Genomic DNA, 144,179 nt, shown 5'->3' on the forward strand with positions numbered 1-144,179 from the left:
AACGATGGACCTCGTCATGGACGTTGGAAGTGATGTAGCGCATCATGCCGCCTATTGCACACAGTTTGAGTCATAACACGACGTCCTGTGGCTGCCCGAATCGCATTATTCAACACGGTAGCGTTGCTGTCAGGGTTCCTCCTAGCCATAATCCGTAGGTAGCGGTCATCCACTGCAGTAGTAGCCCTTGGGCGGCCTGAGCGAATAATGTCATCGACCCTGTCCCTCTGCATGTCCTCCATGACCGAACAACATCACTATGGTTCACTCCGAGATGCCTGGACACTTCCCTTGTTGAGAACCCTTCCTGGCACAAAGTAACAGTGCGGACGCGATCGAACCGCGGTATTGACCGCCTAGGCATGGTTGAACTACAGACTACACGAACCGTGTACCTCCTTCCTGGTGGAATAACAAGAACTGATGGGCCGTCGGACACCCTCCGTCTAATAGGCGCTGTTCATGCATTGTTGTTTAGGACTTTGGGCGGGTTTAGTGACATCTCTGAACAGTCAAAGGGACTGAGTCTGTGATACAATATCCACAGTCAGCGTCTATCTTCAGGAGTTCTGGGAACCGGAGTGATGCAAAACTTTTTTATATGTGTAATTACGGACGGTCAGTCATTTTTTTGGACATTAGGTTGAGGTAAATATTGTGCTTATGAATGGAATGATTTTTGTCTTAACATCTGCACACAGCGCTGAAGCCAGTAGGAGAGAGGGTTGCTCACAGTAGCAGTAAGCGTGAATGGGATGTCACTGGCAGGTGTGAAAGTGGTCGTTGTGGGCTCGATTTTGGATGTGCCTCATAAACAGAGCAGTCGGCGTCATTAATACATCACGTGGCCTTCGCGTGTCATCGTTAGCGGGGATAAGGCGAAGTCAGCCACCCACTTGTGATAACGGTGCAGACTTATTTTTATTGGAAGAAGAAGAACATACTTTTTACTCTTTGTATTTACTCTGGCTGGAGAAGCTGTCATCTCCCCTAGTGGTAAACAAGAACTAGACTGTTAGGACATTCTCTGGCGATGTCTTTAATAGAAACTAACCTTAGACTCGTATAACCATTATTGTCAACGCTATGCTTCACAGCCTTAAAAATGTTATTAAGTAGCTACACATATTGCTTTTCTCTTCATATCCATGTGGTGTTTATCTTACACCAGGCACTGCTGACAGTACATGGGTATGCATTTTGGTGGCACACAGTACATCGTCTACTGCGTAAACTGTCATTTCTTTTACGGAGCTCAGATGGTTTGACATATATTTGAGACACATTGTACAGACGCAAATGTTGCTCTGAAATCACCTATCAGCGGCTTATCGAATTTAATCGAAACAGAAATCATTCTCGATACTCCAAAGAAATGAAAGATACGTCACTGGCTGAAATGTAGGGTTTCACAGGGATCAAATGAAGGGTAGAGGCACGGGTCGTAACTTATCTCAAATGTAACGTCCACTGTTCAAAGTGCCGTCAATGCGAACAAGAGGTGACCGAGACGTGTAACCAATGGCACCCCACACCATCACGCCGGGTGATACGCCAGTATGGCGATGACGAGTACACGCTTCCAAAGTGCGTTCACCGCGATGTCGCCGAACACGGATGGGAGCATCATGATGCTGTAAACAGAACCTGGATTAATCTGAAAAAATGACGTTTTGCTATTCGTGCACCCAGGTTCGTCGTTGAGTACACCATCGCAGGCGCTCCTGTCTGTGATGCAGCGTCAAGGGTAACCGCAGCCATAGTCTCCGAGCTGATAGTCCATGCTGCTGCAAACGTCGTCGAACTGTTCGTGCAGATGGTTGTTGTCCTGCAAACGTCCCCATCTGTTGACACGGGGATCGTGATGTGGCTGCACGATCCGTTACAGCGATGCGGATAAGATGCCTGTCATCTCTACTGCTAGTGATACGAGGCTGTTGGGATCCAGCATGGCGTTCCGTATTGCCCTCCTGAACCCACCGATTCAATAATCTGCTAACAGTCATTGGATCTCGACCAACGCCAGCAGCAATGTCCCAATACGATAAACCGCAATCGCGATAGGCTACAATCTGACCTTTAGCAAAGTCGGAAACGTGATGGTACGCATTTATCCTCCTTACATGAAGCATCACAACAACGTTTCACTAGGCAACGCCGGTCAACTGCTGTTTGTGTATGAGAAATCGGTTGGAAACTTTCCTAATGGGAGCACGTTGTATGTGTCGCTACTGGCACCAACCTTGTGTGAATGCTCTGAGAAGCTAATCATTTGCATATCACAGCATCCTCTTCCTGTCGGTTAAATTTCGCGTCTGTAGCACGTCATCTTCGTGGTGAAGCAATTTGAATGGCCAGTAGTGTAAATCGCAGTTGGCGCATATCCAGGACACTGTGACCAGTGTGACCTACGTGAATGACATCTTGAGACCCGTCACGATAACCTTTCTGCCCAATACTCCAGGCGCCATTTTTCAATAAGACAATGCACCAAGACATGATGTTGCACAAACACGTGCCTTTTTGATGTCACAGGATGTTAGTCTGTTGCCATGGACAGCTAGATCACCACACTTGTCGTGAATCGAAAATGTGTGGGATATGGCGAAACGGTAGGTGCAGCGATGTTACCCACTGCCATCCACCATGGATGAACTTTGGAATCAGGTGAATGCAGCTAGGATTGTTATACCACAGGACGCCAGGATCAATGCCATCATTCGTGGAACAAGTTAACAGGGCCCATGGCAGACGCTGTGCCTATTAGACGACAGGGTACATGCTAAACCGAGGGGACTGAAATACTAATCATTTCTGCACAGCATGTCAGTATGAATGTCCTGTCTGTAGCCATTCAAGGTGTTCTGATTTTTGAACATGACTGTAATTATGGATCTGAGCAGCACATGATTACACTGACGTAATGTGACGTCGATTCGATGTTGACACAATGCTGGTCTCGTGCCAGTGCGTACAAGGCACTAACGCCTCATACACCGCATTTGCCAGTGCGACGCCGGCAGGTCGTTCGAATACTTTTGCTCGCAGGTGTTCTCACGGCATTTGGTACCGTTCGACTAACATTTTGGCAGAGTTATTTCATATTCAGTCCACAGCTCACGGTCTCGCGGTAGCGTTCTCACTTCCCGGACGCGGGGTCCCGGGCTCGATTCCCGGCGGGGTCACGGATTTTCACCTACCCCGAGATGACTGGGTGTTCATCGCCATTACGGTCGGAGGAAGGCAACGGCAAACCACCCCCATTAGGACCTTGCCTAGTACGACGGTGCGGGTCTCCCGCATCGTTCCCCTACGCTCTCATCATTTTATATTCTGTACTCACTACAAAGCCGCGTAAGTGGAGTAACACTAAAAAATATATATTTATAAGAAATTTCCTCTCAGTACAGAGTTCTGATATAGAATGGAGACCACATTTCCCAAATGCAGTGGGGTCCGTTTAACCTCTCAACAACATGAAGTACAGAGAGCAAATAATTGTCGTCACGCAATTGAATTACGAAAATTAAAATTCGTCGGTATGTGGGATCGTGATCTTTGACGCCGTTGGCCGGGATGTCAGTGCCCTGGGGGACCACGGTGACTGGCAGAAAGCAGAATGACATCGGCGTTATGGAGTTGGCTGGTCTTCGACTCCCTCGACACTTGGCGCCAGTGACCTTGAATGTGACATGTTCTTTCGCATCAGCTGTAATGTGACACAGAAGATCGTTTGAAAAGTGTCTCTTTTCCTCCATGACCCTCTGAGATAAACGAATTCATCTACTAGCTGCGATGTGCTATAACCTATTCGTCTCGCACCGATTACCATCCGCGACTTTCCGCCATGTCCTAGACACCTGCCTGTAACAGACTGATTAGCGCCATATGCCGCTTACACTGATCAGCCAGAAACTTATGGCCACCGAGCTACTATCCTTATAAATCCATCCACGCGATCACCTGGCTAGGATGACTGGTCGTCAGACACACGTCGTTGGATGCAGAATCCGTGAGCATGCTGCCAGAGTGTAGAATGGGGAAGACGCGCAGTCGAGCTGAGTTTGACCCATTGCAGATTGTGATGGTTAGGACGCTCGGCGCGACCATTTCGGAAACAGCACGTCGAGTGTTCAATGGCTGCTTTGATGAGCGTCTTCAACACGTCTCGACGCCAAGGTGAAATTAGGTGCTGATCTGGGTGAAGTTAAGTATCAAAGAACGGTCAAAAATGGTGATCGGATGCTTTTATAGGCCACCATGGTCAGGAACTGTAGTTGTAGAGCCCTTCAGAAAGAACTTGCAGAATATCATTAGTAATTTTCCTTATCACGCCGTTGTAATAGCGGGTGACTTCATCTTGTCAAGTGTAGATTGAGAGTGTTATGCCATCAAAACTGGTGCCAGTGACAGGGAATCCTGTGGCATTGTTCTGGATGTCTTGTCCGAAAATAACCTTGAGCCGATAATTAGAGAACCAGCTGGTGAGGGTAACGTCTTAGCCCTCCCGGCAACAAACAGACCTGAATTTACCAGATCAGTTAACGTAGAGGAAGATATCGGTGCTCATAAGGCTGTGATAGCATCTATGACGAAAGGTCCTACAGAGAATGTTAAGAAAGGTAGGGAGATATATTTTCTCTGCAACGGTTACGGGATACAGAATATCTCAGCGGTCAGCATCAAATATTCAATGATGAGGACGAAGAAGTGCAGAACAAAGAGAAAAAATTCAAAGGCCAATATAGCCTAGCAGGTATGTTTCGAGTAGGGTTTTACGGGATGGGAAAGATCCATCATGGTTTAATAGCCGTGTCAGAAAAGCGCTACGTCAACAAAGAGCACTTCATCTCAGATTCAAGGGGCGTAAAAACCTAGCTGACAAACGAAAGCTGAACGAAGCGAAAGTGAGCGTAAGGAAAGAAACGAGAGAAGCGTTGAATGATTTTGAAAGTAAGACGTTGTCAACAGACTTGAGTAAAAATCCTAAGAGATTTTGATCGTATGTAAAATCAACAAGGGGGTGAAAATCATGTATTCATTCCGCCGGCGGCAGCACCGGCACCGAAACGGAAGATAACAGAAAGAAGACCGAAATACTGAATTCGTTCTTCCAAGTTGTTTCACCGCGGAAGATCGTAAAACTGATTCAACTTTCAATCGTCGTACGAACATATAAATGGCCGATATTGAGATAACCGATCACGGAATTGAAAAGCGGCTGTAATCGCTTAGTAGCGGAAAGGCTTCAGGACTTGAGATACCTGTAAGATGCTATAAAGATTATGCCAAAGAACTTTCTTCCCTTCTAGCAGTAATTTATCGTAGATCGCATGAGCAACGAAATGTACCTAACGACTGGAGAAAAGCGCAGGTCATTCCCGTTTTTAAGAAAGGTCTAAGACAGATCCACATCGTTGCCGTCAATATTTTGTAGAATTAGGGAACATGTTTTATGCTCAAGAATTATGATGTTTTTCGAAAACGAACATGTCCTCTATAAAAATCAATATGGATTCCGCAAACAGAGATCCTGCGAAAACTCAGCTTGCTCTGTTCCTCCGTGAGATCCACAGCGCAGTGGACAACGGGGCTCAGGCTGATGGAGCGTTCCTTGATTTCAGTGAGGCATTTAACACCGTCCTGCATTGCCGTTTAATGTAAGAAAAACGAGATTATGTAATATCGGAGCGGACCTGCGGTTGGATTCAAGACTTTCTTGCAGATAGAACTCAACACGTAGCCCTTGACGGAACTAAATCATCAATTGTAAAGGTAATATCCGGAGTACCAAAGGGAAGTGTGATAGGACCGTTGCTGTTCACAATATATATACAGGGTGTTTCAAAAATGACCGGTATATTTGAAACGGCAATAAAAACTAAACGAGCAGCGATAGAAATACACCGTTTGTTGCAATATGCTTGGGACAACAGTACATTTTCAGGCGGACAAATTTCCGAAATTACAGTAGTTACAATTTTCAACAACAAATGGCGCTGCAAGTGATGTGAAAGATATAGAAGACAACGCAGTCTGTGGGTGCGCCATTCTATACGTCGTCTTTCTGCTGTAAGCGTGTGCTGTTCACAACGTGCAAGTGTGCTGTGGACAACATGGTTTATTCCTTAGAACAGAGGATTTTTCTGGTGTTGGAATTCCACCGCCTAGAACATAGTGTTGTTGCAAGAAGACGAAGTTTTCAACGGAGGTTTAATGTAACCAAAGGACCGAAAAGCGATACAATAAAGGATCTGTTTGAAAAATTTCAACGGACTGGAACGTGACGGATGAACGTGCTGGAAAGGTAGGGCGACCGCGTACGGCAACCACAGAGGGCAACGCGCAGCTAGTGCAGCAGGTGATCCAACAGCGGCCTCGGGTTTCCGTTCGCAGTGTTGCAGCTGCGGTCCAAATGACGCCAACGTCCACGTATCGTCTCTTGCGCCATAGTTTACACCTCTATCCATACAAAATTCAAATGCGGCAACCCCTCAGCGCCGCTACCATTGCTGCACGAGAGACATTCGCTAACGATATAGTGCACAGGATTGATGACGGCGATATGCATGTGGGCAGCATTTGGTTTACTGACGAAGCTTATTTTTACCTGGACGGCTTCGTCAATAAACAGAACTGGCGCATATGGGGAACCGAAAAGCCCCATGTTGCAGTCCCATCGTCCCTGCATCCTCAAAAAGTACTGGTCTGGGCCGCCATTTCTTCCAAAGGAATCATTGGCCCATTTTTCATATCCGAAACGATTACTGCAACACGCTATCTGGACATTCTTCGTGAATTTGTGGCGGTACAAACTGCCTTAGACGACACTGCGAACACCTCGTGGTTTATGCAAGATGGTGCCCGGCCACATCGCACGGCCGACGTCTTTAATTTCCTGAATGAATATTTCGATGATCGTGTGATTGCTTTGGGCTATCCGAAACATACAGGAGGCGCCGTGGATTGGCCTCCCTATTCGCCAGACATGAACCCCTGTGACTTCTTTCTGTGGGGACACTTGAAAGACCAGGTGTACCGCCAGAATCCAGAAACAATTGAACAGCTGAAGCAGTACATCTCATCTGCATGTGAAGCCATTCCGCCAGACACGTTGTCAAAGGTTTCGGTTAATTTCATTCAGAGACTACGCCATATTATTGCTACGCATGGTGGATATGTGGAAAATATCGTACTATAGAGTTCCCCAGACCGCAGCGCCATCTGTTGTTGAAAATTGTAACTACTGTAATTTCGAAAGTTTGTCTGCCTGAAAATGTACTGTTGTCCCAAGCATATTGCAACAAACTGTGTATTTCTATTACTGCTCGTTTAGTTTTTATTGCCGTTTCAAATATACCGGTCATTTTTGAAACACCCTGTACATGTAAATATTATAGTAGAGAGCGTCGGATTCTCTTTAAGGCTATTTGCAGATAATGCAGTTGTCTATACCAAAGAAGCAACGCGAGAAGGTAATGAGAATTTGCAGAATGACCTCCAGTGAATTGATGAATGGTGCAATCTCTGGCAGTTGACCCTGAACTTACATAGAGGTAACATATTCGGCATACGTTGGAAAAGAAATCCACTACTGTACAGTTACACTATTGATGACAAACAGCTGGAGACAGCGTGGCTACGAAGGCTTTCGCGGCGTAATAATTGATAATATTCTTCTCTGGTGTGCAGCCGGATCGTCACGTCTTCATGACACAATATTTCTGCGGTCCGACTGGCCGCCATCTTCAGGTGAGAGTGCTGGTGCACGATCTCGCCGGAACCGGGAAGATCGTGCATCAGCACTCTCACCTGAAGATGGCGGCCAGTTGGACCGCGGAAATATTGTGTCATGAAGACGTTATGATCCGGCTGCATACCCGAGAAGAATATTATCAGCTGGAGACAGCGTTTGCCGTAAAATATCTAGGCGTAATTATCCAGAGCAACATTACGTGGAATGACCACACGAAACAGATTGTGGGAAAAGCAGACACCAGACTCATATTCATCGGAAGAATCCTAAGGAAATGTAACTCATCCACCAAATAAGTGTCTTATAAGGCGCCTGTTTGCCCGGTTCTTCATTATTGTTCATTTAGCTGGGATGCCTATCAGCTAGGAGTGATCGAGGAGATAGAGAAGATCCAACGAAGAGCGGCATGTTTCATCACGAGATCGCTTAGCTGGCAGACGTTACAAGAGAGGCGTTGTGCATCACGGGGAGATTTACTATTGAATCTTAGGGACAGCACTCTTCAGGAGGAGTCAGACAACGTACTGCTTCCCCGGACATACTCCTCGCGTATTGACCATGAGAAGAAAATTCGAGAAATTAGAGCCAATACAGAGACTTACCGACAGTCATTCTTCCACGCGTGTGGAACAGGGATCAGTATGTGGTGCCGAAAGTATTCTCCGCCACACACCATTAGCTGGCTTGCGGAGTATGGTGTAGATGTAGATGTAGAGGTCGTGGGGTTGGCCGACCACCCTCATTACAGATGTCGGACGTCGTAGGCTGGGCAGACTGGTAAAACGGGATATGTTTTGACCTGTGGCCGTACTAAAAACCGACATCAATGCTAGGCAGAGTACAAGTGTGTCTGAAGACACAGTGCACCGAGCACTCCTAACAATGGTCCTACGCAGCGGACGTCCCAGGCATTTGCAAATGTTAACACCACGACATGGCAACTTCGACTGAAAACGAGACTTGACCATAGGCACTGGACGTTAGCGCAGTGCCAGAGCGTTGCATGGTCTGATGAATGCCGATCCCTTCATATCGATGGGAGGACTCGAATCCGTCGCCTTCAAGGGGAACGGCTTCATGACACCTGTACTGCGGGAAGGAGACAAGCTGGCAGAAGCTCGATTACGCTTTGGGAAACATTCACGAGGCCATCCATGGGTCCAGTGGAGCACGATGACGGCCAAGAAGTATCGTAGACTGGCTGCAGACAACGTACACCTTTTCTTGATGATCATTTTGAACGATGGCAGTGGTATTTTTCAGCAATATAATGCTTCACGAAACAAGGGCAGGAGTGCCATGGAGTGGTTGGTGGAACAGAGTAGCGAGTTCCAGTTGACGTGCTGGCCCTCCAGTTCGGCAGATCTGAACCTGATCGAACACATCTGGGATGTGATTGAACTTGACGTCAGAGCTCATTGCCCCCTACCCGTAATTTATGGGAATGAGCTGATTTTTGTGTGCAGATGTGACAGAAACATGATCTAGTGACCTACCAAGGGCTCTCTGCTTCCATTCCACGACGCGTCCCTGCTATCTAAGTCAATGGTGGACGTACGGGCTATTACGTACCTAGAATGAGATTTCACTCTGCAGCGGAGTGTGCGCTGATATGAAACTTCCTGGCAGATTAAAACTATGTGCAGGTCCGAGACTCGAACGCGGGACCTTTGCCTTCACGGGCAAGTGCTCTACCAACTGAGTGAGCTACCCAAGCACGACTCACGCTCCGTCCTCACAGTTTTACTTCTACCAGTTCCTCGTCTCCTATCTTCCAAACTTTACAGAAGTTCTCCTGCAAACCTTTCAGAACTAGCACTAATGAAAGAAAGGATAATGAGGAGACATGGCTTAGCCACAGCCTAGGGGATATTTACAGAATGAGATTTTCACTCTGCAGCGGAGTGTATGCTGATATGAAACTTCCTGACAGATTAAAACTGTAGGCCGGCCCGAGATTCGAACTCAGGACCTTTACAAGGTTTGCAGTAGAGCTTCTGTAAAGTTTCGAAGGTAGGAGACGAGGTACGGGTAGAAGTAAAGCTGTGAGGACGGGGCGTGAGTCATGCTTGGGTAGCTCAGTTGGTAGAGCACTTGGCTGCGAAAGGAAAAGGTCCCGACTTCGAGTCTCGGTACGGCACACAGTTTTAATCTGCCAGGAATTTTTTTATTACGTAGCTGTTCGTAATGTTCTGTAGGTGATACGTTCAAGTGACAAACGAGGTGCATATTAAGTACGACAACCCCTCCTCTGACTTGTCGCCACTCGGATTATTTCACTGGTTCCGCGTGAGGCGCGATAAAAGTAAGGGCAGAGTAACGACCGAGGTAAAAGCGAACGAAAAGAAGACGTGTTTATGCCACGTGTAAGACAGGAGCGGCGCGTGGCTAAGCAGGATATAGTGAGCCACACTCATGTTGACACGGCTGTGCCTCCAGAGGTGGGCGCGTCCTTATATGAAGACAGAGGACAGCCGGAGGAGAAGGGCGAAGCGCGCAAGGGAGACTTACGGCCGCTGTGGAGCCGCGGGCTAACGGCCGTAGAGGGAAGCCTCCTGCCGTTTATTTTTATTCTGTCTTTAGACGCCGGAAAAACACTGCAAAGTTCCATGAAGTTCGTAGTGCTTCCTATCCGACAGGGAGTACGTTGTCACCTTGTATAGCAGTTTGCTTAATTTCTCAAGCAGTTTATCAGGTGACCATTTAAGATGAAATACGCTCAGAACAATCATGGCGCTCAAGTCTTGCAGCAGATAGAATGTGGTTGAGAATATGTAATGGTGGTAATAGCTGAAAGAACTGGTTCTCAGTTATAGTGTTATTTTTTTCACACAGTTTTTTTTTAAAAAAAAAGCATCACCCAACAGGCGTTAAAGTCCAAAAAGAACAGCCCGGTCGCCGTGTCATCCTCAGACCTTTGGCGCCACCGGAAGCGGAAACGGAGGCTCATGCGGCCAGCACACCTCTCTCACAGCCGTTGTCAGTTTTCTTGACCAGTGTCGCTACTTCTCAGTCAGGTGGCTCATCAATCGACCTCATAAGGTCTGACAGAACTCCATTTGCCAACAGCAGTAGGCAGACCCGGCATGGATAAGGACTGCGACAGCTGTGTTCGGATGCGGGCTGAGTTGGCATCCCTTCGCTCCCAGCTTCAGGCAGTGTTGGCTTCGGTCACATAGCTTTAGGCCGTTGCCAATGGGCATCACTGTGGTGGTCCGGATGGGGGTTTGTCGGAGACGGCCAGCTCGTCCCACGCATCCCTCGATCGGACTACAGCTGTGGCTGCCCGGGATACTGCACAAATTGAGGCCGACCCCTCACCTGTGATGGAGTGGGAGGTCGTCTCGAGGTGTGGCACGGGGCGAAAGACATTCTGGAGGGCTGAAAGGAAGGCCTCTCCAGTTTGTCTGATGAACCGGTTTCAGGCTCTCTCTCCGGCTGATACTGATCTTCGGCCGGACATGGCTGCTTTTCCTGTTCCAGAGGTTGTTCCTCAGTCTGCAAGATCCGTGCGGTCGCAGAGGGTGGGCTTACTGGTAGTTGGGAGCTCCAGCGTCAGGCGCGTAATGAGGCCCCTTAGGGATATGGCAGCAAGAGAGGGGAAGAAAACCAATGTGCACTCCGTGTGCATACCGGGGGGAGTGATTCCAGATGTGGAAAGGGTCCTTCCGGATGCCATGAAGGGTACAGGGTGCACCCGTCTGCAGGTGGTCGCTCATGTCGGCACCAATGATGTTTGTCGCTATCGGTCGGAGGAAATCCTCTCTGGCTTCCGGCGGCTATCTGATTTGGTGACCACTGCTAGTCTCGCTAGCGGGATGAAATCAGAGCTCACCATCTACAGCATCGTCGAGAGGACTGACTGCGGGCCTTTGTTACAGAGCCGAGTGGAGGGTCTGAATCAGATGCTGAGAAGGTTCTGCGACCATGTGGGCTGCAGATTCCTCGACTTGCGCCATAGGGTGGTGGGGTTTCGGGTTCCGCTGGATAGGTCAGGAGTCCACTACACGCAACAAGCGGCTACACGGGTAGCAGGGGTTGTGTGGCGTGGGCTGGGCGGTTTTTTAGGTTAAGTGCAGAAAGGGCAACATCCTCAAAGGGTGCGGGGCAAAGTCAGGACATGCGGGGACCAAGCAGCAATCGGTATTGTAATGGTAAACTGTCGTAGCTGCATTGGTAAAGTACTGGAACCTCAAGCGCTAATAGAAAACACCGAAGCTGAAATCGTTATAGGTACGGAAAGCTGGCTGAAGCCAGAGATAAATTCTGCCGAAATTTTTACAAAGGCACAGACGGTGTTTAGAAAAGATAGATTGCATGCAACCAGAGATGGCGTGTTTGTCGCTGTTAGTAGTAGTTTATCCTGCAGTGAAGTAGAAGTCGATGGTTCCTGTGAATTATTACAGGTGGAGGTAACACCCAACATCAGAACTAGGTTAATATTTGGCTCCTTTTACCGACCTCCCGACTCAGCAGCATTAGTGGCAGAACAACTGAGAGAAAATCTGGAATACATTTCACATAAATTTTCTCAGCATCTTTTAGTCTTAGGTGCAGATTTCAATTTACCAGATATAGACTCAGATGCTTAGGACGGGTGGTAGGGACAGAGCATCGAGTGACATTATACTGAGTGCACTATCCGAAAATTACCTCCAGCAATTAAACACAGAACCGACTCGTGGAGATAACATCTTGGACCTACTCATAACAGACCTTAACTTTTCGACTCTGTAAGCGCAGAACAGGGAATCAGTGATCATAAGGCCGTTGCAGCATCCCTGAATACGGAAGTAAATAGGAATATAAAAAGAAAGGGGAGGAAGGTTCATCTGTTTAACAAGAGTAATAGAAAGCAGATTTCAGACTACCTAACAGATCAAAACGAAAATTTCTGTTCCGACACTGACAATGTTGAGTGTTTATGGAAAACGTTCAAGGCAATCGTAAAATGCGTTTTAGACAGGTACGTGCCGAGTGAAACTGTGGGGACCGGGAAAAACCCACCGTGGTGCAACAACAAAGTTAGGAAACTGCCGCGAAAGCAAAGAGAGCTTCACTGCAAGTTTAAACGCAGTCAAAACCTCTCATACAAACAGAAGCTAAACGATGTCAAAGTTAGCGTAAGGAGGGCTATGCGTGAGGCGTTCAGTGAATTCGAAAGTAAAATTCTATGTACCGACTCGACAGAAAATCCTAGGAAGTTCTGGTCTTACGTTAAATCAGTAAGTGACTCGAAACATCATATCCAGACACTTCGGGATGGTGATGGCATTGGAACAGAGGATCACACGCGTAAAGCTGAAAAACTAAACACCTTTTTCCAAAGCTGTTTCACAGAGGAAGGCCGCACTGCAGTTCCTTCTCTAAATCCTCGCACAAACGAAAAAATGGCTGACATCGAAATAAGTGTCCAAGGAATAGAAAAGCAACTTTAATAACTCAACAGAGGAAAGTCCACTGGACCTGACGGGATACCAATTCGATTCTACACAGAGTACGCGAAAGAACTTGCCCCTCTTCTAATAGCCGTGTACCGCAAGTCTCTAGAGGAACGGAAGGTTACAAATGATTGGAAAAGAGCACAGGTAGTTCTAGCCTTCAAGAAGGGTCGTCGAGCAAATGCGCAAAACTATAGACCTATGTTTCTGACGTAGATCTGTTGTAGAGTTTTAGAACATGTTTTTTGCTCGCATATCATGTCGTTTCGGGAAACCCAGAATCTACTCTGTAGGAAACAACACGGATTCCGGAAACAGCGATCGTGTGAGACCCAACTCGCTTTATTTGTTCATGAGACCCAGAAAATATTAGATACAGGCTCCCAGGTAGATGCAATTTTCCTTGACTTCCGGAAGGCGTTCGATACAGTTCCGCACTGTCGCCTGATAAAGTAAGAGCCTACGGAATATCAGACCAGCTGTGTGGCTGGATTGAACAGTTTTTAGCAAACAGAACCCAGCATGTTGTTCTCAATGGAGAGACGTCTACAGGCCTTAACGTAACCTCTGCTGTGTCACAGGGGAGTGTTATGGGACCATTGCTTTTCACAATATATATAAATGACCTAGTAGATAGTGTCGGAAGTTCCATGCTGCTTTTCGATGATGATTCTGTAGTATACAGAATAGTTGCAGCATTAGAAAATTGTAGCGAAATGCAGGAAGATCTGCAGCGGATAGGAACTTGGCGCAGGGGGTGGTAACTGACCCTTAACATAGACAAATGTAATGTATTGCGAATACATAGGAAGAAGGATCCTTTACTGTATGATTAAATGATAGCGGAACAAACACTGGTAGCAGTTACTTCTGTAAAATATCTGGGAGTATGCGTGCGGAATGATCTGAAGTGAAATGATCATATAAAATTAATTGTTGGTAAGGCGGGTACCAGGTTGAGATTCGTTGGGAGAGTCCTTAGAAAATGTAGTCCACGAACGAAGCAGGTGGCTTACAAAACACTCGTTCGACCTATACTAGAGTATTGTTCATCAGTGTGGGATGCGTACCAGGTCGAGTTGACGGAGGAGATATAGAAGATCCAAGGAAGAGCGGCGCGTTTCGTCACAGGATTATTTGGTAAGCGCGATAGGGTTACGGAGATTTTTAGTAAACTCAAGTAGGCCGGCCGGAGTGGCCGAGCGGTTCTAGGCGCATCAGTCTGGAACTGCTGCCAGCGGTATCTTATAACAATTGTTTACTTCCTTACTGATATTGAAGACAAGCTCCTCTTTTCTTACGTCCCATCTAATTTCTAAAATCTTTGGACTGTGTTATACAGTGGGTGGCATCATACAGGTTAGTCTATGTATGACTAGATTGGTCTACATTAATTGTTGATTATACACACGTCAAAAAATTCTTGCATCACGCCGGTTCCAGAACTCCTGACGTTAACTGTGGACATTGTATCAAATACACAGACCCCTTGACTGTTCAGAGATGTCACTAAGCCCGCCCAACGATGTAAACAACATGCCTGAGCAGCCCCATGGAGGTATTCGGCTCTTGTTGTCTATAATTCAACCATGCAGAGATGGTCAATACCGCGCTTGTAACGTGTCCGCATTGTTACTTTGCGCCAGGAAGGGTTCTCAACAAGGGAAGTGTCCAGGCGTCTCGGAGTAAACCAAAGCGATGTTGTTCGGACATGGAGGAGATATAGAGAGAGTGTAACTGTCGATGACATGCCTCGTTCAGGTCGCCCAAGGGCTACTACTACAGTGGATAACCGCTACCTACGGATTATGGCTCGGAAGAACCCGGACATCAACGCCACCATGTTGTACAATGTTTTTCGTGCAGCCACAGGACGTCTTGTTACGACTCAAACTGTGCACAATAGGCTTCATGATGCTCAACTTCACTTCCAAAGCCTACGGCGAGGTCCACCTTTGCCACCACAACACCATGCAGCGCGGTACAGATGGTCAAAACAACAAACCAAATGGACCGCTCAGGATTGGCATCACGTTCTCTTCATCGATGAGTATCGAATATGCCTTCATCACTTACAACTTTCATTTTATGACCAACATGTGTTTGTTTAGGGGGTGCAGTGCTGCCAACTCTCGATATGTGTTTATCTTTTGTCTTCTGATAGTGTTGGTTGTGTGGTTTGATGTTTTTCATCTGTTTTGTGATCACAAAATGACAATTGCTAGTGACATGTTTTACCTAATGTGTGTGAGAAAACGCCGGAAATCAGCTAGTTGGAGCATGAGGACCTAATCAACACATCTCCAGGACCAAACATACGGGCTAACAAGACTGGAAATCCTAAGTAAGCCGGCCAGAGTGGCCGTGCGGTTCTAGGCGCTACAGTCTGGAACCGCGTGACCGCTACGGTCCCAGGTTCGAATCCTGCCTGGGGCATGGGTGTGTGTGATGTCCTTAGGTTGGTTAGGTTTAAGCAGTTCTAAGTTCTAGGCGACTGATGACCTCAGAAGTTAAGTCGCATAGTGCTCAGAGCCATTTGAACCAATCCTAAGTAACACTAAACGATAATTTCACATTACAAAATTTGTGCTACAAAAGTTGTTTCTAAACTGAAAACCAAGAGAGAAACATAACAGAAAGTAACCCAGTAACATATTAAAATTACTAAATAGTATTTTATTATCTGTATAAAAGGAAACATGTATTACAGGCCACTGAAGAAATCTTCATATATAAAAGAAACGACACGTGTATGGCATAAAAAAAAGTGCCTTTCATTTAGTTGCATAGACGGAACATACCTCAAAGTCTTTTGAAGCTACAAAGGAGCGACGCAAAACGGAAAAAATGACGAAAACGTTAGTGTTTATTTACATTTAACAGCACTCAGTCAATAAATTAATATTTTAAATAAATAGATGGAGCTAAGTGCTGAAATTCTAATGGGTCGTTGCGCTCTCTTTCCATAATTTTCGAGTACACTTTGTAATGTTTACCAACTATTTGTTTTGTAAACTCATCACAAAATTGCCACGTATGTCTATATTTGCTATTCGAGGTGGTTTAGTTTAAATTATTGTGACTGATTACTGGGTGAAACGCAATTACGGAGAGCTGATTGCCTCGAGCAAATTTTATCAGTCCGCCATTATGCTAATCGTCTCAAGAAATCGAATTTTGGGACCGCAAATGGGGGAACAGCATCGACGTTTAGCATAATTGGCAATACGGGAGTGGCGGCGGCGATCGGCAGCTGATTATGGCGGCCTGCGGCGCGCGGCCTGTTTTTGTGTTGTTTGCCGTCGGTTTCCGGCCATCCGTTACAGCCGCGGCAATTACTCGCGCCGCACCAGTGACGTCACTGTGAACACGACCCAGCCCGCTCAGTGAGTGATTGGTTTCGTGTGGCGACCGCGCCTGTTCGTAGCGCGGTTAGGACGCTCGCTAAGAACCGTTTGTCACACACGGAGGGTTCCTTATTCGACGTTGAAGCATTGTTTCTGTGATATTATTATTTAAAGGAAAATACGAAAACTAACAGCACTTCCGTACGCTGCCTAACGCGAACTATTTAGTATTTACAAAAAACTCGTGCAGTAAACCACATGTCAGCGATATTTCTGGTTAAAAAATGGCTCTGAGCACTACGGTAGGAAGATTTTTCTGTTTAGCAAAACTGACAAAAAGCAGATTACAGAGTACCTGACGGCTCAACACAAAAGTTTTGTCTCAAGTACAGATAGTGTTGAGGATCAGTGGACAAAGTTCAAAACCATCGTACAATATGCGTTAGATGAGTATGTGCCAAGCAAGATCGTAAGAGATGGAAAAGGACCACCGTGGTACAACAACCGAGTTAGAAAACTGCTGCGGAAGCAAAGGGAACTTCACAGCAAACATAGCCAAAGCCTTGCAGACAAACAAAAATTACGCGAAGCGAAATGTAGTGTGATGAGGGCTATGCGAGAGGCGTTCAATGAATTCGAAAGTAAAGTTCTATGTACTGACTTGGCACAAAATCCAAAGAAATTTTGGTCTTATGTCAAAGCGGTAGGTGGATCAAAACAAAATGTCCAGACACTCTGTGACCAAAATGGTACTGAAACAGAGGATGACAGACTAAAGGTCGAAATACTAAATGTCTTTTTCCAAAGCTGTTTCACAGAGGAAGACTGCACTGTAGTTCCCTCTCTAGATTGTCGTACAGATGACAAAATGGTAGATATCGAAATAGACGACAGAGAGATAGAGAAACAATAAAAATAGCACAAAAGAGGAAAGGCCGCTGGACCTGATGGGATACCAGTTCGATTTTACACCGAGTACGCGAAGGAACTTGCCCTCCTTTTGCAGAGGTGTACCGTAGGTCTCTAGAAGAGCGTAGCGTTCCAAAGGATTAGAAAAGGGCCCAGGACATCCCAGTTTTCAAGAAGGGACGTCGAACAGATGTGCAGAACTATAGACCTATATCTCTAACGTCGATCAGTTGTAGAATTTTGGAACACGTATTATGTTCGAGTATAATGACTTTTCTGGAGACTAAAAATCTACTCTGTAGGAATCAGCATGGGTTTCGAAAAAGACGATCTTGTGAAACCCAGCTCGCGCTATTCGTCCACGAGACTCAGAGGGACATAGACGCGGGTTCACAGGTAGATGCCGTGTTTCTTGACTTCCGCAAGGCGTTCGATACAGTTCCCCACAGTCGTTTATTGAACAAAGTAAGAGCATATGGAGATTCAGACCAATTGTGTGATTGGATTGAAGAGTTCCTAGATAACAGAACGCAACATGTCATTCTCAATGGAGAGAAGTCTTCCGAAGTAAGAGTGATTTCAGGTGTGGCGCAGGGGAGTGTCATAGGACCGTTGCTATTCATAATATCCATAAATGACCTTGTGAATGACATCGGAAGTTCACTGAGGCTTTTTGCAGATGATGTTGTGGTGTATGAAGAGGTTGTAACAATGGAAAATTGTACTGAGATGCAGGAGGATCTGCAGCGAATTGACGCATGGTGCAGGGAATGGCAATTGAATCTCAATGTAGACAAGTGTAATGTGCTGCGAATACATAGAAAGATAGATCCCTTATCATTTAGCTACAAAATAGCAGGTCAGCAACTGGAAGCAGTTAATTCCATAAATTATCTGGGAGTACGCATTAGGAGTGATTTAAAATGGAATGATCATATAAGGTTTATCGTTGGTAAAGCAGATGCCAGACTGAGATTCATTGGAAGAATCCTAAAGAAATGCAATCCTAAAACAAAGGAAGTAGGTTACAGTACGCTTGTTCGCCCACTGCTTGAATACTGCTCAGCAGTGTCGGATCCGTACCAGATAACGTTGATAGAAGAGATAGAGAAGATCCAACGGAGAGCAGTGCGCTTCGTTATAGGATCATTTAGTAATCGTGAAAGCGTTACGGAGATGATAGATAAACTCCAGTGGAAGACTCTGCAAGAGAGACGCTCAGTAGCTCGGTACGGGCTTTTGTTAAAGTTTCGAGAACATACCTTCACCGAAGAGTCAAGCAGTATATTGCTCCCTCCTACGTATATCTCGCGAAGAGACCATGAGGATAAAATCAGAGAGATTAGACCCCACACAGAAGCATACCGACAATCCTTATTTCCAAGAACAATACGAGACTGGAATAGAAGGGAGAACCGGTAGAGGTACTCAAGGTACCCTTCGCCATACACCGTCAGGTGGCTTGCAGAGTATGGATGTAGATGTAGTAGATGTAGATGGGACTTAACATCCGAGGTCATCATTCCCCTAGACTTAGAACTAGTTAAACCCAACTAACCTAGGTACAGCACACACATCCATGCCCGAGGCAGGATTAGAACTTGCGACCGTAGCAGCAGCGCGGTTTAGGACTGAAGCACCTAGAACCTCTCGACACCGCGTTTGGCATATTTCTGGTGGTTTTGCAGAAAATTTGTTCTCTCAGATACAGTCCTGTATTTTGTACTAAAGACATCGAACATAAATTCTTGCTCATTAATAGAGACAAGAAAAGACTGAATGAAAACTTAAACACTGAGTGCAGTGTTACAGGCAAGCAGAGCATTGGCGATTAGTTCTTGGGAACATGGCAAAAGCTGCTGACTAGGAATGACGGATTCAACACTTATTGGGTACACATGTTGTTTGATCTCGTGAGCTACCCGTTCTAGTTTCCCTCTCTTAATTCGCTTCGTACAGCTTCTGATACCTTTTTACACTCATCCTTAAATTGCAAAATTTGTACCTGTACTTTATTACTAAACTGATATAAATGTTCTCTTTATCTGTTTAAACCAGAAGCCTGCTGTTGTACATCATCATTCATTTCAGACTGGAAACTGTACAAATTAATACCCAAATTACATGTACACGAGAAAAGTCATTTATTCTCTGGTTAAACTTTTGGTTGACATCACTAAAATTTGTAAGTTGACTAGTCATTTTGACAATTGTTGTAAATTTTCATTTCCTTGACAATTGTTAGTTATACTGATTCAGTAACTATTTACACACATCATTTTTCAGACAATTCACTCCAAAGGCACATGTATCACTGTAATAACTATCGTAAGTAGTGCCTATATGACACACGTCCTCACAATATACTACTCAGAGTCTTGAATGTAAGTAGCTCAATAAAATTAATGCGTTGGTAAATGAGTCTTGACATTTGTTTATGATCGAAACTGAGTTTATTATATCTTACTTTCATGAAAATATCCCTTCGTCGATACATAGTCGACTGAGATTACATGTACTACTTCACTAATCACATTGTCAGCTGAGTTACTTATTGCCCTTTCAGAGTCCGTTCAGTCACGTTATAGGAATAAGGATTGGTCGATATTGCACAATCCTAATCTTAAAATTAATATTTCAATTCGTATTTCATCACCCCATGTGCTGATGTCACAAGTTTAATGACGGAACAACACCGTGTCACCTACGACCTTGGGTGCACCCAGAGATTCGAAAGGGTAAGACTGGACTAATAACGGCGTTCACAAATTTTCGTTTAATTCATTAACCTTTTGGTATACATTTTTTAAAGTTTCATCAAAATTTCACTCATGTCAAAAATTATGATTTGTAGTGTTAGAAGTTATGAAGGGCTTATTTCAATATGGGTACAAGTCCATTTTGTTCATTTTGAGATACAGAATCCTAAAGTTAAATGAACGCTGAAAAATATGCAGTTGAGATACCAGAAATATTCAAGCATATGACTTCTTGCTAGAGATGAACCTTCGTTTCTGTTTGTTTGGATCGTTAATTCCAGGAACATTATAGGCAGAAAAGTGGAGGTAATGGACCTGATCCATATTGAAATAAGCCCTTCATATAAGCTTTTCTCGTTTCATCGTTATATGGTTGTTGTCAGAGTGAAAAACTTTCGTAAAGGTTCGAAATTGTGTCTAAAAATTGTTGCAGGTCACTAAGGGTTCATATTCGTAAATCCCGAATAAATATAGCGTTGCTTTCAGACCGGTGGCAAAAACACGATCGGCTTTCCTCTCTACTACAGCGAGGTGTCTTGGGTGCCTTTCGTTTCGTGAATGGTCGTTATAAGATTGACTCAAGCTAACTTTTTCGAAGTAACTTGCCTAGCTTCATTTGCTCGTCCATTGTATTTTCAGTGAAGTCTGACTCTGATAGTGTATTATATTACAATTGTTATGTGTCTACTGGTAGACTGTTAAGATATTTTTATGAGTTAAATAACGACTGGCTTGGTGGGTGTTTACGTGGAAAAGTTCTTATAACTCGGAGTACTTCCATTGTTTACTGAAATTGAGTCTAACAAGTGCTACTATCTATATACCTACTCACATCAAAAAGTTTTGCATCAGCCCGGTTCCCAGAACTCTGAAGATAGACAATGACTGTGGATATTGTATCACAGACACAGTCCCTTTGACTGTTCAGAGGTGTCACGAAACCCACCCATAGATGTAAACAACCATGCATGAGCGGTGCCTATTAGACGGAGGGGGACCAACAGCCCATCAGTTCCATTCATTCCACCAGAAAGAAGGTACACGGCTCGTGTTGTCTGTAGTTCAAACATGCCTAGAAGGTCAATATGGTGGATCGCGTCTACACTGTTACTTTGCCTGAGGAAGTTATCTCTACAAGGGAAGTGTCCAGGCGTCTCGGGGTGAACCAAAGCGATATTGTTCTGACTTGGGGGACATGCAAAGAGACAGGAACTGTTGATGACATGCCTCGCTCAAGCCGCCCAAGGGCTACTACATCAATGGATGACCGGTACCTACGGATTATAGCTCGGAGGAACCCTGACAGTAACGCTACCATGTTGAATAATGCTTTCCGTGCAGCCACAGGAAGTCGTGTTAAGAGTCAAACTGTGCGAAATAGGCTGCACGATGCGCAACTTCACTCCCGACGTTCATGGCAAGGTCCATCTTTGCAACCACGGCACCATGCAGCGCGGTACAGATGAGCCGAACGACATGCCGATTGGACCACTCAGGATTCGCATCACGTTCTCTTCACCGATGAGTGTCGCATATGCCTTCAACCAGACAATCGTCGGAGACATATTTGGAGGCTTCCCGGTCAGGCTGAAGGCCTTAGACACTCTGTACAGTGAATGCAACAAGGTGGAGGTTCCCCGCTGTTTTGGGGTGGCATTATGAGGGACCGACGCATGCCGCTGGTAGTCATGGAGGCGCCGTGACGGCTGTACGATACGTGAATGCCATCCTTCGACCGATAGTGAAACAATATCGGCAGCATAGTGGCGAGGCATTCGCCTTCATGGACGACAATTCGCGCCCGCCATCGTGCACATCTTGTGAATGACTTCCTTCAGGATAACGACATCGCTCGACTCGAGTGGCCAGCTTGTTCTCCATACATGAACCCTATCAAACATGCCTGGGATAGAATGCATAATAACCAATTGTTGCTGTCAGTGTGAGAGCGGCGAAACAGAATGTTATTGTGTACAGTGTAATGGTTCCTAATGGTATCATTATTCCTATCTTGCCAAAGGTGTTTAATTTCTTTCCATACGTTGTCTTTACTCTGCTCTTGTGCTATGTCTTGTAATGACGACGAAATGAAATTTTCAAATGCAACTTGTTGAATGTACATGACGCTGAAATTTGCTTTGCAGAAGTTGGTTGCGATGTCTTGCTGATTGTTGCTGAGAGAACGGGATAGTGCGTCTGCTACAATATTTTGTGTACCGGGAATGTGAACAATTGTAAAATTAAATTCCTGCAAATAAAGTTTCCATCTGCTTAATCTGTCGTGTGTAAATTTAGCGGAAAGTAAAAACTGTATCGCTCTATGATCTGTGTAAAAGGTCGTATGTCTTCTATAAAGAAAATGCCGAAATCTCGTAAATGCCCAAACAACACATAATGTTTCAAGTTCTGTAACAGAATAATTGCGTTCAGCAGGTGACAGAATGCGACTTGCAAAGGCTATGTTTTTAATTACTGTACAACCATCTTCTTCAATTTCCTGAAAAATGTGTACGCCTAAAGCGGTGTTAGAACTGTCGGTTGCAATGGAAAAATTTCTAGTAAGATCTGGATGTGATAAAAGTGGTGCATTCAACAAAGCTTTTTTCAGGTTCACAAATTCAGAATGTGCTTGGCTATCCCAGGACCAAATAGTGTTTTTACCTGTCAGTTGGCATAATCTAGGGGTGTCTAAAGCAGAGTAATGAATAAATTTACGAAAAAAGTTAATCAAACCCAAAAAACTGCGTAGTCGTTTCTTCGTCGTAGGAACAGTAATGTCACGTAAAGCTTGAAGTTTTTCCGGGTCAGGCGCAATGTCCCCTGCTGAAATTACATGTCCAAAAAATTTTATAGAAGTTTTGCCAAAGTGCGATTTACTGAGATTAACTGTGAGTCCTTGTGCACGAAAAGTTCGTAACAGTTGTTCAAGAATCAGATTGTGTTCAGACCAGTTAGCTTCTGCAATAAGAATGTCGTCTACATACGTAGTGATTCTGTCTTTCATGCAAAAGTGTGTGTCGGATGTCGTCAAAAGTAATAACATTTTCGTGAACAAGATTCTCTGTGTCAAAAGTATTGCTTGTGTTACTGTAAGATGCAACCTGTACTGTATCTAGTCAAATTCTATCTCACGTGCTATTATTTTCGGGAGGATTCTGTGGCATTTCCACTATTTGAACTGTTCTGTTATTTCTTCCTGACGTATTACGTTCGGGATGATATCTACCGTCTGGTTCATTCATGATATTTTGTTGTTGCGGATGATTTTGTTGTTGGTAAGACCGTCTGTTATTAAACGTACGCTGAAAATTGTGCTCATTACTTTTACGTCTGTCATGATAGTCATTTCTATTCGGTGCATTACGATAGGAATTGAAATAGTGTGTTTTCTGTATGTACTGATTTCCTTGTTGCTGTGCGTTACTATTTGTTTTAGCTGACGCTATACGTGTAGGCGGCGAAACATTAATGCTTGGTTGACCTTGTACATTACATTGTTGGTTAGGTATGCTAACCGGCTGGATTTGTTGGGAAAAACCTCTATTGTTACCAAAATGTGGTACCTGTTGCTGATAATTTTACACATACTGATGATTAAATTTTTGTCTTATTAAAGTTCTCGTGGTTGTCATTTCTGGAGCATCTAATGATAAATGTCACTTTCGGTAAAACTTGTCTTATCAGGCTTTCTTTACTCTTTCATAATTATAGATAGATCGATAGTTAAAGAGCTGTTTTAATAGATATAAAGGATAGTAGAAGAGAAGGCAGCAGTGCAGAAAACTAAAGATGAAATAGCACTACTACGGCTCGGGGCCCTGTGCACGCTACGGCACATATTCATTAAAGTGTAATGAATCCCCTGAGGTCAATTACGCGCTGCAAATAAACTTTAGCTTCTGCGTTACAGGCAATGCCGGTGAAAATTCAAAAGCAAGTTGTTGTATCAAGTCCAAAGCTAGTTTCTGCATTACACGCAATGGCGGTGAAAGTACAAAAATAAATCGACGTATCCAGTTCAAAGCATGTACCTGTGCTCTGTCATTTTTAAATACTTTAGATTTTCTTATGGATAAAAATTGCTTATAATCAACGTTATCGTCTCTGAATTTGTGAACAGGTTCACGATTGCATAAGAATCTGTTTTTCTGTGTCTTTTCGGATTTTAAGTCACGTAGTCTCTGTAAATTACTTAAGTTATACTGGCTTTGTGAGTGTGAGAAATGTTAGGAATGTGCCGTATGCTGTGACGTGTTAGTGACTGAAACAGTTGTCATTTCTGTCACTTTAATACGTTCGTCAATTTGGCTCATCTGTTGTTCAAATTCCTTATCGACTTCCGTATCCAGAGTGTGTGAAAGTTCTGGCGACTTTAAATTAAACTCGTCGCGTATCTGTGTTGCGTTTTCTGAACATTGTTCAGTGACCGCATTAATTTCATTTCTAAGTAATTCTGTTGTGGCTGCATGTTTACTACTTAATTCTTGTGCAACAGATCTAATTTCTTCACTACTGTTCGTAGCACAAGTCTTAGTATCCTCACGTAATTGTTCTTTAGTATCATGACGTTGCACGGTAACGGCTGTAATCTGTTCACGAAGTTGTTTTTTCTGTTCGTTAAGGTTGTCGTGTTTTTCATTCGACAGTTTGGAATTGTTGTTTGATTTTTCATACCATTGTTTGAAAGTTTCATTAAGTTGTTTGCAATGGTTTTTGAAATTTTCATTAAGTTGTTTGAAATATTCATTCTGTTGTAGCAATACTGCCATTATTTGATCCAAGCCAATATTACCTACTCTATTCTCTATGCTGTTTGATGGCGTATCTGTTTTTGTCGCGTTTTCTGTAACCATTTGGTTATTCTGTGATTCTCGAAAAGGTTTGCCAATCGGATGTGCACTGTTAGTCACTACATCGGAATTAAATAAATTTGACGTATTCTGATTACACTGTTCATTTTCGTTAGAAACATTTATCTGTTCGTTACGTAAATTTGCAAACCGGGTGTGTCAAGCTGGGCAGCGTTCATTGTAACAGAACGTCCCGTGTCTTCAATTGTCGTTAAATTAACAGAGGACACAATTGAATTTGTTTGCTCATCATTAGCATTAAAATCATTACTAGTGGTCGGTAGGCACTGATTGTCTGTAAATGGAGGACTATCATTAAGACACTGAGTGTCGCAAGTATTATCGGTCAAATTATTAGAGTCGGCTATTTCACTCATTGTACATCGCGATATACTGTTAACAGTTTTTCGCGGCATTTTCACTAATCAAAATTAAGCACAAATGAAACAAGGACAATGCAAAAATGCAACAAACACAATTACAACAAAGAGCAACAAATTGCCGATGATCTATGAAAGAACCAGTGACAAATTAGTAAATACGTTGCGCCAGATGCAAACTACGTTTAAATAAATAAGAGCAGATATATGACTACGTATCAGAAGATTCACTAAGAAATACAATCCTGGCCGGATGTCGCCAAGTGTAACCTCCCCACAAAAATATAAAAATGAAAATGAACCAAGTGTAAACTCCCCACGGAAATACACGCCTGGAAATTGAAATAAGAACACCGTGAATTCATTGTCCCAGGAAGGGGAAACTTTATTGACACATTCCTGGAGTCACATACATCACATGATCACACTGACAGAACCACAGGCACATAGACACAGGCAACAGAGCATGCACAATGTCGGCACTAGTACAGTGTATATCCACCTTTCGCAGCAATGCAGGCTGCTATTCTCCCATGGAGACGATCGTAGAGATGCTGGATGTAGTCCAGTGGAACGGCTTGCCATGCCATTTCCACCTGGCGCCTCAGTTGGACCAGCGTTCGTGCTGGACGTGCAGACCGCGTGAGACGACGCTTCATCCAGTCCCAAACATGCTCAATGGGGGACAGATCCGGAGATCTTGCTGGCCAGGGTAGTTGACTTACACCTTCTAGAGCACGTTGGGTGGCACGGGATACATGCGGACGTGCATTGTCCTGTTGGAACAGCAAGTTCCCTTGCCGGTCTAGGAATGGTAGAACGATGGGTTCGATGACGGTTTGGATGTACCGTGCACTATTCAGTGTCCCCTCGACGATCACCAGTGGTGTACGGCCAGTGTAGGAGATCGCTCCCCACACCATGATGCCGGGTGTTGGCCCTGTGTGCCTCGGTCGTATGCAGTCCTGATTGTGGCGCTCACCTGCACGGCGCCAAACACGCATACGACCATCATTGGCACCAAGGCAGAAGCGACTCTCATCGCTGAAGACGACACGTCTCCATTCGTCCCTCCATTCACGCCTGTCGCGACACCACTGGAGGCGGGCTGCACGATGCTGGGGCGTGAGCGGAAGACGGCCTAACGGCGTGCGGGACCGTAGCCCAGCTTCATGGAGACGGTTGCGAATGGTCCTCGCCGATACCCCAGGAGCAACAGTGTCCCTAATTTGCTGGGAAGTGGCGGTGCGGTCCCCTACGGCACTGCGTAGGATCCTACGGTCTTGGCGTGCATCCGTGCGTCGCTGCGGTCCGGTCCCAGGTCGACGGGCACGTGCACCTTCCGCCGACCACTGGCGACAACATCGATGTACTGTGGAGACCTCACGCCCCACGTGTTGAGCAATTCGGCGGTACGTCCACCCGGCCTCCCGCATGCCCACTATACGCCCTCGCTCAAAGTCCGTCAACTGTACATACGGTTCACGTCCACGCTGTCGCGGCATGCTACCAGTGTTAAAAGACTGCGATGGAGGTCCGTATGCCACGGCAAACTGGCTGACACTGACGGCGGCGGTGCACAAATGCTGCGCAGCTAGCGCCATTCGACGGCCAACACCGCGGTTCCTGGTGTGTCCGCTGTGCCGTGCGTGTGATCATTGCTTGTACAGCCCTCTCGCAGTGTCCGGAGCAAGTATGGTGGGTCTGACACACCGGTGTCAATGTGTTCTTTTTTCCATTTCCAGGAGTGTAATAATTAAATGAATTTTAAATATTGTAACCTCTGAACAAAATTGGTTTCCATTTATAATCTCCGTGCAGAAATGCATTCACACCACAAAATTATTTTCTCATTTAATGTTAAGTTCGAAACAGAAAAATTCCTAAACCCAAAAATAATAAAAAAAATTCAGTAACCGGGAAAACTTTATGACGACAGCAGCGCTGCGCCTCGGCCATGTATTCTGAATAAAAAGAGCAAAATTCTTACCTCAATTAAAAAAAACGGCGAATATATCTGCTCTTACCTAAAAAATTTTCGGCACAGCTTCGTGCAATGCTGGCCTATGCTTTGTGATTCGTGAAAGGAATAATTAAGCATTGGATAAAATCTTTAAATTGAAATGAATGCTTTTTTCTTAAAAAAAATTACTTTATATTATAAAAATTATTATTGGGGCATTTTTTTATAGAAATTTGATGGCAGTTAACATCCATTACTAGATATGCGCAAGGCTGCTTCTTTACCTTCTGCAATAATACTCGTCCTCCAGAGTCCCGACCAGAGCAGACTGCCGACACGCGCAGACTACCGCCGACTCATGCAGACTCACGCACACTACTGAAGACTAGTGTCGACTAGCGACAAGCAACAACTAACTGCATACTGCTCTCTGGTCAGAGACTCTCCTAAGTCTTGCCTGTTGCAGGCAGCGCATATAGCGCATACCTCTTACAGTAGACGTAGAGAAAGCTTTTGACAATGTTGTCTGGAATACTCTCTTTCAAAGTCTGAAGGTGGCAGGGGTAAAATACAGGGAGCGAAGGGCTATTTACAATTTGTACAGAAACCAGATGGCAGTTATAAGAGTCGAGGGACATGAAAGGAAAGCAGTGGTTGGGAAGGGAGTGAGACAGGGTTGTAGCCTATCCCCGATGCTATTCAGTCGGTATATTGAGCAAGCAGTAAAGGAAACGAAAGGAAACTTCGGAGTAGGTATTAAAATCCGTGAGGAAGAAATAAAAAGTTTGAGGTTCGCCGATGATATTGTAATTCTATCAGAGACAGCAAAGGACTTGGAAGAGCAGTTGAGCGGAATGGACAGTGTCTTGAAAGGAAGGTATAAGATGAACATCAACAAAATGAAAACGTGGATAATGGAATGTAGTCGAATTAAGTCGGGTCATGCTGAGGGAATTAGATTAGGAAATGAGACAAAGTAGTGAAGGAGTTTTGCTATATGGGGAGCAAAATAACTGATGATGGTCGAAGTAGAGAGGATATAAAATGTAGACGGGCAATGGCAAGGAAAGCGTTTCTGAAGAAGAGAAATTTGTTAACATCGAGTATAGATTTAAGTGTCAGGAAGTCGTTTCTGAAAGTATTTGTATGGAGTGTAGTCATGTATGGAAGTGAAACGTGGACGATAAATAGTTTAGACAAGAAGAGAATAGAAGCTTTGAAATGTGGTGCTACAGAAGAATGCTGAAGATTAGATGGGTAGATAATATAACTAATGAGGAGGTATTGAACAGAATTGGGGAGGAGTTTGAGGCACACCTAGACTAGAAGAAGGGATCGGTTGGTAGGACATGTTCTGAGGTATCAAGGGATCACCAATGTAGCACCGGAGGGTAGCATGGAGGTTAAAAATCGTAGAGGGAGGACAAGAGATGAATACACTAAGCAGATTCAGAAGGATGTAGGCTGCAGCAGGTACTGGGAGATGAAGAGGCTTGCACAGGATAGAGTAGCATGGAGAGCTGCATCAAACCAGTCTCAGGACTGAAGACCACAACAAAAACAAGTGAAGACGCAGGAATACAACACGGCGAGTAGTTGTGGGTCCGACAGAGACGCGGGTCGCCGACAGCTGCCACGTCAGCGAACGCCTGCTCGGGCGGCCTTAGCGCAGCTGCGCCGTAATCCCGAAACCCCGCAGCGTCTCCTGCAGACGTCATTCACTTAGGCGGCGTCCTGCGGGAAGAAGCGGCCGCGGGATTCTGCGGCGGGAATCAGGAACGCGCGGCGCCTTTGATGTCCTAATGCGCTCTAACAGGATACACCGCCCGGCCGGCAGTGCCGCCCTTCTGCGAACAGACCACAAGGGCGGAGGGCCGGCGACACAACGCGGCCACAGCTCGTCCTCTTCTACGGCTGCGGTGCCGGCTACGTGAGTGGATTTGCAGCGTCCCCTGGGGCGAGGGGCGAAGTCTGGGTATAGTGCCGCCGCCGCTAGCGTTGACTCAGCGCTGTTGCTTGGCGCGTAATTTCATTTCCGAGCGACACTGCTCATTCCTTGTTACGCCACTTTTTCTAAACTCCCCGTCTCCTTACTGCGGTGCTTTACCCTGTTGGCCACTAAAACTGCAGCGCTTTGAAGGCGGCACGGAAAAAAGATCTAATCGCCATTACGTGCATTATAATGCTTGAGCGCGCAAGTGATCAGCATTTCGGCGCAGGGGATCTCAAGTTGATTCCATATTTCTAGATTTCCGGAAATCTTTTGACACCGTTCCTCACAAGCGACTTCTAATCAAGCTGCGGGCCTATGGGGTATCGTCTCAGTTGTGCGACTGGATTCGTGATTTCCTGTCAGGAAGGTCGCAGTTCGTAGTAACAGACGGCAAATCATCGAGTAAAACTGAAATGATATCAGGTGTTCAACAGGGAAGCGTCCTGGGACCTCTGCTGTTCCTGATCTATATAAATGACCTGGGTGACAATCTGAGCAGTTCTCTTAGGTTGTTCGCAGATGATGCTGTTATTTACCGCCTAGTAACGTCATCCGAAGACCAGTATCAGTTGCAAAGCGATTTAGAAAAGATGCTGTATGGTGTGGCACGTAGCAGTTGACGCTAAATAACGATAAGTTGATCCACGTGAGTTCCAAAAGAAATCCGTTGAATTTCGATTACTCGATAAATAGTGCAATTCTCAAGGCTGTCAATTCAACTAAGTACGTGGGTGTTAAAATTACGAACAACTTCAGTTGGAAAGACCACATAGATAATATTGTGGGGAAGGTGAGCCAAAAGTTGCGTTTCATTGGCGGGACACTTAGAAGATGCAACAAGTCCACTAAAGAGACGACTTACACTACACTCGTTCGTCCTCTGTTAGAATATTGCTGCGCGGTGTGGGATCCTTACCAGGTGGGATTACCGAGGACATCGAAAGGGTGCAAAAAAGGGCAGCTAGTTTTGTATTATCGCCTAATAGGGGAGAGAGTGTGGCAGATATGATCCGCGGTTGGGATGGAAGTCGTTAAAGCAAAGACGTTTTTCGTCGTGGCGAGATCTATTTACGAAATTTCAGTCACCAAATTTCTCTTCCGAATGCGAAAATATTTTGTTGAGCCCAACCTACATAGGTAGGAATGATTATCAAAATAAAATAAAATAAATCAGAGCTCGAACAGAAAGGTTTAGGTGTTCGTTTTCCCCGCGCGCTGTTCGGGAGTGGAATGGTAGGGAGATAGTATGATTGTGGTTCGATGAACCCTCTGCCAAGCACTTAAATGTGAATTGCAGAGTAATCATGTAGATGTAGATGTAGAAAAACAATAGGCACTGTGACGGCGCAAGTTATTACGGGATAACATTTATTGCAGTACGATACGTAGATGTGGAGCCGGCGGCTGTGAGGAAGCTGCAGAAAGTCGCCCCAGCTATGAATCACCGCGCAGCCGACGCTATGTGGCCTTGCGAACGGGCTACCGTGTCGCCTAGTACGACCCTGTATTCATCCCCCAAACAATCTAAATAGATCATAGTAAAAATTAACCAATTGTTTTCAAACTTGGTATACTACTTTATGTTATTCAGTAGAAGATCTATATAGTTTCCAGCAGGATAAGATATATAATGAACATATAAAAGATGCAAAACAGGCCCTCCAACACGTATGGACCAAACTATTTAACAAATGCCTGGAACTTGGAAGAATTGCGACACAATGGACGCACTCGACAATAAAAGTTCTCTACAAAGGTGGAGGAGACCCAATGGACCCAAACAAGTACAGAGACATACCCCTGGAAAATACTCAGTTCAAGATGTTTTCAAAGATAATAACACAAAAAATCCAAGCCTCTGCGGACAGTCATCTCCCAGAACGACAAATGGGTTTCAGATCTCGAAGATCAACACTTACGGCACTCAGGCTTCTTCTAAACAACAAAAGAAACAGTGTTCATAGACTTTACCAAAGCCTTTGACCTACTGGAAAGAGATCTCACAGTCCAAAAACTGGAAAACACAATGGGAGAAGATAGCGTATGGGCAAGAATAATAAGGTCAGTCCTCGAATACAACTTAATCGTAATATCACACAACCTCTCTTTTTCGAACCCCATTCTGCAATCGAACGGAGTCTTACAGGGTAACCCAATGAGCTCTTTGCTGTACGTTCTTGCCACTGAAGAAGTATCCGAATTGGAGAAAATGAAGAAGATGTATATGTATATGCATACGCTGACGACATAGCCGTAGGTTCAACAGATATACAGAAGCTGCAGAGAATCATTGAGAAAATAGACAAATGGTGCAGTGAACACAGACAGAAATGTTTTCAGAAAAGGACGCAAAACACCCAAGAATGCGGAAATCAGCATCAGATGACCAAAAATAAAAATCTGATCAGACTTTAAATACCTAGGAGTGACATTGCAACCAACAGCCAAATGCTTCACAAAATATACAACAGAACGTGCAGCCCAACCAATAATAGCAATACAGGACATCAAAAACACCCGCCTACTCAGTCTAGAAACAGCCATGAAATTATTCAACACAAAAATCTTGTCAATCCTGGTCTATGGGACGGACGTTATATGGGACCACCTGACAGAAAAAAATCTAGAAACACTAGAAAAGGTAAAATCGACCGATCTAATAAGAGCACTAGGTCTCTCAAAGACAACAAGATCTAGACTAGTGCACCTGCTAGCGAGAGAGACATCGCTAATTGAAGACATCAGACTTCGATATATGATGCCACACACCAGGGCTTCCAGAAAGCAACTGAAGATCACGGAGGACAAACGAGAAAAAATATGGCCGGAGTTCTATGGCACCGAAGCAATGACGAGCCGCTCATGGACAGCACCAAACTTCGAACAGCGACATGTCGTAACTAGACTTTCTATTCATGGCATTCATCAACTAATATGCAAAAACAAAACTTATCACGACCCAACCACAACATGTGTATGTGAAATGTGTAACGAAGCCTGTGAACGATATCACATAGAACTGTGCAGTAAAAGAGTGAAATCGATAAATGAATATGTAAAAATGTAAAATGTAAATGTAAAATGTTAAGCAAAGTAACTCTATATGGCTATTTGGCTGCAATTTTATTAAATACAATTACTATAGTTTCGGAGATTGAGAAAATTGCTTAAAAACCATAAAACTACCACTTACGGTGTAAAATTCAGTTAGGAACAATAATCGTTTGTCTTTTGTTATCAATTGAAATCATAACCAAAGTTCTTAATATGTAGAATCTTTTAATTGTGATTTTTATTTTCAGAAACTTCAATTATGTCGCAATTCGTAGTATGAAATACACGAAAAATTGATATTTGTCTATTCTGTTGTTGTGGGAATAAATGGGAATGAATGAGAGTGTATATGTGGGACATACGTAAAATTTGATATTACTTTCTGTAAAACATTACGCAATCGGATCGTGGGGAAGCTGTATTGTACCCACATTGTTGATGTATGTCAAGGTGTGATTGCTTTCACAAGAAGACAGCCAGAACATCAGTTTGAAGTGTAATCTGTTTCTAAATTAATTTTGTGGTGTCACCGCCAGACACCACACTTGCTAGGTGGTAGCTTAAATCGGCCGCGGTCCATTTAGTACATGTCGGACCCGCGTGTCGCCACTGTGTGATCGCAGACCTAGCGCCACCACAAGGCAGGTCTCGATATACGATAGAGCACTCGCCCCAGTTGTACGACGACATTGCTAGCGACAATAAGGACAAAGCCTTCCTCTCATTTGCCGAGAGTCAGTTAGAATAGCCTTCTGCTAAGTCAATGGCTACGACCTAGTAAGGCGCCATTAGCCTTACCTAGTTTGAGAGTTATCGTATAAATGTCTCAAGAAGAACGCTGTATTCATCAAAGAATAAAAGTTAAGTATAAAGCAGCTACGTACTTTTCTTGCTACCATTCAATAGTTATCCTGTTCCAGACCTGACGCCAGTCGGCGTGTGTGTACGCGTGCCTTTCTTTCGGCTCCCTTCCCAGTGTGGCTTAGCAAACTTGTTACGCCACAACAAATTTCAAGATTATTTTTCTTTTCGGTCTTTTTACTAAACATTACATTAATATTTGCATTTTAGAATGACGCATATTACTTTCTGAAGAGTGATTGGCATAGGCAAGTATTAGCGTGAGAATGATCTCGAAGGATCACTATGATTTGTCAGTGAAACTGATCAGCCAATCAGGATTAAGCTGTCCCGTGCTCAGAACTCAGGTATGCAGTGAGTGGGGAGGCATTGAGAGAGTCGATCGCCAGCTATCGGACGCGAAAGATGTGGTAAATGTCGCGGTGCTCGTTATGTGTAAAATGAAGGAATGTTGAGTTCTCGCGCTTAGTACGAGTCGTGACTAAAGCTGTCGCTGTTACGAACATTTTAATGAAAGTTTCAAGTTTCTGGATTCTTTTGTTGAAAAGTTACTAGCGTGTGAACTTTCGGCCGTAGTGAAAATTCCGGGGGTGTATCCTGTATTCATTCAAATGGTTCAAATGGCTCTGAGCGCCATGGAACTTAACATCTGTGGTCATCAGTCCCCTAGGACGTAGAGCTACTTAAAGCTAACTAACCTATCAGACACGTCCATGCCCGAAGCAGGATTCGAACCTGCGACCGTAGCGGTCGCGCGGTTCCAGACTGAAGCGCCTAGAACCCCTCAGCCCCACCGGCCGGCCTCTGTATTCACTTATGGACTGTTTGGCGAGCAAGTCTTTTATGTAAGACCACTGAATGAGACCGAATGTAGAACTTGCAAATAGTGGTGAATCAGAGACTGTGAGATCGAAAACATGAACGGGTCAGACTCATGTAGATTTCTCGCTACTTTGCGTGCGAAATTTGTTGTTTGACTGGGAACTGAGAATGATACTGTGGTGTCACCGCCAGACACCACACTTGCTAGGTGGTAGCTTTAAATCGGCCGCGGTCCATTAGTACATGTCGGACCCGCGTGTCGACACTGTGTGATCGCAGACCGAGCGCCACCACAAGGCAGGTCTCGAGATACGGACTAGCACTCGCCCCAATTGTACGGACGACTTTGCTAGCGACTACATGGACGAAGCATTGCTCATTAGCCGAGCCGATAGTTAGAATAGCCTTCAGCTAAGTCAATGGCTACGACCTAGCAAGGCGCCATTCGTAACATTGCATGTATCTAAAGAGTCTCACTTGTATCGCCACAATCTCCAGATGTACCAAAAAGGATGGATTAAAGTTAAGTATTCCAGAAGCTACGTACTTTTCTTTATGGCATTCATTACGTATCCTGTTTCAGACTTCACGCGCCCTGCTTTGGCTTAGCGCGTGCCTTTCGGCTTCCTCTCATTGTGTCTAGGCTGTCTTGTCTAGACACAACAGATACAATGATGATGATGAGTCCCATACTTCTTTACAGAGCCTAGGGGAGCGACGCGAGAAACCCGCGCCGTCTTACTAGGCAAGGTCCTAGTGGAGGTGGTTTGCCGTTGCCTTGCTCTGACCGTGATGGGGATGAATGATGATGATGAAGACAACACAACAACACCCAGTCATCTCGAGGCAGGAAAAATCCCTGACGCCGCCGGGAATCGAATCCGGGACCCAGTGCTCGGGAAGCGAGAACGCTACCGCGAGACCACGAGCTGCGGACGGAATGATAGAATAATACCTCACTAAATGTGGACTTGATAGCCATAAACGTAAGTTATTACTGGTCTTGAAATTTTAGGACACGCATTTCAGTAAAAAATACACTATATTACCACCCGAAATCTTGATAAATAGGAACTTTCAGGAACTGTTTCCACCACTAGAGTTTCGCGGAATCTGCTGGGTAGGTATCAGGTGACGTTTACTTGAACGCTGATTTTTCGTGGTCTACTAAGTACCTACGATTGCAGAGTGAAGCGACGTCGAGCGGATGCCGTACTGAGGCAGGTGGACATTTAATATGAAAAGTACGACGAATGTTCGAGACAAACTTATTTTAACCCCCCCGCAGCACCAGTAACATCGCCTACCGGGATGTTGTAATAAACGTGCAACTACCACAGTAGTCCAGTGTGGGCTGTAATTATTGAATAGTAGCGGAACATGCTTGAAATTTTTATGCATTAATGCGGAACACATTTACGCTGGAAAATTTTTTTTTCAAATTTTGGTCATCATGTGCAAATATGACGCTGTGAATGCAAAAAAGAGTATAGAAATGTTTCCACGTGTCACAGCTTAAGAACTGGAAGTGGACGGTAAACATCAAACAAGTGAGAAAGGCACAAAGTTTATTTTACTATTAACCGCCGCTCGAATATGTGCAGCGGAGACATCAACGAGATGCTGTAGAGCGCCAGATTTGCACCTGATGGTCAACTTTGGAAGTAGTTTTCCAGCGCAAATCGTTTCTTCAGTAACTCGTTAGCATATACAACCAAGTTTCACGGGACCGCTGTGTGTACCTCCACATTTATTACCACTTGGTATATTCTATGTATCAGGAAGATTACACAGTGAGTTACACAGTAAGATATCAGATATTAACATGATTAATACTTCATGTAAGACGGACGAACTCCTACAAGCATGTGTCGGAATTCGACAGCGACAGAATCGTGATCTACCGAGACTGCTGTTAACCGTTCTGCGATATTCCGCCTCGCATTGATCGGGATCACACAAAAATGGTTCAAATATCTCTAAGCATTATGGTACTTAACATCCGAGGTCATCAGTCCCCTAGACTTTGAACTACTTAAACCTAAGGACACCACACACATCCATGCCCGAGGCAGGATTCGAACCTGCGACTGTAGCACCAGCGCGGCTCCGGACTGAAGCGCATAGAACCGCTCAGCCACAGCGGCCGGAGCATCACACGACTCTTACTCGATTATGGGGTCAGTGGGTGCAGGAGGACCTCACCTAAATCTTTGCAGGATCTCATACCTTCCACGCGACTAGCGGTAAGAGAGGACCGAAGTTGTGCAGGACCATATAGCCAAATCATTGGCAGCAAACGGAAGTGCGCCTGCAGTGATGCACCCAACCACAATCCAGGTCACTGGAGTGACACCTCATCATCGTATCAGAAGAGTCCTAGGTATGCGTCCACGTGCAAGCGCTAACGGTAAAGGCATTGTCAAGCTGGATTCGTTATAGACAAACATGCCAAACGCTTTACTTAACGGTATCGAGTATTATCTGATACGCAGTACCATCCTCTCATGGCCACATAGGCGATAATTTGGATATCAGGCGTTACATTTGTGACGTGTTATGACTGGTTATTGTAACATATTTTTCATTTACTAAGATAACGCAAGACCGCTTGTTTCGTGTGCTGTCCTGACCTGCCACTACGTAGTTGGTGTTCAGTTGTTGCCCAAATCATTCCATTCTTCAGTTTTTTCACTCATTGAAAACATATGAAAGACTTATTTAAGTAGTGGTACAAATCCGTTTTTTTTTTTTTTTTTTTCATTCTGTGATACAAAGTCTTAAACGTAAATGAGCGCTGAAAAATCTGCAGTTGAGATACCAGAAATATTCAAGTATATGACTTGTTGCTAGATATGAACCTTTCTTTCTATTTGTTTGGATCATTAATTCCAGCAGCATTATAGGCAGAAAAGGGGAGGTAATGGAGCTGTACCACTATTGAAATACAATAAACTGAACATTGTATATAAACCTGTAAATGTGTCACTTTCATTAGTGTTAGGGCAATGTTTATGTTCCTTTTTTGCCCACCACAGGTGTCACTGTAGGCAACTACCCGTTTTTGAGAAGTGACACACTCTTCAATATGTTTCAATAAACAGATACCAATTTCCTCTGAACTCCCTGATCCAGATGTTTCATCCCAAAAATACATATGGATTTTGCAGTCAGTTAAATTGTGGCAACCAAAATAATACACGTAATAGTTTCTTTTTTAGTACGGTATCGATGTTGTCAGTTTAGGAAATGTAAGTGCTTTTTGCAGGTCAAAGGTAAAAACGAACACCCGGGAATTCGCCTCTTCACTACGTGCTGTGTCTGTAGCCATTGCTGTTCTTCCAGCTTCAGCACTCCTGAGGTGAAGCTCCTTTTCAGTCTGAAGCTTTCTTTTTTCTTCTGCATTGGTAGCAGCGTCCATTTCAAAGCTCAGTTTGTCACAAAAAGAGCAAGTGTCTTTACTTGTTGGTCGAAATGACAGCTTGAAGACTTTGTTAAAGATTTTTCGATAGAAGTGCTCCCCCACAATTTCTTTATTCTAAGATATGCATTTACCTTTGTACAAATCGTACATTGAAGCCACACACAGCTCAGAATTTAAAAATCTTTTGTGCGGAGTTTCCTTCCTTGCATAATGGCCGTCGGAAACTGGAAAGCTTTTGATGTGTTTCTTTAAATCATTGATCAGACCTTCCGGTTCAGAGACTTTGTTCTGATGTTTGCCCCTTCCATCAAGATGAGGTGGACCTTCTTCCTTGCTTTTTGTTAAAAGCCTAGAAAGTCGTCCATTAAAAATATCTAAAGTATTCAAGAAAAGCTTCTTGCATACAGTTTCCATTCACACGTAATTGATATTCATCAATACAGCTTTTCTGAGAATCAGTGCCTACTCTTGGTTGTCGGAGGTTAACTGAATGATACGTGCATATACAATTGAGATAACTATTTTGCTGATTAATATTACCTACAGCCCAGAAATTTCGAAGTAATGTCTTCCTCATCCTCTGAAATTTTATTGAAACATTTACGTGCACACCTGCTGTCCACATTGCGGAATGTTTTTGGAGGAATTGTTTTACCAGTTGCTGTGACGTATAAATCCCCAGTGTTCCTTTTTTTCTTTCGAATATGCTGTTCATGTGTGTCCTTTTTACTTGCACCCTTCTTGCTTCGAGTACGCTTCCTTTTTGTCTGCATATATTTGCGGCTGCACCGTTCGCACAGCCATCAGTAACAGTGTCTCCTGTTTCGTCGTTTTTTGCACTTTCATTGGAAGTTTCATCGTCACCTGTACTGTTATATAAAGTAACACAAGTTATGATGTATACAGCACCAGAGGGTTGAAATACATTGAGATGGACTCCCTCATTTTCCATTGTTATTGTCAACATGACCTTCATTTTCACATATTCCTTTTTTGGAACATGTCTATAATGCTGAGAGAAAAGTAAGTAAATTCTTTTTACCTGCAATCGTTTGAAAATCTAGATATCAATTGTATCACAGTCACTTCATAACGCTCCTGAAACCATCTTCGCAAAAGTCGCGGACTTGTACCACTACTGAAATAAATTCCTGCTTGCTTTCTCTAATGCGCCAGCATTGAGGTGCACTCTGTTGGCAGTAGGACGACACTGGAGCTGTCCCACAATGCAAATAAATTGACTTGTGTGAGTACGTGCGTGAGGATAACTCCATTTTTTTTAAAAGGAGACTTGTGCCACTATTGAAATAAGCCTTTCATTTGATCATGGATTTCCCAAAGACTGACGAGCCACCAGTTACCAGGTACTACCAAAGATGCTCCACTGACTGACGCATCTGCGTCTAATATCCAGGCTCTCTTCGACTGACTGCTCAGCCAGGTTAGTCACGCCGGTGGTAGCTAAGTCTTCTAAATTTCGCAATGCATGCATCGACAAAACACATTAGAACTTAAACATACAGAGTCGTTCAACAAATAATACTCTAATTTTTTACTCCCTTAATATACACTATTAGTCGAAAGTATCGGACACCTGGCTGAAAATGACTTACAAGTTCATGGCGCACTCCATCGGTAATGCTGGAATTCAGTACGGTGTTGGCCCACCGCAGAAGTCTGAAACGCCCTGCTTAACCCGCAGGACAGGACGGATGGAATAAATTGTGGAAAGGAGCCAAAATAAGGGGCTGTCAGCTACACTCGAACATACAACTTCATTATTTGATCAAACATTACAAGAGCCCAAAATTTTTTTCTAAACACACAGCTTTAATCTTTGGGACATAATTACCGGCTCAAAGCCACTTTAATTTAAAAACGGCTGGAGGCCAATAACTTAAAACTCAAGCATAATCAGAAATTTAAAAGACAAGTCTTATAGTTCTTTATTTAGGCTGAAGTAAAACTCCAAAACTCCAAAACATAATTTTTTTTAAATACAAAAGTTGTTACGTGAAACAGTTCTTTAATTTAGGCTGAAGGTCTGAAGAATAAACAACTGAAACTCAAACCGTCTGAAAGCTGAAGGCTTAAAAATTCAGTAGGTTGAATGAAACAAGTTAAATTCAAATCTGCTTTAGGCCGAAGACTTAAAATTTCAAAATTTTTTAAAATGCCAAAAGGTCTAGTGAAACAGTACCTTAAACTAGGCGGAAGGCCTTAAGAGTAAAACAGCCCTAATTTAAAACACAAAACCCGCTAGAAGCCATACAAGTACCAACAACAAGAACAAATTAAAGCAAAATAAAGCAGTACACACAAGGGCGACAAGATGTTCGACGGTCGGCCTGTAATTCAAACACTAACGCTCGCTTAATGAGACAGGCAGTCGCGCCAACCATTCTCGATCCTACGACAACCCAACCGACCGACAGTCAGCGGACCCACCGACAAGATAAGTTCCACTTCACCCAACCAGGGCACTAGAGGAAGTTCAACGGAACAACGTAGAAGATATTGGCGCCCACAACCAATCATACACGGAGCTGTCAAACTACACACCGAGCTGGACAGCAACAACAAGATGAGGAAACTACATTGCCTGAAACTTACTCCGACGCCCAGGGCAGGTAATCGGAACCTAAACGGCCACAAAGCAGAAGATTCCGCTGGTGCACTTAAATTCAAATAACCAAATACAGTGAAACTCCACCGGACGGTGGCTATAATTTTTCAACTTGATAAAATTGTTGTTGCTTGCGGGAATATCCCAACAGCCGACAATGAAAGACACAATGTGAACAGTCTTTACTTGCTGGTAGGTTAAATCAAAACGCAACTTTCGTGTCCAGGGTCGGTGAGCCACGGACCTCGTAGCATGGGAACAGCGACACACACTCCGACACCGCGTAGAGACCGCCAGCGGGCCCCGGCCAAAGTACTCCCCCCCCCCAGAATTCCTCACTGTTCCGCGCCAACCGACCGACTCCCACACATCAGCACGGAGACAGCGACTGTGCAATAGCAAGGACGAATCACGAGTCGGCACACGCAGACAACCGATAAGCGATCGCCGGCCAACACACACGTCGTCCGACAAGACGACCGACCGACGACCAACCGAAGTGGTCCGCACTAAAGTGATATGTATCGGCAACCGTCGGGCGAGTCATGGCTGTCCGGACCTCACTGCAGTTGCGCCTCGACTGAACTTCTGCCGCGTCCGAAGTCAAACACTGCCAGGTCCTAACTCCACTGCTATCGCCTCCCGACTCAGTGGCAGATCCGACCTCACTACGAACACACGACAACCGGGAAGTACTAGCAGTCTGCAAAGATAATACGCCAGGGCTTATATCGATAAGCGCCGCTGCTGCCGCTCACGGGCAGACAAGGCGGCAACTCAGTGGCACCAGTTATTGAAACTAACATAACGAGGTGGTAGTAAAGTAGAAACAGGATGTCAAATGAGATAAAAAAAAAAAAAAAAAAAATTACTGTCACACCCAAAAATGTACACAATCACAATAACAAGTTAGTAAGAAGACCTAATTGACACAGCGAAGTGTATCTCTTTGGCTGCTGTGGGCGCGCTCACTGTATGCTCCGCGTAGTGTTGACTCAATATGATCTGTCTAGAGTCTCTACATCTGTCAAGAAGCCGTAGTCTGAATTTCTGTTTGGACTACAGCAATCGTCTTGCCCACTCTGTCCTGAATCTTCTTCAGAGTTTTCTGCGATATCTGGTTCTGTCACTCTAAGCTCTGTTGTCACCCAGACGAACATTACTGTTGATTGAAAAATTTGCACTGACTTTGAGGATTTTCTACAAGTTAATTATTGTTACGCTCCTTGGAGATATAAAGATGGCTTTTCGTTCGATCTTCTCTGATCCGATTTTGGGAACTTGCTCACTCTTACATTCTTCTCTTTCGGAAGGACTTTCAATTGAGTCTCTTGTTGAAATTTCAAATTCTAGTGTTACACACACTGAAGGAGATGGCTTATAATTGTGACTTTATGAAACTGTGAAGGAACTATAACTTACATCTACATCTACATGGTTACTCTGCAATTGACACTTAAGTGCCTGGCAGAGGGTCCATCGAACCATTTTCATACTACTTCTCTACCATTCCACTCTCGAATGGCGCTTGGGAAAAAAGAACGCCAGCACGGTAGATCAACGTGTTCGGTCAGAGCATTAGCTGCCCTTTGTAATAAAAAAACTGAGTTAATCGATCAACAACGAACGAGTGTCTTACGACGTCCGCCCCGAGCATATGCAACGAACAACGGCCATACCATTTTGAATACACCGGTTCTCGTCCTATCACCGAAGTTAAGCAACATCGGGCGCGGTTAGTACTTTGATGGGTGACCGCCTGGGAACACCGGGTGCTGTTGGCTCCATCTCATTCAGCCGGCACGGTAGCTCAGCGTGTTCGGTCAGAGAGCCGGTTGGCCTCTGTAATAAAAAACTGAGTGGAAGGATCAACAAACGAACTTCAACGGATGTCATGTGACGTCCGCAACGACCAAAGACAACGATCAACAACGAACAAAATAAAAAAAAAATGAACTAGCGTATCATATTAGTGACACTCTCAACCCTATTGTGTGATAACGCGAAACGAGTTGCCCTTCTTTGCAATTTTTCGATGTCCTCTGTCAATCCTACCTGGTAAGAATCCCACACCGTGCAGCAATATTCCTGCAGAGGACAATGTAGGCTGTCTCTTTCTTGGGTTTGTCGCATCTTCTAACAGTTCTGCCAACAAAGTGCAGTCTTTGCCCCGCCTTCCCCACAATATTATTATGTAGTCTTTCCAATTTAAGTTACCCGTAATTGTAATTCCTAGGTATTTAGTCGTATTTACAGCCCCTAGATTTGTGAGATGTATCGTATACCCCAAATTTATCGGATTTCTTTTAGTACCCACGTCGATGACCTCTCACTTTTCTTTGCTTAGAGTCAATTGCCACTTTTCGCACCCTAAAGAAATTGTCTCTAGATCCTTTTGTAGTTGGAACTGATCGCTTGATGATTTTACTAGACTGTAAATTACGGCATCATCTGCTAACAATCTAAGGGGTCTGCTCAGATTATCACCTAGATCATTGACGTAAACGAGCAGCAAAGGGCCTATGACACCACCTTGCGGAACGCCAGTTATCATTACGAACTGTGACCTCTCTGAGAGGTAATCACGAATCCAGTCACACAACTGAGACGCCGACCGAAGTGGCCATGCGGTTAAAGGCGCTGCAGTCTGGAACCGCAAGACCGCTACGGTCGCAGGTTCGAATCCTGCCTCGGGCATGGATGTTTGTGATGTCCTTAGGTTAGTTAGGTTTAACTAGTTCTAAGTTCTAGGGGACTAATGACCTCAGCAGTTGAGTCCCATAGTGCTCAGAGCCATTTGAACCATTTGAACAACTGAGACGATACTCCATATGCGCGCAATTTGATTAATAGTCGCTTGTGAGGAACGGTATCAAAAGACTTCTGGAAATTTAGGAATGTGGTATGGATCTGAGATCCCTTGTCGACAGCACTCATTACTTTATGGGAATAAAGAGTTAGCTGTGTTGCACAAGAGCGATATTTTCTGTATCCGTGTTGATTATGTATCAATAAGTCAGTTTCTTCAAGGTGGTACATAATGTTAGAGTGCAGTATGTGCACTCTGCAAATTGAGGTCAGTTACGCCGACAAGAAATAATTCATCCTCGCTGTCGCTCTTCATGAGTCTCCACAACGCCTCTGTGCAGGAAAGAACGTTAAACCTAAGAACAATAAGACAGAAAGCGTAGTCGTGTACGGCAAACGAGGTCACAACAAAGCAACGGAACACAATTTACGTTCTATACACTGGGTACAGATGCTGAGTTCTGGAGCGGAAATTCCATTGTACGCTTAAATTCCTCAACTGCAGGTACGTATCTGATCGATAACGCGATTGTGTGTTAGCGCTCAAGTCAGCATGGAGGCCCTAGTTTACTCTCAGTAACGCCAAAGACAAGCTCAGAAGCTTGCCCTTAAACTCTTCGATAGCACTTGATATGTGCGAAGCATGACGAGTTAACTCGTCAACAGTATTCAAAGGAGTGTGAATATTCGCCTGGAAATCGGCAGATGTAAGTAAAATACTGAAGTCACAAGAAAACATGTATATTACTAAGCTGCTAAGAGCGGTCACCCAGTGACCCAATTACGTTTGCAGTATCTCTATGCAACGGCTCCAGTGGCGTCAAGAGTGTGAATTTAAATATTTCATATACATACTGACCTAACTTAAACAGTTAACATGGTGCCATAATCCGCTAGTTAAGAGATCTAACCGGCAACGGCCTTGCCGCAGTGGATACACCGGTTCCCGTGAGATCACCGAAGTTAAGCGCTGTTGGGCGTGGCCGGCTCTTGGATGGGTGACCATCCAGCCGCCATGCGCTGTTGCCATTTTTCGGGGTGCACTCAGCCTCGTGATGCCAATTGAGGAGCTACTCGACCGATTAGTAGCGGCTTCGGTCAAGAAAACCATCTTAACGACCGGGAGAGCGGTGTGCTGACCCCACGCCCCTCCTATCCGCATCCTCCTCGGAGGATGACACGGCGGTCGGATGGTCCCGGTAGGCCATTCGTGGCCTGACGACGGAGTTAGTTTTAGTTTTTTTAAGAGATCTAACCGTACGTTAAATGTTTAATGGAATGAGTCAAGCGTTTAAAATAAGAAATTGTGTAGTCTATATTTTTAAAGCTATGTTCCAAGATGCTACTCCAGGCGGGTGTATAATGAATGTGCGCAACGGAAAATAATAAACGCTAAAATGAAGATTTGGCCCTGTCTGACTACTCTCTGAAGTAGATCTTAGTATCTCTTACTTCTATAAATTACAATCTCAACATAAATGAATGATGAAGGGGACTAATCCTACTAAACGATAAACGTTGCTCCTGCTTGTATATTTATTCTAAATTTAAAAAAAGTTTGTATTTCATAGTTTACATTTCCAAAGTAAAGTTACTGATCAGTTGCCCAACTCGGCCCCTTATTGTGTCTGAGCGATCTTATATCAATAAAGCGAAATGACAGACATCATTCACGTACCAAACACTACAAGACAATACTTTCATAGATGATCTACTGTGGAGTGGAACCTCAGTGGAAATAAACTAACGCGATCACAGCTGTTTAACTTTTACATCCCTGATAAGCAGAAGCAATGTGCGATAGCACCGTATGTACTGCGTCCGGTGCGTCGAAGTGATGGTTCTCGTACTCGTCTGCGTCGATGGAAGAACTCCAGCCACAAATGAACTCATTCAGACTCTAGGACGGCAGCAGGCGGTCCTCTGACTAATATACTCTAATACTGTCTTCTCCTCTCTGTGTTCTACAGACGAGAAACGCGAACTTCCAGCCACAAGGACGGAGTTAAGATAACGTCTCAACGTAAGTATAAGCAGAGGAAGTGCTCTCAATTACTGAACGCTGAGTACTCCTCGACGACTTCCAACCCGGAGGTGAGGCCCAAAATCGTATTGTTCCGCTACAGTATATTGCCTAACTGTTCAAGCTATAAACTCTCCTGAGAGCAAAGACAGCAAGTCCGTCTGTACCAACAAAGCTGATATCGAGCGACCGTCATACGGGGGCGCTAACAATGGAAGACCTCGTCTCTTCACTGCTCACTTCCTAGCAAGGCTCAGCTCCCCACCATTGTAATTCCGAAAACGAATCATATTCCCGAAATCACGGAATAGTCTTTTGTTGTCCAACGTGGAAAGTGCGAGTAGAAACCTATAGCCGGCCTGTGTGGCCGTGCGGTTCTAGGCGCTTCAGTCTGGAACCGCGTGACCGCTACGGTCGCAGGTTCGAATCCTGCCTCGGCCATGAATGTGTGTGATGTTCTTAGTTAGGTTTAAGTAGTTCTAAGTTCTAGGGGACTGATGACCACAGATGTTAAGTCCCATAGTGCTCAGGGCCATTTGAAGAAACCTATACTCGTACAATGGTACGCTTCTGAGTAAAAATCCTTGGAAATAACCCAGCTTGCGTGGTTTCCGAGGTGACCCTTCATCGTTCCTCTCACTTGCGCCCAAAATTTGCAGAGTTCGGAAGTATTATCCGGTAATCCTTCCGACCCTACTACAATGAGCGGCCGGCCGTCACCCTACTGTGCTCCAGAGGTCAAGTGCCCCGACGTCCGTCTAGCTACTTCCTGTGCTCAAGCAGGACCAACACCTGTGCGGGCCTTCCACCCAGAGCTTGAGTTCTGCCTGCCAATTCATCTCCACTGGCGTTCCAACCTCTACTAGTATAGGCAATCATTCATTACACCGTTTTTATAATAAAGACACTCTGACACCTTTCACGCAATAAGCATTAACAACTATTTACAAGACGTTCGTAACAATGTCAGTCTCCTTTAAATATTCATATATATGATGTGCAACCTATCAAATGATATCTATTTCTGGTTGTAGTTCACGGCAGAGTATGTTGATGAGTCCCTGTAGGGTACGAAACTATAGCCACCGTACAATGTAACTGACAGCACGTAAATTACTAAGAACTTATGCATCCAGTATTAGAGAATAAGAACAACTGCAGAATTTAAAAGAAGTTGAGAATAAGAGCAACAGCAGACTTCAAAAGAAAATTTGCGTATAATTTCAAACTTCATCGAAACTTTACCGCCGGCAGGGGTGGCCGAGCGGTTCTGGGCGCTACAGTCTAGAACCGCACGACCGCTACGGTCGCAGGTTCGAATCCTGCCTCGGGCATGGATGTGTGTGTTGTCCTTAGGTTAGTTAGGTTTAAGTAGTTCTAAGTACTAGGGGAGTGATGACCTCAGAAGTTAAGTCCCATAGTGCTCAGAGCCATTTGAACCATTTTTTTTTAATCCTCCTGGGCACAACCCACAGAATAATGAAAGTAAAAAATTTTGTCGCTTACTACATTTTCGCTGTTCTTGCAGTAAATAAATATTCAGCATCCTTAGTGACACTTTAATTTACTACTTCATTACTGCTAACGCTGTTCACAATGAATATCGCAGAGGGTATGAATTTGCACAATTATATCACTGTACGACACATATTTCAGGAAATATGACGTCACAAACATTGAGAGGCGTGGAAAAACTGGGTTCCCTAAAGCGGAGTTCTTTCAGAAGTGGACGTTCGCCTCTTTAAAAAAACTCTGGTTGGCGTTATTGGTAGGGACTAATTGCGCAGGGATCGAATACGCCAGGGTGACATGCGACAAAGAACACAAGGTACATCTATAGCATTACATCCGCTTAATTACTCTGCGAAGTGAATAACTAGACGGGCAATGGAGAGATACCAAACTTGATTATGCAAGTTAATCGTGGTCCGCAATCAGTCTGCAACTGAAATTAAAAAAAAAAAAAAAAGAATATAATGCTATTTCCAACGAAGTTATTCTGATTTCCAAAACTACTGCGAACTATTTAGCGAATGTTCCTAACTAGCTAAAGGCCAATTATATGTGACACGCAGCTTAACGTTGCCAGTAAATGAATTGAGCAAAATAACCGAAAACTCTGGTTCCAAAGTTTCGCCGGGCAGAATTAACACGGCCCGCCTTGCAGGCTGCACCTAGAAACAGCCACGGCGCCTGTTGCCCCTTCCCTCCCCCCCCACCCCCCCACCTTTTTCCCAGCGACGCCTCGATCTAACTGCTGGTGAGGAGCGTGCGTAAACTTCTCGCCTTTCATCTGCTTTGAACGGCGCTCCGTGAGGCGCAGTTAGACGAGACGCGAAATAGCGCTAAGTTCGTTCCGTGCACCAAGTCCGCCAGTACGTAACGGCTGTTAAGACTGGGAGCAATTACACTAAGTGCGCCAAATTACGTTCGGGATCGGTAGCACTTTGCTGGAAACTTGGTGCGCGCCATTAAGTCAACCTTCTCGTTGTCTTTCACAGCAGAGATGCATCGCGCCCACATCTATACAGGAACTCTGTGTAAATTTCGTCGTTGATGATGTATTTTAACGGCGTATTGAACGAGGATGCGTTGGAAACCAAAGTGTTGGAAAAAAAGAAGTAAGAAAAAAGATATTGCCGTTACACTCAAGGGGACCAGAAAATAAAAGAATGAACCTTATTAAATAACGAACTTGCTTCACTGAGAAGTAAACGTAATTAGCTGAAAAAACAGCTTTGCTTGCTCTTTATTTTCATTTGTTTTCTGAGAACATTCCGGATCACTACAGATCCGTCCAGAACATCGTAAATATGAAAGTTAAAATAATCGAAAAAATGTTTGTATTTCAAGCTCAAAAATACTCCTGAATGTTCAAAAATTATCTTTAGTCTTAAATCCTCTAAAGTAGTTAGAAACAGAACAGTCTGAAATAAAATAGCCTATCACTGATTTACTGAAAATCTTATAGAACACCGGAAATATTGAAAAACATTCGCAAAATTTGTTCATCTGTTAAGATGTCTCTCAGCCTATTCATTCTCTTCCTTTTGAAACTCAAGGTGTTTCTAGTTCCTCATCTGTTTCATTTCTTTGCCGGTCTTACTGTTTCCATATTTTGGTTTCACCCTAATGAGATCTCCTCTTCTTTTATATTTCGAAATTCTGCTAATTACTTAACACAATAAAATTCTGATCATAAAATGTAAGCTTTCGATGCTGGTACTGAAATCATTTAAGCTTCCGGGCTAATAGGCTGTGGTCGATATTCGCCATTTTATAAGATGTCTCCACCACTCGGAGAGGAAACGTTACGAGAAATTTGACAGTTTTAAGTGATGACACTAAAATTCTGATTAGTACAATGTTCACTACCTCAAGCAAATAACTGTAATCCAAACGTCTTTCACTTTCTACCACTTTCTTTGTTCCCTGGACTACTCTAATCGATTTTCAAAAGGATACTGGCGCATGTGTCTCGCCATGGTTCATATTGAGTTGTAACATATCTCCATCAGAACAGGACAATGAAACATTCAAAAGCAAAGATCCTGATACATTTCAGAACATCCTGGAAAATTACAGAGCATTTCCGAAAGTTTTACAACATTTTGAAGTATTCTACATCATACTGGGGCATTCTTCAACACTATCGAAGCTTTTGGAAGATTCTACAACATACTGGAACATAATATAACATCTTCGAACCTATTGTATAACGTAATGGAACATTCTACAACTTTCTGCAGCATTCAGGAACATTCTAGATGCATCATTCTGACCAGTCACGGCGACTTCGCAGTTTCTGACCATGGGAAGTACATTACTGCGATGACATATTCTAACGTATATTCGAACCCGACCGCAGCAAGTCCAGAGCAACAACTTCCTCATAAATTGAGTATTCATGGCTGCCACTGCATAAAGTCCTCATGGGACAGCGGGGGTCTGTGGAGTTGACGTGCCACACACAGAAAAACCATAATTGTTGTTTTTGTGATCCTCAGTCAAAGACGGGTTTGCTGCAGCTCTCCATGCTACTCTATCCTGTGTAAGGGTCTTCATTTCCGAATAAGCTACATTCTTCTTAATCTCCTTACTGTGTTAATCTCTTGCTCTCCGCCTACAATTTTCACCCCCAACATTCAACTCCAGTACGGAACTGGTGATCCCTTGATGTCGCAGAATGTCTCCTATCAACTGAACCTTTCATTTACCAGTGTTGTGCCACAAATTTCTTTTCTCCACATTTCTCTTCAGTACTTCCTCATTTCTTACATGATCTCTCTCTCCAATCATCTATAAGGACATCACACACATCCATGCCCGAGGCAGTATTCGAACCTGCGACCGTAGCGGTCGCGCGACTCCAGACTGTAGCGCCTAGAACCGCTCGGCCACTTCGGCCGGCTCTGGTTTCTGTACACGGCGTAAATAGCCTCCCGTTCCGTTTTTTTCTACTCCAAGTCAGAATGTCTAGGAGAGTATGCCAATCAACATTGTCAAAATTTTTCTGTAAGTCTATAAATGCTATTAAGACAGGTTTGCCTCTCCTTCTATGAGAAATCGTAAGGCCAGTATTGCCTCGCATGTCCCTACATTTGTCTGAAATCCATACTGATCTGTCTCGAAGTTGGTTCCTAGCAGTTCTTCCACTCTTCTGTAGAGAATTCGTTTTTCGTCGATATTCTCAGTTGCCAGTAGCTGCTTTCTGTGGAATGGAAGTCTGAGGGTATTTCACCTGGCTCACAACTCTTGCAAAGCACATGCAAGAATTTAGTTTTTGTTGGCTCTGCCAAGGCTATAAGGAGTTCTGACGAAATGTCCTCTACTTCTGAGGCCTTACTTCGGCTTCAGTGTAGGATCGAAAGAAGGAGGGGGTTCACTCAACACCGATTTTGCTTTACTTGATCCTCATTTAATTTACTGTTAAACATCTTGCAATACTTCGATTTACCTACGTAGTAGCTCATTGTAATCTATCTGCTGAGAAATAACAGTCAGTAACCCTGTTACATGTTCCGATAATACGACAGTTATGCAGTAAGCGTATCTGGAATTTTGCATATTCGACAACTGTCTTTAAAATGGAAGAAAATATGTAAAAATCTGAACTTAAAATACACATAAAGTTCTCTAAATCAGTGCTTATAATGATCGTTCCTGTGCCAAACGACCAAATCGTCTACGAATGACATATGTGGCAGGTACTGCCATAGTGCGTAGAAACTCGTACACTGACAAATTACATAATTTACACCTTACTGGAGTTGAATATGTTTCCCTACGATTCTGTATAAACTCTGACAAATCTGCAGGCTCCTGTGGCCCAAAAAACATAACGCTAACGTTACGATACACGTCAGAAAGTCCTACCATGACCACAAAGAAATGAACCCAAAAGAAAGCCAGCAGAAAAAAAAAAATGTTGACTCACGGTACTGCACCGTGACGGGCTGCAACGACTGATAATGCTGCAGAAGTGGTTCAAATGTCATCAAAGGCCTGAGGTGACACCAATTGTAGAGAACTGGAGAACCTTGATCTCTATTTGTGCAGGATCTGAAGAAAGAATTGTGAAAGAGTGGTCCATCAGTAGGACAGTATTACTGCTTGCGAATAAAGTGATTGTCTGGATGTATACAACGCAAAAAAGCTCTCTTTGGTGTTCTCCAGCGATGTCAGGTGTTGCTGGGAGGTGCTGGCTGCCGATTTGCCGAGTTCAGTAGGTGTCGTCATTGAGTGGTGTGATCAAGGGACTTGGTACTACTACACTCCTGGAAATTGAAATAAGAACACCGTGAATTCATTGTCCCAGGAAGGGGAAACTTTATTGACACATTCCTGGGGTCAGATACATCACATGATCATACTGACAGAACCACAGGCACATAGACACAGGCAACAGAGCATGCACAATGTCGGCACTAGTACAGTGTATATCCACCTTTCGCAGCAATGCAGGCTGTTATTCTCCCATGGAGACGATCGTAGAGATGCTGGATGTAGTCCTGTGGAACGGCTTGCCATGCCATTTCCACCTGGCGCCTCAGTTGGACCAGCGTTCGTGCTGGACGTGCAGACCGCGTGAGACGACGCTTCATCCAGTCCCAAACATGCTCAATGGGGGACAGATCCGGAGATCTTGCTAGCCAGGGTAGTTGACTTACACCTTCTAGAGCACGTTGGGTGGCACGGGATACATGCGGACGTGCATTGTCCTGTTGGAACAGCAAGTTCCCTTGCCGGTCTAGGAACGGTAGAACGATGGGTTCGATGACGATTTGGATGTACCGTGCACTATTCAGTGTCCCCTCGACGATCACCAGTGGTGTACGGCCAGTGTAGGAGATCGCTCCCCACACCATGATGTCAGGTGTTGGCCCTGTGTGCCTCGGTCGCATGCAGTCCTGATTGTGGCGCTCACCTGCACGGCGCCAAACACGCATACGACCATCATTGGCACCAAGGCAGAAGCGACTCTCATCGCTGAAGACGACACGTCTCCATTCGTCCCTCCATTCACGCCTGTCGCGACACCACTGGAGGCGGGCTGCACGATGTTGGGGCGTGAGCGGAAGACGGCCTAACGGTGTGCGGGACCGTAGCCCAGCTTCATGGAGACGGTTGCGAATGGTCCTCGCCGATACCCCAGGAGCAACAGTGTCCCTAATTTGCTGGGAAGGTGGCGGTGCGGTCCCCTACGGCACTGCGTAGGATCCTACGGTCTTGGCGTGCATCCGTGCGTCGCTGCGGTCCGGTCCCAGGTCGACGGGCACGTGCACCTTCCGCCGACCACTGGCAACAACATCGATGTACTGTGGAGACCTCACGCCCCACGTGTTGAGCAATTCTGCGGTACGTCCACCCGGCCGCCCGCATGCCCACTATACGCCCTCGCTCAAAGTCCGTCAACTGTACATACGGTTCACGTCCACGCTGTCGCGGCATGCTACCAGTGTTAAAGACTGCGATGGAGCTCCGTATGCCACGGCAAACTGGCTGACACTGACGGCGGCGGTGCACAAATGCTGCGCAGCTAGCGCCATTCGACGGCCAACACCGCAGTTCCTGGTGTGTCCGCTGTGCCGTGCGTGTGATCATTGCTTGTACAGCCCTCTCGCAGTGTCCGGAGCAAGTATGGTGGGTCTGACACACGGGTGTCAATGTGTTCTTTTTTCCATTTGCAGGAGTGTACTACTACTACTACTGCCTATACTAGACATGACCACGATGCCTTGGCTCTGTAAACAAGAGATTTGGTGTCGTGAAGAACGCAAGGCAAGCGGGCTGCTGGTGTTGTGTGCCCAACCTGAATGCTAACAAATTGGTGAACCATTCCACCAAACTGCACTTATGATCCTCATAATTTGTGCCGTAGCCAGCGGCCAACATCTCTACAAGGGATTATAGTAGCCATGCAGATACATGCCGTGGCCTTCCAACAAGAGACAGCAAAGACGGCTTTAGCTGCTCACAGGTATGGCAAGGGGGGCAGCATGACTGCGTCTCCCCCAGAAGGTGTGAGGGCAGCTTGTGGGTCACCCCCAGTTGAATTCGCAGTGAGTCGGTGGCCGAGTACGCTCTAGTCTTCACACTAGTGGCTGTAAGGATGAGAGCAATTGCAATCCACGGCAATGAAGTGCATCAGGCTGTCTAGAATAGAAGTCACCAGACGAACAGCAGGTGGTACATTACGGAACAGCTTCGATTCGGATTCATTGTAAGTTACTAGCCTTTCATACGGATTGATCTTGTGCTTAACAAGTCCAAGTATTGATATTGGTTAGTGCCTAGTATGTTATGGAGCTGTGGCAGCGAGCGAAATGGTCCAGTTTTCTAGGCTTGTTTGAGGCGTTTACGACTCTGTGGTGCCCCAACTGTTGCTTTCATATCTTCAGCTTGGGACTTTCTGATATGTCTGGAGGTTTAAGAGGTGCTCTTGCTTGTATGTTATGTACTCTTTCTTCACCTTACAGTGCTGTAGAATGACGTCATAGCGTGGTCATTGTGGTTATTCTGCAACAGCTGCATCCTGTGCTCTCTGCTCGGGTGGATAATTATAATCTGAGTAATTTATGTGCGGTGAGTAACAATGCCTCCTGATGTATTTACAGTTTCTGAATTTAATACCTTATGCATCTTAATGAGTTGGTCATCACAATATTTTATTTATTTTATTTGAGTCAAAACTGTACTTTAGCCGGCCGAAGTGGCCGTGCGGTTAAAGGCGCTGCAGTCTGGAACCGCAAGACCGCTACGGTCGCACGTTCGAATCCTGCCTCGGGCATGGATGTTTGTGACGTCTTTAGGTTAGTTAGGTTTAACTAGTTCTAAGTTCTAGGGGACTAATGACCTCAGCAGTTGAGTCCCATAGTGCTCAGAGCCATTTAAACCATTAAACCAAAACTGTACTTTGGTGACAGGGCGGAAATTTTAGCCGTTTAACATACAGATAGCGAATTACTTATCTGTCTCATTTAATACAAATCGTTTACTTACAGCGACTGACAAAAGTGTCGAATGTCTGTGTACCTTCGTAGACATATTAGTATCAGTGGGTGTGTAAACTATTCGAGCTTCAGCTCTCTATGACACATAGAGCGGCCACCAGTGTACATTATTGCTGTTCGTGTTTAGTGTTGTTACCAGGTCTGGAACGGTATAATTGTAAGTGGCGTGAACAGTATCAGATCTTGAGTTGTGACTGTGAAGGATACGGCGACGCCGCGTAGTCTTCTGAGACTGCGTTATCAGGAACGAGCCATAGTTTGAAAGGGTGCATCATTGTGTGTCTCCACTTGGCCAGCTGGTGGAATCGTGCAATATGCAGATCTGTGGAGCATTCAGATGAAACAGTGGTGTAATGCTGGACCACATGTTGGTCATGTCGTGTAGGTTCCGGTCAACAATGTTTAAGCATAACAGGGGAGAATCGCTGTACTGTGCACTGCTTGAATGTATCGCTTTCGCATCGGCGTGTGCCATCTCAGGACACGTATTGGACTCCCCACAGCATTGTTATCCTATACCATTGTTCGGACACTAGCAGCAGCCGGGATAGTGAATCAGCATCCCATGTGAAGATTGCATGTAACACCACAACACATATGGCTGAGTTTGGAATGGTGACGAGATTGGGAGGCTTTAGCTGCTGATGAATGGCGTTGTATTGCGTTGTGTTCAGCGATGAATCGCGGTTCTGCACTACCCTGGATCACCATCGTCGGCCAGTATTCCGGTGACCTGGAGTGACCCAGGAGAGGCAGTTGTATCCTGCATGGGAAAGCTGCTTTGTCCTATGACTAGACAACAATTGAAGCATATGATTACAATACATAACTTTGTGTTGAACAGATGTGTCACAAGCAAAGGGCGACAGACAAAATAAGATAACTCCTCAGTATCGACAATGCTACATAGTAGAAGCGAAATGAGTAGTTTTGATGCTTGTCTTGAACTCGCTGGTGTAGGACTCGTAGTACTGGGTCACGGCCGGGTAGCGAGGCGGCTCTTATGTACTCTTTGTGTAGAGGGCACTGTTGTTGCGTTCTCGTCCTGGAGAGGGGTCGGCCCGCGTGCAGTTGGCTGACGTCTTCTTCACAGCCTTCTCTTCCCCCCCTGGCGTGCCAGCACTTCACGCCAGAACAGCAATAGTGGTGTTACTGTTAGCGTCAGGTTATGGGTAACTAACGGTGAAAGGTATGTGCTACGGTCTGATCAGAGTAGATCCAGAAAATAAAGTCGTTAGTTGCCAACGCAAGGCGAAATGAGTATAATATCTTTGAGTAGGAGTTTCTTTGATGGTTAAGAGAGCCGGGCGCGGGCGGTAAAAAACTCGGTCGTCGCAGCTAGGTGCCCGGAGGAAGCAAACGTGTGGAACAGCTTTAAGGAAGGATTCGCGCCACGCAGTTTTCATCTTGTACACTGAGCAAACATTAGCACGTTAATGGGAGAAGCTATAAAATAATTTCAAAATGGTTTTTGGTAGATAACGTTCAGAGTTAGGATTTGTATGTCCAAGTTCTCACGCAATAAGCGCCTTGTAAATTTTTTTTTGTAAGAGTGATTCATGCTACAAAAATGTTGGAAATGGTAGTTTTTGAATATGACTTAAATTTTTAACAATATGAAATCAACATTGTGTTTAAATAAAACAGCCTCAATTATAATCCCCATCCTTTGCTTGTATTGAATATGAAAATCTGTAGTAAAGTTACCCACCATATGAAAGAACGTAGAGAAAATGAGCCCTGTATGCAACATATATGAGCAGTTCATTGTTTGAAATCGATTTTGGTTGTTGTTGTGGTCTTCAGTTCTGAGACTGGTTTGATGAAGCTCTCCATGCTACTCTATCCTGTGCAAGCTTATTCATCTCCCAATACTTACTGCAGCCTACATCCTTCTGAATCTGCTTAGTGTATTCATCTCTTGGTCTCTCTCTACGATTTTTACCGTCCACGCTGCCCTCCAGTACTAAATTTGTGATCCCTTGATACCTCAGAACATGTCCTACCAACCGATGCCTTCTTCTTGTCAAGTTGTGCCACAAACTCCTCTTCTCCCCAATCCTATTCAATATTTCCTCATTATTTACGTGATCTACCCATCTAATCTTAGGCATTCTTCTGTAGCACCACATTTCAAAGGCTTCTATTCCCTTCATGTCCAAACTATTTATCGTCCATGGTTCACTTCCATACATGGGTACACTCCATACGAATACTTTCAGAAACGACTTCCTGACACTTAAATCTATACTCGATATTATCAAATTTCTCTTCTTGAGAAACGCTTTCCTTGCCATTGCCAGTCTACATTTTATATCCTCTCTACTTCGACCATCATCAGTTACATTGCTCCCCAAATAGCGAAACTCCTTTACTATTTTAAGTGTCTCATTTCCTAATCTAATTCCCTCAGCATCACTCGACTTAATTCGACTACATTCCATTATCCTCGTTTTGCTTTTGTTGATGTTCATCTTATATCCTCCCTTCAAGACACTGTCCATTCCGTTCAACTGCTCTTCCAAGTCGTTTGTCATCGGCGAACCTTAAAGTTTTTATTTCTTCTCCATGGATTTTAATACCTACTCCGAATTTTTCTATTGTTTCCTTTACTGCTTGCTCAGTATACTGATTGAATAACATCGGGGAGAGGCTACAAACCTGTCTCACTCCCTTCCCAACCACTGCTTCCCTTTCGTGCCCCTCGACTCTTATAACTGCCATCTCCGTTTCTGCACAAATTGTAAATAGCCTTTCGCTCCCAGTATTTTACCCCTGCCACCTCCAGAATTTGAAACAGATTATTCCAGTCAACATTGTCAAAAGCTTTCTCCAAGCCTACAAACGCTAGAAACGTAGGTTTGCCTTTTCGTAATCTACCTTCTAAGATAAGACGTAGGCTCAGTATTGCCTCACGTGTTCCCATGTTTCTACGGAATCCAAACTGATTTTCCCCGAGGGCGGCTTCTACCAGTTTTTCCATTCGTCTGTACAGAATTCGCGTTACTATTTTGCAGCTGTCACTTATTAAACTTATAGTTCAGTAATTTTCACATCTATCAACACCTGCTTTCTTTGGGATTGGAATTAATATATTCTTCTTGAAGTCTGAGGGTATTTCGCCTGTCTCATACATTTTGCTCACCAGATGGTAGAGTTTTGTCAGGACTGGCTCTCCCAAGGCTGTCAGTAGTTCTAATGGAATGTTGGCTACTCCCGGGGCCTTGTTTCGACTTAGGTCTTTCAGTGCTCTGTCGAATTCTTCACGCAGTATCATATCTCCCATTTCATCTTCATCTATATCCTCTTCCACTTCCATAATATTGTCCTCAAGAACATCGCCCTTGTGTAGTCCCTCTATATACTCCTTCCACCTTTCTGCTTTCCCTCCTTTGCTGAGAACTGGGTTTCCATCTGAGCCCTTGATATTCATACAAGTGGTTCTCTTTTCTCCAAAGGTCTCTTTAATTTTCCTGTAGGCGGTATCTATCTTACACCTAGTGAGATAAGCCTCTACATCCTTACATTTGTCCTCTAGCCATGCCTGCTAAGCCATTTTGCACTTACTGTCGATCTCATTTTTGAGACGTTTGTATTCCTTTTTGCCTTCTTCATTTACCGCATTTTTATATTTTATCCTTTCATCAATTAAATTCAGTATTTCTTCTGCCACCCAAGGATTTCTACTAGCCCTCATCTTTTTACCTACTTGATCCTCTGCTGCTATCACCATTTCATCCCTCAAAGTTATCCATTCTTCTTCTACTGTGTTTCTTTCCCCTTTTCTTGTCAATTGTTCCTTTATGCTCTTCCTGAAACTCTCTACAACATCTGGTTCTTTCAGTATCCAGGTTCCATCTCCTCAAATTCCCACATTTTTGCAGTTTCTTCAGTTTTAATCTACAGTTCATAACCAATAGATTGTGGTCAGAGTCCACATCTGCCCCTGGAAATGTCTTACAATTTAAAACCTGATTCCTAAATCTCTGTCTTACCATTATATAATCCATCTGATACCTTTTAGTATCTCCAGGCTTCTTCCATGTATACAACCTCCTTTTATGATTCTTGAACCAAGTGTTAACTTTGATTAAGTTGTGCTCTGTGCAAAATTCTACCAGGTGGCTCCTCTTTCATCTCTTATCCCCAATCCATATTCACCTACTACGTTTCCTTCTCTTACTTTTCCTACTATCGAATTTCAGTCACCCATGACTATTAAATTTTCGTCTCCCTTCACTATCTGAATAGTTTCTTTTATCTCATCATACATTTCTTCAATTTCTTCGTCATCTGCAGTGCTAGTTGGCATATAGACTTGTACTAATGTTATAGGCGTGGGCTTCGTGTCTATCTTGGCCACAATAATGCGTTAACTATGTTGTTTGTAGTAGCTTACCCGAACTCCTATCTTTTTTATTTATTATTAAACCTACTCCTGCATTACCCCTATTTGATTTTGTATTTATAATCCTGTATTCACCTGACCAAAAATCTTGTTCCTTCTGCCACCGAACTTCGCTAATTCCCACCATATCTAACTTTAACCTATCCATTTCCCTTTTTAAATTTTCTAATCTACCTGCCCGATTAAGGGATCTAACATTCCACGCTCAGATCCGTAGAACGCCAGTTTTCTTTCTCCTGATAACGACGTCGTCCTGAGTAGTCTCCGCCCGGAGATCCGAATGGGGGACTATTTTACCTCCGGAATATTTTACCCAAGAGGATGCCATCATCATTTATCCATACAGTAAAACTGCATGCCCTCGGGAAAAATTACGACCGTAGTTTCCCCTTGCTTTCAGCCGTTCGCAGTACCAGCACAGCAAAGCCGTTTTGGTTAGTGCTACAAGGCCAGATCAGTCAATCATCCAGACTGTTGCCCCTGCAACTACTGAAAAGGCTGCTGCCACTCTTCAGGAACCACACGTTTGTCTGGCCTCTCAACAGATACCCCTCCGTTGTGATTGCACCTGCGGTACTGCTATATGTATCGATGAGGCACGCAAGCCTCCCCACCAACAGCAAGGTCCAGAGCAAAGTTATTTCAAATAACTAATTTTATGCCATTGCATAACTGGCGTTATTCAAGTCAAAATAAAATTACATTAAATAAACGTCAGGAGCAGAAGTTCAATTTTCAGTATCATCTTAATGCCATTGCACAAACGGCATTATTCTCTTAAACTTAATTGCTGAGTCAAATACATGTTTCATTACTGGCAAAATGGAGGAGTGCACAAAACAAGTACGCAGACGCAGTTAGATGCGGGTTTGTTGAATAATTATTTTGGGTCAATTATATCTTTGATACTTTCACTAATTAAAAAGGAAACAATTTTGGTTAGAGACTTTCACTTTTAAAGATAATTATGGACATGATACTTTAACATACTTGGTACGGGTATTACTTAACACCAGACTTGGTAGTTTGTTTCTGTTTTGTTTTGCTTTAGGGAGTAAAAAGAAGTAAGCTCACGCATGAATATATCAGAACTGTTAAAAGCGACTGCATGTTGAGCTCAATCGACAGAAGGAAAAGCAGCTAGACATAGGGATTTCATCTTGGAGGAAGGTCCATAAAATATTCAATAAAGACAATGGAGGTCTTGAACTAAAGATTAAACGCACTTCCCCGTATTCCTACGACGGATAAAAAGTAAAACATGGTTGCAGCTCGCGCGTCTTTCGCTAAAACGGCCGATAACTCAGACGGCAGAGATGCATTAGTACGTAACCGGTTAAAAAAAGGGCATTCGGCCAGGAAATGGTGAACCGTCAGAGATTGATGACGATCTACATCTACATGTAAATGGATACGCTGCAAATAACATTCGAGTGCCTGGCAAAGGGTTCATCGAACCTCCTTCACAATAATTCTCTAGTATACCAGTCACGTACAGCGCGGAAAAAACGAACACCTATAGATTTCCGTGCGGCGATTTCCTTAAATTTTTATGATGATCGTTTCTCCCTATGTAGGTTGGCGTCGAAAAAATACACTCCTGGAAATGGAAAAAAGAACACATTGGCACCGGTGTGTCAGACCCACCATACTTGCTCCGGACACTGCGAGAGGGCTGTACAAGCAATGATCACACGCACGGCACAGCGGACACACCAGGAACCGCGGTGTTGGCCGTCGAATGGCGCTAGCTGCACTGCATTTGTGCACCGCCGCCGTCAGTGTCAGCCAGTTTGCCGTGGCATACGGAGCTCCATCGCAGTCTTTAACACTGGTAGCATGCCGCGACAGCGTGGACGTGAACCGTATGTGCAGTTGACGGACTTTGAGCGAGGGCGTATAGTGGGCATGCGGGAGGCAGGGTGGACGTACCGCCGAATTGCTCAACACGTTGGGCGTGAGGTCTCCACAGTACATCGATGTTGTCGCCAGTGGTCGGCGGAAGGTGCACGTGCCCGTCGACCTGGGACCGGACCGCAGCGACGCACGGATGCACGCCAAGACCGTAGGATCCTACGCAGTGCCGTAGGGGACCGCACCGCCACTTCCCAGCAAATTAGGGACACTTTTGCTCCTGAGGTATCGGCGAGGACCATTCACAACCGTCTCCATGAAGCTGGGCTACGGTCCCGCACACCGTTAGGCCGTCTTCCGCTCACGCTCCAACATCGTGCAGCCCGCCTCCAGTGGTGTCGCGACAGGCGTGAATGGAGGGACGAATGGAGACGTGTCGTCTTCAGCGATGAGAGTCGCTTCTGCCTTGGTGCCAACGATGGTCGTATGCGTGTTTGGCGCCGTGCAGGTGAGCGCCACAATCAGGACTGCATACGACCGAGGCACACAGGGCCAACACCCGGTATCATGGTGTGGGGAGCGATCTCCTACACTGGCCGTACACCACTGGTGATCGTCGAGGGGACACTGAATAGTGCACGGTACATCCAAACCGTCATCGAACCCATCGTTCTACCATTCCTAGACCGGCAAGGGAACTTGCTGTTCCAACAGGACAATGCACGTCCGCATGTATCCCGTGCCACCCAACGTGCTCTAGAAGGTGTAAGTCAACTACCCTGGCTAGCAAGATCTCCGGATCTGTCCCCCATTGAGCATGTTTGGGACTGGATGAAGCGTCGTCTCACGCGGTCTGCACGTCCAGCACGAACGCTGGTCCAACTGAGGCGCCAGGTGGAAATGGCATGGGAAGCCGTTCCACAGGACTACATCCAGCACCTCTACGATCGTCTCCATGGGAGAATAGCAGCCTGCATTGCTGCGAAAGGTGGATATACACTGTACTAGTGCCGACATTGTGCATGCTCTGTTGCCTGTGTCTATGTGCCTGTGGTTCTGTCAGTGTGATCATGTGATGTATCTGACCCCAGGAATGTGTCAATAAAGTTTCCCCTTCTTGGGACAATGAATTCACGGTGTTCTTATTTCAATTTCCAGGAGTGTATTTTCGCATTTGGAGGAGAAAACTGGTGATTGAAATTTCGGGAGAAGATTCTGCCACTTTATGTTTGACTGATTTATCGTGTACCCGAAGTTTAACGGATTTCTTTTAGCACTCATGTGGATGACTTCACGCTCTTTGTTATTTAGGATCAATTTCCCACTTTTGCTCCACGCAGATATCTGTTCTAAATCTTTTTGCGATTTCTTTTGATCTGCTGATGACTTTACTAGACGAGAACGACAGCATCATCTGCAAACAACAGCTGCTCAGATTGTCTCCTAAATCGTTTATATCAATAAGGAACAGTAAAGGGCATATAACGATACCTTGGGGAACGCATAATGTGGTGAGGGATCACCACTTAATAAATGGCGGTGACTAAAACGACGGTGCTCAATACGCATCACAGCAAAGGGCAAGAGGAGGTCGACCAAGCCGCTCGGAGTGGCTTAATTCCCGAGAGCTTGTTCCCATGAAGACGACCAGTGGTGGTGCCAAAGGGACACCACCTGCTGAATGACGACACCACAGAGATCATCGGAGGGGATAGAAGAGTTTTGTCGGCGGGAGTGGCCGTGCGGTTCTAGGCGCTACGGTCGCAGGTTCGAATCCTGCCTGGGGCATGGATGTGTGTGATGTCCTTAGGTTATTTAGGTTTAAGTAGTTCTAAGTACTAGGGGACTGATGACCTCAGAAGTTATGTCGCATAGTACTCAGACCCATTTGAACCTTTTTTTTTTTTTTTTTTTTTTTTTTAATAGAAGATTTAGCGGGTCGAGATACGAGGACTGCAGCTATGGCAGCAGCGTCAGGTTGCTCGTTTCCCGTCAGACCGTTGTGACCATGGTCCCACACAAACACCACAGAGGCTGGTAGCGATTCGGGGAACTCTAAAGGAGCAACGGCGCGTCACCGACATCCTGCGTCGCCATCCTTTACCTCTCACGCATCATCAACACGGGGGCCATTTTCCTACAGGGCAATGCTCGTCCACACGTAGTACGTGTCCCTGTGACCTGCGTGCGCGATGTTGACGTCCTCGCGTGGCGGGATAGAAGCCCTAAACTGTCTCCGTTACAACACAGGGCAGACCATCTTCAACGCCAACTTCGACCCAGTGTCAGTATCAACTACTACAGCTGTGGCCGGACTTGGTTCGACAAAACACCCAACGGATTTATTATAGTTCTTCCAGCAGAATATGGGCACCCTGCTAGGTTACATGGGATACAATGCCATACTGGTACGTGAGGTCTTACTACAATGAAGCGGCAAAGAAACGTATAGGCATGAGTATTCAAATACAGAGAGTCAACAGGCAGAATACAGCGCTGCAGTCGAAAAGCATATATAAGACAACAAGTGTCTGGCGCAGTTGTTAGATCGGTTACTGCTGCTGCAAAAGCAGGTCATCAAGATTTAGGTGGGTTTGAACGTGGTGTTATAGTCAGCGCACGAGCGGTGGGCAACACAGCATTTCCGAGGTAGCGATGAAGTGGGGATTTTCCAGTACGGCCATTTCACGAGTGAACCGAGAATATCAGGAATCCGGTAAAATATCAAATCTCTGACATCGCTATGGCCGGAAAAGGATCTTGCAAGAACGGGATTAATGGAGACTGAACAGAATCGTTCAGCGAGACAGAAGTGCAACTCTTCAGCAAATTGCAGCAGATTTCAGTGCTGGGCCATCAACAGAGTGCGAACCATTCAACGAAACATAATCGACAAAGGCTTTCAGAGCCGAAGGCTCATTCGTGTACCCTTGATGACTGTACGACACAAAACTTTACGCCTTACCTGGGCCCTTCAACACCGAAATTGGACTGTCGATGACTGGAAACATGTTACCTGATAGGACAAGTCTCGTTTTTAATTGTATCTAGCGGATGGACGAGTAAGGAAGGGTATGGAGACAACCTCATGAATCCGTGGACCCTGCCTATCTGCAGGAGACTGTTCAAGCTGGTGGAGGATCTGTAATGCCATGGGGCGTTGCAGTTGTAGTGATATGGGATCCCTGATACGTCTAGATACAATTGTGACACGTGACACGTACGTAAGAATCCGGTCTGATCACCTGCATTCTTTCATTACCGTTGTGCATTCTGATGGACTTGGGCAATTCCAGCAATAAAGTGGGACACTCCACACGTCCACAATTGCTAAAGAGTGGCTCCATGAACACTCTTCTTAGTTTAAAACACTTCCCCTGACCACCACACTTCCCAGACACTAACATTATTGAGCATACCTGAGATGCCTTGCAACTCGGTGTTCAGAAGAGATCTCGAACCTCTCATGTTCTCACGTATTTATGGACAGCCCTGCAGGATTCATGGTTTCAGTGCCCTCCAGTACTACTTCGGACATCACTCCAGTCCATGCCACGTCGTGATGCGGCACTTCTGCGTGGTCGCGGGGGACGTACACGATATTAGGCAGGTGTACCAGGTTCTTTGGGTCTTCAGAGTATCTAATCTTTACATTTGACTCGTTTTTTGTAATCTCTAAAATGTCACCACAAACCCTCTCAACAGATTAATTTGCAGACAATTTCCTCCTCACCTTCTTGGTTTCCCTTTTTCTGACAGAAAGTGTATAACAAAGAACTGGCCACGCTCTGTGTGCAAGCAGATATGATTTTCCGTTTTCCCCTTCGCTGATCCTTCCGGCCAGTGACAGGTGTGGTTAACTATCATATCGTCAGTGTTTTCCTGTTAGTTGAAGTTGTTGTATGTTGTATGTGAACCGAGGGCCTAGAATCGAAGGAGAGGCTCCGTCCCCGCCACGACGACTACCGCAGTCCACTTCACCCCTTCGCCGCCCCACACCGAACCCATGGTTATTGTGCGGTTCGGCCTCCGTTGGACCCCACCAGACGATTGTACTCCCTATGTTTGCGTGGTAGAGTAATGGTGGTGCACGTGTACGTGGAGAACTTGTTTGCGCAGCAATCATCGACATAGTACAGCTGAGGTGGAATCAGGGGAACCAGCCCGCATTCGCCGAGGCAGATGGAAAACCGCCTAAAAACCATCCACAGGCTGGACTGCTCACCGGATCTCGGCGCAAGACCGCCGGGCGGATTCGTGTCGAGGACCAGGCCCTCCTTCCCAGTCCGGATAGCCGTTCGTTAGACCGCTCGGCTAATCGGGCGGGCTTACTTGAAGTTACTGCGAGCGTCCGTTCGATGTTCTATGCATTATTTTAGTGAAGTATGCTATACGAAATGGTACGTATACTTCAAGCTTGCATCCTAGCAGGTAATGAGGTGGCGTATTGGTTAGCACACTGGACTCGCCTTCGTGAGGAAACCAGTTGAAATACTCGTACAGACATCCAGATTCAGGTCTTCTGTAGTTTCCTTAAATCGCTCCAATCAATTGCCGTGATGCTTTCCTTTGAAAGGGTATGGCCGATTTCCTTCCTCATCCTTGACACAATCACAGCTTCTACTCCGTCCCCAATAACCTCATTGTTGACGGGATGTTAAATCCAGCCTTCCTGTTTTCCTTCCGTCCTAACTGGTTCATTTAAAAACACTCCTGAAATTTTCTGTGAACAAATTTACTATTTTTGCGAAAAACGGTGTTCAGAAGTTTATAGCAGAATGACGAAGCAATTATTATGTTTCCACCTAGAAGGTAAGAATCATTTCACTAGGTTTTCCGGTGGCAGTTACAAAGATTTTGCAGGAAATTAATGCTGCTGCGGTTCAAATAATCTGTACGACAGACGCGAGTTAAATGTACTAATCTCACACCCGAAAATTTACTGCGTCTCAGGTGTTCCAGCTTTACTACCAGCTGACGAGAGAAATACTACGATTGGTTGCTACGAATTTCACACGACTGCACCGCATTATTCCACGGTAAATACAGCGTGCATCAAATTCCTCTTTACGATTAATGATTAGGATTTTTTGGGTGATCTGGTATTAGTGATAAAGTTTGAAACGGCCATCCATACAGACACCCTGCGAAGGCATTGCTAATTACGCATATAAATTTTTTTCGTGACTTTCTTTAGATTTCTATTCTTTTTCTTTTTTTCATATGGGCATTTCTAATTGTGATTATGTAACATTCTACTGTGGTTTTTAAATGTAAAAATGTAATTGTGATTATTTCGTTTGCCAATGGATAAGTATGTTTCTCGATATGTACCTGGGGTAAAATTTGTAAAGTTCTCTTTTGGAATATTATTAATTGTGAAAAGTGCAGTCAATAACATTTATAAAGATTTATATAATTTACGATAACGATATAACACCTATAGACAGGGGACAGCGATACTGATATCGATAGTCGAAAGGTTGTTGTGTAGTAGAGGGGATGGTGGATGGTGTGTCTGTGAAGCGTGCGCGGAAAAATAGTACTGTGTTTTATGAAAAGCATACGTAATTGTATGGACAGTGATGCCGAACTATCAGATTGTTAATTCTCTTTACCACTGCGGTATGTAATGCCATCGCCAGAGAACTTTGACAGCAAATAAACCGGATTGTGAAAGTGCCGCTAACAATACTTTGTTGTGGCCGACACGAACAGTTCTTTTATGCGAATAAACTTTGCTGGTATTGGCTTTGGGCGATGGAACTGTTATCTATCACATTCTATCAAGCTGTGAAAGTGAAGACTTTAATAAACTGTGCAATATAAATGACTTTCAGTGACGTTGTCGAAGTTTGAAATGCGAGAACAGAGTGGACATTGTTTACGGTGTGCTTCACACACAAGAACAATTCTATGAACTGTGTATTTGTGGCTAAGACTATATGAATGTGACGAACCGTATAATTATGGACGATAGCGTCACGGACAGTGCATAAAGTGTAAAACGAGCGATGTCTACGTAATGTACTTTGAAAGAGAGGACATGTCAACAACGGTCGTATACTGGCGTCTTGTGGTTTGTTAATCGCCACGGGGTTAATGATACAGCTGTGCTGGAACTTTATTTGCGTTTCGCCGGAGAAGATTAACCAGCGGAACTGCCTGTATCCTGCTCTCATCATCGTAAGCCGCCGACATTGTGCTGCCCAACGCAACGCTTCGTATGCAACAAAAAGTTAAGAGATTTCGCTGAACGCTATCCCCTGACCTAGAAACTTTCTTTCTCTATTAAAAGTATAAGAATTACAGACTCTGCTTAATTAAATTCTTTGTTTAGTTTGTTTGCTTTCTGCTAACGAAAATAAAATTACAGTCAGTGAATTAAAAGTTGCCTGGTAGTCATTGTTGAAACACCAGTAAATAAAAACTTCTTCCTCTCATTAGAACTAATTCTCCTTGCATGTCAAAATTATTGTAGTTATTTTATGTAGTTTTATGTGTTGTTATGAGACTAGATATATGACAGTGACTAATAAGAGTATTTTGTCGCGAAATATGGCGTCGCGCGAAAATTACGGCGACCGCCATAATTACTTGCGTTCTAACCAATAAAGTAAAAGCTGCTATTCCCGTATTGGTGCATTTCCTGACGTGAGCGTGAATTATAAATGTCAGCTGTCAAATCACGTAGGGACTGTTTACCCAGTAATAAAAGTTTTTGATATTGTATTGTAGTATTAAGAGACACTGGTTATACTCAAAAGTGGGTAGATGTATGGTGAATCCCCCCCCCCCCCCCCAGTGTTCATGCAATTATTAACACTATTGTGTGTGAGTCACGGAATTTTGTCACTTTTTCTAATTCCTTTCAGATATTGCCTTAGATGTCTGGAGTTTCAGAGAATATATACACAATTTTGTCGGTTCAGGTTAATTTCGGAGCAGTTTCTCGTGAATATTAGAGTTTTCAGTTCATACACAAAGTGGGATCGTGACCAATTGAGAAGTATAACAAGTATAACAAGTATTTCAACTAGAATTCTGGATGACTTCATAATGGTTCAAATGGCTCTGAGCACTATGGGACTCAACTGCTGAGGTCATAAGTCCCCTAGAACTTAGAACTACTTAAACCTAACTAACCTAAGGACATCACACACATCCATGCCCGAGGCAGGTTCGAACCTGCGACCGTAGCGGTCGCGCGGTTCCAGACTGTAGCGCCAGAACCGCTCGGCCATCAGCGGCCGGCTGGATGACTTCATTGTTCAGATTTTGATAATTATTTTTCCTGTGGGTTGAGGTCATCACAACCCCTTTGGCATTGGTTCAAATGGCTCTGAGCACTATGGGACTCAACATCTTAGGTCATAAGTCCCCTAGAACTTAGAACTACTTAAATCTAACTAACCTAAGGACATCAAACAAATCCATGTCTGAGGCAGGATTAGAACCTGCGACCGTAGCAGTCCCGCGGTTCCGGACTGCAGCGCCAGAACCGTTAGACCACCGCGGCCGGCCCTTTGGCATTGTTTCGCGATCTTCTACTCTCCGTTAAAATGGCATGAGAGATAGTGCCGCTTTCTCAAAGATGGCGGAGCTACATCTCCGACGTCTCGTCAAAAGCTGTACGCTATTCCGAGCAATTGTGAATCGCAGAGTAGTCACGAAGATGTAGAAACCCTAAAATTAGAACGCAGAAGCAGCAAACGTCTGAGACTGCCTCGTTTTCCAGACTTCACTGCTTCTATTTTTCGTATGTGGGGATACTTACAAGAAATATTAAAAAATTAGAAACCCGCCTCGATTGCGAAAGAAGCACCTAGTGTTAACCTACGTTTCGGCGTAGATAACTACACCTTCTTCAGGACAATAAAACCCACAAGTGCCTAAGAAGACCTTTTTCAATGCTTAAAAGATCACCATAGCTATACATTTATAAACGAAAAAACGGAAAACACAAACAGTATATATGTACAAAGTCTAAACCGTTAGTTAACTTAATGGTGTAACCTCCAGCTCACACCGGCCTATGTTCGATGAGCCATGACCCGCCATAAACTGCAGCTACTAACGGTCGCTCACTTGCAAGCCTGACCCGTTATCTATGCGCATGCGTAAGACAAGGGAAGTAACTTAAATGCACATGCGCATACGAATACGAGAAAGTTTATACATGGTTCGCGGCTAAATTCCCAACCGTGGAATTGGGAAAAATTACGACTGAAGTTTCTCCTTGCTTTCAGCCGTTCGCAGTACCAGCACAGTAAGGCCATTTTGGTTAGTGTTACAAGGCCATATCAGTCAATCATCCAGACTGTTGCCCCTGCAACTACTGAAAAGGCTGCTGCCCCTCTTCAGGAACCACACGTTCGTCTGGCCTCTCAACAGATACGCCTCAGTTGTGGTTGCACTTACGGTACGGCTATCTGTATAGCTGAGGCACGCAAGCCTCCCCACCAACGGCATGGTCCATGGTTCATGGGGGGGGGGGGGGGGGTACTCGTCGTATTGCATGTGAAATGGACACGGAAAATACTTGCGTATGGCGAATACTCCAACGGCAAGGTCCATCTCACCAGAGCCATACACCGAACACGATAGTCTCCCCCCACATGGCCGTCTGGAGCCCGGTCTTCAAGAGGCGGTACCCTCTCGTGACCACCATGTGCAGTGGCTACATTCAGGTCCTATCGCGGAAGTAACATGGAGCTTCTCGTTGCCCTATTACAAGAGCGAGCTCTTGATAGAGACGCCTTCGTCATATTAAGACATTCTTCCCCAACATCGACTACTTAAGTCCAATCTCAAAGGTAACTAACTGAATCATTACAGCTCGTACTTAAAGCAAGGCTGATTTGCACCCTCATAGCGGCAGAAAAGCGCCTTTATTCCCGACTGGCGAGAAATTGAAACAGACAACATATTTTGGATGTAGAAACACTGCAACCAACTTCCGTTTATCCATCACAAATCTTTCTTCGTACTGGGATTCTTTTTGGTCGATGCATAACCCAGAGCAATGTGTCTAGCTTTGGCTGGGTTGTGTAACGACACATAGATATTTGCGATAACTCTTTATTCGCAAGAGCCTTTGTGACGCATGTCGATACATTTTAATATAGTTTTATTACTTTTTGAATCTTACATACGTGCCTTTTGTAACAACAACAAAATTTGCGTTTTCTTTTCATTGACCGCTGATCTTCGGGAGAATGGGTGATATCTCTGATGGCAGAGCCCAGCATTCGAATGCCTGGCCACCAGCAGCAATGCGTCGAATGCCATCGCTCCAAAGCGAAGCGCTCGCGTATTGCCAGAATAGACACCGATCAGTGATCAGCACGATAAATTAAATGGTGTAATTTCTTGTTTTCTGTTGGATGAATTTGCTCAGTTATTAATGTGCTATTGTTTTGTCAGAATGACTAAAAATTAGATGTTCCTGGGAACCATCTACTTCAGATGAAGGTTCAAAGTGTATTTCAGTGTTCTTTGGACTCTAGACACATCGTTGTTATGTATAATCTAACTTTATATTAGACAGTTCCTTTTTTACTCACGTTCTCGTAAAATTGGATTTTTCTAAAGATGTGAAGTAAAGAAGCTAAAACAAATATCGCTGACTCAGCGGATTAGTAATGCTGAATAACGCTGCAGTAATATGGTGATATTTGTGTATTGTTAAATGATATCTGAGGAGAGTGGAAAGTTTTTGGGAGTAAAATCTCCAACTAATGCTTTCTTTTATTTTAGCTTCTGCGAAGTTAGTTCCTTCTTACGGAATATATGAATGGAACTGGCAGTTGATTTTGTGAAGACTTTGACCACATTTCAACAACGAAAGAATTTTATTGCTATAAATTTTTGAAAATTTATTACTTACTGATACTCTTGTCACAATGTCCCTGTACCATAAGTCGACTGTTCCAGCAAAGGAAAAGGACATGGGCAATTTTCTTCCACACCACACCTGGCAGAGGAATGGGCAGGATATCTTCAATTCTATACAATTGGTCAAGACTGGAGACGGAAAATTGTATTGGAAGCGCGTTCTTCTGTGCAGATTCTGCAGAAGAAAGAAAGTGTCTCTACCAGGCGGCGCTTACATATTTATAGTTATTATAGAGGCAATCGAATACGCAAGATCTTTCCATGAACCCAAGACTCTAATAACCACCTATTCTCAAAGTTCTAAAAGCAATTGGATACAGAACTGAGACAAAATAACTAGTAAATACACTATGGGCAGAGTGGATCATTATCACCAAAATAAGAAGACTGGTCAAATTACAGAATTTGTATGGGTCAAATCACATTCTGGCATTCAGTACGATGATAAAATCGATCGCCGGCCAGTGTGGCCGAGCGGTTGTAGGCGCTTCAGTTTGGAACCGCGAGACCGCTACGGTCGCAGGTTCGAATCCTGCCTCGGGCATGAAAGTGTGTGATGTCCTTAGGTTAGATAGTTTTAAGTAGTTCTAAGTTCTAGGGGACTGATGATCTCCGATGTTAAGTCCCATAGTTCTCAGAGCCATTTGAACCATAAAACCGATCAACTAGCGAAACGTGCGATTAGCAGCGGAAGACTTTGGGAGATTAAATTCGCATACACAGAACAGCTCCTAACAGTAAAAGAACAAGCGCTTCTTTCGTGGCAGGAAGAGTGGAATGAGATTCAACAAACAAGAGGTAAAATGCGCATAACATACAGTCTTACCAAGACAGCCATGGTTTGTGAAATCTAAACGTTCAAGGGAAATTATAAAATCAATTTTGATAATGCATCTCAATTGTGTCCATTTACATATAATCGGCGTATCTGAGACGTACTGCTGTCAGTGTCAAGAAGGAACAACTGGTGATACAAGCCACTTCTTAATCCAGATCAGACACTATGACAAAGGCAGAGTCAACTATTTAAAGGAGCTCTTAAGACTTTGTCACTGCCAGCCGCTTTTCACGATCACATTTCTCGGGAACACAACCAGGAGCACCTAACGGGCCATATCCAGATGTATAACTAATGTGACTAAGGAAGTCGGGATGAGAGTACACTTAGCATGGAAGGCCAAGGCCCCTATGAAGTCTCTCCTTAAACACAACAACAACCAAATCAATAAACCAACAATTTATTCAAAGAAAATATTTATAAAACAGCTAAGAGACAATCAACACATGACCATCTTTAATATCAAAGATAGCTTGCTCCTTAAGCAAGGCAGCAAATTACAATTACAAAAAACTGACTTAAAGAGATGAGCGACAAAGATTTCAATACTTAAGGAAACAATAAATTACAATCTGAAGGTGATTTAAAGAAATGTGGCGCACATAATTTTTTTAAGAGCAATGATTTGCAATATGACAGTGATTTATGAAACGCACACCAGTTGTTAAGAACCCAACTAACACAAGCAGCAGAACAAGTTACAAATTAATACAATTCATTCCCAAGCAAATAAAAAAACTTATTTTTTTTAATATACATGAAATATGTTAAATGTTTACCAAACGGGTAGTGACGGCAGGCGGCCCTGGGCAAAAGGCGACTTAACTTAAAACGCCGGAAGCAGCAGACCAGCCGTCTAAAACAACACCTAAACGCCGGGGCCCAACCGGCCGTTACTTCCCATTAGACGGCACATCACAGCTTCTGTGCACCGAAGCGAAACGTGGCGCCGCTCCAGCACACCACAACTCGCAGAAAACTGGAAAAAAACAGACCGCTGAAGACACGGCAAACACCAACCAAACATCAATTAAAATAAGAGATCAATAAATAACAATATATACGAAGTAGCAGTTGCTTTTTTACTAATACTGAGTGAGTGCATTCAAATAAATGCACGTATATAAAGGAACTACGTATAAATATGACTAGCCTTACAGAATACGAGACTTCACTAATAACTGAGTGAGTAAATTCAAATAAATGCACGTATATAAAGGAACTACGTATAAATGACTAGCCTTACACAATACGAGACTTTACTAATAACTGAGTGAGTGCTTTCAAATAAATGCACGTATATGACCCAAATTTTACAGCAATACACAAGGGACGTCGATTTGGTGACAATCAAAGTACATGGAAAATCTCATTCAGACAATACATAAACTTCTGGATACTGTCCCAAAAACCCAAAATATAACTCACACACCTTCGTGCTAATCAGCTTCCTAATAGTAATGTAACCAGCGGATTTTTGAAAGGAAGTAGTAACTACTGGTGTCCATGCGGTCACACACTTTGCCGGCTGCTCTTACTTCAACAACGTGTACATTAGGGCAACCAAGCAACTAGTGCAACGCAAATCGTCCAATGAAACGAAGGCACCAGAATCACTTACACCTTCGATGGAGAGCGCTGTTCGAGATGGACTCCAGGGATGGGTCTCTCCGAGAAAACAGGCCCCAAAGCAATGCGACGAACAGCGCCCGGAGTTGACATCAGGCAGGTCCACCACAAACTCGCGACCGCCCTACGGGGTAGGCCCGGCGTGCCGCTGCTGGTCGAGCACCCATGTTTTCCTCTTTCGTCCACTCAAGCACGTCCTTGCGCCTCGTAGCGAGTTCAGCACCAACTGCCGCGACCGCGATACACCCGCGAGATCACAACAGGGGAAAAGATCCTAGTACAGCCGGGTAATCGATAGTGTCGTGACAAAGAGCTGGTGTGCCAGAAGGCGCACCACGGTTCAACTAAAGAAGACACGAAAACTTAAACGGGTGATCATTGAACTTAACTAAAGAAATGATTAACACCTAAATGGATAGCTGTCAGCTGTGTCTTTAAAGCCCGCCGGTGTTGCCGAGCGGTTCTAGGCGCTTCAGTCCGCAACCGCGTGACTGCTACGGTCGCAGGTTCGAATCCTGCCTCGGGCATGGATGTGTGTGATGTCCTTACGTTAGTTAGGTTTAAGTAGTTCTAAGTTCTAGAGGACAGATAACCTCAGATGTTAAGTCCCGTAGTTCTCAGAGCCATTTGAACAATTTTCTGTCTTTAAATTGTGATGTCTAAAAAAAATGTGTGTAAGTTCTTTTAGGGGAGCAAACTGCTAAGGTCATCGGTCCCTAGTCTTACACACTAACACACACCTGTCACATACTAACTTATACTAAGACAAACACACACACCCATGCCCGAGGGAGGACTCAAACCACCGGGCAGTCCGTGACATGGCGCCTCTAACCACCCGGCCACTCCGCGCAGCTATGCCTAAAAAGTTGGTACGCTAATTGCCAATAACATTTTTAAAAAATACCGATTCTCGCTGCGGCTCTGAGACGTCTATTTCTGTGGACTGGAGGCAGTGCGGACCAATGAACAACGGTCGCCATCCGATCCGTGCTATTCTCTACCCTACTTTTCTCTCGCTTGCTGATAACAAACGACCTGCGACGGCAGTGTTTTTGAAATAGTTTTGATGCACTGACTACAACGGTAATTAACCTAGCTCGTATAAAGAGATTACACACAACGGACAACGGAGCTACGTAATTTCATTGTTGATGGAGTAACCTTTATGTGGGTAAACGAGGTCATCCTAAAACACGAACTGAAATTCAGTGATTAAATAAACGTAACACCACGGCTGGAACAATTCCCTGTCCATTTATAACAAACGTGATATCGCGATTGCGCGAGATATCGTTCTGGCGATGACAGCCAGATTATTTCGTGATCAGTTATAAATTATGCTTTGGTTCAGATCCGAAAACTATATTGGATACTATCATCGATTTGTGTCAGCTCGGCTGGAGGAATAGAGAATGAAAAATTCGTGGAGCGAGGAAAGGTGTGGGGTTTGTTGTCAAATTCACGCCACGCACTAATTCGGCGGATTGGGAACGTCATGTAACGGACAACTCTGCTGACAGGTAACAAAATCGATGGGTCGCTGCATTAATGAAGAACAAATTTTCCCGTTGATGAGCAGGTGCTCTGGATGGCGTAACCGATTGCTTGTGTGATCAGGCTAGTGATTGCACGTGATTGCGTGCGTGTGTGTGTGTGTGTGTGTGTGTGTGTGTGTGTGTGTGTGTGTGTGTGTGTGTGTGTGTGTGTGTGCGTGTGTGTGCGTGCGTGCCTGTGTTTCTATATTGGCTTAGTATCTGCTGCTGCCCGGGTATGTACTTATTCTGGCCTTACACAGTGAAGAGCCAAAGAAACTGGTACACCTGCCTAATATCGTTTAGTGCCCCAAGGAGCACGCAGAAGTGCCGCAACACGTCGTGGCAGAGACTCGCCTAATGTCTGAAGGAGCGCTGGGGGGAACTGACACCAAGAATCCTGCAGGGGTTTTCATAAATCTGTAAGAGTACGAGGGCATGTTGCAAGGAATCCCAGATATGCTATATAATGTTCATGTCTGGGGAGTTTGTTGGCCATAATAAGTGTTTAAACTCAGAAGAGTTCTACTGGAGCAGCTCTGTAGCAATTATGAACGTATGGGGGGTCGCATTTTCCTCCTGGAATTGCTTAAGTCCGTCGGAATGCACAAAGGACAAGAATAGATGCAGGTGATCAGACAGAAAGCTTAGGTACGTGTAACCTGTCACAGTCGTATCTAGATGTATCAAGGCTCCATATTAGTGTAACTGCACACTCCCCACACCATTATAGAGCCTCCACCAGTTTGAACAGTCCCCTGCTGACACGTCCATCCGCTCGACATAGTTTGGAACGATATTCATCTCACCAGGCAACATGTTTTCAGTCATCAACAGTCCAATGACGGTGTTGATGGGCCCAGGCGAGGCCTAAGACTTTGTGTTGTGCAGTCATCAAGGGTACAAGAGTTGACTTTCGGCTCCGAGACTATAGCTATGATGTTTCGTTGAATGGTTCGCACACTGACACTTGGTGATGGCCCATCATTGAAATATGCAGCAGTTTGCGGAAGGTTTGCAGTTCTGTGACGCTGAACGATTCTCATCAGTCGTCGTGGATCTGGTTCTTGCAGGATCATTTTCCGACCGCAGCGATGACGGAGATTTGATGTTTTACCGGATTTCTCATATTCACGGTACACTCGTGAAATGGTCGAACGGGAAAATCGCTAATTTGTCGCTACTTCGGAGATGCTGTGTCCCATCGTTCATACACTTATATCTTGATAACCTGCTATTGTAGCAGCAGTGACCGATCTAACAACTGCGCCAGACACTTGTTGTCTTATAGAGGCGCTGCCGACCTCACCGCCGTATTCTGCGTGTTTATATATTTCTCTATTTGGATAAGAATGCCTACACCAGTTCCTTTGGCGCTTCAGTGTATTACTTTATCTCATCCTCCCCCACCCTTCACTATGTCCATTTCGGTTTCTGTCTCTATCTCCTCCTGTTTCCTTTCTCTGTCCATCCGCTCCCCTCTCTTTGTCCGTCTCGTCCTCTTTCCGTTCTGCTAATTTCCCTGTTACACTCTCTCCATACGGCTATTGACTTTTGAATGGTTATTGAGCAATGAGAGTTGTTAGTGATCTTCAAAATAAGTTGTCACTATGAACTGCCTCGAATATAATAATGAAACTAAATATTATCAGACCAGTGTAATGACAAAAACACCACATTTACGGGATGGCATAATCAAAGAGTCTTTCCAGATAAAGGCGCCAGACACATTAATAAAGGGGCGGAACAGGTTTTAGTTTAAGCAAGACTTAGGATCTGGCACTAAATTTATTAAAATCTCGCCGGCCATCACATCAATAAAGTTTGGAAAGCGCTGAGGAAATTATCATTTAACCGACTATCTGTGCGTGCTCTGTCAAACAATACAGCATCAAATGCCGCAGTGGACGTCGGGACTCGAACTCGTCTGTAAATAGCGGCGAGAGACCAACAACAGTTCTCTGAAACTTCGTGGCAGATTAAAACTATGTGCTGGATGGAGACTAACTCGCGGGTGAGTGCTCTACCATCTAAGCTAACCACGCACAACTCACGCCCTGTCCTCACAATTTCATTTCCTCCAGTACCTCGTAGCCTACTTTCCAAATTTCACAGAACCTCTCCTGTGAACCTTGCAGAACTAGCACTTCTGGAAGAAAGGATATTGCGGAGACATGGCTTACCCACAGCCTAGGGGATGTTTCTAGAATGAGATATTCAATCTACAGTGGAGTGTGCACTGATATGAAACTTCCTGGTAGATTAAAACTGTGTGCTTGGGTAGTTCAGACGGTAGAACACTTGCCCGTGAAGGGCAAAGGTCCCGAGTTCGAGTCTCAGTCCGGCACGCAGTTTTAATCTCTCATGATGTTTTATACCAGCGCACACTCCGCTGCAGAGTGAAAATATCATTCTGGAAACAGTTCTCTGTCTTTTCGGAGTCCAGCATGCGTATGGCCATAACAGAGAAACTCGCACTTCCTCGTCCAGATATCGTGTGTAAAATGAAAACAGCCACTCGGCAGAACGTTGGGAAGCACACCACTATTCAGCACTTCATTTGACAACAATGTGCTAAAAACTATAATCACAATCCTTCCATATTTGTATCAAAAAGATTGTAATATCTATCCAGTTATTCGTCTTTCGCTTATTTGCTACAGGCAGCCCCCACGTCAGTGGCATGATTCCCATTTAAAGAGAATTCAGTCTACAAATAGAAACTACCACTTTCTCAAAACGTTCCTCGAGGTTCAGTTAGGAACTGTACGCCCCCGGTACCTGAGCGGTCGCCGGCACGGTAGCTTAGCGTGCCCGGTCAGAGGGTGAGCTACCCTCTGTAATAAAAAACTGAGTGAACGGATCAACAAAGAACCTGAACGGCTGTCATCGGGCGTCCGCCAATAACAAATTGAAACGTCCCCTTTTGAACAATTACAAAAGACTGTGCTTAAACTGACACACAATGTTTTTAGCGCAACGCAGTCTGACTTTCAAAATTCCCTACAAAAGAATGGCCCTGACTAACATTAAACTATACCTTTCACAAATCACTTACCTCACAAAAATCTTCGCTGCTCAAGCTACTGCAATACAGCGAGCGCCACTACTGCCAGCTAAATAAAAGATTCAAACTATGGAAGGCACTAACTACTGATAGGGATAGTTAGCAAATGAAAGATATTAATAGAGAACAAACAATGTATTTACCTTGATATCATCATATATAAATATAGCAGTTCATGACAAATTTCAAAACTCCGCCATCTCTCTCCCCACATCCACCACTGCTGGCGGCTCACCTCCAACTGCACAACGCTACGCGCTGTTCACATCCAGCTGCCGCTGCCCAACACTACAATGGCAGACAACAATGCAAACTAGCCACAGACTGCACACAGCACAGCCAGTGATTTTCATACAGAGAGCGCTACGTGGCGGCGGCGTTACCAATATAAGAACCTAAACAGCCTACTTACAAAATTAATCGACCAATATAGAGCAAAATGAGATTAAAAAAGGAAAAAAAATGGGCAGCACGACAGATTGTCAATCCATAGGGCCCGGGTTCGATTCCAGGCTGGGTCGGAGACTTTTCTCCACAAAGGGACTGGGTGTTGTGTTGTCATAATCATCATCATTTCATCCCCATAGACGCCCAGGTCGCCTAAGTGGGAGACAAATCGAAAGACTTGCACCCGGCGAACGGTCTACTCGACAATTACATTTTACTTAGGAACTCCGTTGAAAATGTTGCGAACCACGACAGAAAACTGAAAATGCAATTCCTTCAGATGTGCCACTGACTATCGTTAATTAAAAACTATACTTTTCGTAAAACAGCCCTGTTCTCTGATTAATAATTTACTGTTTACCTCTTTTTTAATTTTTTAATTTTTTTATTTTTTATTTCATATCAATGGTTCGTCATTGTTGTGTCCTCCCTGCTCATCCAATGTGGGATGCTTCCTTTACCTGATTCTCGGATCGCTAGACAACAGATTAAGCAAATCGTATTAATGAATTTTTATTAGAGGAAAATATGTGACAATAGTTAATTTTCAGAACTTACAGGGATGAGTTGCAAGCAATAGGCGACAAAGCATTAAGACGTTTCTTCAGTATACAGGGTGTTACAAAAAGGTACGGCCAAACTTTCAGAAAACATTCCTCACACACCAATAAAGAAAAGATGTTATGTGGACATGTGTCCGGAATCGCTTAATTTCAATGTTAGAGCTCATTTTAGTTTCGTCAGTATGTACTGTACTTCCTCGATTCACTGCCAGTTGGCCCAACTGAAGGAAGGTAATGTTGACTTCGGTGCTTGTGTTGACATGCGACTCATTGCTCTACAGTACTAGCATCAAGCACATCAGTACGTAGCATCAACAGGTTAGTGTTCATCACGAACGTGGTTTTGCAGTCAGTGCAATGTTTACAAATGCGGAGTTGGCAGATGCCCATTTGATGCATGGATTAGCACAGGGCAATAGCCGTGGCGCGGTACGTTTGTATCGAGACAGATTTGCAGAACGAAGGTATCCCGACAGGAAGACATTCGAAGCAATTGATCGGCGTCTACATCTACATCTACATCTATACTCCGCGAGCCACCTTACGGTGTGTGGCGGAGGGTACTTATTGTACCACTATCTGATCCCCCCTTCCCTGTTCCATTCACGAATTGTGCGTGGGAAGAACGACTGCTTGTAAGTCTCCGTATTTGCTCTAATTTCTCGGATCTTTTCGTTGTGATCATTACGCGAGATATATGTGGGCGGTAGTAATATGTTGCCCATCTCTTCCCGGAATGTGCTCTCTCGTAATTTCGATAATAAACCTCTCCGTATTGCGTAACGCCTTTCTTGAAGTGTCCGCCACTGGAGCTTGTTCAGCATCTCCGTAACGCTCTCGCGCTGACTAAATGTCCCCATGACGAATCGCGCTGCTTTTCGCTGGATCATTTCTATCTCTTCTATTAATCCAACCTGGTAAGGGTCCCATACTGATGAGCAATACTCAAGAATCGGACGAACAAGCGTTTTGTAAGCTACTTCTTTCGTCGATGAGTCACATTTTCTTAGAATTCTTCCTATGAATCTCAACCTGGCGCCTGATTTTCCCACTATTTGTTTTATGTGATCATTCCACTTCAGATCGCTCCGGATAGTAACTCCTAAGTATTTTACGGTCGTTACCGCTTCCAATGATTTACCACCTATGGCATAATCGTACTGGAATGGATTTCTGCCCCTATGTATGCGCATTATATTACATTTATCTACGTTTAGGGAAAGCTGCCAGCTGTCGCACCATGCATTAATCCTCTGCAGGTCCTCCTGGAGTACGTACGAGTCTTCTGATGTTGCTACTTTCTTGTAGACAACCGTGTCATCTGCAAATAGCCTCACGGAGCTACCGATGTTGTCAACTAAGTCATTTATGTATATTGTAAACAATAAAGGTCCTATCACGCTTCCCTGCGGTACTCCCGAAATTACCTCTACATCTGCAGAGTTTGAACCGTTAAGAATGACATGTTGTGTTCTTTCTTCTAGGAAATCCTGAATCCAATCACAAACCTAGTCCGATATTCCGTAAGCTCGTATTTTTTTCACTAAACGTAAGTGCGGAACCGTATCAAATGCCTTCCTGAAGTCCAGGAATACGGCATCAATCTGCTCGCCAGTGTCTACGGCACTGTGAATTTCTTGGGCAAATAGGGCGAGCTGAGTTTCACATGATCTCTGTTTGCGGAATCCATGTTGGTTATGATGAAGGAGATTTGTATTATCTAAGAACGTCATAATACGAGAACACAAAACATGTTCCATTATTCTACAACAGATTGACGTAAGCGAAATAGGCCTATAATTATTCGCATCTGATTTATGACCCTTCTTGAAAATGGGAACGACCTGCGCTTTCTTCCAGTCGCTAGGTACTTTACGTTCTTCCAGCTATCTACGATAAATTGCTGATAGAAAGGGGGCAAGTTCTTTAGCATAATCACTGTAGAATCTTAAGGGTATCTCGTCTGGTCCGGATGCTTTTCCGCTACTAAGTGATAGCAGTTGTTTTTCAATTCCGATATCGTTTATTTCAATATTTTCCATTTTGGCGTCCGTGCGACGGCCGAAGTCAGGGACCGTGTTACGATTTTCCGCAGTGAAACAGTTTCGGAACACTGAATTCAGTATTTCTGCCTTTCTTCGGTCGTCCTCTGTTTCGGTGCCATCGTGGTCAACGAGTGACTGAATAGGGGATTTAGATCCGCTTACCGATTTTACATATGACCAAAACTTTTTAGGGTTCTTGTTTAGATTGTTTGCCAATGTTTTATGTTCGAATTCGTTGAATGCTTCTCTCATTGCTCTCTTTACGCTCTTTTTCGCTTCGTTCAGCTTTTCCTTATCAGCTATGATTCGACTACTCTTAAACCTATGATGAAGCTTTCTTTGTTTCCGTAGTACCTTTCGTACATGATTGTTATACCACGGTGGATCTTTCCCCTCGCTTTGGACCTTAGTCGGTACGAACTTATCTAAGGCGTACTGGACGATGTTTCTGAATTTTTTCCATTTTTGTTCCACATCCTCTTCCTCAGAAATGAACGTTTGATGGTGTTCACTCAGATATTCTGCGATTTGTGCCCTATCACTCTTGTTAAGCAAATATATTTTCCTTCCTTTCTTGGAATTTCTTATTACACTTGTAGTCATTGATGCAACCACTGACTTATGATCACTGATACCCTCTTCTACATTCACGGAGTCGAAAAGTTCCGGTCTATTTGTTGCTATGAGGTCTAAAACGTTAGCTTCACGAGTTGGTTCTCTAACTATCTGCTCGAAGTAATTCTCGGACAAGGCAGTCAGGATAATGTCACAAGAGTCTCTGTCCCTGGCTCCAGTTCTGATTGTGTGACTATCCCATTCTATACCTGGTAGATTGAAGTCTCCCCCTATTACAATAGTATGATCACGAAACTTCTTCACGACGTTCTGCAGGTTCTCTCTGAGGCGCTCAACTACTACGGTTGCTGATGCAGGTGGTCTATAGAAGCATCCGACTATCATATCTGACCCACTTTTGATACTTAACTTAACCCAGATTATTTCACATTCGCATTCGCTAATAACTTCACTGGATATTATTGAATTCTTTACTGCTATAAATACTCCTCCACCATTGGCGTTTATCCTATCCTTGCGGTATATATTCCATTCTGTGTCTAGGATTTCGTTACTGTTCACTTCCGGTTTTAACCAACTTTCCGTTCCTAATACTATATGCGCACTATTTCCTTCAATAAGAGATACTAATTCAGGAACCTTGCCCTGGATACTCCTGCAGTTTACCAATATTACGTTAACTTTTCCTGTTTTTGGTCTCTGAGGACGGACGTTCTTTATCAACGATGATAATGTCCTCTCTGGTAAGCCGTCAGGTATTTTATCGTTTCGCCCAAGGGGGGGTCCCTCTAACCTAAAAAACCCCCGTGTGCACGCCACACGTACTCTGCTACCCTAGTAGCTGCTTTCGGTGTGTAGTGCACGCCTGACCTGTCTAGGGGGGCCCTACAGTTCTCCACTCAATAACGGAGGTCGATGAATTTGCAACCATTATAGTCGCAGAGTCGTCTGAGCCTCTGGTTTAGACCCTCCACACGGCTCCAAACCAGAGGACCGCGATCGACTCTGGGCACTATGCTGCAGATATTAAGCTCAGCTTGCACTCCGCGTGCGATGCTGGTTGTCTTCACCAAATCAGCCAGCCGCCGGAAGGAACCAAGGATGGCCTCAGAACCCAAGTGGCAGGCGTCATTCGTTCCGACATGTGCTACTATCTGCAGCCGGTCACACCCAGTGCGTTCAATAGCTGCCGGAAGGGCCTCCTCCACATTACGGACGAGACCCCCCGGCAAGCACACCGAGTGCACACTGGCATTCTTCCCCGACCTACCCGCTATTTTCCTGAGGGGCTCCATAACCCGCCTAACGTTGGAGCTCCCTATAACTAATAGGCCCGCCCTCTGTGACTGTCGGCACCTTGCCGGAGAATCGGCCACTGGCCCAACAGGCGAGGCATCCTGTGGTGGCTCGGAAACGATGTCATCACCACTAGGAAGCACCCCGTACCTGTTGGAAAGGGGTAAGGCAGCTGCCACGCGGCCAGATCCCACCTTCGCCTTTCGGCCAGGCACGCGCGAGCCCACCACTGTCCGCCATTCACCCTGGAGTGATGGCTGACCGGTAAGATGCTCACTGCCGGAAGACGCAGCGACATCAGGGGTTCCATGTGATTCCAAGGCCACCGAAGTAGGCATAGGTCTCACCACAGTTGCCCCAACGCCACTACGAGCCGACGCCTGCACCTCGAGCTCGATGAGCCTAACAGACAAAGCCTCCACCTGCCCCCGAAGAGTGGCCAATTCTCCTTGCGTCCGCTCACAACAACCACAGTCCCTACACATGACTATGTTTACCCTACTCTATACGGTGACAAATTCCCAAGATAATCTTCTGATGAGCTACTCTGATAATCAAGAAACACTCACTGAAATACCAGACGCGAAAACTACGCTAGGTTTTCCCAGAAAAACTATTTAAAAGCTAAGCGCAGCAAATAAGTACAAAAACGCTTTATACAAACAGTACTCGCTGCTGCTGGTGCTCTCGCTCTGGCTGTCACAAGACAACTGCTGATTCAAGTGACTAGTGGCTAACGGCCGCGAAACAAACAAAAGACGGTTTTAGGGCGTTTTCTGTTCTAAACGATCAAGAAAACACGAAGAAATCTAACACGAAAACTACGTAAAGTTTTATCAAGAACTGTTAGTTACTATGCAGAGCAGATAGACACAAATAGAATCCCATCCTTAGTGGAAGGTCGTAAACAAAATGCAAAATAAACGCTTTATACAAACAGTACTCGCTGCTGCTGGTGCTCTCGCTCTGGCTGTCTTAGGGAGCACGGAACATTCCAGCCTATGACTCGCGACTGGGGAAGACCTAGAACGACGAGGACACCTGCAATGGACGAGGCAATTCTTCGTGCAGTTGACGATAACCTTAATGTCAGCGTCAGAGAAGTTGCTGCTGTGCAAGGTAACGTTGACCACGTCACTGTATGGAGAGTGCTACGGGAGAACCAGTTGTTCCCGTACCATGTACAGCGTGTGCAGGCACTATCAGCAGCTGATTGGCCTCCACGGGTACACTTCTGCGAATGGTTCATCCAACAATGTGTCAATCCACATTTCAGAGCAAATGTTCTCTTTACGGATAAGGCTTCATTCCAACGTTATCAAATTGTAAATTTTCACAATCAACATGTGTGGGTTGACGAGAATCCGCACTCAATTGTGCAATCACGTCATCAACACAGATTTTCTGTGAACGCTTGGGCAGGCATTGTTGGTGATGTCTTGATTGGGCCCCATGTTCTTCCACCTACGCTCAACGGAGCACGTTATCATGATTTCATACGGGATACTCTACCTGTGCTGCTACAACATGTGCCTTTACGCCACAACATGTGGTTCATGCACGATGGAGCTCCTGCACATTTCAGTCGAAGTGTTGGTACGCTTCTTAACAACAGATTTGGTGACCGATGGATTGGTAGAGGCGGACCAATTCCATGGCCTCCACGCTCTTCTGACCTCAACCCTCTTGACTTTCATTTATGGGGGCATTTGAAAGCTCTTGTCTACGCAACCCCGGTAGCAAATGTAGAGACTCTTCGTGCTCGTATTGTGGACGGCTGTGATACAATACGCCATTCTCCAGGGCTGCATCAGCGCATCTGGGATTCCATGCGACGGAGGGTGGATGCATGTATCCTCGTTAACGGAGGACATTTTGAACATTTCCTGTAACAAAGTGTTTGAAGTCACGCTGGTCCGTTCTGTTACTGTGTGTTTCCATTCCATGATTAATGTTATTTGAAGAGAAGTAATAAAATGAACTCTAACATGGAAAGTAAGCGTTTCCGGACACATGTCCACATAAAACATTTTCTTTCTTTGCGTGTGAGGAATGTTTCCTGAAAGTTTGGCCGTACCTTTTTGTAACACCTTGTATACAATGCGTGATACAGTGAAATAATGTAGTTCCTAAGACTGTGGTATAGAGCTAGTAGAACGGCTAGTCTTCAACTGGGACGCGACCAGAAGGCGCGGTGCTTGTGTCCTCTTTGTGTAGATGGCGTTGCTGTCTGGTTGTCATCCTAGAGAGGGGTCGGCCAGCGTCTTATTGGTCGACGTCTCCTCCACAACCCTCTCTGCTCTAACGTTCCTGTCCAGCGTGCCGGCGCTTGACTTTACACCGGAACACAATAACTTTTAGTATAAGTATTATACCGTACAATGTAACATATCACTTTGTTTTTCTGTCCAAAATTACTGATACAGAGCCGGCCGCGGTGGTCTCGCGGTTCTAGGCGCGCAGTCCGGAACCGTGCGACTGCTACGGTCGCAGGTTCGAATCCTGCCTCGGGCATGGATGTGTGTGATGTCCTTAGGTTAGTTAGGTTTAAGTAGTTCTAAGTTCTAGGGGACTGATGACCACAGCAGTTGAGTCCCATAGTGCTCAGAGCCATTTGAACCATTACTGATACAGAAATACTAACCTAAGGTTTATATCTGATGCTGGCGACTATAAATACTTTAGTTTCACAAAAAATTGTCGAAAAATAAATTGTGAAATTACATGAAGCAAACTACACTACAGAGTTTCGTTACATGAGATAATGGTTGTATAAGAATTTATTTTTATGTTCCTTTCTACGGTCTGGAGCCCCAAGACTGGTTTTATGAATCTTCTCAAGCTAGGCCACTATGAGCAACGCTAGATTCCCGCTCTACCAACGTACTATTGATGCAAGTACAGTTTACATGCAGATACATAAGAAATTTATGTAAGTGGTGCTACCATTTTGTGCTCAACAGAATGACCTTCTTTATGGTCAGAGGCAGGAGCCCGTATTATTGATAAATAAGAAAGTTGTATATGAAGAACAGAATCATGTTTTATATAAATTCGACAGAGTGTTGAAGCTATGTTTAATGTGTTTTTCTTTTATAGTTTTCTTTTAAATCACCCTTTTATAGGAAAGGGCGTTGTCTATCGCTATATGATATATCTGTATCGTTTTATTTTATTTTTACTAAAAACTCCAACTCTTCCACGTTACAAATCAACAGTTTTCGGATAAAACCTGAATTAAAATTGAAAATTTCAATTTTGCTATAAAATATTTTTAAACAACAGACAGGAGGTATTATATCTCTTAAAAAATGTGTAACAAATATATTTTAGAAGGAAACACTCTCCTAGTAAATTTGTTTGTCCTTTGATTTATCGTGATCTGTTACTGATTTTTAGTGAAGTTAGTTTTTACGTTTAGCTTTCAAAAAAATACAAAAGATATATAATAAGTAAAATAATGAATTTCGTAGGTTGCCAATTACGAATTATATCTGGCTTTATCGAGCGCCAGGCTCCCTACAAATTGCTGTAAATGCAATAGCGTAGTATTACTCAGCTCCAGTTCACTGATCTGAAATTATTACTATCACAGAAAATAGACAAGTTTTAATAAAATTATTTCATTGGATTCCTTCAATTAATCTCTCTGAATATTTTACACAATTTCTTCCTCTCCGGCTATCAGACATTGTGCATATTTTTAAATGTACCGCGTAATGGCGGCTAATTGTTAACAGTCAGAGATCACTGTTACGCGCTCCGCAGCAGCTGGAAATATTCTTTTCATAAGATAAATGTGGCGTAGGATCTTGAAATAACATACGGAGATCACTTTATACTAATATATTCTTACTAGGACACAGTTTACACCATTAAATATTTGCAATTACGTTACGACAGAAACAAATGCTAGCGTAGCACAATAGCTTGCGTACCTTATTCCAGCTAACACCAGAACGAACAGAACAAAACAGACTAGACAGAAGAATGAGCATTGCATTGTGTTTTATTCTATTAGGAAGATAATAATACTTCTTTTTATTACTTTCACATTATAATCTCATACAATAAAAATAATGCCTTTTCTGCATCTATCGATCTATATTGTATATTTTTACAGTTAGTGTTATTACCTTTCGCAGATAAATCGATGTTGTTCATTTTGAGTCACATACAGTCATTTTTATTTATGTTTCACCTCGATAATGGTAAATATTGCAAAAGGGACACTACAGAGGCTGACTTCGTAAAACAAAAATTTTTCTAGTTACTCAGTCCTTTATATACCCTCACTCACTTTCTAGGTGGGTCATCACTTCCAGTCCCTGGCAGAACTTAGTATGACACTGATCGCATTTGTAAAAAAATGTGATCGATATGATGAAACGTCCAATAGATATGCAACACACCTGACGTACGGGTAATGCAAGTATGGCTTCAACTGACCAAGACTGCTAGGAAAACTACCGTACTTTACTCTTACCCATAATGCTTTACGACAGTCAGCCGTAGTTTTACAACTGTATGGAAGCCTCTTCATGTATGCGCTACAACTTCCACCTACAATAACCTGAATCTATTTGCTGTAATCATCTTTTCGTCACAGTTTTAGCCTGCACCCGCCTCTTCACTACCATACTGAAGATTCGTTGACGCCTCAGGGTGTGTCCCATCCACTGATCCATTCCTTATGTGACGTTGTGCCGGAGATCTGATTTCTCCTCAACTCAATTGAGTACCTCTTTATTAATTATTAAAGCCACCTATATAATCTTTAGCATTATTTAGTAGAACCACATTTCAAAAAACACGATGCTCTTCTTGTATGAACTGCTCAACTTCTACGTTTTCCTTCCTTAAAGGCTACTGTCCAGATAAATATCTTCACAAAATACTTTTTGACGTGTAAACTTATATTCCAGATTAACAATTACCTAGTTTTCAGAAAAGCTTCATTTAAAACAGTCAGTCCGCAGTTGATAACCTCTCTACGTCGGCCACCATCAGCTATTTTACTCCGCAAATAACAAAACTCATCTATTACATTTAGTGTCCCATTTCCTACTCTAATTCCCTCAGCAACTTATGGTTTAATTCGACAAATTACCTTTTCTCTTGTTTTACTTTTCTTGATATTCGTATTATAAATTCTTCTCACTATTTTGTTCTTTCGGTTCAACTGTTCTTCCAAGTTTATTGTTATCTTCAACAAAATTGTAATGTTGTCGTCAAAAATCTAAGTTTTTGTTTCTTCTCTTTGAACTTTAATTAGATTTCCAAATCTTTCTATGGTTTTCTTCCGTCCTCGTTCAATGTACAAACTGAATAACATCGAGAATCGAAGGAAATCAGCAATCATAAAGCGGTTACAGCATCGGTGATTTCAGCAGTAAATAGAAGTATTAAAAAAGGTAGGAAGATTTTTCTGTTTAGCAAAAGTGACAAAAAGCAGATTTCAGAGTACTTGACGGCTCAATACAAAAGTTTTATCTCAAGTACAGATTGTGTTGACGATCAGTGGACAAAGATCAAAACTATTGTACAATATGCATTAGACGAGTATGTGCCAAGCAAGATTGTAAAAGATGGAAAAGAGCCAACGTGGTACAACAACCGAGTTAGAAAACTGCTACGGAAGCAAAGGGAACTTGACAGCAAACATAAACACAGTCAAAGCCTTGCACACAAACAAAAATTACTCGAAGCGAAATGTAGTGTGAGGAGGGCTATGCGAGAGGCGTTCAACGAATTCGAAAGGAAAGTTCTATGTACTGACTCGGCAGAAAATCGTAAGAAATTTTGGTCAAAGTGGTTGTTGTTGTTGTGGTCTTCAGTCCTAAGACTGGTTTCATGCAGCTCTCCATGCTACTCTGTCCTGTATCTCATCATACATATCATCAATTTCTTCATCATCTGCAGAGCTAGTTGGCATATAAACTTGTACTACTGTTGTAGGCGTGGGCTTCCTGTCTGTCTTGGCCACAACAATGCGTTCACTATGCTGTTTTTAGTAGCTTACCCGCACTTCTATTTTTTTTATTCATTATTAAACCGACTCCTTCATTACCCCTATTTGATTTTGTATTTATAACCCTGTCTTCACCTGATCAAAAGTCTTGCTCCTTCTGCCACCGAACTTTACTTATTCAAAGCGGTAGGTGGATCAAAAACAAATGTCCAGACACTCTGTGACCAAAATGGTACTGAAACAGAGGATGACAGAGTAAAGGCCGAAATACTAAATGTCTTTTTCCAAAGCCGTTTCACAGAGGAAGACTGCACTGTAGTTCCTTCTCTACAGGGTAAAAAGTATTTAAACCGACAAACTCTGGGAGGTATCAGGGGACATCAAAACAAATACTTTTCCCGAATGTCCTTTTTTCCTATGAGGATTATTTAAACCGGGGGAGGCCTTATTACGCTCTTCAGTTGTTAGACGCCGTATTACAATCTTCAGTTTTTAGAGGGCGTGTTACGCTCTTCAGTTGTAGGAAACTGCTGTCCACCAATGTAGTAGTGCATTGTCTCCGTTTACTAATGGAGCGATACACCTGGAGTGAGTACACTGATATGGATGGAGAGTACTGCGTAGCGCACCACAACGGATGAGCTGCACAGCGGGTTTATCAACAACAATATCCTAATCGCCGTATCCCGCATCATACGACCTTTGCTGCTGTGTACCAACGTCTGCGTGAGACCGGGTCATTCACCAGTTACCTGGACAGGGACGCCGTCGCACGGTAAGAACGCTGCAAATCTGAGGGATCTGTTTTGCAGCATGTGGAACGGGATCCTTCAATCAGCACTCGTGCATTATAACCCACATGCCACAGTTACTATCGCTCATAAAGTGCGGTTCTTCGTTAATGTGTGGGTCGGCGTTGTTGGGGGCTGTTTAACTGGGCCGTATCTGCTACCTAGGCCATTAAATGGCAGGCACTATTACAATTTTCTCGCCAAGGCATTGCCTTAATTGATGGAAGACGTCGCGCTCCCTACAAGACAACGCATGTGGTTCCAACATGACTGGGTGCCGGCAAATTTCAGTCGTCGTGTGCGTCGATTCCTCGACCAATGGTTCCCAGAATCGTGGATTGGCAGAGGTGGTGCTGTACCATGGTCTGCTCGATCCCCAGATATGTGCCCTCTGGACTTTTTCGTGTGGGGAGAGATGCGCAACCTTGTTTACGCAACACCTGTTGTATCAGAATAGGATCTGGTTGCCCGGAGCAATTCAGGATCCTCCTGGGGTTTTTGCCGGTGTCAGACAGAACATGATCCGACGGTGTAACCTTTGTTTACGTGTCAATGGAGGCATTCTTGAAAATCTACTGTAACTGAAATTGGTTTGTGTTAATGTGTTGACCCTCTGTCATAAAAAAATTAGAAAAGTGTTTGTTGCGTTAATTAATTTGCCGCCAGAGAAATCTTCCTCTACCGGCTTAAATACTCCTCCTAGGAAAAAATGGCATTAGGGAAAAATATTTGTTTTGATGTCGCCTACAATCTCGCAGAGTTTGTCGGTTTAAATACTTTTCACCCTGTACATTGTCGCACAGATGACAAAGTGGTAGATATAAAAATAGATGACAGAGGGATAGAAAAACAATTAAAATCGTTCAAAAGAGGAAAGGCCGCTGGACCTGATGGGATACCAATTAGATTTTACACAGAGCATGCGAAGGAACTTGCCCGCCTTTTTGCAGCGGTGTACCGTAGGCCTCTAGAAGAGCGTAGCGTTCCAAAAGATTGGAAAAAGGTACAGGTCATCCCTGTTTTCAAGAAGGGACGTCGAACAGATGTGCAGAACTATAGACATATATCTCTAATGTCGATCAGTTGTAGAATTTTGGAACACGTATTATGTTCGAGTAGAATGACTTTTCTGGAGACTAGAAATCTACTCTGTCGTAATCAGCATGGGTTTCGAAAAAGACGATCGTGTGAAACCCAGCTCGCGCTATTCGTCCACGAGACTCAGAGGGACATAGACGCGGGTTCACAGGTAGATGCCGTGTTTCTTCCGCAAGGCGTTCGATACAGTTCCCCACAGTCGTTTAATGGACAAAGTAAGAGCATATGGACTACCAGACCAATTTTATGATTGGATTGAAGATTTCCTAGATAACAGAACGCATCATTCTCAATGGAGAGAAGTCTTCCGAAGTAAGAGTGATTTCAGTGCCGCAGGGAAGTGTTGTAAGACCGTTGCTATTCACAATATATATAAATTACCTTGTGGATAACATCGGAAGTTCACTGAGGCATTTTCCGGATGATACTGCAACATATCGAGAGGTTGTAACAATGGAAAATTGTACTGAAATGCAGGAGGATCTGCAACGAATTGACGCATGGTGCAGGGAATGGCAATTGAGTCTCAATGTAGACAAGTGTAATATGCGGCGAATACACAGAAAGAGAGATCCTTTATCATTTAGGAACAATATAGCAGGTCAGCAACTTGAAGCAGTTAATTCCATAAATTATCTGGGAGTAGGCATTAGGAGTGATTTAAAATGGAATGATCATATAAAATTAACCGTCGGTAAAGCAGATGCCAGACAGATAGATTGGAAGAATCCTAAGGAAATGCAGTTCCAAGGCAAAGGAAGTAGATTACAGTACACTTGTTCGCCCACTGCTTGAATACTGCTCACCGGTATGCGTACCAGGCAGAGTTGATAGAAGAGATAGAGAAGATCCAACGGAGAGCAGCGCGCTTCCTTACAGGATCATTTAGTAATCGCGAAAGCGTTACGGAGATGACAGATAAACTACAGTGGAAGACTCTGCAGGAGAGACGTTCAGTAGTTCGGTACGGGCTTTTGTTGCAGTTTCGAGAACATATCTTCACCAAGGAGTCAAGCTGTATATTGCTCCATCCTACGTAAATCTTGCGAAGAGACGATGAGGATAAAATCAGAGAGTTTGGACCCCACACAGAGGCAGACCGACAATCGTTCTTTCCACCAACAATACGAGACTGGAATAGAAGAGAGAATCGATAGAGCTACTCAAGGTACCCTCCACCGCACACCGTCAGGTGGCTTGCGGAGTATGGATGTAGATGCAGATGTAGAGAATAAGTAACAAACGTGTTCTGTACTAGGTTGCTCCAGATGTCTTCAAATCCCAGAACTGCCAGATCCATCGTTACTTCGTCTACTCAGCACTGCCTTGATCGCCCAGTGGAGCGTATAGTGTTTGGTTTCCTTTCAGTTCCTTTCTTCACCTGTCTTTCTTCTGGCGTACAGGCTACATGGTTCGTTTACTGGAGTGTTTTGTTCTTAATATTCTGTAGTATTGTTGGTTGTGGCATCAAGAAGAAGATGCCCTCATTCTTCCTCGTTCTCCATTTCCCTTTATGTAAGATTGGTCCCCATACCCATCTCTTCACACTTAATTTCTCGTTTGGTCATCCACCACGTTTCTGAACAGTACATGACTGCCGGGTATGTCACTATGTTATGTATTCTTAACCTAGTTTTTGCTGAAACTGATGTTGAAATGAGCGTCTCCCTGAGGAAATAAATGCATTAAATTCCCATTGCTACTCCTTTCTCGTTGTCTATTCCTATGTTGTTGTTGGTGGTAAACCAAGATCCAAGTATCTGGTGAATCATCTTGAGCCTCATGCCATCTGCGTCAAGAAATTTTTCCTAATTGCATGAACACCGTTTTGTCTAGATTCACCTTTACCCCAGTCTTCTGTGCATAATTGTCCATTTTATGGTACTTGTCGTTCATTTCATGATTTGATTCCCTTAGCAGTACTGTATAATCTGCATATGTTGAGACAACTGAAGTTACCACCTATCTGCACCCCAGTTAACTCCTCTTGCCTACATTCGCTTATTACTTTCAGATGACATTGGAGAGAACACATGAGTGATCATGTCTCAATCTCGAACGTTTCTGACGTGACCCCACGGATACGCACTGCTGCCACTCATACAGGTATGAACCGCTACACAATAGCCTCTCAAGGATTTTGAAGTCACACAGTGCACTGTGTAGGCTATTCCTGTCGATGCTGTCGTACGCACGTGGAAAATCGGCAACCGAACTATAGATACCTTTACCACATTCCCAGCGTTTTTCAAACAATTGTCTAAGGATGAGAATATGATCTATTATCGACCGAGTTGGTTGACCTAGCTTGGCACTCCTATATGTTGTATTCATCATACGTGCAGAATTTCTGAGAGTGAAAGCCAATCAAAACCGTCAAAAGATTTATCTAAATGTACAAATGCCATAAATGTAGGTCTTCTTTTCTTTAAGTCGTAGTGTCTGTATTTCCTCCAGTTCCTACAATACCCCGATCTTTCACAATGTTGGCTTCTATCAGTTTCTCCATGTTTATGTAAATATTTCGGGTCACTATTTTGGAACAATAGCTTATTCAGCTGATAGTTCGGTAATATTCACAGCTGGCAGCACCTACCTTTTATTTAGAATAAGAATTATTACGTTCTTTCAGAAGTCTGTTAGTATTTCACCTGTCCCACACCAGGTAGAACAGTTTTTTCGTGGCTGGCTCTTACAGCCTGAGGGAATTCTCCTGGGACCTTGTTTCGAGTTGAGTCTCACAGTGCTCCGTCAGATTCTTCTCACAGTATCCTATTTCTCATCTGATCTTCAACTGCTTCCTCTTCCCTCTCCATAATATAGCCTCGGAGCTTATTTCCATTGTATAGACAGGCGGCATTCATCTCTCTCCTACTCACACATGCTCCTACAGCCTTTACTGAGTCTTCTAGGCATTCCTGCTTAACCGTTTTTTGCTTTGTGTCAATCTCGTTTTTAGACGCCTGTATTCCCTTTCGCCTGTTTCATTCCCATTATCTGTACGGTTTTTCAACTCAGTAACTACTGCAATGATTTGTACCATGCCTTGTCTTTCTGCCTGTTCGATTTTTCTCCACTGTCTTCACTATTTGACCTCTCGTAGCCACCCATTCGTCTTTTATTGTGTTCCGTTCCTCTTTTTCAGCCTATCATTCCATATAGCTCTGTCTGAAACTCTCAGCGGCCTCTGGTTCTCCCAGTTTATCCATCTTCCGTCACCTCCGTGCCCTAACTGTTCACCAGTTCCTTGAGTTTTAATTCACCATTCATAAGTAGTAAATTGAGGTTAAGGTACACATCTGCCACGGTAAATGTATTAGAGTTTAAAACATGGTTTCCAAATCTTTGTCTTAACATAATCAGTACGAAACTTTCCACACCAAGTATACATCTTTCTTACATGACTCTTAAATCGTTCCTGACGACTAAATTACGCTTTGTGCAAAGCTGTGCTAGAGGGCGCGATTCCAGAGGTAATGAAGACCGTTGGAGCGTTAGGTGCCCTCCAGATTGTTGTCCACGGGATCGACATAACACGTTCGCACTCTGTTCGATACAGGATCGAAGATTCTCCTACTTACAGCAATGACTGTTAAGATGCAGTAAGTGGATAATCGATACCTCTAGGCGACACAAGAAAATATGTGTAATGTTCCCTATAAATAAGTACATTTGGTAATATGCACTCCTGGAAATTGAAATAAGAACACCGTGAATTCATTGTACCAGGAAGGGGAAACTTTATTGACACATTCCTGGGGTCAGATACATCACATGATCACACTGACAGAACCACAGGCACATAGACACAGGCAACAGAGCATGCACAATGTCGGCACTAGTACAGTGTATATCCACCTTTCGCAGCAATGCAGGCTGCTATTCTCCCATGGAGACGATCGTAGAGATGCTGGATGTAGTCCTGTGGAATGGCTTGCCATGCCATTTCCACCTGGCGCCTCAGTTGGACCAGCGTTCGTGCTGGACGTGCAGACCGTGTGAGACGACGCTTCATCCAGTCCCAAACATGCTCGATGGGGGACAGATCCGGAGATCTTGCTGGCCAGAGTAGTTGACTTACACCTTCTAGAGCACGTTGGGTGGCACGGGATACATGCGGACGTGCATTGTCCTGTTGGAACAGCAAGTTCCCTTGCCGGTCTAGGAATGTTAGGACGATGGTTTCGATGACGGTTTGGATGTACCGTGCACTATTCAGTGTCCCCTCGACGATCACCAGTGGTGTACGGCCAGTGTAGGAGATCGCTCCCCACACCATGATGCCGGGTGTTGGCCCTGTGTGCCTCGGTCGTATGCAGTCCTGATTGTGGCGCTCACCTGCACGGCGCCAAACACGCATACGACCATCATTGGCACCAAGGCAGAAGCGACTCTCATCGCTGAAGACGACACGTCTCCATTCGTCCCTCCATTCACGCCTGTTGCGACACCACTGGAGGCGGGCTGCACGATGTTGGGGCGTGAGCGGAAGACGGCCTAACGGTGTGCGGGATCGTAGCCCAGCTTCATGGAGACGGTTGCGAATGGTCCTCGCCGATACCCCAGGAGCAACAGTGTCCCTAATTTGCTGGGAAGTGGCGGTGCAGTCCCCTAAGGCACTGTGTAGGATCCTACGGTCTTGGCGTGCATCCGTGCATCGCTGCGGTCCGGTCCCAGGTCGACGGGCACGTGCACCTTCCGCCGACCACTGGCGACAACATCGATGTACTGTGGAGACCTGACGCCCCACGTGTTGAGCAATTCGGCGGTATGTCCACCCGGCCTCCCGCATGCCCGCTATACGCCCTCGCTCAAAGTCCGTCAACTGCACATACGGTTCACGTCCACGCTGTCGCGGCATGCTACCAGTGTTAAAGACTGCGATGGAGCTCCATATGCCATGGCAAACTGGCTGACACTGACGGCGGCGGTGCACAAATGCTGCGCAGCTAGCGCCATTCGACGGCCAACACCGCGGTTCCTGGTGTGTCCGCTGTGCCGTGCGTGTGATCATTGCTTGTACAGCCCTCTCGCAGTGTCCGGAGCAAGTATGGTGGGTCTGACACACCGGTGTCAATATGTTCTTTTTTCCATTTCCAGGAGTGTATATCGGCAGTCTATTGCACAAAATGTGGATATAAGTAACTAACAAAGCATAAGGTTGTGTGTGAGAGGGAAGTTACAATTCAGATTTAAACTGCAAGTTTTTGTCAAAGAAATATGCGGAATTCCGCACTGTAGAGCCGAAGACATTCACCACCTAGCGAGTAAAATTCTGAATTCCGTAAGATCACTGTAAATCATTGCAGTTCGATGTCACTGATTGGAAATTCTGTTAAGTCCCGAATTTTCACTTCCACACTGAATTGAACTAACTTCCGCACTGAATTGCGAATCCCACCCGGGTTCCACTGGCTCACACACTGGCCCTCACACTCCCCACCATACCACATGTCCCCCGATTGGTCCACTACTGTGGCCGCCTGGGTAATGTCTGGACTGCGGTTGATCCCTCAGCTATAGTCTATAGTCGAGTGTAAGTTCGTTTCGAGGTATGGCCGATAGTGAAAGACTTTCCGAGGGGCAGATCGGAGGGTCTCCCCAGGGCCAGAGACAGATGAAGTCGCTCACCCTGTTCCAGAGGGGTCCTCTCGGCCTGCAAGATCTGGGCATCCACAGAGGATGGGAGTACTGGTAGTTGGGAAGTTCAACGTTAGGTGCATAATGGAGCCCATTAGGAATGCGGCCATGTAAGTGGGAAAGAAACCCAATGTGCACTCTTTGTACTGGGAGGAGTCTTTCCAGATGTGGAACATATGCTTCCGGATGCCATGAAGAACCCAGTGTTGAGCCAAGTACAAGTGGTGTCGCTTTGGACCAGAAGAGATCCTCTCTGGTTTTGGGGAGCTAGTTGAGGTAGTAAAGACTGTAAACAGCCGACCAGTTGCAATGGATAAGGAATTCTTTACCTAGGTTTCAACAAATTTAAATTTGTCTTCTTCAGAAGGTGGCAATTTTGCATTAGTAAGGACTAATGTGCCATCGCCGTTTCTACAAATGTCGGCATAGATCCATATGTCAAAATTAAAATATAGCCCTAGAAATAGGGTTTGTCACGTAAATATAAATTAGTACATGAATGTTGCAGAGCTCACAACCGGCCTTGTCTCATGCAGTCATACAGGGTATACGAATGGTCCGTCGGCTCCGAAAGCCCATATCGATGATGTTTTGTTGAATGGTTCGCGCGCTGACACTTGTTGAAATCTGCAAGTTTGCGGATTGGTTGCACTATTGTCACATTGAACTATTCTCTTCACTCGTCATTGGTCCCTTTCTTGCAGGATCTTTTTCCGGCCTCAGCGATGTCGGAGATTTGATGTTTTACCGGATTCGTGATGTTCACAGTACACTCGTGAAATGGTCGAACGGGAAAATCCCCCTACATCGCCACTTCAATGATGCTGTGTCCCACCGCTCGTGCACCAATTGTAACACCACATTCAAACTCACTTTAATCTTGATAACTCGCCGTTGTAGTAGCAGTAACTGACCTGACATCTGCGCCAGACACTTGTTGTCTTATATAGGTGTTGCCAACCGTAACGACGTATTCTGCCTGTTTATATACCTCTGTATTTGAATACGCACGCCTGTACCAGATTGTTTGGCGCTTCAGTGCACAACCAAGTAGTCATCAGTGTACAACATCTAACCTTCTCTGCCGCCGCACGTCACTGATCCCCGTTACATCAACTGTCAACCTCTCCACATCACGTTTTAAGTTCTCTGATTCAACTGCTCAGTTAATGGATCACACATCCCATGCTCAGACCCGTAGAATGCGAATTCTTTTATTCTGGTGGAGAAATCCTTCTTAATAGTACCTGAACGCTTTGAGGCACGAGGATGCCATAATCATTTGAACATACATTAGAGCCGCGTCGTCTCAGGCAAAATACGTAATGACTGTAGTTTGCCTTTGCTTCCAGCTGTTCGCAGTACTAGCTTCCTAAGGGACAAAACTACTGAGGTCATCGGTCCACACACTTATAAACTACTTAAACCAGCTTATGCTAAGAACAACACACACCACACACACCCATGGCCCCGAGGGAGGACTCAAACATCCAGCGGGAGGGACCGCGCAATCCGTGGCATGGCGCCTCTAACCACGCGGCCACTCCGAGCGACTCGCAGTACTAGCTCAGCAAGGCCATGTTGGCTAACGTTACAAAGCTAGATCAGTAGATAATCAGACTCTTGCTTCTGCAACTGCGGAAGTACCTGCCACCCGTCTTCAAGAAACCCCTCTTCTTTTAATGGAAATAATCCGTCCCGATCGACAATGATGTTTTAATCAGTTACTGATGACCGAGTTGAATCTTCGAAGACAGTCTTCAGGACAGACCCGTCACGGCTGTTGCTTCCCTGCATATGCCACAGCCTCGATCATTGTCTACACGCGTCATTAACGATAACACACTGCGGTCCGAAGACCTTCTAACACGACTGAAACTGGCCACCAGTAACAAAGTAAAACATCATTTGCATCCACAACTGATTAATTTCATTAAACAAAGGTATAGATCGCTGCTGTTTCTAATAAGCTTTCAGAAATTAGATTCGCCCTCGTTGTAGGTGCAACAATGGCAGAGCTGTCTGTTCCGTTTCGGCACACTAACCGCCAACCTCAGCGAGGTAAATGATTACTGGAAGGTTTATTTTTATATACCTGCGTATTTCCTAACTTCGAATACACGCAAGATAATGAACACTTTGACCTGTGTCTAAGGAAGATGAACGTATTTGAATGATTAAAAATTGCAGCATAATTCTCTGAGCGTGTTATTATTAAAAATTCCACGTTCTTATGTAGAATGTTACCATCAGTTACATGTTTTACATTACGAAAACACAGAATATGAGCATTACTTGTTTTTCCACTACAAAAGGAAATGCTGAAAGTACTTCAGAACATTCGAATTGTCACTTTATATACGCAGGCTATTCAGAAAGTGAGGAACGATCGGTCGGGAAATGGAAACCACTGTGAAAATCCGACAAGGCTTTTCACAGTCGTTTTGGTCAGTGTCACTAGTAAGCGTGTCGATCGCACCAAGATGCTCTTTTCAGTTGTGTGTGCACTTTCAGCGAGTAAAAGTGCCTAGAACAACCATTTCTCCCGCCAAGTAGGAGGGCCTGTTGAGAGTTTTCGCCTTAATGAATGCAGCCCACCTAACACTACTGCCATGCACTTCCTTCTCTGTCGGAATTCTCATCCGCACTCTACAGGGGCAGTGAAGACGCTCCTGCAGCCATTTCGATGGGAAGTGTTCGATCACCCACAACACAGCCCTAATTGGCTCGTCCTGAGTATCGTCTCTGTTCACATCAAACGCTGGATACGAACACAATACTCGGGCGCTGGCTACGCGCTGTAGACCAGCGTAGAGAATTATCGGAAGGCACAGGTGGCTGCCATCTATGACGATGGTTTTGGAAATTAGGTATAATGCTCCGACAGATGTCTGTCGGAGCTGAGACTATGTAGAGGAGCACCTGGAAGATATAGCTAAATGTGCAAAGAAAACGGTTTTGATTTTCACTGTGGTTTCCATTTCGCTACCGATCGTTCCTTACTTTCAGAACAAACCGCGTATTACATGATCCCATTCTCGAAAATGTAATAAACTAATAAATTTGCATTGTGAAATTTTCAACTAAACATTTGATATCACAAAACACTGACAGTAGAAAACGCTCTAGTGTGAAAGAGACCTTACTGCAACCACTACGGTAATCGGTATGCAATACGTATATAATTATAAGGCTTCCAAATTTGCATGAGACCAGTTATGTCAGTACCTCCCATCAAGTCACAGTTAGCTGATCTGTCGGTCATTGGCGTAGAAATATTTTCCTTTGCTTAGTTCTAAGCAGACGTTGATATTACAGATTTATTCATAACTTTCTGAGATACGGTGTTAAATAGAGTGCAGTAAACAGCAAGAAATAGTAACGAAACCGCATGGTATTGTGGCTTCCTGCCTCCTCCGAGCGCTGTAAATATTAACTAAGTGGATTTTCTCCCCTCCCGCCTTTAATTATGCGTACCGAGCCAAGCCAACGCTGACAGAACTGTTTGGCATTCATGAGTTCTAAATAATGTGTGCCCAGTGGGGAATTGCAGATTTGGAATCACAGCGTAATGAAAATTTCAGTGCTGTTTCTCTGTCGCGATTCTGTGATTAGAGCCAGCCGTAGTATTTTGAATACATTAATCAAATTTTGCACGTAATCTCCACTGTGCGACAACAGCAGGAGAAGAGCCGCTAACACAACAGACATCTCCAGGTGGAGACAAAATTGTGAGTGCTTTGCTGCATTAATTTATTTAGTCAGTTTTTGTCTGACTGGTTCGTGAGACTAAAACATCCCGTCACGTACAGAGGAAACAGAACTAGCGCGAAACCCTGGAAACTATATCCCCCTCTGATGAGGCTGTGCTCTGAGCGGTAGGGGGGTTGAAGTGCAAATATTGCAAATAGACTCCTCATGTTGCCACCGGATAATATTATGCAAATCACATAATTTTTCGTCGATGCCGGCCCCTGTGGCCAAGCGGTTCTAGGCGCTTCAGTCCGGAACCGCGCTGCAGCTACGGTCGCAGGTTCGAATCCTGCTTCGGCCATGGATGTGTGTGATGTCCTTAGGTTTGTTATGTTTAAGTACTTCTAAGTCTAGGGGACTGATGACCTCATATGTTAAGTCCCATAGTGCTCAGAGCCATTTGAACTATTTGAAGCGCCTATAACCGCTCGAAACAAAGTTGACACTCGGCGCGGTGGCTGATGGCAGCGTCTGTAAATTGGAAATGCCCTTACGGTTGCTCCCATCAGCCATAGCGCAGAGTGTGAACTTTGATTGCGCGTGTAGTACCTATGCTTGTCTAGCATCTAAACTCGCTACATCCGAATATTCATTTCACAGGAAAACGATCGCATCTTTCCATTCCTGGACGTCATGGTTAGAAGAGTCCGTCCCAATAGCTGAATGGTCAACGTGACGGATTGCCGTCCTACGGGGCCGGGTTGGATTCCCAACTGTGTCGGAGATTTTCTCCGCTCAGGGACTGGGTGTTGTGTTGTCTTCATTATCATTTCCTTCCCATCAGGCGCGCATGTCGCCCAATGTGGTGTCGAAAGTAATAAGACCTGCACCAAAGTGTGCCGGACCTGCCCCGCAAGGGGCCACCCAGCCAATGACGCCAAACGCTGATTTACATTTCCAGGGCAATAAGAAATTCGATGGTACTCTGCGACATAATATCTTCTGCAAACTGACTCACACAGAAGTATATTTGCAGGCCAGAAGCAGCACCGTCTTCCACAATTCGGTAGTTTAGAGCATAGAGAAAAACATGTTTGTATGTCACTTTTGTCTTTTTAGTGAGCAATGCGGAAACTACGACCTCGAGCGAAATCGCAACCCAGCACAAAATTTGACTACATTAAATTTCCTACAAAAATGTGTGTTCACTGCTTCTGTGGAACTAAAAGTTTACACGTAGCGAGTAGGAGAATATGAAAATCTTGTCCGTGGTATCTGAAGGCGCTGCGGGTTGCATAAAGCGCAGTCGTTGGGGCAGCTGAATCACCCGTATTTTGTCTCAGATATCGACATACTGGCTAGTGTGTTACAACACCTAAGAATGGTGTTCGAACAGAACAGCTGTTCTAATAGGTAGGCAGTACTTTCTGTTCTCAGTAATTTGAATGTAGGGATGTAAAAGAAGTTGTGGAGACACCCACTGCAACGGCGTCCTAGCCATATTTTGGCTGCATGTTTTAAAGAATAGAAAGAATCCTTAATAAACTCGGCATCAAGGGTGTTTTTCGCCCTCCAGCAACATTTAAGTACGCGTTGCGTTTGGTCAAAGATGATTTTTGGCTTTAGAAAACGTGGTGTATATAAGATCGCTTGCCAAAGGGAGAAATTTTATACAGAGAAGATTTGTGTAACTGCGCAAGTACGTTGTGAAGAACACCACATGGGCCATCCTAACAAATCAGCAATAACAGAACACTACCTGAACATGGGGCATCGCATGTTTTATGGGAAGACTGAACTTCAGTCCTGAGCGTCATCATTCTGGGATTATGTTTGTAAGAAAGTTATTTATATCCGTACAGTCCGCCTATGTAGCCGAGTTATCGGCACAGCTGGCTTATACGTGAAGCATCCGGCTTCGAATCATGGTACTGCCGAGGGCTCTTCCCTGGTGGTAGGACTGGTATGGGGTGCACCCAGCTGCGTGATCCGAACTGACCGAGTAACGACGGCTGCAGGATCTTGGAAGTCTGCTAAACTGTGGGGACAGCGGTGCACTGATGATACGCCTCTCCGTACCACATCTGCGTGAATTGACGAGGCAGAAGATGACAAGGTAGCTGTTACACATCCTCTGCGTGTTCACGTCTTGGCCGGCCGGTGTGGCCGAGCGGTTCTAGGCGCTTCAGTCTGGAACCGCGCGACCGCCGTTTCGAATCCTGTCTCGGGCATGGATGTGTGTGATGTCCGTCGGTTAGTTCGGTTTAAGTAGTTCTGTTCTAGGGGACTGATGAACTCAGATGTTAAGTCCCATAGTGCTCACAGCCATTTTTTGTTCACGTCATGGCGAGGAGCTCGTTATGTATCCGTACGGCGGACAGCCTTATCAAGAAGTATACGTTTTCATATAAGCGTCGCAATAAATTCAGCACTCGCTCCCATTGAATTAAAACAGGAGGAACAAGAACCTCCGATTCATGACAGGACAGAGCGCATCGCAGAGATTTGAAGCACAGGAGATTCAAATGGTTCAAATGGCTCTGAGCACTATGGGATTTAACTGCTGAGGTCATCAGTCCTCTAGAACAGAACTAATTAAACCTAACCACCCTAAGGACATCACAAACGTCCATGCCCGAGGCATGATTCGAACCTGCGACCTTAGCGATCACGCGGTTCCCGACTGAAGCGCCTAGAACCGCTCGGCCACAAGCACAGGAGGGTTCACCAGTACAGACACTGCTCTCAGTGCATGCGCAGAAGCCCTCTCTGAGGCTCCCAGCAGCTGCGAGAGCATTCACACGCATGCTTATTTCCTGTTCCTGGCCTAATATATCTCGATGCCGCCGCGCATTATCGTCAGTCTGGTTGAAGCCCCGACAGCATTCGGAGGCGAAAGAAATGTGCTGTAATTTCGGCGAATATTATCAGCGTTTCTCAGCTTGAACTCTTGTTTGCGACTTGGAGGAATTTGACGACTCATAGAGTGCACTACGTGGGATACACAGGTGTCTGGTACATGGTATTTAGTGGCCAAAGCTCCGGCAGTGCCTGGAAAAGCTCTCATCGATTAGGCGAGGCTTAGAACTGAGGGCTAAGAACGACGACTAAGCAGCACTAACACCGACAGCCACTCTCGTGCTCAGCGCTGACGATCGACGCGACAAAGCGACAATTCTCAAACGTCGGGATGCCGACATGGACATCGATTGGAAGCGGAAGGAAATTGACCCAGCGGACGGGTCTGCGTGGCACAAGTCGTCTTCGGTATCAGGACCGAGCGACACGGCAGCTCTGAGAGGGCAGTGGGAGTCCCACCCTCGACAATGGTCGTCGGAATCCGACACATCGTCCTATGAAACGAGCGACCACTAGGGCGACGCACAACCGGCAGGTGGCTTAGTGAAGTCCACCAACGAAAACCCTACAGTGGGATATGGCCACTATTTCCACCGCAGGCGAGCTTACGGCGCCACACAGAAGTGCCGCCAGTTCATACTTCTCACTCTGCCAGTTGTTCCAGCCAAACGGCAAAACGAAGATCACACAGGTCGCCTCAAAATTTGTGCGAATTCCTAGGGGACCAAACTGCTGATGTCATCGATCCCTAGACTTACTTAAGCTAACTTAAAGCTAAGGAAAACACACAACCCATGCCCAAGGGAGGACTCTAACCTTCGGCGGGAGGGGCCGCACTATTAGTAACATGGCGCCTCTAACCGCGCGGCCAGTCCGCGCGGCTCGCCTCAAAACAGAGCGACTTCCGACACTGACGACATTCGGTCCAAAGCAGCTAAACCTACTGCAAACGACGAACAAGAGACGAATCCACTGCCCACCACCTCGCAACAAAATGTCAATTATGGACCTCACAAGGAGGAAAGATACCGCTGATCGTTGTTTACCACACCACAAACAATATCACGCTCAATAACGAGCTGCAGAAACAGATCACCGGGGCACTGCGGCAGAAGTGTACCAAAAATAAAAAGGCTGATTACTTGTAAGTTCTCCATTTCGTCAATTCGAATGTTATACCCACCAACGTCCACGGACAGAAAAACTAAAATTGTCGTCAAAGGCTTATCACCGTACGTCTTTGTAGGAGAGGTGAAGGAAGAACGCCTCACACTAAACTTCAAGGATCCACCACTCCACCAGTACAATAAGCGTGACACGAACTCTCGACTCGCAGGCCATGTTGCCTTCCTGTCGAACCCTAACGACCTCGAGCGTATTTTAAGAATCCGGTATCTGTTTAGTGTCAAAGTACGCATTGAGTCTTATACCGCCAGAGGTGGACTAGATATCTGTCACACATACCAAACACTCCGATACACCAGCAATTATTGTTAATGGCCATACAGGTGTGAGAAATACTCTTGCCCGCATCGTTCAGAGACTTGCGTTCTTCTGGCCACTGAAAAACCCGCATGTGCCAGATGTGCAGTTACTTCCAGCGACAAAAATTACATGACCTCCTGGAATGGATGCCCTGAATACCAATAAACACTAATGACGTCCTCCCTTCAAACTGGGCCCAATGAAATAACTGACCACCACTGACGAACCAGAAACGTTTTCCTGCTTTGTGCGCCCGGACCGTCACTGAGTAGCATCGAGAAGCACCTGAAACCACGCTGTAACAGCCCCAATTAGGAACCACCAGATAGCTTCAGGCTACAACCTAACACCGTCAGCAGATACAACGAAAATAATGGCATTTCATGACAGACAACTGGTAAGATGTAAAATAGTATCTAATAATAAAACCTTGCAGCAAGTAAACCTCTTAAATATCTAGGCTGCAACATCACTTACGAATGTAAACATAACGAGGACAAAAAATTAATTAAATTTACTTCTATATGCAGAACCATCAAAAAATGTTTGCAGAATAAATACAGGACAGAAAACCAGCTTACGTCTTACAAAGCAATAACACTATCAATCCTCACTTACGTAAGTGAAGCATTGGCCACAGGAAGTCGCCAAGAACGTAGAATATAGTCTCAAGAAATGTGCTTTCTAAGAAGAGTAGAAGCAATACACAAGTGAAGATCGAAAAAGAAATGAAGATACAATGAATGGCTTTGGAATATGTAACCTAAACGGAAAACATAAAAGAAAATAGGAGGAACAGGAAGGAACTTGTAGACTGTGTGGCTGGAGAAAGATTCCCAGTAAAGGCTCTCAATTATTAATGCACTGGAGGAAGAAATATAGGACGATCATCTGAGAGATGCAGTGCCGTAACATACAGCTGGCCTAATACGTGAAGTGCAGAAGAAGAGGAAGAAGAAGAAGAAGAAGACTGAATGTAAACACAGTTTATGCAGTTGATACCTGTCAGGTTCAAAAGTCCAATATAAAATGACTTTTATCTTAATAATATGAATATTTATATATGTGTATGGAGAGAGATAGATTGATTTTACTTGAGACTTTAAGTCGTAACTCGTACCTGAATTTTGGTTGCTTCCTCCTTAAATGATCAGCTTCTGCACCAGTTGGTGATGTATTATAATTTGGAGGAAGTTATTGTTCTTTAAGATTTACAATACGACTCTGTTGGTTGCTTGGACGTAATACGGATAGCACTGAGCACAAGTGTTCGTACCTTATCATACCTAAGGGGCCACTGTTGTAAGTAAATACGATCAAATAGCAATCTGCTGTTCGCGAGAAAAGGAGATCCCTTGGCACACAAACTTCCTTCAAACTACACGTCCTACTAGATCAAAATTGGTCAGTGGAGTTCAGCACCATACTATTCTACAAGATCATAATCCAGTTACTGCAATTAAGAAATTATGAGAGGTAGTTACTACTGTGTCCAGACTAAGCGGCTGCAACTCTTGCTTCCTGCAAAGCAGACCGGTACAGCGGGCCCCGGACCGAGTAGGGATCAGCCTAGCTGGTCGTCCCGGAAACACAGACGCTTCCCAGAGACCACCAGGAGGCGTCCACGGCTCCGCAAGAGGTTGCTACAGCCGCGGACCTCTTTCCTTCCGCTCGACACGTGACTGCAAATAGAGCCAGCCATATCCATGCACCAAGCAGTATTTAGGCTGGCGCAGGAGCCTGGAGAGGTCCTCTGTTATGCCTGTCCTGCCTGGATATCTGCCCCACCTTCAGATCCTTGAGCGTCATGCACTCCGCCTCGCCTTCCGTATATGCCTCCCGTCCCCCACGCGGATCCTCTATGATCTCATTCCTTTCCCCCATCTGCTCATATTCCTCGAACATATCCGCATCCTCTACACCTCCCGCCGCCTTGAACCCCCTCACCCCCTGGTTTCTCCTCTCCTCTCCCATCCCCACCCCCTGCCACGTCTTCACTGTTGTATCCCCCCTACCCTCCATCTCTACACCCTACATCTCCTTTCCCAAGGTGGCTTCCATCAACTCCCCCTCCCAGATGATGCCCTCGCTTCCTCCATTTATCCCTCCTATCAACTCTGATCCTCACCCCCCTCCTTTCCCCCATCCTTTCCCTGGGCTCCCTCTTCCTCGCCCCTTCCATCCTGTGTTTTCTCCCTGCCTAACCTCTCCTTATCTCCTTTCTCCTCCCCCCCCACCCAAGTCCTTTTGTATTCCCCTCCTCTGCCTTCCCCAATCCCTGGCACGTCTGCTCAACACCCCCTACCCCTCTTATGGATCCTCATCTACCATTGGCTACTTTCCCCCCTCCCCCTTCACTTTTCCTCTCCCCCCCCCCCTTTTTTCCCTGGCATCTGTCCAGTTTACCCCCACCTTCTCTCGGCTGTGGTATGTCATATTTGTGCCAACTTTTTAGTGCAGTGTTTAAGTGAGTATTCCGTGTTGTGCGTCTTTCCACAGTGTTACGAATAGAAATCATGCTGTCGCTGGGTGTGCATTTTACATCTCTTGCGAACAGAAACCAGACTGTCGCCGTGTTTTTTAATTGTCTGTCTATTATTTTTCTGCTTCCTGTGTATTTTATTAGCATCATCAACCCTGTGTTTTATGTTTTAAGTTCCAGAATTTGCTGCCATTTTACCTTTAAGTCACCGATTTTATCGCCAACTGTTATTTTTTATTATCTTCATCTTTTTAAAACAAATTCTGTAGGCTGAAGAGCGGCGTAATAAGCTGCTGCCATCCTGCCCCCTTCAGGGGGAATCGAAACTCAATAAAGGAAAAAAAAAAAAACCTGGAGAGGTGGTTCACGGCGAAAGAGCCCACTGGTGTCATCGTAGCCGCCGCCTCATCGTCCATCGCCGCCAGCGTACCGGAGCCATCCTCGCAGGGCCTCTGCTCGTCCTCGGACTCAGGTGACGGCAACGTTGACTCCGCGCCGCACTTCACGAGACGCCCGGGGCTTAGTTTGGTGAAGTTGTGTGGTTACTACAGACAGTTTATGTTTGGAAGAATCTCTGACTTAGTTATTTTGAAGAAAGACTTTAGTTTAAATAAAAACGCTTTAACTCGCCCTCTGAGATTTTCCTATCCGCGGTCGGCGGACATACTAGTTACGTATTGAATGAAAACTATAGAGAATGCATTTCCTTTCCTGTATTTTAGTGAACTTTCTCCACTTACAACTCCGTCTATTGGTAGCCGGCGAGACAATGAAGTTCACCTCTTTTTCACAAAAGCAAGATATTTCTATTCATCACATCTAGAAAATTTGTGTACATAAATATGGGCATCTCTTACGCATACTTTACTCGGTTTTATCACTACAGTACTAATTTTCATTAAATGTAACAATACGTTTTGACCGACGGCCTAACAACACGTCCGCTTTCCACAAGAAACAGATTAATAGTCCTCTTATTTTCTGATAAATCAATTGTTTCTTTTTTTTTTTTTTTTTTTTTTTTAATCCATACTCAAAGATTCACAACTACTATCGACGCGGGTATTGCTCGCTAAAGAGTTTCTTGTTGTGCAGCTTAGCTTCACTTGGTATTTACATACATTACTGAGCTTCTCAGAATAAAACTAGGCACAAATTAGTTAAGAAAAGTGCAGTGAGGCTCACAACATTACACCCACTACAATTTAATAGCGGACGTCATCACTTACTAGGACTGGCACGCACCACAACAAAACACTAAATACGCAAAATAAGACACTGTACACAGACATGAAAACACAGCACTAAAAGAATACGTAAAACGCACACAATAGCAATTACAGTAAAATATAAAGTAAGACAAAAATAATCAATAGTAATGACTGCTGTTTATGGTGAAACTAACAATGTCAATACTAACTGCAAATACATATTGGGAAAACTACATTTATTTAAGGGAAGCAAATATAGACAAATGTTCATTACAAAGAAAAAAGAAATCATACTTTCAACTGTGTAAAATTTTTAGTTTTCATAGAGGACAGTTGCTGACGTTGCAGCTTCTTTTTCCGCTGACGATGTGATATCAACGATAGCTCGTCGGGTGTGGAGGAACAATTCTATCAGTTACATCGGTTGTGAAATGCCAGAAAATATGCCTTCTCCAGTTAAAACTATTGCAGCAGCCGTTTGAATTTGTCTCCCGCAATTGGAAACGAAACGTTAGGAAGTAGTTTTATACATCGACCGCAGCCCCTCAGCCCGAAAGACTCAACTGAAGAAGAATCCCGTCGAGAAAGCAGACATCGTATGATTCACGTGTTCTCTTACTTGGAATGTGTTTCTGCGGCAGGTATTCCATTCATCGTTGCATTGCTTATGTCGTAGGCCGGTAGAATATAATTGTTTATGGTATAACACCCCCATATCGATAAAGCAGCGGCGAATTACATTTAATAGCCTTTAATTACGCTCTGTGATATATTTTGTGGAAGTAAATGATTTCTTATGGATCCCCTTGCTGCCGCGAAGGAGACTCACACCTACTGTTTTTCCTCTAATTAGTCCCCTTTCCCACTACAGGTGCAGTAACAACTTTGTAATGTGTAGCAGTTGCGTAAATATCGTACAATATATTTAAGTCACTTCCATCAGTTGTTCTAAAGATTTAAGTAACGTTAATAACATATACCATAAATAATAACCGCGTTTGTTATTACTGCTTTAGATTGTCTGTGGGACTGTTGCCGAGTGGCAATGACGAGGAGATGCATTTGGCCAGTAGAAATTGTCAGTGCCGTCAGGGCAAACTGCACGGCCATAATATCTAAGAACCTCGTCGCACCAAATGTTTAGTTAGGGGTTTCAAAGTCCAATGTCTTCAAATTATTCTGTCAGTTTCAAGTACCGCGATGACGGCATCCGTTTGTTAAACAGACAATGTTGTTGTTGTTGCAGTCTTCAGTCCTGAGACTGGTTTGATGCAGCTCTCCATGCTACTCTATCCTGTGCAAGCTTCTTCATCTCCCAATACCTACTGCAACCTACATCCTTCTGAATCTGCTTAGTGTATTTATCTCTCGGTCTCCCTCTACGATTTTTACCCTCCACGCTGCCCTCCAATACTAAATTGGTGATCCCTTGATGCCTCAGAACATGTCCTACCAACCGATCCCTTCTACTAGTCAAGTGTGCCACAAACTTCTCTTCTCCCCAATCCTATTCAATACTTCCTCATTAGTTAAGTGATCTACCCATCTACTCTTCAGCATTCTTCTGTAGTACCACATTTCGAAAGCTTCTATTCTCTTCTTGTCCAAACTGTTTATCCATGTTTCACTTGCATACATGGCTACACTCCATACAAATACATTCAGAAACGACTTACTGACACTTAAATCTATACTCGATGTTAACAAATTTCTCTTCTTCAGAAACGCTTTCCTTGCCATTGCCAGTCTACATTTTATATCATCTCTACTTCGGCCATCATCAGTTATTTTGCTCCCCAAATAGCAAAACTCCTTTACTACTTTAAGTGTCTCATTTCCTAATCTAATTCCCTCAGCATCACCCGACTTAATTCGACTACATTCCATTATCCTCGTTTTGCTTTTGTTGATGTTCATCATATATCCTCCTTTCAAGACGCTATCCATTCCGTTCAACTGCTCTTCCAAGTCCTTTGCTGTCTCTGACAGAATTCCAATGTCATCAGCGAACCTCAAAGTTTTTATTTCTTCTCCATGGATTTTAATACCTACTCCGAATTTATCTTTTGTTTCCTTTACTGCTTGCTCAATATACAGATTGAATAACATCGGGGAGAGGCTACAACCCTGTCTTACTCCCTTCCCAACAACTGCTTCCCTTTCATGTCCCTAACTGTTAATATTTTCTTAATTAGATTACGGGTCTTGCAGCCAGTCCCACGCTCTTACACCGTTACATAAGTAAGATTCTCCTTTGTAACTGATCCTCTCAGCTGAGCTAAATTTTATGGCAAATCTTTGATTCCAAAATCCAGTATCCAGCCACTAAACCTTTCACGGGATCGTCGGGGAAAAATCATTGCCTTCTTTTCATGTCGTCCCTTCTTAGTAAAAGAACAGATACAAACTGACGAAATAAGCGAGGGAGAAAGAAACAGTTATGTGCAAATCCACTTTCGTATGCGTACGATTAATACGTTACTTACACACACGTTTCTGTTTGTACAGTCCCGATCACAGTTAACAAATAATGTAGTATTCAGTTCGATCCGATGATTGCAATATTACGTTCTGTATTTTTTAGATATCACGATCGCGAGTTCACAGTTGTGGGGACAGTGCCACGCGTCAAAATCTGTTAGCGAGTGTTCACCGCGACAGTCAGTTGATGTTTTAAGGAGCGCAACACTTTGCTGAGTAGCGAACGAAATCAGTATTTTAGAGTATATTAGTTCATGCACCGCAGTTACCTGCAAAAAATACAGTTGTCACAACGACAAACAGAATTCATTTGCGTATACATGGTCACTGCTGCTTACAGAATTCCATTAAGCTCACAGTATCCACACAGTGTAACATGTTGTTCCATTAAGTTCATTTCAAAATTTAGTTAAAGCCGTGCGTGAAAAATAACAAGGCGGTCGCGAATTTTCGTGTGATTCTGTTCAACACGATAATACAATATAAACCGCTCGCGTGCCACCACACCTCTCCCGTTCTGTATGTTACTGTTCGACTGCGACTATAGATATCACTCTCGAAACCTAGTTTGTGCAACAGTGCTGCATACTACATTTGATTTTACCCAGCGAGTTACACATAGGTACTACAAAGAAAATGAAACATGCATTAAAATTTTGCATACTCAGTTAGAAGGAGACTTATGTAGCAATGCAAATAAAGCAAAATGCAGTAACGTTTCATACTAGAGAATAAAATGAAATAATATTCTAGATCGTCACAGGTATACGTACAAAGTGGAAGGAAGCACAAGAAAAAAGGAGACAAAAAATTATCTCTCAAAATTTTATACATAGCTGCGCAACAGCAACGGTTCCACGTAATAAGATTAAAAACAGCCGACCAGTTGCAAAGCATAAAGTAATCTTTACCTAGGTTTCGATAGATTTAAATCTATCTTCTTCAGAAGGCGGCCTGAGGACAATAAACATCGTAATTTATATTAAAAGGTATGAAACATAAGTCAAGAATAGAGTTTAACATATATTAGGAGAATCTTGTATTACAAAATATGAGAAGGATTCCTGGTACTTACAGTATTACATTAACAAGTAGTGATATGTCATTGTCGTTTTTACAAACATCTGCATAGCTCCATTAGTCCAAATAAAATATAGCCCTGAGAATAGGATTTGTCAGACAAATAAAAATAAGTTCATGGAAGTTGGAGAGCGTATAAGCGACTGAGTAAAATCGGCCAGCGTAGTAGCACTGCAGCCAGGGCAGCTGGCGCTCAGGTCGCGAGCTATGTGCCGATTGGCGTACTGAAGCAACATGTAAAATATCAATATTAATTGCGTCCTTAAATAGAGTGACAATAAATAAATGGAAAGCATTTAACACTCCCGTTATGACATTGTGGCAGCCTTAGGAACAATAACGTAGATACATACATCAAAAAGGCAGATGGCGCTTACGCCGTAAGTTACATGCAGTGGCATATGCAGCCAGAATATAAAAGTTATATTATCATATTAGTGAATCACATAGAACGTATATAAATCAAAACTTTAAGAATAATCAGTAATGGCTTTTAAGACATAAATTACGAAACCTGGTCAACAATCCAATTAATATATACTCTCATGGAGCCAAGGTTTTAGAATAAGAGAAGATTACATGAGGGCCGATGTAGTGGCAGCCATACATAGTGAGAAAACCACATTACATAAAAGGTAGTGAACTTAAAGATTTGAAAGTGCATTATAGCTTCCTGAGGAAATAGACTACTGAGGTTACCAACATTAATGTTATATATTAAACAGTACGGGTTTAAAGCCTTCGAAAAATTGTCTAGAGGCAAGGTTCAACTGATCGTTCAGTATATTACCGTCTTTGAGCTCTAGATGTTTAAAAATAAATAACTCTTCCCACAGATCTAGTCTCCGTCCTTTGACTTGTCTGTGTAGGATAACCGTGTCTTCTAACTGTTTGGGCATATGGCCGGCTATCAAGAGGTGTTCAGCAAAAGTAGAGTTGTGAATATTCGCTCCTTTTTTACCTAATAGATGTTCTTTATATCGTGTTTTCACAGCTCTGCCTGTTCGACCAATATAGTATGAAGGGCAGTTATTACAGGTTAGTTTGTAAATACCTGAATTAGAAAACCAATCGCTGGGAATCTCTACTGACTGTACAAGATTTCTTTTTAAACTGTTATCTGTAGAGAAGGAGACGTTACAGCTATATTTTTTTATTTAGAAGACGTTTAATTCTATATGATATGTTACCCAAGAAAGGGATAGAAGTAAACTTTTTAGTTTCTGTGGTATCTGTGAGGAGGTTATTGCTCAAAGTCGAACAATTTTGGGAAATTTTCTTATTGAGCAGGTAATCGATCATATTCTGGTTGTACCCATTATTAACAGCGATTGCTTTGATGACATTCAATTCCTTTTGTTGATCAGCAGGCGATAAAGGAGTGGTTACCATTCGGTGAATGGCGGAATGAAAAAACGCCAGTTTACGAGATTTTTGGATGAGTTGAGTCAGCAGGAATGACATTATCTGAATATGTTTCTTTGCGGAAGATATTGAAATGGAAGGTATTATCCTGTATAGAAATTGTTAAATCGAGAAAATTAAGTTCACGTTTATCATTTTGAAGTTCTTTTGTGAAGGAAATTTTTTCATGTAAACCGTAAGGAGGTATTGAAGAGCTGCTCTAACTCATGATCAGTGCCATCAAAAGCAATGAAAATGTCGTCAACATAACGTGCATAATAGCGGATTTTGTGGCGTAATTCTGAACTTGAATTGAAGAATTTTGTTTCCAGGGCGTTAATGAAAACCTCTGCTAGAATACCGGCGAGGGGGCTACCCATTGCTAGACCATCTGGCTGTACATACATTTTCCCGTTAAATGTGAAATAATTGTATTTTAAATGACCTTAAGCAAACCAATGAGTTCCGCAATCTGAGTTTCACTTAGTTTTTTATGCTTAAGAAGATTCACTTTTACATGGTCTATGGTTTCATCAACTGGGACATTTGTATAAAGGCTGACGATGTCGAAGGACACCAGTCTAGTGTCAGGTGTACATCTTACAGATTGAATATTGTTAATTAATTCCTTACTGTTTTTTACAGAAAAGTTATTTTCAAATGAGAAAGCATCTTTAATTTTAAAATGGAGGCGCCTAGCAAGAGTGTGATGTGGACTGCCTATACCATTCACTATAGGGCGGATCGGGTGATTTTGTTTGTGCAGTTTAAACTGACTTCTGAGCACGAGTCAGCGAGACCTTTGGAGAAAAGACCTTTGGAGAAAAGAGAACCACTTGTATGAATATCAAGAGGTCAGACGGAAACCCAGTTCTAAGCAAAGAAGGGAGAGCAGAAAGGTGGAAAGAGTATATAGAGGGTCTATACAAGGGCGACGTACTTGAGGACAATATTATGTAAATGGAAGAGGATGTAGATGAAGATGAAATTGGAGATACGATACTATGTGAAGAGTTTGACAGAGCAACGAAAGACCAAGTCGAAACAAGGCCCCGGGAGTAGACAACATTCCATTAGAACTACTGATGGCCTCGGGAGAGCCAGTCATGACAAAACTCTACCATCTGGTGAGCACGATGTATGAGACAGGCGAAATACCCTCAGACTTCAAGAAGAATATAATAATTCCAATCCCAAAGAAAGCAGGTGTTGACAGATGTGAAAATTACCGAATTATCAGTTTAATAAGTCACAGCTGCAAAATACTAACACGAATTCTTTACAGACGAATGGAAAAACTAGTAGAAGCCAACCTCGGGGAAGATCAGTTTGGATTCTGTAGAAACACTGGAACACGTGAGGCAATACTGACCTTACGACTTATCTTAGAAGAAAGATTAAGGAAAGGCAAACCTACGTTTCTAGCATTTGTAGACTTAGAGAAAGCTTTTGACAATGTTGACTGGAATACTCTCTTTCAAATTCTAAAGGTGGCAGGGGTAAAATACAGGGAGCGAAAGGCTATTTACAATTTGTACAGAAACCAGATCGCAGTTATAAGAGTCGAGGGACATGAAAGGGAAGCAGTGGTTGGGAAGGGAGTAAGACAGGGTTGTAGCCTCTCCCCGATGTTGTTCAATCTGTATATTGAGCAAGCAGTAAAGGAAACAAAAGAAAAATTCAGAGTAGGTATTAAAATTCATGGAGAAGAAATAAAAACTTTGAGGTTCGCCGATGACATTGTAATTCTGTCAGAGACAGCAAAGGACTTGGAAGAGCAGTTGAATGGAATGGACAGTGTCTTGAAAGGAGGATATAAGATGAACATCAACAAAAGCAAAACAAGGATAATGGAATGTAGTCGAATTAAGTCGGGTGATGCTGAGGGAATTAGATTAGGAAATGAGGCACTTAAAGTAGTAAAGGAGTTTTGCTATTTAGGGAGTAAAATAACTGATGATGGTCGAAGTAGAGAGGATATAAAACGTAGACTGTCGATGGCAAGGAAAGCGTTTCTGAAGAAGAGAAATTTGTTAACATCGAGTATAGATTTAAGTGTCAGGAAGTCGTTTCTGAAAGTATTTGCATGGAGTGTAGCCATGTATGGAAGTGAAAGATGGACGATAAATAGTTTGGACAAGAAGATAATAGAAGCTTTCGAAATGTGGTGCTACAGTAGAATGCTGAAGATTAGATGGGTAGATCACATAACTAATGAGGAGGTGTTGGATTGGGGAGAAGTTTGTGGCACAACTTGACTAGAAGAAGGGATCGGTTGGTATGAAATGTTCTGAGGCATCAAGGGATCACCAATTTAATATTGGAGGGCAGCGTGGAGGGTAAAAATCGTAGAGGGAGACCAAGAGATGAATACACCAAGCAGATTCAGAAGGATGTAGGTTGCAGTAGGTACTGGGAGTTGAAGCAGTTTGCACAGGATAGAGTAACATGGAGAGCTGTATCAAACCAGTCTCAGGACTGAAGACCACAACAACATTATTCGTGTCACGGAGACGTACACTGGCGTGAGAAAAGTCATGGTATAGCGTCATGCATATATACAGATGGCGGTACTATCGCCTACACTATGCATAAACGGATAGTGGATTTCGCCGGGACTCACTTGTACTCCAAAAAAAAAAAAAAAAAAAAAAATGATCAAATGTGTGTGAAATCTTATGGGACTTGAATGCTAAGGTCATCAGTCCCTATGCCACCCTACTTACCCTAAATTATCCTCAGAACAAACACACGCACCCATGCCCGAGGGAGGACTCGAACTTCCGCCGGGACCAGCCGCACAGTCCATGACTGCAGCTCCATAGGCCGCTCGGCTAATCCCGTGCGGACATTTGTACTCAAGTGATTCATGTGAAACGGTTTCAGAACTGATTACGGCCGCAAGACGGGAATTAACAGACTCTGAACGCGGAATGGCAGTCGGAGCTAGACGCGTGGGACATTCCATTTCGGAAATTGCCAAGGAATTTCATATTCCGAGATCCAAAGTGTCACGTGTGTGCCAAGAATACCAAATTTCATGCAATACCACTCACCACGGACAACGAAATGGGCTAGAGCAGAGGCATTTGCGTAGAGTTGTGAATAACGGATAAGCTGCAATACGTGAAATAACAGCAGAAATTAACGTGGGACGTACGAAGAATGTATTAGCCAGGGCAACTTGGCGAAATTTGGCGTTAACAGACTGTGGCAGCAGACGATCGACGCGAGTGCCTTTGCTAGCAACTCGACATCGCGTGACCAAAACTGTTGGATACTAGACGACTGGAAAACCGTGGCCTGGTAGAATGGATCCCGATATCAATTACTAAGAACTCCTGGTAGGGTTGAAGTGTGGCGTTAACTCCATGGGGTCATGGACCCCAGTTGTCAACAAGGCGCTGTTCTAGCTGGTGGTGGCTTCATTATTTGGACTGTGTTTACATGGGTCACTGATCGGAAATGATTATGTTTTGCTGCTCAGAGACCATTTGCTGCATGGCCCCAAGTTGTCAACAAGGTGCTGATAATGCTGTTGGTGGCTTTATTACGATTTGGGTTGGGTTTACACGGATCATTGATCGGAAATGGTTATGTTTTGCTACTCACAGACCGTTTGCAAGCATTCCTGGAGAACCTGTTCCCAAATAACGATTGATTTTTTGTAGATGACGACAATGCAACCATGGCCAGGAAGTTCATTCCATCAATGATAGTTACTTACCATATGATGCGGTAACATAAAATAAGCCAGGTAGCGCAGCAAGTTATCACACTGGACTTGCATTCGGGAGGACAACTATTCAAATCTGAATTTGGCCGTCCTGATTAAGGTTTCCCGTGGTTTCCTTCAGGAAAATGTTGGGGTGGTTCCTTTCAAAGATGAGGGCCACTATTCTTCCCCATCCTCGAAACATTCGAGTTTGTGCTCTGTCTCTAACAATTTCGATGTCGACAGAATTTTAGATGCTAATCGTCCCACTTTTTTCTGGTATCAGTGGTGTCATTCAGAGGCAGCTGCAACACACTAAAGACGACAGTGCCCATCGATATCTCAGAAATTAGGGATGTCCCGCTGCAATCCACAACGATGAATGGAAGAGACCGAAGAAGATACGCCCCCTCTCTCAGCACAGCAACGCCCTCACACAGAGTTGAGTATGGAGTCCCTCTGCCCTAGTTCGCGACCTTACCTGAAGCAGCCAACATCATCGTAGGACTAAAGAGTTACTCGATTCTCAGATGGAAAGGCACTTACACAAATGGTGAAAATTGTACTATGGCTATTTAGAAAGTTACGTCTGATCAGTTGCGAAACGGAAATCACTGTGAAAATAAAAAAAAAAAAGATTATTTGCTACACTTAGATAAACTTTCCAGCTACTTCTTTTCAGAATTACCGCTCCCAGTTAAACATTTGTCATAGCGTTGTACCAACTTTCAAATGCCCTCCTCATAGAAGTGAGCCACCTGTGCTTCCCCCAAATCTCTACGCTGGCCTATAGCTCGTTGTCTGTGCTAAAATATTACTTTCATAACCAGCTGTTCATGTGAGCAGAGAATAAACTCATAGGGAGCCCATTACGTAGTGTTTCTTATCCGTTATTCACAACTCTACGCAAACGCCAACGCTCTCGGCCGTTAAGTGAAGACCGTTGGCCATTTCGATGTCAGTGGTGAGTGATTATGCATGAAATTTGGTATTCTTGGCCCACTCTTGACACTGTGGATCTCATAACATGAAATTCCTGAACAATTTACGAGAGGGGATGTCCCACGCGTCTAGCCCCGACTGCCATTGGGCGTTCAGAGTCTGTTAATTCCTGTCTTGCGGCCATTATCGGTTCTGAAACCTTTCACATGAATCACTTGAGGACAAATGACTTCCGACGAAATGTCTTAGTATAGTGTTGTACTGTGGGTAATCAAACACTTCCCATCGGAAACGCTGTAGGAGCATCTTCATTGGCCCTGCAGAGTGCGGGCAAGAATTGTAATGAAGAAGGAAACGCATGGCAGTTATGTTATGTTGGCTGCACGATATCGGGTGAAATCTTTAACCAGACCCTCATACTTGGCGGGAGATGCTATTTTCTAGGTATCTTTACGTGCTCACTATGCGATCAGAGCTGAAAAGAGTGACGTGATTCAATGGACGAGCATACTGGAGGCACTGACCAACTGAGATGGACAAAGCTTCACCGGATATTCCATATCGCGACTGATCGGAACTTACTTTCTGGATGGCCGTCGTGCTTCAAAAGGACTGTTTAGTAATTAGTGGATCGAGTGATGCCACCAAAGGCAATAACAGTTGTAAATTATCGAGCACTCCTGTGGTAACGTATTGTATCAAGGTAAGTAATTTATGTAACAAAGTGAATTAATGTTGTATCTCCGATGGGCCTTGTTCAAGAGCAGTCAAAGAACAAACAGTTATCGTCAGACGATTGTGATTTCGTTTGGTCATAACACTACCATACCAATAAAACTTCCATGTCAACTGAATTTCACCCACAAAGCTCACACAGTTAAAACACTTTGTCTGTTCCTAATATTTCGGCTAAACTTGTTCCGCTACATTTGGATCGAATCGGGTACATTCGGACGACTGGCCCCGAAGTTGCCTGAACGGGCACGCAAAGTATGCGTACGGCTGAATTACTGCAATTTTGCCGATCAGCAATGTATTTATCTTCCTCAGGTGAACGTCTGCTTCCCCAAGTGGCTTAGTCTGAGTTAGCAAAGCCAGCAAGTAAATTGCATTCCGGACCGGAGCTATCAGCTAGTCAGCGGCGCGAATTGAGGTCACGCCAAGTCCTAGCAAACCGTATCTGAATGCCGGCCACTTGCTTTCAGCCTCGTTCCCAAATTCGATTCTTTGACTCCCTTGACTGGCGTTAAGTTTCCGGCCGAGAGAAGTTTTCCCGCCCGGACGGAGGGAAGGGAAGCAGTCCGCCTCGCCCGAGCGCTGGATGTGATTATCCGGACGGTTTTCCAGCGCGGAGCGTAAATCTTCCCGCGCTGGCGACGAGGAAAACCTCTGCAGAGGGGCGAGGCTGCGTGCACCGACAATTCCGAAGACCAGCTTTCCCTCACACATCCCTTCTTCCACTTTCCTTTTTTTCCCACCCTACTCTTTTCTCGGATCTAATTCCGCGCCGTGCCGAACACTCATTGAAAGAGAACCTCCTTCTTTTTATGTTCTGTCGCTTTTAGCCCCTCTCCTTCTGCTGCTAACGCAACTTTTCGGAGAGCTTACACCGGACTTCCTTTGCAATAAGCGGGCGCAAATCGAAATGAAGTGGGTGTTTGTGTCCGAAAATACACACACACACACACACACACACACTCACACACACAGTGTGAGAGAGAGAAAGAGAGAGAGAGAGAGATATGCAGTGCCTCGTAGTTCTCCAACTGTAATGGCAGTGGCTGTGGTTGTTCCGAATTTAACAGCCTGGAGTAGGCAGGGCTCTAACAGCTAATGATCACGTCAAGGGCAGTGATTTACGAGAGTTTTTCACAATGTTTTAATCATAATCTCGAAAAATTAAGTTAAGTAATTATTACACGTTAATTATAAAGATTGATCGCTGTCAGAACTGTCAGCCTTGTTGCATATCTCGACATGTTGCAGTTTCGGCCTTTTCCGCCAGTTGCAACTTGTAGTGGGGACTTCATCTTTCAACTAAATGACTACCCTACACATTTCCACAGTTGTATACGATATAACAAGAATGAGACGTTACCACATACATGGATAAGCAGTGTTGTAGCGATGGGGGTTACGACTCAAACATCCGATTTTCGGCCATACCGATTTTTTCATCGCTAGTTCAGCCTGCCTGTTAAAACAAGACAAAATAACATATTTTTAAAACAATTTATTTCGGTTTTTTGCTGCTATCATCTCCAGTAGTAAATGTACTTACTGAATAAAGAATGAAACTTGCTAAGACTCCTCCAAACTTTTGATTCCGAAGTTTTGAGGTATGTACAACCAAAATACCATATAAAGTAGGTAAACGAAAAATTAGTCTGTCCAAATTCGCCGTTTTTCTCTGGAAGTGCTGAGGGGCTGAATACTACAGAAAAATCACCAGACTCCTAGTGACACAAATGCTTTGAAGCTCTGTTCTAAAATCTTGTTATAATCGAGGTATTTCAGCATCACGAATGGTCAGTGCTAAAAGGTGAAAACTGAGGGTGATAGGTTGTTCGCTTCCAAAGGCTACAAATAGAATAAAGCATAATATGTATTCTCAGCCAGAAGATGAGTAATATTATGTTTTTATTATAATTTATGGATAAATTATTGTCTCAGCATTGATAGACTAGGTTAGGGCAAGTCTTGCATATTGTACGTGCTGCGCATTTTCTGTTAGGCCACACCACAAGATAACAGTTGCTTTACTGTCTCACCTGCACTATACAGCCTCTTACGTCATTTGTCTGTTGCCATTTTCCAAGTGTCATCGCTTTTCATATGTTCTATAACAACCCAATACCTCAAAACAATGGAAATTTTGCAAATAACCATTACTCGTATTCGATAACGGTTTCCTTCAAAAACAAAAAATCTTAGCTACAGCATATTGATACACCAGCTTATTCACAACTAAAATACCGGTACTGATTTTAACTGGTCGGTTTCATCCATCCCTACCGTCTTGTGGACTTTGGCCTGGCACCGCTCGAGTGGATACTATGGTCACCAGTAATGACGCCTTGTGTTTGTGTTCCACGTCTACCACACAACATAGAAGAGTTGCAGAGCCACATCATAGCAGGCGTTCTTATCGTCGAACTTCATATTCTAGGTCGTGTACGGGTAGGATTACCGATTACATGAGTCCCATGCAATGAAGAGTGGACATATATTACATTCATACACATTGTAAACAAAATTGAGTCCTTTTAAATTTTATTGGCGGATCCAGATTTCAGCTATAAACTAGCCATTCTCAATGCACTATCATTTTAGGTCAAAGCATGTAGTGCCTGTTGGTCGGGCTTCTTCCACAGTTCATTGAATTTATTGAACTGTGGATGAAGTCCGAACAACAGACATTACATGCATTGATAAAAAATGATAGTGCATTGAGAATGGCTAGTTCCTAGCTGAAATACAGATAGATCTGCCAATAAAATTTAAAAAGGACGACTGATAGCTGAAATCTATTATTTAGAAAACTGTGAGTGTTTTTCGTTCACATACTGCATCATTCATTAGTTTGTTCTTGGCCATTTATTTATACCTGATTTTGAAATGTTTCACAGAATTACTATGACTTCATCGATGAGTCATCGCATATTCCCACTGCCCAGTCCATGTCTCTGTTAAAGTCAATAGGTGTATGTGTAAACTGACGGAACATTAAAAAACTGGCTAGCAATTAGAATTTTGCTTGGGACTTTCCCCACTCCACTGATGTCATTAAGGAAGTAGATCTGTTGTCCTAAGTATAAATGGGTGAGAAATTCAAAAATCACAAATGATTCATTGTCATGCTGGTGGAAATAAGTCACTCATGCTAACTATAGGATCCCCTGGAATACTCTGCGATGTCAGAATCCTAAATATCTGTTAGAAAGTGCCCAGTCTTGTCACCAGTCCCCTAGAACTTAGAACTACTTAAACCTAAGCAAGCTAAGGACATCACACTCATCCGTGCCCGAGGCAGGATTCGAACCTGCGACCTGCCTTGGGCATGGATGTGTGTGATGTCCTTTGTTGTAAACAGTTTGTAGAAAATACATACAGAAACATTGTTACGGCAAATTAGCAGTTAGGAATTGCAGTATGTTGAAGTAACACGTCATATTTTTTCCGTCATTTTATTTTATTCGTTACGGAAGGTGATATACGTTTCGAAAGGGGCTACAGTCCCGAGGACGCTGTAGCAGATTTACGGAAGAGTGATACTGATGATGACTCAGTTTTTGGAAATGAGGATGAGAGTGATGCTGAAGTAGATATGACAGAGAAAGTTATACTGGTTGGAGGTGAAGTGTGTTTGAGTGAATGTAAAGAAGATGATAGTGATAGTCAGGAAACTAGAGTGCTTATCTTGTATATACACTCCTGGAAATTGAAATAAGAACACCGTGAATTCATTGTCCCAGGAAGGGGAAACTTTATTGACACATTCCTGGGGTCAGATACATCACATAATCACACTGACAGAACCACAGGCACATAGACACAGGCAACAGAGCATGCACAATGTCGGCACTAGTACAGTGTATATCCACCTTTCGCAGCAATGCAGGCTGCCATTCTCCCATGGAGACGATCGTAGAGATGCTGGATGTAGTCTTGTGGAACGGCTTGCCATGCCATTTCCACCTGGCGCCTCAGTTGGACCAGCGTTCGTACTGGACCTGCAGACCGCGTGAGACGACGCTTCATCCAGTCCAAAACATGCTCAATGGGGGACAGATCCGGAGATCTTGCTGGCCAGGGTAGTTGACTTACACCTTCTAGAGCACGTTGGGTGGCACGGGATACATGCGGACGTGCATTGTCCTGTTGGAACAGCAAGTTCCCTTGCCGGTCTAGGAATGGTAGAACGATGGGTGCGATGACGGTTTGGATGTACCGTGCACTATTCAGTGTCCCCTCGACGATCACCAGTGGTGTACGGCCAGTGTAGGAGATCGCTCCCCACACCATGATGCCGGGTGTTGGCCCTGTGTGCCTCGGTCGTATGCAGTCCTGATTGTGGCGCTCACCTGCACGGCGCCAAACACGCATACGACCATCATTGGCACCAAGGCAGAAGCGACTCTCATCGCTGAAGACGACACGTCTCCATTCGTCCCTCCATTCACGCCTGTCGCGACACCACTGGAGGCGGGCTGCACGATGTTGGGGCGTGAGCGGAAGACGGCCTAACGGTGTGCGGGACCGTAGCCCAGCTTCATGGAGACGGTTGCGAATGGTCCTCGCCGATACCCCAGGAGCAACAGTGTCCCTAATTTGCTGGGAAGTGGCGGTGCGGTCCCCTACGGCACTGCGTAGGATCCTACGGTCTTGGCGTTCATCCGTGCGTCGCTGCGGTCCGGTCCCAGGTCGACGGGCACGTGCACCTTCCGCCGACCACTGGCGACAACATCGATGTACTGTGGAGACCTCACGCCCCACGTGTTGAGCAATTCGGCGGTACCTCCACACGGCCTCCCGCATGCCCACTATACGCCCTCGCTCAAAGTCCGTCAACTGCACATACGGTTCACGTCCACGCTGTCGCGGCATGCTACCAGTGTTAAAGACTGCGATGGAGCTCCGTAAGCCACGGCAAACTGGCTGACACTGACGGCGGCGGTGCACAAATGCTGCGCAGCTAGCGCCATTCGACGGCCAACACCGCGGTTCCTGGTGTGTCCGCTGTGCCGTGCGTGTGATCATTGCTTGTACAGCCCTCTCGCAGTGTGCGGAGCTAGTATGGTGGGTCTGACACACCGGTGTCAATGTGTTCTTTTTTCCATTTCCAGGAGTGTAGAAGTACGACTTAGTGCCACCTGATATGTGCAAGCAGGTCTCAAGGATTGTAATACGTGAAACTACTTGCGTTTCACGTGACCTGAGACCAGAATTTCAGACAAGAACAGATTGTTTCGGAGTTTTATTACCTATCACATGTAGAGTGTATCACTAATACACCCAACAAGTGTGCATATGACAGTAGAATTCTACAAGCATATCTTGAACAATGGATTGAACTTGACTCTACACAACTGGAGGCATTCTTAGCTCTCCTAATAATAGCTAGGTTACATAATGCTCGTGGAAAACCTTTGAGTGAATTTAGGTGCGTCTTAAGGCTGACCTATTTTTCGAGTCACAATGAGCTTTTCAACATTAATTAATTACATTATTGTTACATAGTGTCTGCTGTATAAATATCTTATGGTAAAATAATTTTTGGAACTAAACGAACTGAAGGACATATATGTTTTCATATTTAAAATATGGTACCAAGCAATTATAAATTACATATAACTTAATTATAGCATGCATCTATGAAGTTGTTATTTCAACACTGTGCTCCGGTCTCTCAATAAATAATTATTATTTTTTTGCAAATATTTTACATTTTATAGCTATAAAGTTGCTAGAGTCACTTCGAGGACAAAAAAGACGCTAGACGTATAACACGTTTTTCCAGAACTGATATTATCCGTGGGCTCAGCAGTAGGTAGTGGCACGGGGGAAGCGAGACTGGGGGAGGGCGTGGGTGACAATTGTGATGGAGGACACTTTCCACCTTCTAGTGGTCGTTCATATTACTATGCAGTCGTTCCTGATAAATAAGATACAGTTTCGTCTTTAAGCTTAAGTAAGCTTATGATGCCATATGGCATACGTGTCAGTCAAACTAAACAACTGGGGAACTGTTTGGGACAGGCGGTATGGTATTGCACACTTAGACTAGTCCTAAAGACTGCGAAGTTGCACAAGTCACATCCATACCTAAGACTGAAGATAGGAGTAACCCGCAGAATTACAAAGCCATGTCCTGAACATTGAATTGCAGTAGCATTTTCGAACGTATACTGTGCTCCAACATTAAGCAGAACTCAAACGAAGAAAACGATTTACTGGCAAATACTTCAGTTTCAGAAAATATCGTTCTTGTGGAAACACAATTAGTTCTTTATTGTCACAAAGTAATGAGTGCTGTCGACTGGGGATGTCAAATCGATTCCATATTTTTACATTTCCTGAAGGCTTTTGACACTGTTTCTCACAAGTGATTTCTAATAAAATCGCCCCCCTATAAAGTATCGCATCAAGTGTGCGACTAGATTCCTGTTTTCCTATCAGCAAGGTCACAGTTCATAGTGACTGATGGAAGGTCATCGAGTGAAATAGAAATAATATCTGGTGTTCCCCAACGTAGTGTTTTAGGTCGTCTGCTGGTTACTGATTTACATAAAAGACATAGGAGAATCTGCGCACCCTTCTGGATTGTTTGCAAATAATACTGTCATTTACCATCCTGCAAAGTCGTCAGTTGATCAAAAGTAATTGCAAAAGATTTAGACAAGGTATCTGTATGGTGCGAAAAGTGCCAATTCACTTTAAATAATGAAACATGTGAAGTAATCAACATGAGTACAAAAAGTGATCCGCTAAATGTCGGCTACACATTAATCGCACAATAAATACAGTTTAAAATCAAATAAATACATAGGTATAATTATGAATGAATTAAGTTGAAACGATCTCCTAGAAAATGTTGCCGGGAAAGCAAACCAAAGAGTGCGATCTAATGGCAGAACACGCAGAAAGTCTAACAGTTACGCTAAATAGACTACCTACTCTACGCTTGCCCTACTCTTTTGAATTTTGCTGTGTAGTGTCCAATCTGCGTGAGATAGGACTGACAGAAGACAACGAAACAGTTCAAAGAAGGGCAGCTCGTTTTGTATTGTCGCGATATAGGGAAGAGAGTACCACGGATATTACATGCGATACTGTGAATCTTTTACTCTTGAATAAAGCATCAACTATTTCGAAATTGTAATCATTTGTTCGTCTGTACATGTACATCACATATACCGATATCCATTCGGATAATTCCGTCGTGGCGCGTCGTTTTCTTTGCGTATGTGTGTTATACGTGTATTGTAAGAAATATGTATTCTAAATAAATTCGAGTTTCATCATTGGTCCTGTTTTATGAATTGGAATCGAAAAACATTCTATTACCTTGAATTCTGCCCTTTACAGGTACTGCAAGACATCCGTTGGATACAAGGCAGTCGGGTCGGCCGCTGTGGCCGAGCAGTTCTAGGCGCTTCAGTCTGGAACCGCGCGACCGCTACAGTCGCAGTTTCGAATCCTGCCTCAGACATGGATGTGTGTGATGTCCTTAGGTTAGCTAGGTTTAAGTTCTAGGCGGCTGATGACCTCTGATGTTAAGTCCCATAGTGCTCAGAGCCATTGGAACCAATGCAGTCGGTTTGGTACGAACATGACGAACGTCGTTTCCCAATCCGCACATATAATGACACACAACATTACGAAGACATTTGGAGAGCAATGGAACGGTCTTTCAGGAAACATAAAATGGTCTATACACTCACTTAACTTAACGTCGCCCTGTGCTGCGGGTAATTCTAGATGAAATTGAACATGCAGTACTGTTTCACAATAATCACTTGCTAGATTGTAGCAATGCTGAGAGTCAACAATTTGAGCATATGGTATGACAGCCTTGACAATAAACACACGTACCGCACTTCAAATACGTGTTTGATTACATTTCGTATAATAGGGCAAACTTTCGTAGAGCCTCTTCTCCTGTCGGCTGAACAGTGATTTGTGGCATTGTTATTCTCACACTATTTCATAAAGTCCCATATGTGTTATTTAAATACTCTTACAAGCTCCTTTCAAATCCCACAGATAAAAGTATATTGCTCCATTAAGAAAAAACAAAGTCAGTGTCGTATTCCCCGTCAAAAATTACTTGCGAACATCAGGAAATTTGCCATATTGTCTGCTATAATTTTGAGAAAACCGCATATCGATACATGTACTCATTCTGGATATATTTGGGATGCACCTGTCATAGTTTCCTTACGCTGCATGCCGTTAATGCGTCTATAGACAGTTCACAAAGTCCTGAAACAATTCTCAAGGAGGATACAGGGAGTGGAGAAAAGTAGTTACCCCCACCAGCTATTAGAATACCGTAGCTGTCGGTGCCTAGTGGGTAGGGGGTGGGGGTTAGCGGGGGGGCAGGTATGAGGGGGTGGGGGGAATGGGAGAACAAGCCACGCTTTCGTCACACGTGTTCTTACGGATTGTAATGCCAACGGCACAAAAGGGTAACTCATTAGTAAATCGGCATTGTTGGCAGCGTCTGGACACAAAATAATAGCAGACCGAAATGACCGACCTCTGCCGATACATAACTACGGGGCCTTGTTTCAGGAAGTTGTGGAAATGTAGTAGTTGTGACTTTTCACCCCTGTTCTCAAAGAATGTTAGGAGATCGTGAATTGCAACACCACGCTACAGCTGTTATTTTTCAAGACGTTTTTCCTCATGTTCCACATTTGGAGTCACAAGAGACAACACACTGTGTGAGTATTTATATTTCATTCTTTTACTGATCAGACTGACTGCAGAGGAGGTGACTGAGATTTAGGAACTGGAGGATATCCTGTGGAAGCCACAGTTTACAATGGCAAACCTAAAGCGCCTGACAAAATATCTAATAATAAGCATTTAAACCTGCATTCGTGTTATATTCCGATGTCTCCGGACTTTTTAACTCTTTTCCTAGGACGAAGTAATTCCGTTAATTATTGATTCAAGCAATGCTTTTGTAAGGTAGAAACGAATTAATTTCAGTATTGCAGCAGATAAGGCAAAAGTAGTGGTCAATATTTATGACAAAATGGGTGTACCATGCTAGCCAGTTGGATGTATATACGAGAGGAGCTTGATAGGTCTGGCAAAATAAGCAAGAAGAAATACATGTTTTCGTAAACAACTCACGCTCTCGGCAGTCTCCTCTGAGGGGTGTACACTTTGTCCGGCGACACTCGAGTTTTCTCATCGCCTCTCAAAAACTGGTTCGGTCAAACTCTAAAATACTTACTGACTGCAACTTTCACTTCCTCATTGTATGAAAATTTCTTCCCTGCAAGCCAAAGTTTCAAGTTAGGCAACACGAAGAAGTCACTTTGTACTAGGAATGGTGAACGGGGCGGATGAGGATCCAGTACAAAGCTCAGTTCAAGCACATTCACCAGTGTCAACACTGACGTGTGAGACAGCGCCATATCCTGCTGAAAGAGCCCTTTTTAGCGTGCACATCGTTCGTCTTTCTAGCAGCCAACGCTGGTTCCTTTCTGGTGATCTCAACTGAACTGCCAGGGCGCGCTTTGTATTCGGTGCTTGTCCAACCACATTTAAATTCATTAATCCAAATGTAAATTATCTTCAGTTATTGTAGAGTTCGTGTGAACTTCATTCAATTCTGTTTTGACATGTGCAGCCATCTGACAGTTGAAAAGAAAATGTTTGAAGAACAACACAAATCTCTGTGATTTCCATTTTCAATCGTAGTCGACACATTGACCAAATTTATGCTGTACGGTGTTTAAATTCCTTACACGATCCTTGGAATAATTAAGCTGACCAACCATGAAGGTGCAGCAATAATGTTCCAGGCTTTCATGGAAATTTACCTGACTTATTAGAGCTCCCTCGTGGGCAATCTAAAGCGAATAATGCTGTGATTTCGTTAGCAGTTTCTGCAGACGACTGCTGCTTTTGCTATACGTTTTGTAACGAGAGGTTGCCACCATGTCGAATAACGTAAAACAGAAAAATGAGAGACGGCTTAAACAACGACAGGGCAGCGATATGGTGCCACCTGTTATGACTGTGCTCGAAGTGGATTGTACACATAATCAATCCATGAGGATGACGATAATATTGGAACATACATATATGCACTATCTTCAGATATTATTCTGATCGCCGTAGGTATTACATAATTCTGAAGATAAAAATATGATTAGTGCTATAATGTAGCCACTTTTTGCGCTGAAAAGATTCGAGTATTACGTCGAATAGTAACAGGATTTTATTCAAATTCATATGGGTGGAATTTTCTTACCAGCTTCATTAGAGATAAGTCTCAGGCTGCTAGTCATCGACCTATAACATGAACAGGAGCCTATGCAGAGATTGTCTTGGGGCACACCACATACTGCATCAACACCTTCATGATACTGATATACGCTAGACTCAACACATGTGGTGTGTAGATTCACTGTAGTATCAAAGACGAACCGTCAATATGCACACGTTCTGCGAATGGAGTTACGAGGAGGAATTGTTCCAGCATTTGCCTTTAACATGACTTAAGATGACTAGGCTTCCTAAACCGTGATACTAGCGCAACCTCATGAGAATTTATTACGAACATTGTTGGCAGTGTAACTTGTGATGCTCGTTTCAACAAAAAAGGGCCTTAAACCATTCATGTGTTCAATACAGCTTTCGAGGTTGCTGATTAATATTGACTTTACGTCGTTTATTCAAATATTGACCAAGAAATACAATCGACGTCGACTGTATAGCAGTTAAAAATTACCTGAGGCATGGAGCTAATTAAGCGAATGAAAATATCCACCTACACAGCGTTGTGAACAGATTGTTCATGCAAAATTCCAATATTCTGTCCTACAACGAGCCAATTAATTACGTAATAATATGCCGGCATCAATATTTGGAGAAAGACTACCTTCCACGTAAATTCGTTTAGGAAACAAAAGGATAGTTCTTTGTGCGCTGCCTGACATGAAGGTTTAAAGCGATTATTTTTTTATTTCTATACGAACTATTGCTCACCACAGCGGTATAGCTACCTCATTAAGCTGGGAGCGTGGCTTTGTGGTCCGGCTTCGTGTGTGTGAGTGTCTGTGTGTGTGTGTGTGTCTGTGTGTGTGTGTGTGTGTTTGTGCACTCCCTAGATACAGCATCGAATACGTACATGATGGTTACGGAAGGAAAACGAAAAGATGTGAAGTAGATTGACATATATACAGGCATACCACTACTATCAACAGAAACCGACACAGGTTAAGGTATATTACAGTAAAATAAACTAGTAAACATGGACGGACCCATGTTTGCGAGATAACTGCAAATTTTTGGTTGCGAGTCGCCACTGAATTCATAATGAGATATTGTTAGTATAAACGTCATTGAAATTTAAACTTTCCAAATAAGTCTCCATCCAGATAAATATATGTGATGTCTGTTACATCAGACAAATCTGAAAGAAAAGACAATATAGGTGATCCAGGGGCCAGCCTTATTTAAGGGTTTTCGATGACATTATCTGCATTAGGGTATTGAAATGAATCAATGATAATGGGTGAAAGTTGGGGGGACCAGGAGTCGAATCTGGATCTCACCCTTAACGTGAGCCATTGCCTTGATCGAGTCGTCCAACCGAACACGCTTCGTATGTAACTCGAATTCCCAGCTTGTTACACGCTATTCGTCTAGCGTCACCTGTCCATGAACTCTTTACTCCGCATTTCAGATTCCTTCAAGGGATCGGACTCAGTTAGCATCCACACTGAAAGGATGTATATTTGTCCGTTGTAACTATATGTACATAAGGTACGCCTGTGTAATGTGTAGGGCCCCGCTACACGTAATGGCATGGACTCGACTGACGTCTGAAGTAGTGCTGGAGGGAATTAACACCATGAGTCGTGCAACGCTGTCCATAAATCCGTAAGACTACGAGGGGGTGGAGATCTCTCCTGAACAGCATATTGCAAGGCATCCCAGATATGTTCAGTAATGCTCATATCTGGGGAGTTTGGTGTCCATTGGAAGTGTTTCAACTCTGAAGAGTGTTCCTGGAACCACTCTGTAGCAATTTTGGACTTGTGGGGTGTCGCATTGTCCTGCTGGAATTGCCCAAGTTCGTCGGAATACACAATGGACATGAATGAACGCAGGTGATAAGACAGGATGTTTACGTACTTGTCACATGTCAGCATCGTATCTAGACATATCAGGGATGCCATATCACTCCAAATGCATACGCCACATATCATTACAGAGCCTCCACCAGCTTGAACAGTCCCCTGCTGGCATGCAGGTTCCATGGATTCATGAGATTCTCCATACCCATCCGTACAGGTCCATTCGCTGGATACAATTCGAAACGAGACTCGTCCTATCAGGTAACATGCTTCCATAGCCCAATATCGGTGTCACAGGGCCCAGACAAGGCAGAAATCTTTGTGTAGTGCAGTCATCAAGGGTACACGAGTGGGCCTTCGGCTCTGAAAACCCGTATCGATGATTTTTCGTTGAATGGTTCGCACGCTGACACTTGTTGATGGCGCAGCATTGAAATCTGCACCAATTTACTGAAGGGTTGCACTTCTATCACGTTCAATGATTCTCTTCAGTCGTCATGCTCCCGTTCTAGCAGGATCCTTCTCCGGCCGTAGCGATGTCGGAGATTTTATGTTTTACCGGACTCCTGGTTTTATTTTATCTAATCGTGTCTGAGCTACATCTGTAATTAATTAATACGCTATATATACTAGATTACAAATACAAGTAAATGATAGTTATTCATTCATATATACATTCATGATCTTCACATATTGTAAGTCGTCATTATTGTCTAAAGCAAGGCTCATATCTATCTCCAGTGTTCGGCACACTTCACTGCAGCGTCGTTGGCCAACCACAAGTCCTGGAAAGTGCATGGGGCCAGCAAAGAAGGACAGGTCAGCAGGTGCGTCATGGTTTGTTTTCCTCCACATTGGCAGGGCTCTTCTTCGGCGTATCCCCACTTGATCAGGTTATCCTGTGATCTTCCCATTTGAAATCTAAGTCTATTTAGGCTCTTCCAGACTCTCCATTCCAATTGTGATCCAGCAGGAAGTTTTTCTTTAATGTTCCAACTTTTCAGACTGCTTTTATCCAATTTCTGTTTCCACATTGATTCTCTAGTTGTAGACTGACTTTCGGTTAGTGGACGTTCAACTTTTATGAAGTCTTTCCTAGATTTAAGTCTTGCCTCCGCTGGCTGATGTGAGTACAGGGGATGTCTTCTCTCTTCGCACTGCCTGCTTCGTTCGACCATCGCCAACGTTTGCTGTCTGATCTGTGTGGGGGGGGGGGGGGGGCTATTCCAGAACACATATAAGGGAGATAAAGGTTTGTAGGCTTCAGACATCCCGTGATTAATCGACATGAGGCATTCAGTGCTGCGTCTAGCTTCTGAGCATGTGTCGATCTTCTCCAGACGGGGCATGCACATTCAGCTGGAGCAAAGCACAATGCCAGGGATGATGCACGTAGAATTTCAGGGTTTGCTCCCCAGTGTGAGTTGGTAAGTTTACGGATTATGCCCTTCCGTTTGTTGACTTTCGCTCTAGTTTTCTCTACGTGTTTCTTGTAAGACAATGGTCGATCTAACGTGACTCCAAGATAAACTGGGTTTGGGCAGTGTTGAAGTTTAACTGAGTTCCATTCCAATTGTTTAGATGAAATAAACAGGTCTGCGTCTTTGCTGGATTAGGTCGAAGCTGGTTCCCGTTGTAATATTCAGTTAGTTCTTCTACGGCATCTGTTAGGTTTCTCTCAATCTGTTTGATTAATCTAGATTGGCATGCAATGGCTACATCATCAGCATAGATAAAGCTTCTTGTCGTCGGTCCAACTGGTTGGTCATTTGTATACAGATTAAAAAGTAGGGGGGTGCCCGTTCTTCTGGTTCCTCCAGCGACTTCTTTGTTCTTGAAATTCCACATAGTATCTTCTGTTAGAGATCAGTGATCTCACAACTTCAGTAAGGTGGTAGTTTCCCGTCATTTTGAAAATTTTTCCCAGGAGGATTTTGTGGTTTATCGTGTCGAAAGCTGCTGATAAGTCGACAAACACCACGCCAGTTTTTTCTCCCTTCTCAAAACCGTCCTCTATGTATTGTGTTAGGCAGAGGACCTGGCCAGTGCAAGATTTACCTGGTCTGAATCCTGCTTGTTGTGGAATGATTTGCGTTTCTAGGTGGTGCTATTTTATTCAAGATAAGACGTTCATATAGCTTGAAAGGGCAGCACAGCAGCGATATTGGACGATAGTTCTTAGCATCATCTCTTGGTTTACCTGGCTTTGGGATAGCTACTACCTTGGTCTTCAACCATAGCTTAGGTATCGTCTTGTTTGACCAGCAGAGATTATAGAGTTCTAAAAGCCATTCCTTAGCTATGGGCCCTAGGTTCTGTATAAATTCATTAATGTCGTCGTCGGGACCCGCGGCCTTCCTGGGTTTCAAGGAACTGATAGCAGCTTCCAGTTCTATTGAAGTGAAGTATGGCTCAGGTGGTATTTCAGTCACTTGTGGCCTTTTATATGAGGTGGCAGTCTTACTGTCCCTGGTTGGTTTACCATTCAAAAGGAGCTGATGTGCGATTTGGTTAGCTGTTACGGAAACCTGATCCTTGGGGGCTGCCGGGTCGCTGGACAATCGCTTTATGAGGTTCCAAGTTCTTCTGCTACTGTGCTTCATGTCAAGACTCTCCAACGTATGTTTCCAGGACTCTTGTCTGTCTTTGCTTATAGTTTCAATTAGCTGATCCCCAAGTTTTATGGTTTCTTCACTGAAAGGGTCCATGCTGTACTGCTCCAGGTATTCGTTATATAGTTGTTTCATGTCGTTGGAAACTCCAGGAATTTAGAGTGTTCTGCAGCCTCTAGATATGCTGAGTCTTGCTGATCTTTTAACAGCTTGGACGAACTTTCCGTAGTTTTCAGTGTTTGATGGTAAATTTACGATTTCCATGTCTAAGGTGTCCGCAAATTTTTTCCAGTTGGCCCTTTCGAAGTTAAAACTTCTTTTAAAGGGTAGTTTTTGTGGCAGTATTACTGGTCTAAACTTTAGCATGATTGGTCTGTGTTGGGTCTTTGGGATAGGGTTGAGAACGAATTTGTTGCATGACCCGGACAAGGTTTTGGAAACAAATATGAGGTCTGGGTTATAACCTCTCTTCCATCTTGCACTGTTGAATAACGCATGCTGTTTCTGATCATGGATGAGATTCAGCTCGTGTTCTTCTGCCCAGATTTCCAGTAGTTCTCCATCCTCACTTCTGTCTTGATAGCCCCACACTCTATTGTGGCAGTTAGTCTCCCATTATTAGCTGTGGGTGACAGACATGTTGGCTGAAAGCAAACCTTTCCCATGGCGGTTTATATATTGATGACACCGTAATGCTTCCGATAATAACAGAAATGATTTCCGTGTTGTTAACGGTGTAATCTTGAATGTTGGATACTTTGATTCCAAGCCGAATAAACAGAGCGCTTCCATATTGGTCGTGAGGGCACTCCTTCACCAAGGTCATCCCAGGGATATTTGGACGGCGTTGTGATGGCCTTCTGTGTGTCTCCTGGAGACACAGGACGTCGCAGGAATGATGTTTACATGTGTTGGATATAAGTTCTTCTTTTTCAGATGATATGCCCTGGATGTTGAGAGATATGACTGTCAAACATGGCTCTGAAAAGGGCCTTTCCTTCGTTTTAGATTCTGAATACATGTCGTTTTAGACGTAGCTCAGTGTGTGGAAGGATCTGCCGGTATTTACCGTTGCCCAGGGGACACCCGACTGTACTTGTATAATCTTCTGGGAGGCTCCTTCCTTGTCCCCCACCGGACTCCTGGTATTCACGGCACACTCGTGAAATGTTCGTACGGGAAAATCCCCACTTCATCGCTGCTTTGGAAATACTGTATCCCATCGCCCGTGCTATAATATCATGTTCAGACTCAGTTACATCTTGATAACCTGCCATTGTAGCACCGGTAACCGATCTATTAACTGCGCAAGACACTTGTTTTCTTTTATATGCGTTGCCGATCGCAGCGCCATATTCTGCCTGTTTATATAACTCTGTATTTGAATACCCACGCCTACAACAATTTCTTTGGCGCTTCAGTTTGTATAAGATGGCGAGTGCGGGGTATGTGACGATACTACGCCGGCAGTGTGGAATTGGCTGGGAATGTGGGTCGCAAGGAAACCAGTTATAGGTGATAGCTCACGTTTAGCAGGCGATCTGCGTTCGTGTCCCACTCCGGCACAAATTTTCTCGTGGAACCAACGATTTATTTCAATGCCCAAATGCGGTTAACATCAGCGAAATTCTTTAAGTAAGTCTCCATCTAAGTGGGCTCAAAATTCCTGCACGACTACCTTGACAGTAGGTAATGTGATACATGGCACAGTCAGTTTGATTGTTAATTCACCTAATGGAACAAATGATTACAATTTGGCGAGCTGACGGGAGGATTTAAAGTAATCGATAGACTAGTACAAACTTTGTACTACGCATACAACATTAGGCGTATTTGCAAGAGATGTAAATATATGAAGAAACATTTTTTATTTCACAAAAAACGTGACAGGAGCAACGTTTGACTATTAGGTTTCCTTGAAGGGCTTGACGATAGACCTATCTTACGCCAACGATCACAGTTGTTTTGACTGCTTCGTATGCAACCCTGTGGCACTGGATATTTCATTTGCAACTAAATTACTTCCTGCTGCCACAAATAGTAAATTGTGAGTGCTCTCGTATTTTTAATTACCATCTGATTGGGTCATATCCTCTACATAACTCGCTCGATGGAGAACTACTGTATCCTTCTTCGTGAGGTACCAGAATTTCTCTCTAGCAGCAAACAATGATTATAGTTTCAACATGTAAGTCACCAACCGCATCATCACTGGTGTCAGAAAACATTTACAGAACGGTTTCCCCAATCTTAGGATTGGGATAGCTTGGACTGATTTTTGTAGATGGCATTCTCATTCGATTTCTCTCCTTCTGAGGGTAACAGATCGAATAATCACTCATGTTATTAATTAATTGTGGAGACAGCCGATATGTTATTGATACTAATTGTTCAGATGGTTCAAACGGCTCTAAGCACTATGGGAATTAACAGCTGATGTCATCAGTCCCCTAAGCTTAGAACTACTTAAACCTAACTACAGTAAGGACATCACACACATCCATGCACGGTACAGAGTGCGAACCAGCGACCGTAGCAGCCGAGTGGTTCCTGACTGCAGCGCCTAGAACCGCTCAGTCACCGCGGCCGACTACTAATTGTAGGTTACAGTCTTTCCCATAACATCACGACTATAACGACTGTGTGTTTTGTCTATATCAATTGTCCGGCGACTTCGCTGACTGCCACCCTGTGCTATTCTGTATTAACATAATCTTTGTTTCACTATTAAGTCATAAATTTCAGTTATTGCCTTCTTGAATAAATTAACTTTTGAGAGAAACTTCCTGGCAGATTAAAACTGTGTACCTGACCGAGACTCGAAATCGGGACCTTTGCCTTTCGCGTGCAAGTGCTCTTGCCCGCGAAAGGCAAACGTCCCGAGTTCGAGTCTCGGTCCGGCGCACAGTTTTAATCTGCCAGAAAGTTTCATATCAGCGCACACTCCGCTGCAAATTGAAAATCTCATTCTGTGAACTCTTGAGAGATTTATGAATTTCATTTGGTAGTTGGGTGAAAACCTTTTTACGTTAATTGTAACGGTATCTTTCACCATAAGCCAGGATTTCGGCGACGATTAAATCTAGTAGGATAGCATGTGGTCCCTTTATGTGCACAGTTGGTTCACCAATATATCTGCAAGTTTCATGGGGCTTCCATGCAGCAGTTGAACTACATGCCAAGGAAAAGAAGTGCTTACTTTGTCAGCCTAGGAAGCACCCATATGGCAGATGGTTAGTTCGCAAAACACCGGCTCCCTGCAACGCAACAAATTTCTACGGAGGTTATTGATTTGCACTTCACTCGACTGTCTGATAACCTTAACACCTTTGAAAATGTAATTACTTCTTCTCCAAAAGCGAATTTGTTGAAGATCTCTGCCGTTTGTAGCACACATGTAGCAAAACTGTAGAATGGATTTCTCCTGTACTGTGTAACGGGACATCATCGTCTAGCATTACTTTTCCTCAACAGTAGTTGTCGATGTATTATTTTTCGAATTTTGGATACGTCAGTATTATGTCAGTTGCTTTTCTGAAAACTTTCATATAATTTTATACACAGTATCTAATACTTCAAGCTAAGATTTTTGAAAAGGAATTCCTTTATATTTTAGTTCGACGCTATAATCGATTAGCTCTAGTTCAGAATGTATAGTTAAAATTATTTTTTTAACATTACGAATTACGAATTATTTGCATACTTAAAATTTCTGTTATTAATTACAGATTGCTTTACTGCTTACTGTGCTTATTTCTGGATTCAGTTTGAAATAACACGTAACGAGAACTAGTAGAAATTGGTTTGTGAAGAAAAATTTTAAAGCCTTTGGAATATTGTTATTTCCGCGGAGTGTGAGAGACACAAGCTTGCCTCTGACGTGATCGGACGTATTTTTGTATAATAGGTGAGAACAATGTAATTTCGGCTTTGTTAATGTGAAAAATCAAAATACTGTATGATAGACTAGAATGTGAGAAAACCAGTGGAAAATATATTCATATAAAAAAAATTTTTTTTTGAAACCACATTCTTGCAATTTATTCAGTTAAAACGAATCGTGAGGACCTGATCTTAGACTTTCAGCTTCAAGAATCACCCCTAGACAACAAAAACTAGAGCCATCTCATCAAGACAAGCTAAGTAAATTTTATTGTAATCTTCGTTCCTCTCAAATCTTCATAACAGACTTTGCTTATTAATTACTTGGACTGGGCATTGTTTAAAGTGGACAATAGATGGAAGAAGGAAGTTTTGCTGCTACTGGCGTTTTATTATCACGTTTGTTTGGTTTCCCTTCAGCTATAGTTGTGGTGGCTTCTTTGTTTCATTAAATAATGCAAGTATTGCAATCCATCCAAGTATCCAACTTCCACATTCGCTGATCTGATTGGTGTTGTTGTCAAGAAAATTTCGAGTTGTTGAGTAATACACGATATCATTGTACAAAAGTCTAGGTCTTCTACTACTTACTGTCGATCTATTTCACCGCAAAGAAACAAAACTGTATTGTTTCATACCTCCCATGGACATTGAGAAACGAAGGAAAGGCGAATGTGGTGCTTTTTTTAGTCATTATCGATTTTTGTGGCACTAAATACGCTCTTTATTGTAAAAAGTACACTACTGTTTACGGAAATTATAACACCAAGAAGGAAACGCGTGAATTAAATTAATTTAGTACCACAGGTTAGGTACGTGACAAGTAACAAATGATTACCTTTTCAAATCTGTACATGTCCTTTGAGTCCTACTACACAGTATCTCGAGTGGCCACCATGCGCTGCAATTAGAGCTGCTATACGCCGTGGCATTGGATCACTAAGGTTGTGAATACGTTCCCTCCGCGCAGTTTGTATCCGAGTCCACAAATTCAAAAATGTTCAAATGTGTGTGAAGTCTTATGGGACTTAACTGCTAAGGTCATCAGTCCCTAAGCTTACGCACTACTTAACCTAAATTATCCTAAGGACAAACACACACACCCATGCCCTAGGGAGGACTCGAACCTCCGCAGGGACGAGCCGCACAGTCCATGACTGCTGCGCCTGAGACCACTCGGCTAATCCCGCGCGGCCACAAATCCGTAACACCAGTTACTGGAAGGCCGTGACGCATCAGGTGCCGACCAACGATATCCCAGACATGTTCGATGGTCGACATGCCTGGCGAACGTGCAAGCCAGGGAAGCATTGGTACACGTCACTCTTTGAAGAAGCCCCTTTGATTCCTGGTGACGTTCCCCAGGCATTCACCAAACCCGAACCCATCCATCGGACTGCCAAAAGCTATAGCGCGATTCAGCACTCAAAACGACTCGTTTTCACTGTCTAGTGGCATCTCATTCACATCTACGTCATACTTCGCAAGCTTGTGATGAAGGGTACTTTTCTTATCACTATCTGATCACTCCTAACCTGTTCCACTCGCGAATAGTTCGTGGGAAGAGTGATTGTCGGTAAGCCTCATTTGGCTCTAATTTCTAGAATCTTCTCCTCGTGGACAATACCCGAGATGAATGTCTTGGGAAGTAATATGTTGTCCGACTCCACCTGAAAAATGCTGTACCGAATTTTCAATAGTAAATCTCTGCGTGATGCACAACGCCTCTCTTGTAACGCCTGCCAGTGGAGTTTGTTTAGCATCTCCGTAACGCTCTCTCGCCACCAAAAGGGTCCTCTTGACGAAACGCGCCGCTCTTCGATGGATCTCCTCTATCTCCCACTGCCTGTTTTATGTTTCATTCCACTTAAAGTCGCTCTGGGTAGTTACGCCTATATATTTTACGGCAGACGCTGTCTCCAGCTGTTTGTTGACTGACAGAGACCGCCGACAGTTGAAGAGGGTCTTAATGTGAAATAGGGGGACATCTATCCAGAGCATCACACAAGAATTTCAAACTACATCAGGGTTCACTGAAAGTACTATGACAGTTAGGTGGGAGGTGAGAAAACTTGGATTTCATGGTCGAGTGGCTGCTCATAAGCCACACATCACGCCAATAAATGCCAAACGACGACTCGCTTGGTGTAAGGAGCGTAAATATTGGACGATTGAACTGTGGAAGAACGTTCTGTGGAGTGACGAATCACGGTACACAATGAGCCGATCTCATGGCAGGGTGTGGGTATGGATGGCGAACGCCTGTTGAACGTTATCTGCCAGCATGTGTAGTGCCAACAATAGAATTCGGAGGCGGTGATGTTATGATGTCGTCATGTTTTTCATGGAGGGAGCTTGCACCGCTTGTTGTTCTGCGTGGCACTATCATAGCACAGGCACACATTGATGTTCTAAACACTTTCTTGCTTGCCAGTGTTGAAGAGCAATTCGGGGATGGCGACTGCATCTTTCAACACGATCTGGCACCTGTCTCTAACGCACGGCCTTTGGCGGAGCGGTTACACGGCAATAAGATCCCTGTAAGGGACTGGCCTGCACAGAATGCTAACCTGAATCCTACAGATCACCTTTGGGATGTTTTGGAATGCCGACTTCGTGCCAGGCCGCACAGACCAACATCGATACCTATCCTCAGTGCAGCACTCCGTGAAGAATGGGCAGCCATTCCCCAAGAAACCTTCCAGCACATGATTAACATATGCCTGCGAGAGTGGTAGCTGTCATCAAGGCTAAGGTTGGCCCAACACCATATTGAATTCCAGCATTACCGATGGAGGGCGCCACTAACTTGTAAGTAAATTTCAGTCAAGTGACCGGATACTTTTGATCAGATATTGTACATCCAGATGACTGAGTTTTCTTAATCATAGAATGACGGCTTTCGCGGCAAGTGTTGTCATCAGTTAACACTTCCGGGCTGAGATGCCGTGGTCCATACATAAGACTCTCCCCTGACGTTTCGCCCTCGATTGCGGAAGGCATCCTTCGAAGACAATCGGCGAACTTCAGCAGTCGAGGGCGCAACATCAGGGGAGAGTCTTATTTGTGGACCACGGCATCTCAGCCCGGAAGTGTTAAGTGATGATTTTCTTAATCAGTTTACCATTTACATGCCTGATTCACTAGTGCAAATGGGACGGAGTAAGATCCTTTCGAATATATACTCACTAGGAGAACAGTATGGGCACATAATATTTACAGACCTGCTGTGGAACATCTTCCACCTAGTTAGGGTAGTCGCAACCAAACGAGGTATTTTACTGTCACACAATTACACCTTCAGTTTCTCAGTGAACGCGCCCGTCGGCAATTTATTTATGAATTACCTATCATAAGTGTGTCCATCCATATCAGAATAACATTCTTAAGGTCCTTATCCGTTCAGAGTATCACAAATATGCTACAGTATTGCGTAACTGTCTGGAATTTCCGTCTTTCTTTTTATTTTAATTTCAGAGTTACATTAAATGACTTCAGTTCAACAAAATTTTTTTTAATTATACAATAATGACAAAAGGTTTCACCTAAATTTAATCATTTCCCCCATACGGAGTCGCAATGGAGCTATGTATTTCTTAATACGTTTACTAATTTCAGTATTAAAATTGTAAAGGAAATGTCGTTGCACATCGTATGTGAAAACTTTATGTATAGGAGATGCTGAGCCACTTGGGGGAGCCAAGGTATCGTTAACACAAGTGGCCAGAAATGATGAGGGTTCCTGGTGCGCGTGAAATGAGATTGTGATGAGATTGTAGTGCAGGATTTTGATCATATGTTGACCTTCAGTGAATTAAAAATCCCGTTGAAATGATTCAAATGGCTCTAAGCACTATGGGACTTAACATCCAAGGTCATCAGTCCCCTAGACGTAGAACTACTTAAACTTAACTAATCTGGGGACATGACACACACCCATGGCCGAGGCGGGATTCGAACCTGCGTCTGTTGCAGTAGCGCGGTTCCGGACTGAAGCACCTAGAACCACTCGGCCACAGCGGCTGACCACAAATCAGGTTTCCTTTAAATAGGTGCTCTAGCGGTCGTGAGCGTTAGTTACCTTTGAGACTGGTCGTGGTATTTCTATTTAGTCTAGTATGCCTTTAAGGTGAAAAGGCGCCATTATCAACAATGAACAGTGAGTGGGATCGTGTAACAGGACCACGAGACGCTGGATGTTCCCTGTGCGGTATTTCAAAAATAAAAAATAACCGTCGAGTGCTAATGATGAATTATAGCATAGCAGGTAGAATCACGAAACTGAGGTATAAATTTACATTATTGCATTTTTCAAGATGGTGGCGTTGCTCTCAGGGTTGCTCCGAGCCATAATCCGTAGGTAGCGGTCATACACTGTAGTAGTAGCCCTTGGGAGGTTTCAGCGAGCGTGTCATCGACAGTTCCGATGTTTTGTATCTCCTCCATGACCGAACAACGTCGCTTTGGTTCACTCCGAGACGCCTGGACACTTCCCTTGTTGAGAGTCCTTCCTGGCACAAAGTAACAATGCGGACGCGATCGAACCGCGGCATTGACCGTCTAGGCATGGTTGAACCACAGGCAACACGAGCCGTGTACCTCCTTCCTGGTGGAATGACTGGAACGGATCGACTGTCAGACCCCCTCCGTTTAATAGGTACTGCTCATGCGTAGTTGTTAACAGCTTTCGGCGGGTTTAGTGACATCTCTGAACAGTCAAAGCGACTGTGTGATACAATATCCACAGTCAACGTCTATTTTGAGTTGTTCTGGGAACTGGTGTGATGCAAAACTTTGTTTGACGTGTGCTATTCTCACAGGCCGTACGAGGAAAATTTTGTTGTCAATTTACAAAAATGGTTCAAATGGTTCTGAGCACTATGGGACTCAACTGCTGAGGTAATTAGTCCCCTAGAACTTAGAAATAGTTAAACCTAACTAACCTAAGAACATCACAAACATCCATGCCTGAGGCAGGATTCGAACCTGCGACCGTAGCGGTCTTGCGGTTCCAGACTGCAGTGCCTTTTACCGCACGGCCACTTCGGCCGGCGTCAATTTACATATATAGTCATTAATTTGGACTGAATTGGGGATACCCCATATGTGTACCAACAGAGACTTACCTTTCATTGTGTTACCAGTAGGATTCTTATAGGATATGTTCCGTTTTCATCTTGTTTAGTTGTTTTCGTGTAATCTGACTAAAAATGTTGTTTTATTTTGAGTCAGTTATCTGTCAATCCCACGTGACATTGTACCAGTACCAGGGTGCGACTTAAACGTATTTTTTTTTTTTTTTTGGTGTTACAGTGAATTATATTAATAGTAAACTAAATCACAGAATGGGAAAGTCATTTCCACTTTGAAAACAACAGCAACTTACGTCATCGTATGAAGTATTAGTACAACGATTAGTACTGACGATATACAGTGGTTTATGGCGCTATAGCATAAGTTCGTTTGTTCGTGTGTATGGGCCTGAAGATGGCAAAATGAATTGCCGAAACTTGTTGCTTTCAGAGTAAACTAAAATATCTTAAAATATACGGTTGTTGGCGAAGGTTATTAACATCGAAAAGTACTTACGAGCCGATGTTCCCTGGCCGTGATGGACCAACAGAGATTGTAAGTCGAATGTCGTGAGACTGTCACGAGCACTCGCTACTCACTGGGATTGATGAAGTATGGCGTCAGCTTGAAACAACACGGCACGGCGTACCTGTATCTGTACCAGTCGTCCAGGCTCATGCTCGGTGCCCGGCCGGAACACGGCTGTAGTCATTGCCATAGGGGGCACGTCTACTAAATTTTGATTCTTACGCGTTCAATCACACATTCTGCTTACTGTACTGTGTATAAACAATAAGGAAAAAATTTCTTTGTTTGTTATTCTTCTTAGCAATAGAATTGTAACGGCAGCCAGTACATTCTCTGAAAGGGTACCAAAACTCGTGTTTATACTTAATTAGAATATATTATCGTCAGATATTAGATCAATGCATATTACATCCACGTTATGTCTTCCACGTAGAATTGGGCCTGATTACGAAATGTCAGGTCGTAATATTTCGAAGTAAATAACATTTCTGCATTATGTTATACGAAGTTGCAAAATATTTTGAAAGAAAAACAACTGTAACATAAAACATAAATTATAATTTTGGTTCTACTGAACTTTTATTCATTGTCAATTAATGGATGTTCTCGTTGATAGTACGGTTTGTCTGAACAGAAAACCACACTATACGGTAATAAAGCACGTACAAAAAACTTTATTTTTTACTTTTACAAATACTTTCTTGAGAACTATAATTTATATCTGAACTAGTGATAAACAGTATTGTTCCTGTTGCCTAGTTCAAAGAAAGTAAATGTCATCTGTTAATGGTGAAACATCAGTGAAACATGTCTGGGAAAGAAAACCAAGGAAAAAACAACGTATGTTTTGCTCAGAGCAGACCTGTTCCAGACACAAAATTTATTTGTTTATTAAAATATGGAAAATGGAAAGAAATAAGTTGTAACATATCATTCAAAGACACATATACTTGCGGCTGTTGTGGCCGAGCGGTTCTAGGCGCTTCAGTCCGGTCGTGGGTTCGAATCCTGCCCCGGGCATGGATGTATGTGATGTCCTTAGGTTCGTTAAGTTTGCGTAGTTCTAAGTCTAGAGTCCCGTAGTGCTCAGAGACATTTGAACCATTTGAACATATACGCAACGGCGGAAAAAAAACTCCAACAAGAAAAGGAGTGGTGCGACATACCTGAATGTTGGTAGGCGAGTTTGTAGGTGTTAAAGATGATGTATGTTCAAATTGCGCGACAGCTGCATAGGAGTGTCGCTAGTGGCCCCACCCTGAGGTGTAAATCAGGTTTCCTTTAAATAGGTGTTCTAGCGGTCGTGAGCGTTAATTGCCTTTGAGGCTGGATGTGGTAGTTCTAGTTAGTCGAGTCTGCCTTTAAGGTAAAAAGGCACTATTATCAATAATTCACTGAGTGTGAACGGGATCGTATAACCGGACTACGAGACGCTGGATGTTCCCTGTGCGGTATTTCAGAAATAAAAAATAATCTTCGAAGTCTGCTCATGATTATAGCATAACAGGTAGAATCATGAGACTGAGGTATAAATTTAAAGTCAATCGGGATGGGATTCCTCCTGGAGTCATACGAAATCACAACCATGATCATAACTCCAGGCACTGAGACAGAACTAGCTATCAACAGAAAATTCAGATCTCCACGCTGCCCTCCAATGAGCTCTCCCTTGACACCATTGAAGTGGCGGTGGATTGGAGTCACTGAACTATACACTACAGAGCGTCTGGCTCGGAGATGTCATAGAAGTAACCAATTTCCAACAGTTTGTTGTGTCACTGTGGTGCCAGCTGCTGCACAAATTGCTGCTGCATATGCAGTAAGATGATCCACAGCCATACGCCGACCACGATGGTCTCCCGGCTCGGTAGTGCTACGTAGCTGTCCGTCCGCAGCCCGATCTTCCTGAGACCGTACATTCTCGTGACAACCGCTAACAATCATGTACAGGGGCTGCATTTCCGCTCTGTCTATCTGCTGTGTCGCAAAGGGAATATCCATCTTCTCGTAGACCTCTTACACGGTCTCTTTCAAACTCAATGAGGTACCCATAATGGCGTCTTTGTAGTCTTAAAGGTATTCTTGAGTAACATCAACTCACCCCGTCCAGTCTCAAAGGTTACAGACACTCACGACCGTCAACGCGTGTTTTTAAGGAAACCTGATTTAATTTCGAAGACTTTCCCGGTGATTTGTTGTCATCTCGTAGAATTGTGGTCCGCGTCTTCCCAACACGATATTTCGACTCGTAACTCGGCGTCTTCATCAGGTGTTCCCTGAGATTGGTTGACGAACTGACCTTGTCCCATATTTATGCCTGGGCGGTGTGTGGCGCTCTCTGTGCCGTACGCCCCCACTGTGGCCGCTTCTGGCGTTGGTATCAGTCTCTAGGCGCTCCATCTTCGATCCGCGCCAGTTGCAGCTATCTTCTGAGTTAGCGGACATTCCAAGGCGTTCCCTATTGGGTCCGCACCCGATGGGCGCGATCCTAGTACTTTCATGGCTCTGTTGAAGTTTCTTACGCTGTCCGCGACCGCGGCAAGTTTCTCTCGTGGCTGAGCCATTCTCCTGGCCTTGGGTACCCGATATGCGCCTGCGGCATCCGGCTGCTGTTGGAGCTGCATATTATGACGTCCATGCTCCAAGGAGCCTGCTGCCGCCTGGTATCACGTATGTCGTTCTGTCCCGTTACTTACGCCCTTGGACGACTGTACTTAATTC

At 44.0% G+C, this 144,179-nt stretch overlaps 1 pseudogene; it reads left to right on the forward strand.

Annotated features, from left to right (window-relative positions):
- The first annotated feature begins 41,850 nt into the window (after positions 1–41,850).
- Positions 41,851–41,969, forward strand: LOC126425330 (5S ribosomal RNA; annotated as a pseudogene).
- The last annotated feature ends 102,210 nt before the right edge of the window (positions 41,970–144,179 follow it).

The sequence above is a fragment of the Schistocerca serialis genome, chromosome 10 (genome assembly GCF_023864345.2).
Source record: "Schistocerca serialis cubense isolate TAMUIC-IGC-003099 chromosome 10, iqSchSeri2.2, whole genome shotgun sequence".
In the NCBI taxonomy this organism is placed as follows: Eukaryota; Metazoa; Arthropoda; class Insecta; order Orthoptera; family Acrididae; genus Schistocerca; species Schistocerca serialis.